Below are 142,988 nucleotides of genomic sequence, written 5' to 3'. Positions count from 1 at the left end.
CTGTGGTCGTTTGGTGTTTGCCCCAGGAAGGCACCTAAGTTCATGGACAAAGAGGTCAAGGCAGGTCCAGAGCAGGAAGAACCTGTGAGGTTTGCTGGGAAATGTGTTCACAGCTGAGGCAATTAGGGTAAAGCAGTGATTAGCTGCAGTCAGGTGCTGCCTTCGCTCACCTGGGGTTGTTTGTAAACTCCCCATTGATGCTGGCTTTTGAGATAAGAGTCAATAGCTGCAGAGGAGGCAGAATAATGGCTGGGTGGTTGGCACTGAGATGTGCAGCCCCTTCTACCCGCTGCACATCCCTGTGGTCGGGAGGGACTGGGAATCCAATAAAGCCCCTCATGCTGTCAGGCCCATCCAGGCGCTTTCCTGAGTCCTGTAAGCTGGGATCAGCCAGCCACCTACAGAGCTGCAGGCCAAAGGAGGTGAGGGTGGGCCACATGGGGGCCAGACGTAAGCAGGTCAGACCAGGAGTGGCCCACACACCTGGGGCCTTGCCTGCACTCAAGAGCTGTAGCTCAGGGGGTATGCTCAGCCCCTCATCCCACTTGTGCCCAGGCTGGCTCCTGGATGCTGCACAGAGGTTCGGAACAGAGCAGATCGCAGCTGCAGCACTAAAACCCAGCTCTGCCTAATCTGGATCATGGGCAGGGTGGAGCCATTCTGAACAAGCTCAAACAGTTCAACTGGTCCTGCTGCTGCCACTCCACACACCTGGGACTTTTTGACCAGAAGCTCTATGAGTGGTGGCAGGGGCTGTGCAGCAGGTGCAGGAGTTAGAACCCCATGTGTGTGGCTGCAGCTGGGCTGTAGGAGTCATGGGAAATACCCCTCCCCCCTGCATGGGACCTGGGGAACAGACCCCCTGGCTGCAGGTCTGGGAAGGAAACCCACACCCACAGTGCATTCACAAGCTGCTACACACCTCACATGCACACATCCACATGACAGTCAAGCCAGCCACAACAGGTACCACACATACCACAGACACATGTAAACACGAGTTAGAAACAATGCATACCACACACTTCACAGACACACATCCACACACCAACCAACCACAATGTGAACCACAGACACATCCACACGAGTTAGATACAATGCACACCATGCACACCACACACACTACAGACACACACATCACATTGAAATACTTGCTGATGAGTCCATACACAGCATACACATGTACTGCGTACCACGCAGTACCCATAGAACAGGCCGCATAGAACTACCATGCCCAGCATGGACAGTCATTCAGGCACACCACAACACCCCCGCCAAGAGGCAGAGTGAGGGGCACCATGCTGTGTGTTGGTCTCGCTCAGAGCAGGGCCCACTCTGGCATCTCCATGTGGATGGGTCCCGACCAGCCTCTAACCGGAGCCCTGTTGATGCTGCAGTTCTGGGTGGCCTGGCCTAGCTGGGAGAAGGGGCACTGTCTGGAGCTGCCCCCTATGGGCATGGGAACATTGGGGGAAAGGGACAAGATCTCACCTTTCCTCCTTCCCTCCCCCGGCCTTGTGGTGGCTGTGATCCTTTCCTGGCTAAGGAGGGTCCCTACAGCTCCCTCAGTCTTGGTCCCACCAGCAAATTGGAGTAGTGGTTGAGGGTCCTCACTGCCCAGGGACACAGCATGCTGCCTGCACTGCCCCACCCCATTCTGGGAGGGAGTGAGACCCCCTCATTCTCCCTGCACCCTAGGGGCTGGGCGCTGTCTTCTCTGACTCAGGAGTAGTGACAGCCTCCCCGCCATTCCTCCTGCACCCCAGGAGCTGAGCACTGTCTGCTCTGAACTCGGGGTGGATATGAAACCCACCTCACAGACCCTGCTGGGCTGCTGCCTCCAGTGCATCCCCAGCAGGGCCAGCGCTTCCATTTAGGCGACCAAGGCGGTCGCCTAGGGCGCCAGGATTGGGGGGGAGGGGGCGGCATTTTGCCGCCCTCGGCACCAATTAGGTGGTGGGGGGTCCTTCCATGCTCCAGGTCTTCGGCGGCAATTCTGCAGCGGGTCCTTCACTCGCTCCGGGACCTGCCGCCGAAGTGCCCCTAAGACTGGGAGCACGGAAGGACCCTCCCTCCGCAGAATTGCCGACAACGACTGGGAGCGCAAAAGGACCCCCGCCTAGGGCGCCAAAAACCCAGTCACCACTCCTGATCCCCAGCCCAGCCATGGACCTGAGTGGGGATCCCAGTTCCCAGCCCGTGGGGCGGTCGGGGCGAGAATGGCCTTGCAGCTGGGTGGGGTACTCTGGACACTGGTCTCTTCCCTGGCCTATAGGTCCTGCCCACACTCTGCAGTCACGCTGCACAGGCTGGCTTGAGCCTGGCCTCTCAGGCTACCTGGCAGTAAACCTCTCATGCCATGCCAGTGCTCTGGCTGCTGGCTCCTGGTGAGGCCAGGTCATGCAGCCCTGCCCAGTGCCCTGTGGGCCCCTTCCTGCTGGAGACAGGTTTCCACATTGATTCAGACTTCATCACCCACACTCTTGTCCCCTGGGTGCCCTCCAGGCAAGACACTTATCTCCACAGCAGGCTCCCTTTGCTCCACAGACCTGCCCCAGGCCCCGCCTCCCCAACTAAGCTCCACAGCCTCCTGGGAGGGCCTCAGGGCAGCATTTTGCCTCCTCTGCCCTGCTGATGGCTCCATGTAGGGGTGATTGATTACATATGCGCTAAGGAAGGGAACAAGGCACCATCAAACAGAGCTCCCTCTCCTCACCTGGCCTCTCCAGGAGCACCCAGGGCCACAGAGCTGCTGGGGGAATGGGGCTCTCCCGCCAGCCTGAGGCAGGTGTGATTCCACTGGTACAGCCAGGGGTAGCTCCCGAGTCCTAGCCTAGGGTGGAGGTGGAAAGGATTCCCTTCCCCAGGCTATAATCAGACTCTAAACTCAGCAGTAAAAGGTTCCATTGCAGCAATAAAGCCATGTGCAAACAACTCCCAGGGTCACGGACGTGAGGAGCACTGCTGGCTATGGCTTGTGGGCCAGCCATGGGGTGGGGGGGTACAAAGGGGATCCCAACTAGCCCCACCTTCCAGGGAGCCCAGGGAAGGGTGGCCTGGGGCAGCTTCTCCACCTCTCTCTGAAGCTGCTGAACCTTCCCTCCTCTGAGAAAAGAGTGAACTCTGCCTTGGGCCGGACATACTCTGCTGAGGCTGGGCAGCCTGATACAGCCACGGGTACTACAGTCTTGCCAGCCAGGGCCCTCCTTAGGCATACGCAGCTGCGTAGGACACCATGAAATTTGGGGCACCAAATTGTCCCAAATTTCATGGTGCCTAGGCAGCTGCATGCTGCATACGTGGCAGCCCCAGCCCCAGCAACCAGTCCTATCCCTTGGCCGGACCCCCCTGCAATGGGCAGGACCGTCCCTAGGGGGGTGTGAGGCCCCAGGCGACTGCCTCTGCCCTGCCTCTTACCCTGCCCTTCTGCTCCACCCCCGGCCCGCCCCGCTCGCATTCCACCTCTTCCCCCAGTGATCCCGCACTCACCAGCAGCGGCAGGAAGCAGAGCAACCCGGAGCAGACTGGTCTACTCAGCCAGCTCCCAACTGCAGCAATCTGCTTCCTGCTGCCGGTGAGTGCAGGGAAAGGATTGCCCCCGGCACTCACCGGTGGTGGGAAGCAGAGAGATGCGGCCCCAGCCCGCTCTGCTGCCCTTGCCCTGGCCCAGCTATATCTCTCAGGTTGGGGAAAGGACTGCCCCCAGCTCTCACCAGCGACGGGAAGTGGAGCGCCGCAGCTGGGAGCTGGTGGCAGGGCCGCCCAGATGATTCAGGGGGCCTGGGGCAAAGCAATTTTGGGGGCCCCTTCCATAAAAAAAAGTTGCAATACTATAGAATACTGTATTCTCATGGGTGCCCGGGGAATATTGCCCCACTTGCCCTCCACCCCCTCTGGGCGGCCCTGGGAAAAATAAACATTTAAAAACCTTCTGCATCTCAGCACAAACCCAGTTTTGAGAAAATTTCTTTTCAAGTCACTTTACAAGGTATCACTGGTTCTCAGCATCAGCTAGTGCTAAAAGGCACTAAAGCTCATTAAAAAGGGTTGGACAAATATTTTCTGTCAAAACTTTTTTTGGATTGAAAACTAGGGGTTTTTAAAAAGCAGAAAAAATCACGGACAATGTCTGCTTTCCTTCAAAATTTGTTGCGGTTTTTTTAATTGAAAAGCTGAACTAAGTCTGCCAAAACCTGAACATGATATGGGGTTTCAGAAGTGTGTGGCCAAATATTTACTGATTGCTGCGTTTGATTGTTTCAAGAAACAATAAATAAATTCTGCTTAAAAATAATGCCAAACTTTTGCATTTGAATTGAGTTACATGGCTTGCCTCCTTGAATTTCTCTGGCAAAAGCACACACAACAACAGACAGACAAAGACTTTCCTCCCTCCCAGATTTGAAAGTATCGTGTCTCCTTATTGGTCCCGTTGGTCAGGTGTCAGCTAGGTTATGTGAGCTTCTTAACCCTTTACAGGTAAAAGAGGAATTAACCCTTAACTGTATGTTTATGACACACTCTAAAAGCTTATCAGATGTCATCGCTCAATCTGATGGGCGCCCTAGTAAACCAAAGTTCTTCCAGCCCTTCTAGAAAGGTTGCCTCTTCAGTCAGAAGGACTTGTCTGCTTGCTGAATCGAAAGAAGGCCGAGTCAGTTTAAATGCAGACTTTTTACGCCAAACATCCTTTCTTAGTCCGTTGGTCTCTGGAAAACCTAGTTTGAACCTGTTTATGCAAGTGTCCCCAGGCATGGTACCTCTCATGGTACCGCAGCGCTTTGAAGTGTGAGTGTAGTCGGAGCGGCAGCGCTGGGAGAGAGCTCTCCCAGCGCTGCATGTAAACCACATCCTTAACGGGTGTAGCGTGCAGCGCTGGGAGCCGCGCTCCCAGCGCTGCCGCCCTGATTACACTGACGCTTTACAGCGCTGTATCTTGCAGCGCTCAGGGGGATGTTTTTTCACACCCCTGAGCGCGAAAGTTGCAGCGCTGTAAAGTGTGAGTGTAGCCATGGCCTGAGTGATTCATCTTAAATCACCATCCACTGCTTTTAGTTCCTGGAGGAGCTGCGGTATCTTTCCCCCTCACTCTCCTCCATTGCCCCAAATTGCGTTCAGTCCCTGGCCCACAGTGATACATATATCATTCTTAAGCTTAATACAGTATGTATCCTCAGAGATACTGCACAAATATCTCGCAACATATGTCATAACAACCTAGCATATTAGTCTCTTTTGTAGCTGCATCATATTGTTGACACATTCACTTTGTGATTCACTATAATCCCCAGATCCTTTCCAGCAGTACTATTGCCTAGCTGGTTATTCCCCATTTTGGAGTTATGCATTTGATTTTTTCATTCCTAAGTGTAGCACTTTGCACTTGTTTTTACTGAATTTCATCTGCTGCTTTCAGACCAATCCTCCAATTTATCAAGGGCATTTCAAATTCTAATCCTGTTCTCCAAAGTGCTTTCAACTCCTCCCAGCCTGGTGTCATCTGCAAATTGCAACTTTTGACTCCATTATCCAATTGATTTATGAAAATATTGAATCGTACTGGACCCCTGTGGGACCTGCTGGACACATTTCCCCAGTTAGAAAGCATATCATTGATAACCATTCCTTGATTACTGTCCTTCAACCAGTTTTTCACCCACTATTTCACCTACCTTCACATGACTGAGCCATAGAAGGCAGGCCAAGCACATACTTGGCTAAAATAGCGTAGAAATATCTTGTGGTTAATCTGAAGAGCAGAAATACACCATTATTCTTCATTGCCCAAGGAGTGACTCAGTTATAGATCAGAAGGAGGAATGTGCTCTTGCCATCCAGCAAAAGTAACAGTTTCAGCCAGATATCTCAGCACTGGGACAGAGGCTGGGTGATAACCCAAGTTAAGGTAAACAAGCTATACTTAGCTAGTGCCCCCTATGAGACTGAACTCAAGCCAGTGGGCCATTCAGGCTAGGCGTAAGGAGCATACAGAAGCCTGTGGGGTTTACAACTAAAGCTGGGTGATTTTTTTGTTCAATCAAAACAACATTTAAGAAAACATGTATAGAAAAATGTTGTTTCATTCAACTTTTGTTTTCCACTTAAATTAAAGTCTTTAAAAATGGTTTTCATTGAGCTTTTCCTCTCTTGGGCTTTCCTTCTCCTTGCCTCCTTTTCCCTCTGGGGGCGGGGAGAGAAAAAGGTAAAGAGGGAGAAAAAGGAGGCGGGGTAGAGGGGTAACAACAGACTGAAAACCTTGGAGGCTTTTTCGTTCTTGTTTCACCAAGAAGCAGAAAAACAAAAACAAACAAATAAAAACCCTGCTAAACATTTCAAATGAAATGAGATTTTTTTAGAATCCCTGACCCATCCTGCTCCTTGTCCCCTGACCACCACCCGTCCCCGAGACCCCCTCAATCCAACCCCCCCTTCCCTGTCCCCTGACTGTCCCTAGGAATCCCTGCCCCTTATCCAACCCCTCCAGCCTCTTACCCCCGCCTCCCGGCGCCGCAGCGCGCACGTCCAGGAGCCGCCCTGCGCAACGCTGCAGCCACATGGCTCCGGGAGGGGGGCTGAGCTCCTCCCCGTTCAGAGCTGCCTGGTAAGGGGAGGAGCTGCCCGGCCCGGAGCTCGCAGCCCCGCCCCCTTACCACGCGGCTCTGAGTGGGGAGGCGCTCAGGCCCACTGGAGCCAGGAGGCGGTGAGGCGGAGGTGGGGTAAGCCTCAGCCATTCTCGTGGGTGCTTGGTGTAAATTGCCCAAGTGCCCCTCCCCTGGGCAGCCCTGGCTGGTGGAGTAGAGTGGGCTGGGGCCAGGCTGCTCCGCTTCCTGCTGCTGCCAGTGTGGGGGAGATCCCTTCCCCCAAGCCCTCTCCCCTGAGTGACACAGCTGGGGCCAGGGCAAGGGAAGCGGAGTGAGCTGCTCCTGGCCCCTCTCTAATCCCCCTGGCCACCCTGGGCCTGTGGGGCCCCCAAAAGTCCCCCCCACCACACACACAGGTGAAAGTAAGCTACTACGGGCTGGTATGGAGGACTGGTAAGAAAAGGAGACTGACTGAGGGAGGGGGGTGTCATAAACAGATAGTTAAGGGTTAAAGTCTCTTTTACCTGTAAAGGGTTAACAAACAGGGAACCAAACACCTGACCAGAGGACCAATCAGGAGACAAGATACTTTCAAATCTCGGTGGAAGGAAGCCTTTATTTGTGTTTTTTGGGTTTGGCTTTGTTCTCTCTGGGTTCTGAGAGTAACCACAGGTTCTCTAATCTTCTGTTCAAATTTAGTAAGTACAAAAATAGAAAGGCAGTTTAGACTTTTTGATTGTTTTTCTTTATTTGCAAATGTGTATCTGGCTGGTAGAGTTTTAATGTGTATTTAGCTGGAAGTATTTTAAATTGTATTTCTGCTGGAGGAGGCTTTTTCTCCAGTTTCTATAAGCTGACAGACCCTGTAACTTTTACCATCTAAATTACAGAGACACCTGTTACTTTTTTTCTTTCTTTTATTAAAAGTTTTGCTTTTAAGACCTGTCTGATTTTTTCCCCTTGTTGAGGCTCAAGGGAACTGAGTCTGTGCTCACCAGGGAATTGGTGGGGAGAAGGGAAAGGTGAATTTCCTCTTTGTTTTAGATTCACGGAGTTTGAATCTGTATTGCCTCTGGGTGAAGGGAAAAGAGGAGGAGGGGGGAAGGTAACATTCCTCTCTGTGTGGTGATTCAAGGAGTTTGAATCACGGTGATCTCCTAGTGTACCCAGGGCGGGAAAGAGCTGGAAGGAGGGGGAAGGGAAATGGTTTATTCCCCTTTGTTGTGAGACTCAAGAAATTTGGGTCTTGGGGTCCCCAGGGAAGGTTTTGGGGGGACCAGAATGTATCAGGCACTGGAATTCCTGATTGGTGGCAGCTTATCAGATCTAAGCAGGTAATTAAGCTTAGAGGAATTCATGCTGGTACCTCAGCTTTTGGACTATAAGGTTCAGATTGGGGAAAGATACTATGACGGGTAGAGAAGCCTGATCACTTCATAAGAATAGTTTAAACTCAGCTGTTCCCTGATGGTTCAGCCCCCAGGGCTAGGTTTCTGGCATCCTTGTTAATTTCACTCACAGTAGCTGGGGGAAGAGGGTCGAGGGGAGGGTGTGTTTGACCATGGCAGGGGCAGTCCTTTTCTGCCCCCGGGATTAAGGGATCTCTCCAATACTAATATACACAACAAATACAAGCATTTGGCTGCACAGCTTAAATCCAGAGCTAATAAAAGCAGGTGGAAGGGGAAAACTCACTGCCACATTGGTTTCCCTGCTCCTCCTTCCCCCTCCTCCAGCCAGGCTGCAGACAAAGCTCTTCATTCCTCTCCCCCCGACCCCCAGCAGGAGTTCTCCTCTAGGCTCTAGCTTGCAGTAGGGACACTGGCTGAGATGCCTGCTGCTGGTGCCTGCAAAAGAACAGTTTAAACTCAGCTGTTCCCTGTGCAGTTCAGTGCCCAGAGTTAGGAGATGTTTCTGGCATCCTTGTTACTTTCACTCCCAGTTGTTGTTGGGTATGTGTGACCATGGCAGGGGCAGTTCTTTTCTGCCCCCAGGATGAGGGAATCTTCTAAACACAATCAAAGTCAGGAACCATTTCCAAGTTCAAATCTATCCCATTCCCTTCCCAGCAAAGGATCATGGTTGTGATGTCCAAACTGCTTGCAGATCCTCTTTGAAATGTTACTGTTTAAAATAAACAACACAAAAAACATGGAGAACATGGTGGAAAGATGTGTCATGATGATTAGGGTTTATTTTGAGCAAAGCAATTTTGCTAAAGCAACTAAAGATTCACAGGGAAAGCAAATAGCCCCCATTGACAAAATCACAAAGGGATTGGAGGGGAAAACTGAATGTTCAGGGAAATTATTGTGCCTCCTTTGAAAGAAATAGTAATTTTCATTCCAATCCACCCTCTTTATATATTGATTTAAACACCTGAAATGTCCTTAGAACATCAGGTGTAATCTCAGATCTCTTTTTGTTTTGTCCTGTCTGCAGAGTGCGGAGGCTGAAATTGATAAAACTTTCTCTAAATATCTTGTATATTTCATGAAGGCTATTCCAGTTGTCCTTCATTCACCCCTGACTTTCCCCTCGCTCCCTCCCTGGCTAACTGGCTGTGGTTTTTGCCTTGGTTACGTACTCCTTGGCAGACCCAGCCCAGCGGCACCTGCTGGCTCTCTGCAGGCAGCAGCCCACAGGGGCTGGTTGCTGGGGTCGCTGCTGGTTGTTGGTTGCAGCTGCATTGTTTGTGACACATCCATACACGTACACATACATACAATCAGAGGTGAAAGTAACCCGGTCTGGTCCGGTATTGTGTACCGGCAAGAGCCAGTATGCTGTGCTGGACCACATCGACTTCCTGCAGGCAGCCCTGAACCCTTTAAATCCTGGCCATGGCTGACATTTAAAGGGCTCAGAGCTCCCCACCGCTGCGGGCAGCCCAGAGCCCTTTAAATCCCAGCAGTGGCTCCGGAAGCAGGGCTGGGGCAGGGATTTACAGTGCTCAAAGGTCCCCATGGCTGCAGGCAGCCCAGAGCCCTTTGAATCCCAGCCATGGCTCTGGCAGCCAGGTTGGGGCCAGGATTTAAAGGGCTCCGGGCTTCCCTCAGCAGCAGGAGCTCTGGGCCCTTTAAATCCCTGCCCCAGCCCCACAAAGCTCAGGGTTCCCCCTGGCAGCCAGAGCCCCAGGCCCTTTAATTTGCCCCTGAGCCCTGGTGGGTGGGGGCTCCCAGCCATCTCTGCAGCTGAGAGCCCCTGGTTGATTTAAAGGCTATAGGTCTCCCAGCCACAGCTGTTCCCCAGGGCCTTTAAACCTTGAGAGGCCACGCCTCTTCCGGATGAGGCCCTGCCCCGCTCAGGACTCTGGCAGTACCTGTAAGTCCTGTAAGTTACTTTCACCCCTGCCCCCACAGCTCCTGCTTCCCAGACCCTGTAGGGGGAGGCCTGGGGCCTCACACAGCCCCCGTGGGGGAGCTGCATAGGGCATCCAAATGGCTAGGGATGTCCCTGCTGCCAGCCTCGGCCATGGAGCAGCGCTCAGTCACTGCCAGTCAGGCTGGTACCCATCACCATAGCTCTGAATGTGCAGCGCACTGGGGTGCTGAGCCTGGGGCCACCTCTGAGTGGTGGTCACTTGTTGGTTCATTTCCACTAAGGACTCAGCAAACACCAAACTGCCTGTAAAAGTTCCACGCACAGGGTACTGCACTGTTGGCACCAGGGCCGGCTCCAGGCCCCAGCATGCCAAGCGCGTGCTTGGGGCAGCATGCCACGGGGAGCACTCTGCCGGTTGCCGGGAGGGCGGCAGACGGCTCCGGTGGACCTCCCGCAGGCATCCCTGGGGAGGTTCTGCTGCTCCCACAGCTCCGGTGAAGCATCCTCAGGCACGTCTGCGGGAGGTCCACTGGAGCCGCAGGACCAGCGGACCCCCCGCAGCCACGTCTGTGGAAGGTCCACCGGCGCCGCGGGACCGGCGAGCGGCAGAGCGCACCCCATGGCATGCCACCGTGCTTAGGGCACAGAGTGAAAATGAGCCAGTGGGGTGGAAACAATATGTGTCCTTTACTCCAATGTCCCTTGCTGGCTTGAGCCATCCTTGGCAGAGAACCCGCCCCCAATCCCACTCACATCCAGCGAGATCAGCCGCAGGATGAGAAACACCGCCTTGGAGAAGCTCTCATGCTAATCAGCCATTGGGAGTAATCACCATCATTTGTCAGCCCCCAGAATAGACCTGATTATCTTTCAGTCTGATAATTCCCTAATAATCTGTCCATCAGAACCAGCATCTGCCAGCAGGGAAGGAATTTCTCTGGCTATAAAGCCAAATCCTATGTTAACATTGCTTCCCTCTTCCTTAAAAAGTTATAGGCTGCAGAACAAGAGAGCTGGAGGGATCATGACTGAACCAAGAGGACCTTGGCAGTCTGAAAACGGGACAATTTCTGGCCAGCTTCTAATGTTAGGGCTCCAGGCATGTTATGGGTACCGGGGCATGACACTCTACAGCAGAGTAATCTGCTCGTCTATTGCTCCTTTCATCCAGGGATCAATCAACCAATCTATCTATCTATCAATCTATCTCACCCATCACTGCTGAAGCTAAGCTCTCTAGCACCTATCGTACTATAAGGCAGGGCATAAAAATTCCACTTACCCACTCCCCTGGGGTAGATGAGAGGATCTACTGAGGGAGGGGAGAGACTTGGTCAACTTCTGTCAAAGAGATTTTCATTTTTTCAGTGAATGGCATTCCTAGCCCTTCGGGTTGCGGTTTCCAGTTGTAATTTTAATGTGACCAGAGCAGCAGCATCTTCCAGAGCCTGCAGCAGACAGCTAACCTGGCCCTGCTTCTGTTCAGCCCTTTGTCAAGAACACTCAGCAGACTGAAATTAACAAGCTACTTGCTAGTTTCTTCTTTATTATCAGAAGTAGGGGGGGCAGCATGAAACTGACAAGAACTGGGTCAGTTTTATGCTGCTGCTAAATCGGGGGAGCTCTGAAGGTCCAGGAGGAGTTAGTCACAGAAAAGGAGGACTAAAAAAGGATGAGTGGGAATGGGCCAACCAGAAGAGATCTGCACTCCTCACAGTAGCCAGGAAGCTCTGGAAAGGGAACAAGAGACAGAAAGCTTGTTCTCTTTTCCCCTTCTAAGAGAGTGTTAAGGGAAGCCCTGTCCAGGGTGACACCCCATTCCTAGCAGGGGTGGCTCTAAGCATTTTGCCGCCCCAAGCATGGCAGGCAGGCTGCCTTCAGCAGCTTGCCTGCGAGAGGTCCCCGGTTCCGCGAATTTGGCGGCAGCCTGCGGGAGGTCCGCCAAAGCTGTGGAAGCAGCGGACCCTCCACAGGCATGCCGCTGAAGGCAACCTGCCTGCTGCCCTTGCGGCGACTGGCAGAGCACCCCCTGCGGCTTGCCGCCTCAGGCACATGCTTGGCGTGCTGATGCCTGGAGCCGCCCCTGATTCCTAGGAAGGAAGCCTGGGCTCCCCCAGGGAGCTGCCCATGGGCCAGGCTGGCGGGAAACCACCTTCACCTTTCTGATGAAGTTAGTTTGTTGCCTGGCAGGTGTCCCCTGGAGTCTCCATGCCCTTTGCCCAGCAGTCAGTGAAGCCCAGGCAGGGAGATGGCTGTGCAGCTAGACTTGCCTGGGGCTCATTCATAGGGAGACAGTATCCTGTGTTCTCTTCAGCAAGGGCCCGAGGAGATGATCTGCCCCCATGAAGGGCAGAAGGGAGCATTATTCAATACAGCCACCATGGAGCCAGTTCAGTGAGCAAATCTAGAGACGCCGGGGGCAGGCAGAGCTCGTGGGGTGGCCCAGCTCAAGTGTAAACAACAGAGGGAATTGCTTAGAGCCAATACCCTGGCATGAGTGTCAGGCCATGTAAGCCTGCCCCACTGCCAAAGGCCCAGGAGTGCTGTGCAGCCAGGCTGCCCCCATGGCATTGTTCAGCAGGGAGCAGAGGAACGGGGCCGGAGCTTTCAGAGAGGGGAGAAGGGCACCTAGAAAATTCTGTCCATGCCCTTTCAGAGATATTTTTCCTCTACCAGACCCTGGGTTTTTTCAGTCCATCCCTTGAAAACACCAGTCCAGAGCCCACGTCCACTATGTACGGCAGGATGCAATTTACAGGCTTTTAGGGGATATCTGACTGCAGGCACGGCATCCTGGGAAACTGAATCGTGCCTGGAGGCTCCAGAAAGCATCAGTGCAGCCCAGCACATGAATGGCCATATCCAGCCTCATCAGGCAAGCATCACATGATTGGTACAAAAAGAGATCCCTGGGCTGTGAAACCACTGGGACTCTGAGACCCCTGGGGCTGTGGTGTATCTCATTAGCCAGGGGTGCAGCCTGTATCAGCTACACAGCTGCCAGCCTGCAAAGGGGGCAGCCTCTTTCCTGGGGTCATAGAGGTTAAGACCAGAAGAACCCCCAGATCATCTCTGGAGGGTTCTTAACATAGCCCCACATGATATTCTCATACAAATGCAAGGGACGCATGGTCTAGGTGAAATTATTGTAAGATGGGCTCCACACCTGGTTGAAAGACCAGCTTCAGGGAGTTCTCAATAGTTCACTGTCAAACTGGGAAGATGTCTCTAGTGGAGTCCTACAGGGTTGGTCCTGGGACTGGGACTGGTCACTTTTTCATGAATGACTTGTATCGTGGAGTAGAAAGAACACTTAGACATTTATCAGAGAACACCAAAGTGGGTGGGGTTGCAACCACTTTGGAGAACAGGATTAGAATTCAAAATGACCGTAACAAGTTGGAGAATTGGTCTGAAATGAATAAGATGATATTCAATAAAGATGTGCAAAGTACTTCACTTAGTAAGGAAAAATCAGGGGCACAAATACAAAACAAGGAATAACTGGGTAGGTGGTAGTTTTGCTGAAAAGAATTTGGGGATTGTAGTGGATCTTAACCTGAACATGGTTCAACAAGTTGATGCAGTTGCAGAAAAGGCCAATATCATTCTGGGCTGGACATGGAGGTAACTGTTGCTCTACTTGGCACTGGGAAGGCCTCAGCTGGAGAGTCCAGTTCTGGGCACTGCATGTTAGGAAAGATGTGGACAAATTGGAGAGAGTCCAGAGGTGAGCAACAAAGATGATGAAAGGTTCAGAAAACCTGACCTACGAGGGAAGGCTAAAAAATTGGGCCTGTTTAGTTTGGAGAAAAGAAGACTAAGCAGGGATATGATCACAGACTTAAAATCGCTTAAAGACTGTTATGTATATGACAGTGATCAATTGTTCTCCATGTCTGTTGGAGGTAGGACAAGCAGCAATGGGCTTAATCTGCAGCAAGGGAGATTTAGGTTAGATACTAGGAAAACACTCAAGGTAGTTAAGCTCTGGAACAGGCTTTCAAGGGAGGCTGTGGGATCCCCATCACTGAAGGTTTTTAAGAGTAGGCTGGACAAACACTGCCTGGTCTAGTCTCCTTTCGTCCTGCTCCAGTGCTGGGGGCTGGACTCGAAGACTTCTCAGGGTCCTTTCCAGCCCTACTATGGTTCTATGATCCAGTCATATCTCCTAGATATCACAGGTCACCAGTATCACCTAGCACCCGCACACTAAACCCAACAGCCACAATTAAGCCTCTCAGCTCTCATCACTGGGATGACCAGGACCAGGCAGTAATGAATAGAAAGGGGGTTATTTATTGAAGCTGCTGGACACAGACACTGTGGTTTCTGCTGGCTCGCGCTCCCAGCCTGTGCTAGTCACTACCCAGGGCAGCTGAAGTGTTCGGTCAAACAGCTGCAGAAGAGACAGCTGTTCACAGTGCCAGAGAACCACAGCAAACATCAAACCCCTGTGTCAGAGCACTGACAGTGCTGCTATCCCACTGAGGAGTAGCGATGCAGTGCAGTCCCAATGCAGTGCAGTCCTGAAGCAGCAAGGAGTTCTGGGGAGCAAGGTCACTCTGTGTTTGCCCTAGCGTTCCTGGGGATGGAAAGGAGGGCCTGGCAGGCCTCTGTCAGAACTTTACCCAGCCAAATCCCCTCCATTTGCACCTGGAGTGTGGTAGGGGGAACTGATGTCAGAGGGGCTTTGATATGCCAGTTCGCTCTGCAGCCACATCTCCTGGGCACAGCAGTCTGGCACCGGTGGGCTGCCTGCCTAGTGTGTTCAAAGGCGACTCCGGCTCAGATCACAGCATGGCAGCAGCTTGTTTTTGTCTCACAGGGTGGGATAGTCCCTCGGTACTCCAGCCCCTGCTGCGATCTGTTCTGAGCAGGCAATCCTCAGCCATGCAGAGCAGCAGAACGGCCAGCAGGGCTCCCCCAGGGGGGATCAGGTCAAGGGCTTACATAAAAAGGCAGGTTCTGCCCTGTGCGGGGGGAGCAGGGAGTCCTGAAGTGCCATGCTCCTTCCAGCACAGAGCATGAGAACAACAAGGTGGTGAGCTGGGCAGTCCTGCATCGCTGGAGCCGTCCAAGAAATTGGTTTAATTGGGAACCTCCTAGGGAGGAAACGGCTGCTGGCTGGAAGAAGCCCTGAGCTGCCAGACTTTATAAATGTGTGCAGAAGGATGAGAGAGAGATCCTGGGAAACAGCAACCCAGGTGAAGGCTCTGCTCTCAGCTCCCATCCCTGGGTAGACCAGGGCAGCTTCCAGGATGGACTGGGATGGCTTTGCACACAGGGATCCCACCCTAGAGGCAGCCTGGGGTAGTCACAGGGTACAGGCCTCTGAGTCCACCCCAGCCTAGTATGCCTAACTGTGGGGAGCGGGTGGAGGAGCAGCACAGCAGGAGTCACAGCATGTCTGTGCTGGTTCTGAGGAGGGCAGCAGCAGCAGCCAGGTCTATGGGGGTCAGCGGCCCAGCCCGCGGTGCTGTGAGAGTGCAGGAGAAATCCACGGCTGGCATGGGGTGGGTGTTTCTGGCTCTGTGCACAGGGGGGACTTTCACCTGTAGTAATGCAGGGACCCATTTTCTAGCGATGGAGGATTCAGAAGGAGCACAAGCACTTCCCACCATGCCAGCTTCTGGCATTGAATGGTGCCCGTGTCAAATTGTCGCCAGTCAGGGTCAGGGCTAGTCAGTGGTGGGGACAGGAGGAAGGATGGATGTGAATGTTTGGCCCCAGCATTCCTTGCTGTTTGCCTTAGTGAAACAGCTGGTGACGTGAAAGCCCCAGCTTCCAAGCACAGATGCACTGGCACGAGGGCTCTATGGTCCAGAGGTCTCAGCTGCTGGAGAGTGAACAAACAAGAGCTGGCAAAGGTCCATCCAAATTTCCCCCTCTGCTGTACTGATATATCGATCCTGTCCCACCCTCCACATGCCACCCCCCCAGGGCTGGCAGGCAACTCAATGGGAATTTTCCCTTGGCACTGACTGACCTGCGCAGCCAGGGGCAAAAACTGCGTCACACCCAAGCTAATATTTGATACAGAACATTCCTTTGGGATGTTATTAGTGACCAGGGGGCAAGGGCAAGTCCCTCCCCATCACGAGGTGGGGCTCCCCACTTTACAACCAGTGTCAGTCCTGGGCACCCACTTCCCACTATTCCCCACTGGGCTGTTGGAGGTGTCGCTTTCAGATCAGATAAAAAGCAGCTCCCCCCCACACACACACACACATGCCTGGGATCCTGGGGAGCTTTTCACGAGCAAATTCCACGGTGGCTAGCAACATTTGGGCTCCCTGGGTAACCGGGTTCCACTGAAGAAACGACTCCTTGTAAAACTTATCAGGCCAAATCCACCCTGGTGTAACTCCAGGATTATGGAGCAGCAGGAGCCTCTGCACAGTGAAGGCTGAATCCCCACAGCTCCGAAAGGAGACAGATCCCCTGAGCCATCATACCCCAAAGCTCAGCCCAGGGTGGAATTTTTTTGGGAAGTTTGGAAAAAAATAAAAAAGCAGCGCCTGAAAGTTATGGCATTGAAACGCTTCCCCGGGCAGGGCTGGCTGTTTGGAAAGGTCATTAATGTCCCTAGTGCTTGCTAGTCATTGGACAGCCCTCTCCAGACGAGTTTTGTCTTGTGCAGAAGGGACTGTGACTGCAGAGGGGAATGGAGATCAATGGAGGAATTAAGGCTATTTCTTATGAAGAGCTTGGGGTGGGGGTGGGGGGCTATCCTCTATAGAGTGAACAGGTAGAGGGCGTCTCTCTCTCGTACCCATGGGCAGCAAGTTATATGCCCACATGGTGTCTGGGCACCAGCAATATTCAGAGCCCGGGGCCCAGCTCCACCAATGTTTGGGGCTGGGTTCCCCCTCTGGCCTCACCTGCCCCCCCTGCGTCTCCCCAAGTGTCCCTCGGCCCCTCCTTGCTGGCCTCGTGCATGTCCCTGGGCCCCAGAGCAGAGCGTCCCTGCCTCTTCAGTGCAGCTCCATGCTGCCTCCCTGCAACAACTGGTGCCGCAGAGTCCTAGTGCCCCCCATATCGAATGCCTGAGCCTGCTCTTCCATCTCAAACCCTTCCCTTTTCCATCGGGACCCTCCACCAGCACAGCCTCCCCGCCCCCTCCCACTCGCAGTCACCACTCCTGCCCCATGCTGGGCAAGGAGGCAGCCCCATCCCCCACGCCCAGTGAGGTTACAGTCAGGGGAGGAAGCACACAGCACCCCCCGGCATGCACCACAGGGGAGGCGAGGAGATTCCTGGACCTGAGAGGGGCCCCTAGGAGCACATGCAGTGACAGTGGTGGGGGTGAGTGTGCTGCTGGGGGGGGGAGAGCAGGCTTCTCCCCCAGAGCTTGCTGCAGCCACCAGGGAAAGGGCTGGGGAGAGTCCTCCTCTCTGGCCCCTGTCCCGGAGCAGCCTGCCTGCACCCCAAACTCATCCCCAGCCCTTCCCCATCCCAGAGCCCACACTCCCAGTCAGAGCTTTCACCCCCCACCGCATCCTCAACCCTCTACCCCAGCCCTGAGCCCCTCCAGCACCACAAACCCCTCATCTTCAGCCCTAGCCAGAGCCCTCATCCTCCCCACACCTCGAACCTCTCCAACACCCTAAAGCCCTCATCCCCAGCCCCAGAAATAGCCTCATCCCCCCGCACCCTAACTGTCTGCCCCAACCCTAAGCCTCCTCCTGCATCATGAACCCCTCATCCCCAGCACCACCCCACAGCCCTCACCCCACCCCCACCCCTCTGCCATAGCCCTGAGCCCCCTCCCACACCCCAAACTCTCATCCCCAGCCCCACCCCTGTACCCCCTCCCATCCCCAAACTCCATCCCAGAGCCTTGGGCAGGTGGGGGGCACAGTTTGAGGGGGCGGAGTTTGGGGGGGCAGGTTCTGGGCACCACCAAAATTTCTACAAACCTGCCGCCCATGCTCATACCAGTGAAGAAACCACATCAGCATGTCGCTGTTCATGCTCCCTCTGCACTGGTGTGAGTGGCTGCTCAGGTGCAGAGGAAGGAAGGAAGAATTGGGCCCGTTATGTCACTGCCTGTAGGGTTTTCCATGTGAGCAAAAGCTTCCCCCTCTCCAATCCCCTCCATTGACGTCCTGACCATGTCAGCTTCCAGCCACTTCCCTGGGGTTGACGTGCTCAGGTCCGTAGAAGGTGAGGCCTGCTCCCTTGGGCTTCATAAACTCTGGGAAAGCCATTTCCCATACATGCCAAGCCTGCTTACATTCTCCGGGCACCCTTCTAACAGCTGGGAAATCTCCAAAGAAAAACTGTGTGAAAACAAACTAAGGCTGCAAGTTGTAAATGGAGTCCAGCCAGCCACCAACCTCTCTGCTACTCCCAAAATGACACCATCTTTATCTGTGCATTGAACCATGCACATCTGAAAACACTTATGTAAAGGAGTGATCAACCCATCACCCCCCTGACTCCTGGCACTGTCTAGCCTTAACTCTGACCCCTCACGTTTGCAAACATACATATAAAGATCAAAGCAACCAATGGTGGGTTATGAAATCCATCTCCAATCTGTGATGGGGCGGAGCAGGTTAAATTAGTTCAATTAACCTCAGCTGCTGCACCTGGGGGAGAGCCAGGGTGCTACACATCCTGGTGGAAGATGAGGTTCAGATGGGAAGGAGCAGTGGAGCTGGGGTTCAGGGGGGAAGCTGAGACCAGTGCAGGCTGTAGGGAAGTAGGCTGCAGTCACTCCCTGGGAGAAGAGAGGGGTGTCAGGACACCAGAGTCAGACAAGAAGTCACAGAAGGGAAGTGGTCTATAGTTACTCCCTGGAGGAGGGAGTTTGGGCTGGTGAACCTGGGGGCTAAGCCAGCAGATGGATAAGGGGAGTAGGAAGGAGTCCAGGGAAATAGCTACAGGGTCTGGGAATAAGTTTAACACCAACAGACCCTGGTTGTTGGTGGGCAGGATAGAACCTGGGACCTCAGTTCATGAGCCTCTATAGCAGGCGTGGCCAACCTGCGCCTCAGAAAGAGCCAGAATTTACCAATGTACATTGCCAAAGAGCCACAGTAATATGTCAGCAGCCCCCCATCAGCTCCCGCCTGCCAGCAGCCCTGCCAGTCAGCACCTCCCACCTGCCGCAATCAGTTGTTTCACATGCGCAGGAAGCGAGGGGGGGGGGAGGAGCGAGGGCATGGCAGGCTCGGGGGGGAAGGGGCAGAGGCCTTGGAGGAAAGGGTGGAGTGGGGACAGGGCCTAGGGCAGAGCAGGGGGTTGAGCAGTGAGCACTCTCAGCACATTGGAAAGTTAGCATCTGTCGCTCCAGCCCCAGAGTCAGCGCCTATGCAAGGAGGCGGAGCCACATATTAACCTCTGAAGAGCTGCATGTGGCTCTGGAGCCACAGGTTGGCCACTCCTGCTCAGCAGCATGAATTAAAAGTCAGCTGGCTGTTAGTTAAGGCTGCAGAGCAGATTCATTTAACTCGCTCTCTAAGCCAGGGGCGGGCAAACTACGGCCTGGGTGCCGCATCCAGTGCTTCAGATATTTGAATCTGGCCCTCGAGCTTCTGCCAAGGAGTGGGGTTCGGGGATGGCCCCGCTCCACACCTGCTGTGGCTCTGCGCAGCTCCCAGAAGCAGCAACATGCCCCCCGCCACCGCCAGCTCCCACACATAGGGGCAGCCAGGGGTCTCTGCACCAGAGGCGGCTCTAGGGATTTTGCCGCCCCAAGCACAGCAGGCAGGCTGCCTCCGGCGGTTTGCCTGCGGAGGGTCTGCTAGTCCCGCGGCTTCAGTGGACCTCCGCAGGTCCGCACACCTGCAGGAGGTCTGCTGAAGCCGCGGGACCAGCGGACCCTCCACAGGCAAACCACTGAAGGCAGCCTGCCTGCCACCCTCATGGCGCCAGCAGAGCGCCCCCCGCGGCTTGCCACCCCAAGCACGCGCTTGGCATGCTGGGCCCTGGAGCCGCCCCTGCTCTGCACAGTTCCTCCACCCCAAGCGCCATCCCTACAGCTCCCATTGGCCAGCAACCACAGCCAATGGGAGCTGCAGGGGCAGTGCCTGCGGACAGGGCAGCGTGCAGAGCCGCCTGGCCACGCCTCCGCATAGAAGTCAGAGGGGGGACATGCTGCTGCTTCTGGTAGCTGCTTGAGGTAAGCGCCACCTGCAGCCTGCACCCCTGACCCCCTACAGCGCCCCAACCCCCTGCCCCAGCCCTGATCCTCCTCCCACACCCTGAACTCCTAATTTCTGGCCCCACCCCAGAGCCTGCACCCCCAGCCAGAGCCCTCACCTCCTTCCGCACCCCAACCCCCAATGTCATGAGCATTCATGGCCCACCATACAATTTCCATACCCATATGTGGCCCTCAGGCCAACAAGTTTGCCCCCCTGCTCTAAGTGGTCTCAGTGCCACTAGATGGGACAGAACACCACACCCAGGAGGTGTGTGGGTTACAGAAGCAAACTGTCACTGCTGGACATAAGGTCCCTGGGCTGGAACCCGGAGTAGTAGGCAGGCCCGGTTCCCTATCAGCTGCTGAGCAAGTGGCACAGGACCTGGCCTGGGATTGGAAGGCTCTCTGGAGCAGCATGCGGAAAGCAGATCAATTTGGACTTGGATACCCTGGCAGGGGACAACCCCATAGCGACTGAGCTGGAGCGCTGAGTTGCAAAGAGGGAGCACTGTGAGTCACGGATAGCGAGCTGGGACGTGGTGTGAGAAACCGTCCGGAGAGGGGCATCAGACCTGAATGGAGCTAATCCTTAGATGTGGTCACAAGAAGGTGCCCCGATGGTGACTGCACCCCATTACGCTAGTCAATGGCTCCCTTTGCAATAGGACTACAACAGTTTACCGCAGGACTCACTACAAAACATTCACAGGTTTGTTGCTACACAATATTGTTAATAGACTTCAAAATACACATGTGCCAGGTGTCCACACACATACCCAAGTCTACCCCTCAGTGCATACCATACAATCCATCACAACAAACAGATCCACCTTTCCAATGGTAGAGCTGAAACTGTTCTGCTCCACTGAGACATCACACAAGGAGAAAAGGTATAGTGCTAACCTGTCCCAGTGAGCAGGTTCCTTACCAAATCTTTGCTGCATGTTTCATAAACAAGCTACGACAGCAACAGAGCGCATCTCCATTCAGAACAGAGCAGGCGTTCTGGTGGTGGTGAGTTATATGGACCCATGGTGCCCATGCCCCACCAATATTTAGGAACATGGGCCTGCGCTTACCATGCTTTGGGGGGGCCCTGCGCTTGAAGAGGGTGCGGGATCCAGAGTGGCCTGGGGGGTTAGCAGGGGGCCTGGCACCAGCAACAGCGAGCAACCTGGCCTCAGCCCACCCCTCCTCTGCCCCCTCCCCGCTCCCATTGCACCCCTTCTCCCAAGCCCCTGCCCCACCTCTTTCCAGCTTCCGCACCCTCTCCCAAGCCACGCTGGGAGCCAGTGGAGCAGAGCAGAGCGGGGTGGGCTGGGCCCAGGTCCCTTGCTGCTGCTGGTGCCAGGTCCCCTGCTAACCCCCAAGGCTGCCCAGGACCCTGCATCTCCCTGAAGCTCTGCTGGACCTGTTCTAAGCACCACCAAAAATTACACAAACCTGGCACTCTAGTGGTGAGGAATTCTGTAGAACAGGCTGGATTCCTTAGTGTTTGGGTCCCATAGAGTGGAAGGCATGTTAACCCTCCAGTACCAGGATTTAGATCATGGGGAATCAGAATATCAGGGTTGGAAAGGACCTCAGGAGATCATCTAGTCTAGCCTCCTGCTCCAAATAGAACCAATACCCATTTTTTGCCCCAGATCCCTAAATGGCCCCCTTGAGGATTGAATTCAAACCCCTGGGTTTAATAGGCCAATGCTCAAACCACTGAGCTATCCCTCCCCCATGTGGAGTGTCCCACAGTTGCCTAGTGTTGGGTTCTCACACCACCCTCTGCAGCACATGCTGGGGGCCCTGCTGGAGACAGAATCCAGGGCTGGACGGACCCAGGTCTGATCCAGTCTGGCAGTGCCTCTCTCCTTATGTTACTAACCACTGGCTCTTTGGGGGGGAGTAACATTTTCTTCTCTGGACGTTAGCTGGACTCGTAACACATTTTCCATCCTAACCCTTTCTGTACCCTGGTTTGTTGGGGCTGTCTTGCACTGCTATGGACTATCTCTTGTTAAATACCCATGGTGTCCACCTCAGGAGTGGGTGCCCCTGTTGAGGAGCAAGGTGAGTGATAGCTTTGGGTGGCCAGGCTTGGTTCCGACTGTTCTGACTGTTCATGCTGCAGCACTGTAGCTTTCCTCCCACTCGGGATTCCCAGCTGCTCCCCTCTCAGCTCCCAGACTGGGCAGGTGGCCAGCAAACGACAGCCACCTGTGACTTGCCTTGAGCTGCTGGCCTATGACACTAACCACACCTGCTTCCAGTCATGTGACACTGTCCATACAAACCTGCTGCTAAAGGCCCTGCTGCAGCAAGTGTGGAAGGTGTGGGGGTGATACCTGTCCTACCTTCCCAGGAGCCTGCTGTGAGCTGCCTGGGCTATGCAGACAGCTCCGTAGCACTGCCGGCTCTCTGGCTGCAGCCATCCTCTCACCAAGGGCAGCTGGCTTTCAGAGCCCAGCGGTCTGAGCTCCAGAACCTGAACAACTCCTCGGGAGAACAGGAGAGGCCAGGACACCAGAGAGCATGACTATGGGCTGTCATATTACCACGCATGGTGGGTGCCCCAGGAGGCTGGCTCCTTTATCAGGAACAGGCCTCATTCATCTGCAACTAATTAGCTGCCTCCCAATGAGGGAGTCCCTGGCTCTTCTCTAGAGCCAGGCAGTAGCTGGGAAGGGAGAGGAACTGAAGGCAGCCTGGGGAGCTGAGGGAGTTCAGGCGCTCATGGGAGAGGGAAGGCTCAGGGATCGACCTTGGAGCCAGCTATTGTGCCCAAGGCCAGGATTCCGGGGAAGAGCCCAGAGCAGGCTAGGGGGATAAGCCAAGAGGGTGCACCCTGAGTGCAGGTATTTTGAGTTAGGTCCGGGGTGGGTGGCTACCATCTGCTTGGCTTCTTCATCTGGGGCCGTTGAGTCCGATGAAGGGCCATGGGGCAGCCTCGGGCACTCCACTCTGCAGAATGAGGAGGGTAGACACAGAGGCTGGGCTGGCAGACAAGGACAGGGAAGGGAAACTATGACACTGGACTCTAAAGAGAGGGCAGGGGAGCTGGAAGCCTGCATATGAATACATGAGCCTGCAGCAAGGGTGAGTTGGCCTACACAGCCACTGGTGGGGTGATCAGAGGGACTTCTGAGGGGGTGAGTCGAGGTCGGCTGTTGGCGGGGCTTGTTCCTGGCACTAGGCAGTGCCCCAGGCAGGCAGGCACCATGCAGAGGGACAGACAGTTCCTGGGATGTCTCTGAGTTCCATCTAGTCTGTCTGGTACATGATCAGATGGTTCTGGGCAACTGTCAGTTGAGAAAATCCCAGAATGGAGCAGTGGGGAAAGGGGTCAGGATAACAGGGCAACTGCAGAGCTGGGTCTGGGGAGCTCAGGGCTGGGATAGCAGGGACTGTTGCTCAGGATTAAGGAGTGTCAGCAAAATTGGTGGAGAGGGCAAATGGCCAAACTGTGCCTGACCCACCCCTGCCTGGCACCTGGCATCATCATTTCCACTGTGCCCAGAAATGCAGGAAGTTCTCATCCTGAGTCATGACATTTTACTGTCACTGTGCTCAGATGTAGATGACAGCCTAGGGTGCTGGCCAGGCTCTTAGCCCTTCCCTTGACAAGAGCTGACCTCACCTGCACACAGCCAGCAGTGAAGTGGCTGTGCTGGGTTTGTGTGTGGTAACAGCCCCAATTGACTGCTCACCGTTGTGTATTTGGTTATCATGGTTTTTGTTCCTATGGCAACTGAGTTAGATTATTAGGGGATAGCCCAGCCAGCTTCGGCTGGTTAGGCGAGCTCTGTGTCTGTAAATAAATGGTAGTTTTGTTAGCTGTCTGCTGTCTGGCCTCAAGTGATTTCTTCCTTAACCGGCTGCCCCCAAGGATATAACAAGTGGCGACAAGGGTGGGATTCCGGTGCTGCTCCAGTAACAGAAGAAAGTAGAAGTCAAGGTAAAGAACAAACAAAAAAACTGCTTGTTTGCACTGACTGTGAAAGTGAAACTAAAAATCACGGCTACTCTGACCAGGCCACTGGAACCTTTTGATGAGAATATAGTGCAGTGGCATGTGTATACTGAACGTTTTGAGCTTTTTGTTATTGCAAAACAGCTTACTACACCCTGTTAAGCCTGAGACTAAATCTTACAGTGACATTGTGGAAATCCTGGGGTCCCATTTTTCCCCAAAACCACTGGTAATTGCTGAAAGATATCGGTTCCACAAAGGAGACCAAAAAGGAGATGAAATAGTTGTATAATTTGTAGCAATTTTAAAAAAGCTAGCAGAACACTGTGTATTTAAAGAGATGTTAAATGATGCCCTGTGTGACAGGTTAGTGTATGGCCTGTACAGTGAAGCTATACGGAAGCGCCTACTGACAGAGGCTCAGCTTACATCACAGAAGGCTGTTGATATTGCTGTCTCCATGGAACTGGCTACAAGGGAGGCGCAATACATTGGTGCATCCCCTAGGGTGCAAAAAGTGTCACAAGAACCTACCCACAAAACTGTGCAGAGTCAAGAATGTCACCGCTGTGGTAAGCCAGGTCACCAGGCATCAGAATGCTGGTGTAAGGACCTGGTGTGTCAACACTGTGGCAAAAAGGGAACCATTCAGTGTGTCTGTAAACAAAAGAAAAAACGGCCTGTGGCCTGGCCGACAAAAAGAGGAACCCTGCATACCCTAGAGCAGACCCAGGATGATCAAGGTGACACCTCATCGCAAGAGGAAGTGCCACTGCATGTTTTGTCTTTGGCAGTGGGCTCACATGAATACTGGGTAACCCCATTGTTGGATGGCAAACCTATACGCATGGAACTGGACACCAGTGCAGCCGTCTCGCTGGTCTCCGAGACTGTGTATAAAGAAAAGCTACAGCACCTTCCGCTTAAGGCAACAAAAACTGTTCTGAAGACGTATACGGGAGAAGCTGTGCCCATGTTGGGCACTATTGATGTTAAGGTGGAGCTCAATGGACAGGCTGATAAATTGCCACTGTTTGTGGTGAGAGGTAACTACCCAGCCTTAATGGGTAGGTCTTGGCTTGGGAAGATTCAGCTGAAGTGCACCGGATGACTAAAGAAGAAACCAGTCTAACCCCTACACTAAGGAAACATGCTGCTGTTTTTGGAGAGGATTTGGGAAGTATGAAGGGAATCACTGTGACATTGAACATTAAACCTGACAGTCCATCAAAATATCTGAAAGCCCGAACTGTGCCATATGCCATCAGGCCAAAAGTTGAAGCACACCTGGAGCACCTGGTCACCAATGAAGTCCTAATACCAGTTACCCATAGCCCATGGGCCACTACTATCATTCCAATAGTGAAAAAAGATGGCTCTCTCCAGATTTGCGGTGATTTTAAAGTCAATGTCGACCCATTGGTGTGCAGAGCAATACCTGCTTCCCCGCATCGATGACCTCTTCGCAGGCCTGGCTGGGGGACAAAAGTTCAGTAAGATTGATCTGAGTCAAGCATATTTACAGATGCACGTTGATGAAAAGTCCCAAGAGCTGTTGACTATTGTGACTCATAAGGGGCTTTATCGATACTGTCGCCTACCCTTCAGAATAACGTCTGCTCCCGCCCTGTTCCAGAGGGCTATGGACCAGATCTTGTGTGGCTTGTTAGGAGTTCAGTGCTATCTGGATGATATCCTGGTCACTGGAAGGAATGAAGAGGATCACTTAAAGAATTTAGAGGCTACCCTACAAAGACTGGAAGAGTATGACCTACGAGTTCGCAAAGACAAGTGTGAATTCTTCAAGCTCTCTGTTGAATATTTGGGACACATCATTGATTCTGCAGGTCTTCATAAGGCCCCTGCAAAAGTTAAAGCTATTGTGGAGGCTTCCTCACCTCGAAATGTAAGCCAGCTGCGCTCGTTTCTAGGACTACTGAACTATTATGGAAAGTTCATCTCACAGTTAGCCACACTGCTAAAACTACTTCATGAGCTCCTTGGGCAAAACAAGGTCTGCAAGTGGACTGAAGCCTGTGATGTTGCATTTAACAAAGCTAAGGATGCATTGCTAAATTCTGAAGTTCTAATGCACTTTGAGCCATCCTTACCCCTACAATTGGCCTGCGATGCCTCCCCTTATGGAGTGGGAACAGTCGTGTCACACATTATGCCTTCAGGAGAAGAGAGACCTATTGCTTTTGCTTCACACACTCTAAGCAAAGCAGAAACTAACTACGCCCAAATCGAACGTGAGGCATTAGGAATTGTTTTTGGAATTCGGAAGTTTCATCAGTACCTGTTTGGGCGAAAGTTTACTCTTCTCACAGACCATTGACCTCTGACATCAATTTTTGGACCCTACACAGGCATTCCCCCATTAGCTGCTAGTCGTATGCAACATTGGGCATTGTTACTTTCAGCACCCACATATGAAATCAAATATCAGAAATCCACTCTGCACGGCAATACAGATGGCCTCTCAAGGTTGCCTTTGCCGGTCAAACATAAATGCCCAAAAGGAAATCTTCTACTTTGAACAGGTAAAGAATACGCCCATCACTGCTACTCAGATAAAGAAGGCAACTCGCGTGGACCCAGTATTGTCCCAAGTTATGAACCTGGTGATGCATGGAAAATCTCGACAAACCTCTCCGGTCTCACCTGACCTTGTTACCTACATGTCCAGGAGGACGGAGTTATCCATCCAATCTGGTTGTTTGTTGTGGGGGAGACGTGTCATTATTCCACCACCACTGAGATCACAGATGTTAGAACAGCTACATTCCGGTCACTGTGGAATAGTGCTCATGAAGGAAATTGCAAGAAGCTATTTTAGGTGGCCTGGATTGGACAGTGCTATTGAAGAGAAGGCAAAAGCTTGTATGTCATTTCAGGATGTGAGGAATGCACCCCAATGGGCACCCCTACACCCATGGGACTGACCTGAAAACCCGTGGCAACGTATTCACATTGACTTCGCTGGCCCCTTTGGAGAAAGCATGTTCTTGGTGGCAGTAGATGCCCATTCTAAATGGCCAGAAGTCTCTATAATGCAGTCCACTACTGCAGAGACTACTATCCAAAAACTACGGGGACTCTTTAGTCATTTCGGTCTGCCAGGACAACTTGTGAGCGACAACGGACCGCAGTTCGTCTCTCAGGAGTTTCAAAATTTTATGAAGGCAAATGGGATACACCATATCACGTCAGCACCATATCATCCATCCACCAGCGGATTAGCTGAAAGATTTGTGCAGACAACGAAACACGCTTTGAAATCAGCAAGGGGACAACACTCCATTCAAAAGCATCTGGATACCTTCTTACTTTCCTACAGAAACACACCTCATGCTATGACCCAGGCATCCCCAGCCTTTCTAATGATGGGACGACAGCTGGGCACTTGCTTTGATCTGCTGAAACCTTCTGAACCCCGACAAATTGTGCAACATCAGCAGCAATATCAAGTCATCAGATGGGCACCCAGAGCAAAAGACCGAACCTTTAGCCCGGGACAGCCAGGTTTGGCTTGGAATTATACTTCCAGAGCTAAATAGGTCCCTGCCACGATCATCACTCAAACAGGATCTGTTTCCTACACAGTCCAGACTGCAGAGAATCTTACCTGGCGGCGACATGTAGATCAGCTGTTGCCAGGTCATGCCAGTCCTCAGGACACATCTGCAGTTGAGTGGTCTGACTTCACCTCTTCTGGTGAGACACCGAATCACGAATCACCTGTTCCTGACTGTTCTCCTCCATTACTGCCGGCGGCTGAGATACTCTTTTGCCCAGCACGAGCTGATACCACCTCCTCACCTGTTTGTGCTGCAGACCCTGAGCCCATGGTACTTTCGGGTGCAACAACACCAGAAGTTCACCGTGATCCACCTAGAGACAGAAGGCCTCCTCATTGGCTGGATCTTTAGCTAGGGCGAACCCACAGTTATGGGGCAAAATAATCCCCAGGGTTTAGCCAGGAATGAAGGCAGTCTACCCTCCTTCTCTAGTCTAGTGTGTGTTTTATTTAGGGGATGTTCTTATTGGAGGGGAGGAATATGTTTTGTATTTGGTTGTCATGGTTTTTGTTCCTATGGCAACTGAGTTAGATTATTAGGGGATAGCCCAGCCAGCTTCGGCCAGTTAGGCGAGCTATGCATCTGTAAATAAATGGTAGTTTTGTTAGCTGTCTGTTGTCTGGCCTCAAGTGATTTCTTCCTAAACCGGCTGCCCCCAAGGATATAACACTCACCTTTCAGGTGACACAGCAGTGGCCCAATGTCCTCAGGCCAGTGCTGGCCAGCCAGCACACACGTGGTGAGTTGCACACCATGCTCTCTCGTGGTCAGGCCTCCACTGTCTGCAGTGCATGCTGGGAAATCACATCCCCATTCCGGTGGGTTTCCCCAGCTTGCACTGAGCAATCCCCAGTCGTTCTGTGACCCTGGGTTTCACTTGGAGCCAGAGCTGCCGGGCGTCATGTCCCCATTTGCACAGTCCATTTGTAATTGCTAATGTCCAGTAGATGGATCTCCTCCTGCCCCTAGACATGGGCCATGCTTCTCAGGATGGGTGCTCCAGGCAGGGCAGCTTAGGGAGCCTGTACTATGCTGCCTGTGTTCCTGCCCTGGGGTCAGTTGAGACCTCCAGTCCCCAGAGCTGTGAGGCCAGGCCTGATTGCCCTGAATTGTCAGTCCCTGAGATCCTGCCCTGCACTCCCAGGTGTCTCCACACCCAGCGGGGCTCTCGGGCCGCAACCGGCTCCCCCAGTAGAAGGACTCAGAGCCAGTGATCAGAGCCAGTCCAAAGGTCCCAGCCCTGTGCTGTGGGAGGCCAGATAACGAAGATAAATAATCAGAGCTGGCAAAGCTGCAGCCACAATTCCCCTCTGCCCCATGTGCCCCTGCTCTGTGCTGCTGGTCACCCACAATTGGCGACCAGCCAGTGATTGACACATTACATCCCCTCTGCTGGGGAGAGCTAACAGGACTGAGTAACCCCTGTCCCCACAGTCTGATGAGCCATGCCCCAGGGCCACATCTGAAATACACCAAAGCAGCTGAAGGACACAGCATGGGTGGGAAAACACTGACACTGACGTTCCAGCTAGTCCCATGAACACACACCCCCTTCCTTGGCTGCCCAGTCCCCTGCCTCACTAGTGACAGCACGCGGAGCCCTGCCTCATGTGGAGAGGCTGTTCTGAGTCTAATTAGACCTGAGCAGGAAGGGAAAGTGAGGCACAAGGGGGATGGGACTTGTCCAAGGGTGGTCAGCAGGCATCAACAGGGCTGGGCCTAGAGCCAAGGGGTGTCTTAGGGTCCACCATAGCCCCTAGCAGCTGGGTCAGGCTGCCCCTCTCAGTGGTAGCTGCCCCATTCCTGGGTCCTTCATAACGAGGCTACACAAAGCTTTCAGGACTCTTCCCCCACCACTGAGGACAGTGCGAAGCTCAGATCCTGCTGCTAACGGGTGGGGCACTCAGGACTAGACTGGAGGGGCACAGCTCCCGGGGGCTGCAGAGCGCTTGCCCATCCCTAATAACTGTGATCTAGACAAGGCAATTCACTGCAGATAACTATCCCACCTGACTCCAAGGAACAGCCCTCTCCCAGCCTTCTTAGGAGCAGTGCCAGCCAGTGCAGCTGCCTGGGCTCTCAGACGAGGATAAAGGTCACCTGCCAGTCTGGGGCTGCTGCTTGTTCCAGAGTCAGCCTTCAAGCATCTCCCATTCCAGGCCCAGGGAGTCCCCAGAGGCCTCTACCTCCATCCTGAAGCATCCCCTGCCATCAAAACGGAGCCCAGCACCCCAGGGCACTGCAGCATGTGGAGAGTGCTTGCCTGCTCACTGACACAGGTTACTGGGACCCTCCGTTCCCCACACCCACACTGAGCACACGGGCCCACTCAGGAGCACTCCTCTGGTTTGCACTGTCCCCAGCTCCCTGAGAGACACCCTCCTTCCACCAACATGGCCCCTGGGAAATGACTGAGGCTGTGGACAAACAAGGGGAGAGGCATATCCGCAGGAGATGGGCCTTCCCCAGTGGCCAGACCCTGGGCCTGGAGTGCCGCGCTAAAGGCAGAACCCATCTCTTTGGTGTGGCTCTCCCTGTTGCCCCCAAACACATACCAATAGCGCCACCACCTCCATACAGCCCTGGGTGCGCAGGGCCTGGGGGAGGGGCGGGGAGCAAGCAGGGTGCATGCTTGTTGTGGAAGCCACTCAAGACACCATGTGCTAGGCAGCTTCATCAGAACCTGGGCAGATAGAGCAGGCCGGGCATGTCCTCCTGGTGCCCGGGTTTCACTCCTTGTATGGCAATCGATCTGCACTGAAATGTGGCCCTGAGCTTCACCCAACCCTAGCCACACCTACATAAACAAACACAGCTGGCAGGAATGCAGATAATGCATTAGCTGGGCACCATGACAGCCTTCCTGGGCCAATTACACAGAGCCAGGTTGGCCCCATCGTGGGACTGTGTCGCCTGATATCACAGCAGGGCAAGGAGCTCCCGTCAGTGCACCGGCTTGGCATGGGGATTTGGTGGAACCTCTCCAAGTTCTGCTGAGCATGTCTACCTGAGCGTGTCTGTCACTATAGGCTGCAAAGGATCATGGGATAATTAAATACTAGAGGAGGACACCAATACATAGAAATTAGCATGGGAAACCCTCATAGGTGCTATCTCCACAGTGCTATACCCATGTGTAGGCCCCACCACTAGCATGCCTGGCTCCACCCAAGTCATGATGCAGTCAGAGCTTTCTCAGGGGCTGGTCTGAGACTGTGGAATGAATTGCCCCAGGAGCTACTGGCCATCACCTGCAACCCCAACTTCCACATGCAGTGCAAGGCGTAGCTTTACCATGCCTCCTCTAATATAGACAAGGGACTATAGGGGCTACAGAAAAGCCCAAGCAAAGCACTTCTCCCCCGAGGAGAGGCTAAGAGAACAAGCCTGTGGCCAATGCTAGTCACAACAAGATGCTCAGCTGCAGCAGGGATCAGCACAGTACAAAAACCTCTGCAGAACAAACTCTCCCTCAGATGATGCCGTGGCTGCGTCAGAGGAGTGAGTCAGGCACCACTTCTCTAGTGCCATCGCAACGCTGATGATAAATAGGCAAGAGCAAACATGTGCTGCCCCGTCTGGGAAACACCTCCTCCAGGCCAGGGGAAATTTCCAATCCCCAGGTGAAATTCAATGGACATTTCCATCCAGTTAGCACCTGAATACCTTTGAGTTAGTTCCTATAAGTTACTTAAGACTAAGTCCCAAGATGTCTCTCCTCTGGGCTGCTTGAGAGCGAGTGGTCCCCAGGAGCGCTCACGGACCATATTGAGACTGTGCATCTCTCACCATTGTCCCATTGGATCTGTTTATGTGTGGGGAGTTGAAGTCCCCCAGCTTTACCAACCTGAATCAGTTAACCCTCACAGCCCCATCCCACACTGCAAGGGAGATGTTATTGGCTGCACCTAGAGGGGTCATGCCTGGGCAGAATGGCTGCATTTGTTACCCAGACTTCTCTAGTGTGGATTTTCGGGGGGTCAAGGGTATGATTTTCTGTGTCCTGTACCATGCAGAGCCCCCTGACAGTGCTGATAGGTGTCCCAGCACAGGGGATGTGGTATGACTTCAATATCCATGTGTCCTTGTCACAACATGTGTGTGGAACTCTGTGCTTGAAGGGAAGTGCTGGCTAGTGGCTACAGCTGGGAGCCCGGACTCCTGAGTTCTATTCCTGGCTCTGGGAGGGAGTGTGGGTTAGTGATTAGAGCAGTAGGCTGGGTGCCAGGACTCCTGGATGCTACTCCCAGCTCTGCTATTGACGTGTGACCTTGCCCCCCACACCATGTACAAATGGGGGACAGTAGCACCTCCCAGCGAGCTGTGCATAGAACTGATTAAAAAATTTCCAAGAGGAGAGTTTTCCAGTGGAAAATGCTGATGCAACAAAACTAAATCAGTTGGCAGGAATATAGCCATTTAGTCAAGTCCCCAGTGGGAAGCTGGGAAAACAAAACCTTCCCAGGAGGTCACAGCAAATATTTTATTTTGCAAAGACTTCTGAGATTTCATCTTTTCATCATGATTCAGTATGAAACTGGATTCCCATATCTCAGAATTTCTGCCAGGCCAGCAACCCCTCTCCTGCCGCGCACAGCACTGCTGAGTTCCACCCCAGCTTCTTCCCCACACAGCACGGCACGGCTGAGTTCCATCCCAGCTCCTGCCCCACTCGCATGGCGAGGCTGAATTCCACCCCTTCTCCTGCCCTGCTCACAAGGCGTGGCTCAGGCCCCTAACATCCTGGTGGGGAAGAGGTTCTGAAGATGCAATGTAAAGAGTGTTGTTGAATAGTGATGCTGAAGAAGCAACTGCTCCAGGGTAGGACTATGCAGGGCTCAGCCGAGTTCTCCCTACCTGGAGTTTGTGCTGGGATGCTGGGCAAGGCCAGGACTCGCTGGCAGATCTGACAAGGCCCTGCCTGAGGCTGGCGCTGCATGGGAGCTGCCTCGGGCCGGCAGCAGGGAACACTAGTGAGTCACAGTGGTGTTGAAAGGGGCTGAGCTGGCTGCAGATAGCTTGTACCTGGGCCATTTCTGAGAGCAGCCACCCTGCCAGGGCATGGAGATCTGAACTGGAACAAATGACTCTGCACAAGAGCTGCAAACCCTGCTCTGAGCTGCACAGTAACAGGGGCCATCCCTGGAGTCTGGACAGCATAAAAGGGGCTGGGACCCTGAGAATCCCATTTGCTCCCAACCATGCCCCACTCAGCATGGGTCACTACAGGGTAACCTGAGGCAGTGCCTCTGACAGGCCTCATCAGCCCCTCTAGCCCAATGGAGCAGGAGCCTGGGACAAGGAGTCCCACGCTTTCCTCGCACGCAGAACCGAGGCTGAGTTCTGGCCAGGTTGGGAGGCCTTTGCCGAGCCGCTGTAGCTCAGGTGCCAAGGTGACATTGCCCCTTGGCTCCCAAACCACACAGCAGCCCAGGGGATGACAGGACCTGAGGATCTGCACCCACCAGTCCAAACAGCTGAGGGCCAGCTCAGCACTATTTAGCTCAGCCCTGACTCAGGACCTGGCCCTGGCCCAGTGCCCCCTCTGGGAACGGCGTCCATCAGAAATGCCTTCCACAGAGCAGCACCTGGCTGCAGCCCCAGATCGATGGGGAGCGCAGGGCCTTGCTGCCAGAGGGCTGAAGAGGGGTTGTGTGAAGGAGCCCCATCCCCAAGGGCAACACAAGGGGTCAAGTCCCCCTTCCCCTCCCTCCCCAAACACTCCCACAATGCCCATCCCTGTTGGCTGATCCCTTATCTCCATGCAGGCTTCAGCCCAGCCCCAGGAAAAGTCCCGATCACCACGCCCAGGGTTCCCACGCATCTTGTCCTTTGCTGCCTGCTCACATGGCTCTCCCCCCTGTGTGGGGGGCCCAGGGTTCCCCCTCCCCTGATAATGGAAGGAATGTGGACAACCAGCCATGCCTGTCCTATGTTAAACCACAGCCCCATATCCGTCGGATCCCCCCTACCTGGGCTCCTCTCACGAAGTCTATCCAGGCTCTCCCCAGCTAGCCTGGCCAGTAGGCTCTGAAGCTGTTCCCTTGAACCCTATCCCCTTTCTCAGCACCACTTCTCTGCTTCCCTTGCCAGGGAGCCCTCAGTCCTCCCTGGGCAACTCCCACAGCTTGCTTCTGCTTCGGCCTCCACCTGGGCTCCCCAGCTGCTCTAGCCAAACCTCTGCTCCAGGCAGCACCTCTCTCTGAGCCAGAGGTCCCTTGACCTTGGACATCCCCAACTGGGCCCCAAGGGAGCTGGGCTGGCCCCATCTGAGACCAGGGAGCTGACCAGTACCTAGTTGGAGGTCACCAGTTAGCCCCATTCCCTCATAAAGGTGCCAGGGCCCTGCCAGTCAGGCTCACAGAAGGACTCTCCCCTACCCCTCGAGCCATGCCCCAGGTGTTCTGCTGCACTCTGACACTGCCCAGGGAACAGACCCGGGGTGCTCCCGCCTGGCATTCTGGGCTGGCAGCTCACGCTGCCGCTGGCACAAGGGAAGGGCACTGGGGAAGGAGACTGGGGCCGGGAGGAAGGATGCTTGTCCCTGTTCTGTCTCCTGGGTATCACTCCTGCAATTCCAGTGATCCCTGCCTGGGTGCTGTTGTTCCCAGCAGAGCTGAGTGACTGGGGTCCCCCTGTGCTGGGAGCGCTGTCCCTCCAGCGAGGCTCAGGCTACAGGGCCAACAGGGCTCTTGCCCTGGCAGCAAGGAGCCTCGGGCCCTCCCGGCCCTGCTCTGCGCAGCTCTGCTCTGATGCTGGCTTCCTGTCTGCCGGCAGGGAACAGCACAAACTTCCTGCTCCCTCCAAACCTCGGCCTGGGGCCAGCTTCCAGAGCCAGGGGGAATAAGGGCTCAGATAAACGCTGCCCTGGCAGTGCTGTGATTCCTTGCACACAGTACTCAGGCTGGCACACAGGCAGCACCACTGCCTAGCCCCTGACTCATATGGGCACCTCGCAGCTGGCTGACATGCCCAAGGTCTACAAAGGTCCCTTTGCTTTGATGCCTCCTCTTTATAGAGGCAGGTTCCCCTTCCTAAGATATAGTCAGGGATAGCCCGGCCTGGCACAGGGCACCAGCACAGGGATGGGCTTGACCTGGCATAGGGCACCAGAGCAGGTATGGGCTTGGCCTGGCACAGGGCACCAGAGCCGAGATGGGCCTGGCTGGGCGCAGGGCACCAGAGGAGGGATAGGCCCATCCTGACACAGAACATCAGAGCAGGGATGGCCTGGCATTGCACAGGGCACCAGAGTAGGCATGGGCCCGGCCTGGCACAGAGCACCAAAGCAGGGATGGGCCTGGACTGGCACACTTGGGATGAAAGCAGGCCCCAGAGTTCACCGCAGCCCCAGACAGGCCAGAGTCTGGGTGCTCAGATCTGGGTTGAGCTCAGCCTCATATGGATCCAGGAGCCTGCTGTGAACTTCTGGCCCAGATTTGGGTCCAAACATCACTGCCCTGCTGGGAGTTGGCTCTGGGGCTCAGATCTGACCCATCATACATTCCTTATGTGTGAACCAGGTGGCCACCACACCCTCCCCCACCCCTCATTCCCCAGGCACCCCCAGGGCTTGGCCTGCTGAGCACAGGGTGCCAGCCTGGGATCTGGGAACCCAACAGAGGTGGGTGGGAGGGCAGGCTGGGGTCATTCGGCCTGGACCAATGATGCAGGCACCTGCCTCTTATCTGTTTACTAGTCACTGGGCAAAACAAAGTCCTGCCAGACACATACAGGAAAAAACACTCATCCGGCTGGCATCTAACCTGGCCCTGGGCTCAAACCCAGTCCTGCCAGAGCGTGGAGCTGAGACTCGGAGGGTCCTGGAGACAAAGGACAATGCACACCCTGTCCCATGGCTCTGAATCTCCCATTCCTCTGGTGGGTTCAGCAGCTCCTTCTGGCTTGTGCCAGGCTCCCAGCCAGCAACCGTTAGCCCTGCGGCCAGATGCTGACCTGTTTGTTTGCTTGCTTTGGAACCAGGGAAATCGACTGTGGTGTTATTAAACAAAGGGAGTGGGAGGTGGCGCATAATGGGGGTAGGGATGACACAACAGGCTCCACCTCTTGCAGACTCACCTCCATGGGGCTCTGATAGCCAGCAGGACACCAGCAATGGGGCCCATGGATGATTCTCAGGGGGAGGAAACTTCTGTCTTGGAATGAAGGACATCCCTGGGTGTGTGTGAGGGTAGGGGATCACAGAGACCTTCCACACACACAACACACACACCCCTGCACATACACACACAGTATCAGGCCAGAAGGAGGCCAGCGACTAGGGGGAGACAGCTGGGCCCCCTATGCCTGAGAGTGATGATTCTGCAGCTGGAGCACAGAGATTTTCCCAGGGCCTGGCCCCACTGGTCTGTGGACCAGCCTGGGCCAAAATCCCAAAGATTTGTTTGCCAAAGTTGGCAGCAGTTTTTGTTGTTATTTTGTCAGCCACCACAAATAACGCCAGGATCCCACTCGCTCCTGGACGTCTGTGATTATCCTCCCTCACGCGTGGGCCCCAAATGCAAACTGGGCCCTCGTGAAGAATCTCTCTCCATGTGCATCCCTCGCAGGGGCAGATGAATGCAATGTGAGGCAGGGCCGTCTGCACAGAGACATGCAGCCCACTGGGTTGTTTTGGTAGGGCTCTGCCTGCTCTGGGACATGGTGGAGAGCAAGAAATAAAGAGAGTTTTAATGAAGAGAAGGAGAAAGAGAGATGCAGAGTGAGAGGGTCGATGGAGGTTCTTGAGGCTGTGATTGAACAATCATTTCCGCCCCTAAGCAGCTCAGGACTTATATTCCTGCAGTTAATGGGGCATTGTCAGGAAACCTCCACTGAACTACAGTGCTGGAATCCTAGCCACCTTCTCTCTGTCCCCTGGCAGGATTATTCATCAGTCCAGCTAGACACAGTCTGTACATCCCAAGTCACGGGGCTGAGACTGGCATGTACTCAGCAGAGCCTCTTGCAGCGAGGTAACCACTTAGCCCAGAGGAGCTTCTAGGCTGCGTGTGGGCTGTGCCCAGCTGGCTGTGCTTGGACTGGATCAGAGAGATCCACAGTCCTCAGTCGGAGCCAGCATGGGCTGTCATGAAATCCTGCATCTGGTCAGGAGTTCCCAACATCTTCCAAGAGGTCTGGAGACCTTTGTGTCCTCCTCACCCTGGACGAGTCCACAGACTAGGCACGAGATGTGGAATCGTCATGATAACACCTCTTGCCCCCTTGATCATGTGCTGTTAGTTGCAGCCCTTCTCTCGACTGGACAGTGCGAGCCCTTTGGTGTGTTTACACTGTGATGTGTAGTGCCCAGTACCCATCTGGTACTGTAGCAAGGAAATAACAATCCCATACCTCAGCAGAAGGGACTTGGCACAAAGGCTCGGATCCTCATAGGTATTTAGGGGCTAACTCCCAATGAAATCAGTCAGAGTTAGGCCCCTAAGTCCCATTAAGGATCTGGGCTAAAGACCGACACTAGAGATCAGCCCAGGGCACAGCAGGAGAAAGTGGAGCAGAGAGAGGGATTTCCTAAGGAGAGAAAGAGAGGGCTGCATTTAACACAGGGGTAGTGCTCTCCAACCTCAGGCACTTACAAAGGTAGGTCAATAGCACCAGCATCATGGTTCAGATGGAGAAACAGTGTTTTGGGTTTTTTTCACTTCCTGAGGGAGGCAGACTCTGTGGCCTGTGTGTGAGGCACAACACTGGGGACCTCAAACTGCTCAGCCAGCAGGCACACAATGTAGTGGTGAATGCTCTGCCCTGGCATAGGGAGTCCCCCACCCTGTTCGAACAGGGCTCATCCCTCCCCTCGCAAGATCAGCTCTGGCTTTAGCCAAACACATGTGCAGCAGCAAAGACCCTGGCACCAGCAGCACAGGAACCAGGCGAGAGAACAGTAAACCCAGTGACGATGCAGCCTGCGCTTGCAGGGGTCGGACCATTCGCACCATGCCTAGTTCCCTTGCGCTCTGCCTGTGGGAAGCAGCTGGCCTGGAAACCTGACCAGACAACACATACTCTAAGCAGGAACAGAGAAGCTAAGGCCCTGATCCACAAAGGTATTAAAGTTCCTAAAATTCCCACTGATTTCAATAGGCACCTAAATACCTTAGGGTGGCTGAACTTAAAGAACTTTCCCAAGCTCACTTAGGAAATTGCTGTCAGGGAAGGGATCTGAACCTTGATCTCCCAAGTCCCAGGCTAGCTCCCTGACCAGCCAACAGTGCATACATCTGTCCCCCTGCCTCAGTTTCCCCCTGTAGTATGGTGATAAGGACATGATCTAGCTCAGAGCGGGGTGAGGATGGTTGATCAATTGAGAGCGATGCTCTGCCAGGACATTGTGCCATTATGTGGCCCAGACTCCCTCTCGGAGCTCCTCATTCAGGATTAGCCTTTCTGCTGGCGCGTCTGCCTGCCGGCAGTATTCTCAGTGCTCCCACAGGCAGGACAGGTTAGAAAAAGGTTCCTGCAGTGCAGGGATGTGGGGAGGCCAGTGCATAGGCCTGGGCTGGTTACCAGTGGTTATAAAACAGGGACACAAAACACATTATGAAGGCAACAGCTCATTGCAAGGACTGCATGTACCTGGCAAGCGGCACAGCTCAAGCACTGGCACCTGGGAGCTGGTGGAACCAGGAACAGCCATGTGTTACAGTGCCCAAGGTGTGCAGGGAACTAGGGTAAACCTTTCTGTGGATTGATCCTGGAGTGTTTGTGTGCCAGGTATAACTGCCCCCCACCATGTATTGATCTCGGGGGCATGTCCCAGGTATAACCATCCATTGCCATGTATTGATCCCGGGGGGTGGAGGTCCCAGGCCCCCTACCAGGTATTGATCCCACAGGCATGTCCCAGGTATAACTGTCCCCTGCCATGTATTGATCCCGGAGACATCTCCCAGGTGTAATTGCCCCCTGCCTTGTATTGATCCTGGGGGCATGTCCCAGGTGTAACTGTCCCCAGCCATATAGTGATCCCAGGGCCGTGTGTGTCCGGTTCAGTCACAGAGACTCCCTTTGGACTGTTACCTGATGTGCTGAGACTACCTCTGAGCCCGTTTTCTCTGCCAGTTTGGGCCTCCAGAACACTGTCTTGTTGAGCCAGATATGCTAATCTGCTGCAACTCAGACCTAGGGTCTGACCCACACCCCCAAAGCTGCAGATTTAACTGAAAATGGCTTAGCAAGTGCTCCTGTCTCTCACACCCAGATGCCAAGCTCCCAATGGGATCCAAACCCCAAATAAATCCATTTTACTCTGTATAAAGCCTATACAGCATAAACTCATAAATTGTCCACCCTGTATAACACTGATAGAGAGATATGCACAGCTGTTTGCTCCTCCACGTATTAATTACTTACTCTGGGTTAATTAATAAGCAAAAAGTGATTTTATTAAGTATAAAAAGTAGGATTTAAGTGGTTCCAAGTAATAACAGACAGAACAAAGTAAGTTACCAAGCAAAATAAAACAAAACATGCAAGTCTAAGCCTAATACAGTAAGAAACTGAATACAGATAAATCTCACCCTCAGAGATGTTCCAATAAGCTTCTTTCACAGACTAGACTCTTTCCTAGTCTGGGCTCAATCCTTTTCAGACCAATATTATGATTTATGGCCTGGGTCCAGTAATCACTCACACACCTCCGTAATTACAGTCCTTTGTCTCAGTTTCTTTCAGACATCTCTTTGGAATGGAGAGGCCATCTCTTGAGCCAGCTGAAGACAAAATGGAGAGGTTTCCAGGGCCTTTTATATTCTCTTTCTTGTGGGCGGAAACCCCTTTATTCTTCTTTGCAAAGTCACAGCAACAAGATGGAGTTTGTAGACACCTGGGCGAGTCACATGTTCATGAATGATTCAGCTTTTTCAAGCCGACACCATTGTTTACATGTTAATTTGAACGTTCCAAGGAAAGCTCAGATGTGGACTGGCGTCTTCCAAAGTCCACTGTCATTTAAGTGTTTCTTGACTGGGCAATTACTGAGAATAGTCCTTTCTCAAGAAGCTAACTAGACGCTTCGCTGATGCTACTTAGAATTAAACACACCGAGATACAAGTACATAGCCAATATTCATAACTTCAAATACAAAAATGATACAGACAGCATAATCATAACCAGCAAATTACAATCTTTCTATAGACACCTTACTTGACCACCTTTGTACAAGATTTGGTGCAACTATAGGACCTTGGTTGCAACAATGATCTACATGGTCACAGTTCATGTCAATAACGTCACAGCGTGTCCCAAGTGTAACTGCCCCTCATGCAGTGTGTTGATCTCAGGGGAGTGTCCCAGGTATAACCGCTCCCTGCCATGTATTGATCCCATTGGGCCAGGCTGCAATGCCCTGAGCGAACCCTGTATCTATGGGGCTGCATCCAGGCTCAGTCCAGGTGATGCTCAGTGCATGAGAGACTGGAGCAGAGGCAGCTGTTGCCCCTAGGAGCACCTGTCTCAGATCCACTGAGCAGCTGCGATGGCAGACCAAGGCCTGGGAGCAGAGATGAGAAGTAGGGGTGTGTGTGTCTCCATTAGCTCATCCCCTAGCCCTGGCAGTGGTGCCTCCTGTTCCATTGGCATGCTGGGACATGTGCACTCAGTGGGCGCGTCAGGTGAGCACTGGGCCAGTCAGCTGCCTCCCATGCGTGCCCGCAGCTATGAGGGGAATTAGGGGCAGATGGGGGCTGGCCCTGTGGGTCGGAACCCCTGGACAGCAGGAGATTCGGCTCTTCTCGCTAATGCCCTGAGCCAGCCCCCAGCTCTGGCTCCAGGCACGTTTGTGTCTGGGCTGGGTCCTGTCTTGGGAGTGGAGCCGGACCAGTGTCATTCTAGATGCTGCCATGTTGCCCCACCCTGTTAAATATCACAGTGTGCCAGGGGCATGTTCAGACTGAGTGGTTCCCTGCTCCTGCCACTGGCTGCTGCTGAACCTGCCCCTGGCCCTGGCGATGTTCTGTGGGCTGCTGGGCCTCACAGCCTGGGGTACCCGGGTGGGGGAGGAGCTATATCCAGGGCCCTGGGATGGGCAGAACCCCTAACATGTCTCAGGCCCCTCCCTGCTGTTCTCCTGCCCACGTGGCATGATAGGCTCTGTAGCTGCTAGCCTGGCTGGGGTCCTGCTCTGGCTGCTCTGTTCATGCCCCCTGGGTTCTCTCACAGCATTCCTTCGGTCACAGCCAAGTCCTGCTCAGTGCCAGGAGCCCCCCAGCTCTGCCCGTGCCCATCCATCCCGATCCACAGCTTCACTGCTCTTCTAGCCCTGGGCTCCCCCAGCTCTGCCCCTCTCTCCTGACCCACAGCCTCACCCCTCCCCCTACACTAGCACTTGCCCTCCCAAAGTGCCTGAGCACTGGCCCAGGCCCCTGCCCTGGCTCCGGCTGGGGGGTAGGGTGAGTGAGGGACTGAGCTTGCCTGCTGCCCTGGAAGACCTCTCAAGGCATCTGTCTCTTCCAGGAGCTCTCCTCCTGCTCAGGCTGAGGGCAGAGGAACAGGCCCCTTCCCATCATGGAGCCACTCCTAAGCCAGAATCCCCAGAGCAGGGGCAGAGCTGGGTTTGGCTGGAAGCACAGCTCTTCAAGACCCACTCCAAGGAAGCCATCTGGAGAGCAGGCATGGAGCTTGTGCCAGCCTTCCACCCCGAATGTGCAAACTGTGTGCCAGGCGTTCCTGCTCATAGCGCTCCCCTAGAGGTGGCTGCATTTCACTGGTGGGAGAGGAGATGCCCTATACAAAATGGGCCTAATCCCCACTTGTCTTGACCCTTGCCGTACCTGTGCAAAGTGGGTGTGACATGCTGGCCCTGGGGTGAGTGGGGAATGCTGGCATCGGGGCCTTAGGGGAGCACCTGCAGGGAGAGCCCTGTGCTTGGTGCATTGTAAAGTGGCCAGACAGGGATGGGGGATGGCTGCGCATGCAGGGACTGGTGGTGGGGGGAGGTGTACCAGCTAAAAACCCAGCCTAGCTCCTTCCAGCTCTCTCACTCATGCCCTGAGCCAGGCACTTAGCATGACTTGGAATTGAAAACACCCTCAGTGGCCCGCCCCTGGGGCTGAGCCACACGAGCGACACCCTCGTGGGGGAACATGTGCAGCCAGAAGGGAGGGTGGTTGATGTGCCAGGCACCATGCCTGGCACCATGTTAGGTCATGCCTGGAAAATCTCATGCCAATGCTGTGGGTTCTTCTCGTTTCCACAAACAAGTCACATCAGATGCAGCTGCTTAACCCCTGAGGGCCTAGACACAGCCAGGACACTAAGAAAGGGCTGGGCCCTTGGCAGGAGCTGTGCAGTAGGGCTGGGAGCGCAGCGTCAGGCTGCACTGGGTTAGGCATCCGATTTAGTTTCATTTGGTTGTCTCTGAGCTCGCTTATTTCCTGCTGAAGCCTTGGTGGAGCTCCTGAGGCTGAGCCGGCCCAGCTGCCAGCTCTAGGCTACACACAGGCGGCACCCTCATGTGGGTACACGTGCAGCCAGCAGGAGGGTCACAGGATTGCTGCGCCACGAGCCATTGGCTGGCACCAAGTCACGCCACGCCTGGAAAATAGCAAGCTGCAAGTACATGTGTTCTCACAAACAAGCCATTTCTGAGAATCCAGATATGGCAGATTAACCCTTTGGGGCCTGGACGCTGCCTGGGTACTGGGAGGAACAGTTGTCTGCAGTCTGGGGTGGTGAATGACACAGGGACAGCCAATAACCCTACCTAGCCCAGCACGCCAGGACAGCTCAGTCCCTTGGTAACAGGGCAGATGTCATTTTTTGGGGCTGCATAGACAGATGTCTCCAATGAGTCTGTGAATGGGACAGAGGTGGAGGCAAACTGCCTGAAACATGCAGGCAATCCTGGCCCCCTGCAGGCTGGGAAGGCCGATGCCCAGAGCGCGAGCTGGGAGCTGGGCAGAACTGGAGAACATTGCCCAGGCTCTGGGGATCTTGTGTTTTCTAAATCAAGCCACTTCTGAGCATCCCCGAGCCGGCAGGTTAACCCTTCGTGCCCTGCTGGTATCTTAGCCTCTGAGGAGGGCAGCGCTAAACCACCAGAGCCCAGGGTCTCCAGGGGACCTTCTGGGGAGAGAGTAGAAAGGGGGTAGGAAGCCAGGCTGGGCTGGTACAGGTGAGAAGAGCCTTGCAGCGCTACAGAGTCCCCCTTGGGTGAGCAGGTTCCCCTGCAGACCCCACCCCCAATGCTCCCCTGAGCCCAGTCAAAGACAGGTGCGATCTGGGGCAGGCTGACAGCTCTGGGGCCAGCCTGGGAAGCCTTATGGTCCATGTCGTACCATTGGCAAGCTCCTCTCCCCTCCCCCACTCACTAGGGAGTCCCCGGCCAGTCCTTCCCCCATGCCTATGCCCCACCATGGCCTCAGGGACCCTGGGGGATGGGACCAGCATGCAGCTTCCCAGGTGGGAGGGCAGCTAGGAAATCCCCCTGCTGGAACCTGGGGACAGCAGGTGCTTGCATGGGGCTACTTTTGGAAGGAGATGTAGGCTGTGCTGGGAGCGGCCCTGCCCTGCTGGATGGGCTGGCAGTGGCCAAGGGATGGGGCCAGAGTTGCTTTGGGGGTGGCAGCCCCCCGCCCCCGCAGCACATCCCCTCAGAGTCTCAGCTAGTAGCTAGGCCCCATCTGCGTGCGTCTCTGAAGCCCAGGGCTTCCTTGCTGGAGCAGGTGGCCTGTTCTGCTAGCCTATGAGGCTGGCTCTGGCAGAGCCCCGGGCCAGACGCCAAAGTTAACCTTCCCCCAAGGCAGCCCTAGCCAGCTGACTGTACTGGGGCTATAGGAGAGTTGGGAGTTGCTAGCATGACTCACCCAAAGAACATTCACACAGCTAGCCAGGCCTCCTGGGAGAAGCCCACTGCCCCAGCTCTAGGGGTGTGGGCTAGCGCTCCATCTGTGGTGAGCAGGGTTGTGCTAGGGCCCAGATCAGATCAGTGCTGCTGCCTCTGACAGCCTGGCAGCCGCTTACCCACCTCCTGCCATGCAGGGAAGCAGCAGCCGCATTGCTGGGGCAAACCCAGGAGCGCTGTGCGGCCGGAGCTGGGCAGAGCCACCAGCCACACGGGGAGATGCGCAGGCAGAAGCAAGGCAGGGTCAGGCAGCGTCAGGCCAGGCAGCTGACTGGGCTCACCTGGAAATACCAGTGAGAGCGTTCCTGGGGCTGTCCTGTCCTGCCAGCACCTGCCTGGTGTTGCTGCTGCCCTGGGAACACCCAGCAGGGAGAGGGCTCAGGACCCGCAGTCAGCTAGTGCAGAGGGTAAGGGAGGTGGGGGGGGCACACAGGGCACAGGAAGAAGTTGGGGGCGCAGATAGCAGCCGAGTAAAGAAGTGAGTGCTGGTAGATGGACAGAAATGTGATGGGGTGAGTGTGGTGACTGAACTGATCCCCTGCAACCACATGGCTTCACTGGGGGAGGGGGGAGAGGTGTATGTGTGTGGTTGGACAGACAGACAGCAGGGGCGAGGGGGTGAGCAATGGACAGTCGGACAGTGGAGGAGTGTGGAGGACAGATGGACACTGTGTGTGTGTGTGTGTGTGTGTGTGTGTGAGAGAGAGAGAGAGAGAGAGAGAGAGAGAGAGAGAGAGAGAACAGACAGCGGGGATGTGTATGGCTGGACAGACAGTGGGTGTATGTGTAGATGGACGAATGGACAGGGGATGGATGGACAGACGGACAACGGTGGGGAGGGTGGCTAGACAGATAGACAAGCTCAAGCTCATGGAGACATGAGGGGAAGCTGGTGACAGTCTCAGGCTGGGAGGGCACCACAGTTCCTTCAGAACGTGCCATGTTCCCCAACCAGTCAGGCTGGCCAAGTGAGCAGCATCACTCCAGGATGCAGATCCCAGCCCTGAGCCACAGTCCCCACTCCTGTTGGTTCAGGGGCTTTCCATAGCCCCCCTCAAAGCAATGCACCCGCAGCTTAGCACCCCTCTGTGTGCACAGTGCATGTACCACGCGTGTGCTGGCATCAGTGGCGGCCAGCCCAGGGGCAGTAGGCGAGAGGCTGCATTGGCATGTGGTGCCTGGGCACTGCAGAACCATGAGCAGCACCATGTGGAGAATGTCCCCTCCAAAGCTGCAGCAAGCGCAGCTCCCCTTCACCCATGCCCGCGGCTGGGCCTGAGTTTGTCTGTTTACCAGGCGTTGCCCAGGGAACTGATGTTCTTGAAGCTCTGTGGCTCTTCTGCCACTTCCCCTTCTGGCATCACTAACTCCCCAGGGCTGACTCTGAAACCTCCCCTGGGCCCAGCTGTGCTGGATGCGGCATCAGAGCCCAACAGCAACAGGAGAGAGGCTGCCAGGCAGGACCGGCGCTAGGGGTTTTAGCGCCCTAGGCGCACGGCAATTTCGCAGCCCTGTGCCCTGGTCCGGAGGCTCCGGTGGAGCTGCTGCAGTCATGCCTGCGGAGGGTCCGCTGGTCCTCAGCTCCGGTGGAGCTGCCACAGTGGTGCCTGCGGGAGGTCCACCGGAGTCGCAGGAGCAGCCGACCGTCCGCAGGCATGACTGCTGCAGCTCCACCGGAGCTGCCTGCCACCCCCTCCGGCAAAATGCCGCCCTCCAATAATCCTGGTGCCCTAGGCGATTGCCTAGGTCACCTAAATGGAAGCGCCGGCCCTACTGCCAGGTGCCATCAGGAGCCCAGCCACCTACCAGCGCCCCCAAGCCTGGGCACTGCCAGCCCCACAGGTGACTCCCCAGCCAGCCTCAGAAACGTTGCCTTGGAATAGTTCCTCTGTTTAAAATAATGAATATATTTCTAATTCCTAGTGCACATCCAGCCCTGGGTACCCCCCAGCTCTGCCAATGCCCCTCAACCCGTCTGCTATCCCTGCACTGGGCTCCACGCACAGTTCTAGCCTCTCAGTCCTGGCCCACAGCCCACCCCTAGTCTAGTCCTGGGCCTTGCCCAAGCTATGACTGACACCTCCCGCCCCCACATTGTGCTGCATTTTCGCATTAGACACTGTCTGCAAGGGACTCTTTGGACCCACGTACCCCTATGCTGTATTGCACTCAGCCCTCAGGCAGTGCCCAGTGCACACAATTGGCTTTCATGGGCCAGGGGCGCCACGGTTCCCTGCCATTGGACTCCTCACCTTTGGGGCATCTGTAAATTGCCTGACCCAGGGCTGGGCTGTCAGCCTCCTGCCTGAGCAGAGGTGTGCTGGCTCCCGTACGCTGGGATGGCGTGGTGGGTGACAGGGCTCAAACATGAACAGGCAAAGGGGAACATGGGATTGGCTGGAAGGAAAAGACACCTATGTCCTGCAGTGTGAGTGGGGTGAAGCCCCTGCCTGTGCAGGGGAAGGGGAGCCTGCCCCGACGTGCAGGGCTGGCTGCTCATACGATGACCAGATAGCAAGTATGAAAAATTGGAACAGGAGGTAGGGGGTAATAGGCTCCTATATAAGACAAAACCCCAAATATCAGGACTGTCCCTATAAAATCAGGACATCTGATCACCCTAGCTGCTCACCAGCTGCTTGGGGAGCAGCATCCCCACTGTGCTGGGTTCCCCATTTGCAGCTGCATTGTCCAGCATCTCCTATCAGGTGCAGAGCTGAGCATGTGCTGCCTCCCAGCGCCACATCCTTCGAGGGGCTGCAGGCCTGGAGTCAGGAGGCTGGGAAGCTGTGAGCCAGGGGAGTTTAGCTGGGGGGGGGGCTCAGCCTGGCTACAGGTCCTTGTGTCAGAGCCAGCTGGAGCTGGGGATGCTCTGAGCCATGGGAGCTGGCATGGCCTGACCCCCCTGCTGGAGCACCTGCAAACCCAGCTCCAGCAAACACAGCCTGTCTTGCCCATGTGCTGAACCCAAGGGCAGGAGGAAGCACGAGCCATATGCCTGCAACTCTTCATCAGCCATTCAGTAGAGTGAACACAACCAGGGTTCAAGCCTTGTAGGGCATTTCAGGGGCTGTTCCCATGGGGCTGTGACTCTCACCTGCGTTACCCCTCCCCCTCCTCCCCCCCCCCCCCCCCCGTTACAGTCACTATGTAGTGGAGGGGACATTAGATTCAGGCAAAATCATGGCAAAGCTGATACAGGATTCAATCAAAAAAAGCCTTAAGGCTGGACCGGGGTTTTGCAGTGACTTGTCAAGCCGACCTGCTGTCCATTTGGGATGCATTCGGACCATGTAGTTATACTAGACGTTAGTAACATGTTTGATTTAGTACCGCACAATGGTTGGCTTACAAAACTAGCACTGCAGGTTCACACTAAACCCATGTGGGGTAGTGATTAAGAACTGGGGACCTGACAGCTCTCAACTACGTAATTCTCACTGCAGAACCATCACCAACTGCAGTGCTGAAGTGGGGCACATAGGGCTCCGTTCTGTGTTCAGTGTGTTCAGTGCCAACACGGACCATTTGCAGCTGACATGAAGCTGGGCAGCACGGTAACGAGCACTGAGTCGTATAGCAGATGCAGCATCACTGGGGAGCTGGGCCCAGTCAAACAAAATGCAATGCCAGGTCATGCACAGAGGAGCGCAGGTTGCACCCTCAGGCTGGGGACAAGGAGAGTAGTGACTGGGAAGGATTTAGGGGGCCTAGTGGACAAGCACCTGCACACAAGCTCCTAATGTGACACCGTGGCAGGAAAAGGGCTAACGGGCCCGTTGGCTGAGGGCCCAGGGGAGTAGTGGGTAGGAGTCGGGAGGTCACCCCCTGGGGAGCAGCAGAGCACCCCCTTTTTCTCTCTGCTTGCCATTTCCTGGGGAGTTTACCCCTTACCCCAGCCCAGCCTTACCACCCCACACTTTGCCTCTTTCCATGACCCATCGCTCCAGGTATCCCCACAGCCCAGCCCCACCGAGCACAGAGGAGGCCATGCCTGCTTTGTTACCCAGGAGCCGCTCTCCCAAAGGTGCTCAAAGCATTCCCTCCAGCCATGCTGGGGACGGCTGCCACTGACCACACAGACAGCTGCATCCTCTGGGCATCATATGCGGCTGCAGCCTGGCAGGTCCCCGTGTGCATGGCGTAGGGGGCTTGGCTCAGCATGGGCGGGGGTAAAGTGCAGACGGGCAACTGGGTGGCAGCCTGGCAGGATGCTGTAGCTCAGTCATGCCCTGGAATGATGCCAGGGGGGAATCCCAGGCCCCTAAGCAAGAGTGAGAGTGGGTGGGGATGGGATCAAACAGACCTGGCTAGGCAGAGCCGTGTTGCGCCCTGAAGCTGAGAGCAGCTGTGGGGCAAGGTGGTTGGGGCTGGACAGCCCCTTTCTGGGCAACTCCCTGGGCAGAGTGGTAGGTTCCAGCTGGGCATGGGCTGGGAAGCTGGGCAGTGGGTGGAGGAGGGGTGGGCACCACACTGCTAAGCCAGCCTGCTGCAGGACCTGGGGCACTGTTGCTCCAGATAGGTCAGAGGCTGCACTGGAGACTGGGGTGCTGGGAACAGAGGCAGAGGGGTCACTGCCTCTGCCAGGTGCCCTTCCCCCCGGGGACTGATGGGAAGGGGTGCTTTGCCCGTTGGGGGGGTTGCCTCTGGAAATGGCAAAGCTCTGGCTGCTTATTTGCCCCCCAGGGGCCAGGACAGGGTTGTTCCCTTGAGGATGGGGTCCCTCAGAGCTTGCCCCAGGGGGCACCTCCCGATCAGCTTGAGTCTCACTGCATCCTGATCCCTGCACCCCCTGGCACCTCGATTGCTGCCTTCCCTGGGCTTCTAGCTCCAGTGCAGGGATGGTCCAGCCCTTTCCAACCTGCATACAACGGTCTTTTTGCTTTCTTCCCAGCGGGGCCCATCCTGGTGTGGCTCCCCCATATTCTTCCCAGCGGCATCCGCTGACACGGCTAGAGAGGAGCACTGGTGAGGGATGATATGGGGATGTTCTTCACCCCAGGAGCTGTGACCCTCTCATTGTGCCCTCATACAGCACTCCTCCCCTCTCACTGATGCCAGCTCCATGCAGCACCCACAGCCTAGCCCAGCACCTTGGGACAGGGCCGCTGCTTGCCTGGCATGTGGCTGCATCGTCCGAAAGATCTTCCTCCACGGGCACCAGTCCCCTTCTGTGGGCTCAGGACTGAGGAGGCACCAGCAGAGATATGAATGAGGACTTCAATGCACCTGTGCACATCTCTCATTTTCAGTCCCTTTCCAGGCCCCCACATTCCTTTTCTAACAGCCCAGCACCCAATGCCCCTGCACACCTAGCCCCCTCCCCCACCAACGCACACTCCAGGCCCCCTCGGCTTGAGCAGTTGTACTACCCACCCTGGTGGTGCCAGCGCCCACCCCTGCTCTCATCTTACAGGCTGCAGTGGGGATGGGGCCCCCGGCAAGGCTCCAAACCTCAGCCCACTAGGCTGAAATGCAGAGGGGGCTGGGATCACTGACTCCTCCATTCACACATCCTTCAGGGGCTTCACATTGGAAGTCAGCAGCATCCAGCACTAAAGGGAGCTTCCAGAGTGACCAGTTGAAGGCATTGCATCCCATGCTGCATCTCTGCACGGCATGCTGCATCCCACTGGACAGCAGCCCAGGAATGTGTGGGTGTGGGCAGAGGGAGCTCCCTGACAGAACCACACCACAGATGACACCAGTTGGTCTGTCTCTGGTTACTGCACACAGGGGCTTCGGAGTCCCTCCCTGCACAGCCTGAACCTCAGCCCACATCCCATCAAAGCTTTTGGAGTTTGCCCCCCCACCCCCAAGCACCTATCCTCTCCCTGCCCCCCAGGCCCTCTCCCCCCACCCACAGGCACTGATCCTCTCCCATCAACACCATCCCATCCCCACTCTTCCAAATACCCAGCCCCTCCCCCCCACACTGCCCCCTCACCCATTACAAAGACACACCTCTCTGCATCTATATCAAAAGTAGAGTTTATTGCCATTTCTAGCTAGATTCACGCATTCACATTAATGCTCTGACAGTCCAATGTCGAAAGCGATGCCCCGGCCGCTCCACGAGGGGGGGGGACGCTCACGGAGCAAATAACCTCCGCTCTCACCTCCCCGAGGGGCCGTGCCACCCCGTCCACAGCAGGCGGGTCTCATTGGCATGTTTCATTATAAAATCTCTGCTGTGGGTATCCTGTGGCCCTGCGCTGGGCAGGCCAGAGGAGGGAGAATCTCCCTCCCGGGGGGGTCTGTACACAGACTGAGCTATGTATAAAAACCTATCCCACAGCGAGACAACTCCAGTCACCCATTTCCAATCAGCATCTAAGCGTTCCGCCTCCACGCTCGGCTGGACTCCCCAGCCAGCCCCAGGCATACAGCTATGGGCAGCAGCATCCATAGAGCCCCCCAAGAGCCCCAGGCTTCGGTAGCCATCCCCAGCACTGGTTGCGTGTATACATTCCTTAGATGTGCCTAAGGATATAAAGATCCCTCCACTAACGAAAGAAAGCTTTCCTTGTAATCCCCAACCTGTGGTGTGCGCAAGCCATGCACTGTCCAAAGCTACCAACATAAAGGTGCTGACAGGGTCAGTTTTCGGTTCCTGCCCCAGGCCCATTCCAGAGAGGCTGTAGGGGCAGATTTGTATCTCTTCAACAACTGGCTTCCTCCAAGGATCAGTCTTTGTCAAGTGCAGCAGGAGCCCAGCTGAACGGTGCAGCGAAGGCACATGACCGGTTGTGCAGCCCCTGCACTCTCAAGGACATGCAAAGAGGCCCCTGTTGGGGGTCGTCTGATTGCGCAGTGTCCTAACACGACACCTCGCTCCTTCAGAGCCAGTCAGTGTCCCAGCAGCTGGAGCAGCGTCCCTGGCACATCTCCTAGCTCTCGCTAGCTTGGGAAGTTCTCCACATGAGATGAGGGAGGAAACAACTTTTAAGGAGATTAAGTAGAAAGAGTTCAGTGGCTCTGCCCACTCCAAGGACAGAGCCACCTTACACTGCAGAGCCCCTGGTGTGCTGGGCTGGAGCCGCCCTGCCCTGCTCCTCTGCAGATAGCAGATCTGCAGGCAGCCGGGACTGGAATTTCTCCAGCTGCTCAGGGCTGGCCAGTGTTTTCAAGAGGCTGTTCTCTCGCTCCAGCTGGGAGTTCTTCTCCACCAGCTCTTTGATCTGCTCTTTGAGGATCTCCACCTCCTCCCGCACAGCATACATCAGGTGGTTTTTCACTAGATCCTAGGAGAGATGAACCAAAGGCACACTGTTACCAAACCCTTCTGCCACAACTCCCAGGTTCAGCTATGGACTCCGGCTGCAGCCCAGGACCAGCTGGGCTCTGTGCTGCCATCATCAATGCTCAGAGCTAGCCTGAGCTGCCAGCTAAGCCAGCTGAATCCAGATGTCTGGCTGGAGCAGGGTCAGTGGTTATGGGGCTCTGGCTAAAGGGCTCTCATGTGCAAGAAGCAGGGGATGCTATTAGCACAGCTTAGCAAGGGGCACATCTTCCAGGGACACTGCAAACCATTCACCATGTGGAGCCCTTACTGTACAGCAGATTTGTAACAACTCCCTGGCACCATTCTGCAGGTCGCTGAGCCCAGCTCTGCACCCTTCCCAGTAGGGCTCGGCAATCACACAGGGGCTCCGATCTGCTACCAAGCACCCTCGCTCTAGCCCAGGGCAAGATCACTGCACTCTTTCCCCCATAAGAGGAAAAACAATTTTGGAGTTTAATGTGCCACAGCCCTTGGCATGGCTGCAGCGAAGCCAGGAAGCCGGGCTGGAAGAAGAATCTTGTTGCTTTCCCAGCAGGGACCCTACCAGCTCCCAAGCGAGGGGTGCGGGTCCCAGGCACTCTAGGGGCAAGGGAGGCGGGGTGTGCTGTGTCCTGCCTCTCTGGCTGCAGGGCGCCGGCTTGAGGCTCCGGGCAACGGCACGCCCTGGGTGTCCCGCCTGCGCTTTGGGATCCCCGGACCCGCCCGGCGCGCCGCAGCGGTTAGTGAGCTTCGCCAGCGGAAAACAAAGACGGCGGGAGCCCCGCAGCGATCCCGGTGAAGGGGGCAGGCGCGAGCCCTATTGCATCAGCCCGGGGGGCCCTACCCGCGCAGTGACCCCGCCCGTGCTCACCATCGCCTGCTCGATCTTGTTGTCGATAGCCACCACGCTGGCCCCGGAGGCGCTGAAAGACACAAGAAGGCGACGGCCGGTTAGCAGCGAGCCCGATCCACAGCGAGCCCCGCTCCGCCCGGCTCCCCCCAGCCCCGCGCGGAGCCCCCCAGCCCGGCCCGGTCGCTACCTGTTGTCCAGTTTGACGGAGACCACGTCCCCGCCAAGCAGCGAGGAGAAGAAGGAGATGGAGAAGTTGTGCAGTTGGTACACGGCCACCTCCATGGCGGACTGGTAGAGCTCGGTGCTCATGGCCAGGGCCGCGGCGCGCAGGGCTAGCGGGCTCTCGTCGCTCGGGATCGGCAGGGCGAGCTGTGGGCTGACGGTGCCGACCATGGGCCGGGCGCGGGACGCAGGGCAGGTGGGCGGGCAGGGACCTGGCGAGCACACAACAATCCCGAGCCGGGCTCTAGCCACCAGTGGGGGCTGTCCGAGCGCCGCCGCCTTATCTAGGAGGCTCCTGCTGGCGTCACATGGTGTCAGGCTGCGGCTGGGTGGGGCGAGGCTGCGGCTCTGCCATGTCCCCGCCCTGAACGCTGGGGCGAGCGCAGGGAGCTCAGCGCTTTCCGTGCCCCCCCCCCTTTGCAAACAGTGTGTCGAGAGGGTCCAGGGGTGGGGGTTAAGTCCGCGGTGCAGAATTTTCACTACACACAAGCCCCCGCGAGCTCCGACCCCCCGCTGCCAGGGCTTTGCTAGCAGCCTAGTTCTCTGCTGGAAGCTGGTGCATGTAGACCCCCGGCGCTACCAACCACTCACAAGCTTTTACCCCCAATACACAGTCTGATGGTGAGGGTCGTTTTGCATGTTGCAAAAACATTGCGTCACTGGACATGCAAGCGTCCGGCACTCCAATACCACCCCACCCCTCCCCGAGATTTCTGCAGCTTGCAATATTTCAGTCAGACCCGGGTCAAGGGGCGAGATGCAAAAGCAAACGAACCCCGCCCCGGCCCGTCCTCTTGTTGATCGCGAAACTAAAACAGCTTTTAGCCTTTTCCCCTTGCAAGCGCCCCGAACCCGGCTGCAAAGGCGAGTGTAAAAATGTGCACGCGAAACAAAACACTTCTCGCTAATAACGCCCAGATAATGGCAGGCTCGAGGCTGCGCCCAGGAGCTGCTGCACCCCAGAAGTAGGTCGCGTCTTAACCAAAGTTACATAAGCTTTCGCCAAAACATGTTTTGACGTTCGACCTGGACAGCTTCCAACGGCGCCGGCTGGTGGTTCCCTCCCTTCCTCGCAGGCGCCGGGCGCCCCCTGGCGGCTGCTAGCTGCATGTGCAGGCCGAAAGTGCCTAAGAGGAAGGGCCTTAGGAAGATGCTGCTCCCCAAAGGGGATGCCACAAGGGTTATTGCCCCTGTGGGCAGCAGCTTTTGTGCCAGACTGCTCTGGGCAGTACAAACCAGCCCCGTGGGCTCTGGGCTGCATAACTGGACCACAGCCTTGGTGGCCACCGTGTGTTCTTGGCACAAGTGTGTTTTCCCCAGGAGTCCCTAAACCACACGCTAGAGGGCTGGGTGGGTACCATGACCAGATGGGTACCATGAGTGCCAGGGGAGAGATGGGGTCCCTCCTTCTGCAAATGGGCATTTGCATCATGGCGGTGAATTGTGGGCTTCATGTGTATATTGAACACGGGTGCAGGGCTACTGAGCCCCGAGCCCCTCCGTCTGCAGTGCTAGAGTGGGGGCTCCGCAGGGTAGAGTGCTCTGTGCAGGTATAGTGTGTAATGTCCTGGCTTTGTGGGTCTGTGTCTGAGAGTGCAATGCTGCCATCTGGTGGGTTGGGCCCACACTCAGGATAAGAGGCCTACTGCTGCTACTACCACCTGTGTGTCAGCTGGCATGGCTGTTGAGTGGGAGAAGCAGGGTTATGGCTCAGCAGTGTGCGTGTGCATGACATTTACACAGTCTGTCAGCAGCACCGGAGCTCCTTGCACTGTAGGCCTCAATCGGAGCTCTCACTGGAGACGAGGATGTTTATAATGCACGCTGCATTCCAGTGTCCCTGCGGGCTCCCACCCCCACCAATGCTGAGCAAGGTGCTGACTGGGCTCAGAGACGCCAAGCAAGGCATGGTCCCTGCCTCAAGGTACTCGGCCTCTCACCAGATAGACAGCAATTCTCTGAGGTCCCTTGAGCTGGGCCTTCTGGCTGTTTCCAGCCCAGCTTTTGCTGGGAGAAAGGGCCGCTTTTGGCTCAGACATTTGCATACTTGGATGTGTTTGCTCATGCACTCCATAGTGCTGCGTTAGCTCCCTTCTCTCTACTCTCTGGCACCCAGTGACCGAGGAGCAATATACGAATGCAGCAGCCCATCCTCTTGGGAATGTGAGCTCTGCTCCTGGGTCTCTACCCTTCTGGCGCCCAGGGACACTCCTCTACTTTCCCTGTTCCACACCATGCCCAGCCAACAGGAACCAGCCTCCTCAGCTACTCTGGCAAGGCATCTGCGTGCTAGCACATGGGTGGGTTTTCCTAGGGAGGTTCTGAGTGGCTGATGTCAGCCTTTGGCCTCTGCTGGGGTATCTGCAGTTCAGAGGAGGGCTGTGCCTCTATCCCCATGTCTGTAGGATCCCCCTAATAGCTCAGAGCAGGCCCCATGATGCCAGGCGCTGCCCAGACATCCAAGGAGCCAGGGCCAGCCTTCTACTAATAAATAGAGCTGCCAGCCAGCCTGAGGTGCTCAGGGTCCTGTCCCCACCACAGCCACCAGAGGATCCCCCAGTCCCAGCAGGTCACTAGGAGCAGGAAAGGCAGTGGAACCAGGGCCACATCTTGTGGTTTCAGTAAAGCACCGCACACCCCAGCAGCAGTGCAGCACAGCCCTACCTCGGTTCACACTCACGTGGGCAGAGGTGAGTGCTGCTGTCTCTCCGGGGAGATAAGCGTCCACGTGGGCAGTGCATGGAGAAGCCGGGCACTATCTCCCTCTCATGGAGGGGCAGCCCTGCGGCTCCTGGACATGGAGACTCCTTATCTGGATGGCTCAGCTGGTGAGCACAGCCTGCTTGGCCAGCGTGGGTGCTGGTCGCTGTTTGGATTCCAGAGGGTGGGGCAGTTATTGGGGCAAAGACAGCAGGTACAGACGCTGATCTAGGGCCCTGCTTGTAGTGGGCCAGAGAGACCAGGTTGTGACTGGGGGTATGGTGCCCTCAGCACCATGTGGGGTTTGGCAGCCACCCTCTGCAGAACTGGGGCAAAAAATAGCTGGCTCTAGCAAAGCCTGGAGACCAGGCCTGATAGTGCCACCCCCTCATCACTAACCCCCGCTGCCCCCCCTGCTCCCCCACAGCCCAGAGAGCAGGCCCCACGCTGCTCCATGGTGCTCCCCCAAGGAGAACCTGACGTTGCCTGGTCACTCCTCTGCTCTGCCATGGCCTAGAGAGCAGGCTCCAGGCCACCACAAGGAGAACCTGGCATTCCTCTTTCACTCATGCAGTTCCGCCATGGCCCAGAGAGCCGTCCCCTAGCTGACACACAGCCAGAGCACCAGCAATTGGGATGCTCAGAGGGCCCTTGACTCTGCTCTCTGCAGTGTGGGGGGCCTAGGCTGGAAAGCTCTGACAGGCAGCAGGCCGCATGGCAGACGAACTGCCCTGCCCCAGCCTAATCCTCCCCACAGCCCTGCTGCCACTGACTGGATTCTTGGTGCCTCCTGGCAGATCACCTGGCCTGCCATTCCCCAGGAAAGGTATTAACCTCAGGACACTCCCCACCAGAGAGTTAGGGATTATTCCCAGCTTCTGTGCCGTGCCTCACTCCCCAGGCCAGCACCTGCCACTGGAGCCTCCAGACCCAGGGCTTGGTCACAGTCATTCCCAGATGAACTTGCATGCTGCAAAGTCAGCCAGGGAAGAGCAGCAAGGCCCCGGGAGCCCACATCTCTGCCTCTGAATGAGCTGAGCCAAGGGCACCCAGTGGCTGGTCATGGTGCATTCAAGATGCAGCCTTTCTGGAGGGCAATCTGGGATGAAGTAGGCTCCAGGATCTGTCTCGCGGATCCCTTTTCCTCCTTGGGGAGCTGTGCACTGACACGGGATGGAATAATCACTCGAACACCTTCCACCCAAGGGTCACACTACACCTTACAAAGTGGAACTGGGATCATAATCCCTACATTATAAATGGGGAAGCTGAGGTACAGAGCAGGGGCATGAGCCAGCGGAAAAGCCGAGAATAAAGCCTGAGTGCCCTGCTCTAAGCAGTGGCAAACACTGCCTCCCAGGGCAGGGAATAGAAGCCAGGTTACATAGGTCAACCCTTTCTCTCATCACCCAACCACATACCCCTCCTAGAGCTAGGAAAAGAACCCAGAAGTCCTGACTCACAGCACCCTGCTCTAACCATTAGATCCAATTCAATTCCCAGAGTTAAGAATGGAACCCAGGCCACCTAGACCCCTGCTCTTACCACTAGACCACGCCATCCCTCTCAGATGGACTCCTGTATGCTAATGCATTACCAGGCCATTCAGACAACTGTGGGCACTAATTCTGTCCCTATCTACTAACCCCCAGTAGTCACTCTGAACCTCGGGCTGCCTGGATCTGCCCTTGGACCGCAGCCCCAGGAACATCCTGGCAGGTCCCTAGCAGCAGAGACATATCATGGCAGGAGAGAGTGGAAGGGATCATCTGGTTTCCCTGTCACACATCTCTCCACCACCCTGACGGCACACGTGGGGTCCCATGGCTTTGCTCAGTCTGCACCTGTAAAAGCTCTTGACCCTTGTCAGGTGACCCTGACCCACATCAGGGGCCTGGGGCCAGGAGATCAAGCTCAGTCCCATCCCAGCACTCCTGGGTCTCAGCCTCTTGTTATTGAATCTCTGGTCACCCTGGAAGGGATCCTGGCAAGGAAAGGCAGCTGTAAGCTTGGACGTCCCTGGAAGCAGTGGCACTGCAAAGAAACTGAAGGACGTGGTATTCTCTGTGCTGGGGCAGCCAGTGGCAGGGGCATCCAAAGAACTCATTAAAATGCTACAAGACAAGAAGAAAAGGCTGGCTCTGGGTCTGCTGGGAGCAGCTTCTGGAATCTGTGCATGGGCAGAAATGGCTCAAGGTAGAAACAAACTGGTCCTGGGGCCAGCAACCCTCAGGAGGGGTCAGGGCCAAGCTACCCCCACAGATCCTGGGTAACAGATTGGCCCAGAAGAAACCTGCCACCTCCACACAAGCTGCCCGAGCTCAGTAAGGAGAGACCCCTGGAAGAAGCGGTTGGCAGGGGCCACCCTGGAGTGAGAGTGGTCCCAGGAGTAGGCCAGGGAAAGGAGCTAGGACGCTTCCAAGAGAAGGAACATGTGACAGGACCGGGAATATCCTGAAAGGAGGAACCAGAGGCTGTTCTTCAGGGGAAGGGAGTGGAGCAGCCTAGGGGTCCTGGCCCCCGACTTGGGGCTTGGCCTGGAGTGCCAATGGCTGAAGCGCCAATGGCTGAAGCACCATGTGGTATTGGATTGCTCCTGAGATAGGCCTGAACACAGTCTGCCTTTGGCTTATGTTAATCCTGTCATCAATACGTGAGGTCCTGAAGGGTGCTTTAACGCTCAGGTGGGCTGGTTTGCACCTGTCTATATCTGGGTGAGGGGAAATAAGGCAGGGCTTGCGTGCAGTGTCAGACCTAAACACTAGATGGCAGGGAGGTGGAGCCAGTGCACCCACAAGACCCTAAACCTTGACACTGGGACACAGAAACCGTTGTGCAAAACTCAGGCAATGCTCATAGCACCATGTGAAATACTGGCCCATCAAAGAGCTTCTCATGGTGACATGTTTCACGTGCACCTAGAAATGCTGGCTTGGCTCAAGTGCAATCCATTCCCCAAGCTGCATATGACACGCTCCAAGAAGAAACACAAAATGCTCCACCCTACCCACAGTTCAAGAGAGGAATTCTGGACGGACCAGGATGGTCAGCAGAAGAAACCCAGACACCTGGATCTTCCTGGGACTATCCAGCGGAAATGACTGTACATGACAGGATTCTGCACAGAGATCACTGTGTCAGACTAGCACACGAAATGCCGATCAGAGTCCACAACGTTTAATTGGAAAGTGGAAGAACAGACCCAAAATGTCTTATGCTGGCCCGGCATGAATGCCGCTATTGAAGATAAAGTATCCAGGTGTGAAATCTGTACTCAAGGCAGGAACCCACATGCAAAGGAACCACTGACTATCTTATTGCCCTTATATAAATCCATGGTATGCCCACATCTTGAATACTGCGTACAGATGTGGTCGCCTCATCTCAAAAAAGATACACTGGCACTAGAAAAGGTTCAGAGAAGGGCAACTAAAATGATTAGGGGTTTGGAACGGGTCCCATAGAGGAGAGATTAAAGAGGCTAGGACTTTTCAGCTTGGAAAAGAGGAGACTCAGGGGGATATGATAGAGGTATATAAAATCATGAGTGGTGTGGAGAAAGTGAATAAGGAAAAGTTATGTACTTGTTCCCATAACATAAGAACTAGGAGCCACCAAATGAAATTAATGGGCAGCAGGTTTAAAACAAATAAAAGCAAGTTCTTCTTCACACAGCACACAGTCAACCCGTGGAACTCCTTGCCTGAGGAGGTTGTGAAGGCTAGGACTATAACAGGTGTGACAAAGTTCCTCCTCTACCTTGGTGGGTCCTGCGCTTATTGGCAGATTTGCTCACCTCAGTGATCTTCCCCTCTTGTGGAACCCACAGTCTGGGTCAGCTCCTCCTGTGTCTGATCAGGAGTTGGGAGGTTTGAGGGGGGAACCCAGGCCCACCCTCTACTCTGGGTTCCAGCCCAGGGCCCTGTGGATCGCAGCTGTCTACAGTGCCTCCTGTAACAGCTGCATGACAGCTACAACTCCCTGGGCCACTTCCCCATGGCCTCCTCCAAACACTTTCTTTATCCTCACCACAGGACCTTTCTCCTGGTGCCTGATAATGCTTGTCCTCCTCAATCCTCCAGCAGTATACTCTCACTCTCAGCTCCTTGCCCTCTTGCTCCCAGCTCCTCACACATGCTCCTTCTCCTCTGACTCCTCCCTGCCTGACTGGAGTGAGCTCCTTTTTAAATGCAGGTGCCCTGATCCTGCCTTGATTGGCTGCAGGTGTTCTAATTAAAGTAGCTATCTCCACTGCCTTCTAGAAAGATCTTAATTGGCCCCAGGTGCCTTGATTAACCTGGAGCAACTGCCATTTGGTTACCAGGGTCCTAGGGATTTGTTTAGCCTGGGGCTAACATACCTGTTTCTCAGTACTTTACTGTAGCCGTCTGGCCTTGCCCAAACACACAGGGTTTAAAAAAGAACTAGATACATTCATGGAGGTTAAGTCCATTAATGGCTATTAGCCAGGACAGGTAAGGAATGGTGTCCCTAGCCTCTGTTTGTCAGAGGGTGGAGCTGGATGGCAGGAGAGAGATCACTTGATCATTACCTGTTAGGTTCACTCCCTCTGAAGCATCTGGTATTGGCCACTGTCGGTAGACAGGATACTGGGCTGGATGGACCTTTGGTCTGACCCAGTATGGCCATTCTTATGTTCTTACTGCATACAATTCCTGATCACTCTTGGTGCCGAGCTGACGCAGATCGACGCACATTAAACAGGAATCAAGTATCAGAGGGGTAGCCATGTTAGTCTGGATCTGTAAAAAGTGACAAAGAGTCCTGTGGCACTTTATAGACTAACAGAAGTATTGGAGCATGAGCTTTCATGGGTGAATATCCACTTTGTCAGACACATCAATGAAAGCTTACGCTCCAATACTTCTGTTAGTCTATAAGGCGCCTCAGGACTCTTTGTCATTAAACAGGAATGATTGCCACTTATTAGAGGACTTCTCTGCAGGGATATTTTCATCAACTAGCACCATAAATGGTAAATTGTAACAGGTAATGGCTCTCAGTCACACACATCTTTTTGCTATATCAGTTCAAGTCCCCTCTCGTCCCTTCCCTCCCCATCAAGCCCTAACCATGCACAGTCAAATGGGTTAGCCAAAAAGGCATGACCAATGTTAACAAAATAGTCACAGGACTTACCCACCCTCAAGTGACCCACCCTTAGCACAGTCAGGGGATTGCAGCACCCTCCCCGGGCTGGAATGGCTTTGCCAGCTGTTCAGAGATGTATGGGCAGAGGAGCACAAATTCAATGTCCATGTTGCACGTGCTCCTTGAATCAAAGACTGGCAGCAGCTACCGTGGAGCTCTAGGACAAGAAACTAGCAGAGAAGAAATCCCAAGACAAGAATGCCGGGAAGGAGCGCTGGATTCCAGATACAGGAATGTGCTACCTGCCCATGCATCAGAAAGACTGTCTGCCCCAGGGTCACCTCAATTCTAGGGTCAGGCGGGACCACTGTGATCACTAACTGAGCTCCCATATAGCACAGGTCAGAGGACATCCCATAAGCACCCAAGGACCAGTCCTGCAGCAGGAACAGAGATAGCTAACCCAAGCCAAGCAGGGCCGTGGCTCTCTGCTCCTTGAGATGCCCAAGGTGTTCTTGGTAGCATCGCTGTGCTGGCAGAAATAACCCAGTGACGAGCAGCAAAGAGGCTTCAGGCAGCCGATCCTCCTTTACAGGAGATGGTCAGGGACCAGAGAGGGCCATGGGACCAGAGGCCACTGGGGTTCAGAGATGGGAATTGCTGCCAGATGCCCAGAATCCCCCTCTAATCAGTGGGGATCAGCTCATCTCCTCTGCCCTCCACCCTCGTCGGCCCTACTGTGGCATGTTAATAATTGGGTCCATTAGGTCCTGGCAGGCGGGCTGGGTAGGGTTGCCAACTTCCTAGTCACATAAAACTGAACACCCCAGCCTCAGCCCTTCCCTGAGGCGCCACCCCCCACTCACTACCTTCCCCCTCCCTCAGTGGCTTGCTGTCCACAATCCTCACTCACTTTCACTGGGCTTGGGCAGGGGGCTTGGGTGCAGAAGGGGATGAGGGCTCGGGGCTGGGGATGCTGGCTCTGGGGTGGAGCCAGAAATGAGGGTTGAGGGTGTGGAAGGGGGCTCAGGGCTGAGGCAGGGAGTTGGGGTGTGGGAGGAGATGAGGGCTCCGGCTGGAGGTGCAGGCTCTAGGTTGGGGCTGGGAATGAGGGGTTTGGGGTGCAGGAGGGGGCTCCAGGCTGGAAGGTGGGGCTGAGCAATTCAGAGTGCAGGGGGGGCTGCGTGTTGAGGCAGGGGATTGGGGTGCAAGAGGGGGTACAAGCTCTGGACTGGGGGTGAGGGCTCTGGGATGGGGTCAGGATGAGGGGTTTGGGGTGCAGGAGGGTGCTCTGGGTTTGAGGGGGCTCAGGACTGGGGCAGGGGATTTGGGGCTCGGGGTAGGGATTTGGGGCTCGGGGTAGGGGCATGGGCTTACCTCGGGCGGCTCCCAGTCGGCAGCACAGCAGGAGATCTAAGGGAGGCTGCCTGCCTGTCCTGCACACCCCGGAAGCCACCAGCAGGTCTGGGTCCTAGGTGTGGGGCCCAGGAGGCTCCACGTGCCACTTTCATCCACAGGCACCCCCCCACACACACACCAGCTCAGAGCCGGTCCTTGGGGTGGGGGCAGCATGTGGAGCTCCATGGCTAGCCGTTGGACCTGCTGGCTGCTTCCGGGGCGCAGCACTGTTCCAGCCAGGACAGGTGGGGACTAGCCTGCCTTAGCACCGCTTACTGGACTTTTAACAGCCCGGTTGGCAGTGCTGACCAGAGCCGCCAAGGTCCCTTTTCAACATGGTGTTCCGGTCGAAAACCAGACACCTGGTCACCCTAGTTCAGGCTGATGTTCTGGTTTGGTTGCATGTGATCTGAAAACAGAAGAGAAGAGGTAAAGCTGCTGTAGCCTGTGGATTGCCCCTGCCCCATGCAGGGAACTGACCTCTGAAACCCTGGTCTGCACTGTCTGCTCCAGTATTCCATCCTGGGGGCCAGGCCTCTTCTATGATCTCTCCTTAGCCTTGTCTTGGAGTGGGGGCAGGGCCCACTGCAGCAGCTGGGGGATGAGGCAGGGAGAATGCATGTCTACACTGCAGTGTGAGTCCCGCGTTAGTAGAACTCAAGTTGACAGCCCGTGGGTTTAGTAACCTAGAGCTTGAGCGTCTACACTCATTTGTATCCCCAGATTAGGGATTGTTAGACCCTGGGTACCAACAGCATCTGCACTTCATTATATGGGTCTGAGTGCCTCCCCCCACCACACACAAATTCCAGACTGCCTAGCACCCTCCCAAAATATGGCCACTCTAGCCATCTGTCTGTGGGGGAGCAGGCTGAGCTTGGAGGAGCTCAGAGCTTCTGTGGGGGACAGGCTGGGTTCAGGGGAAGCAGGATGCGTTTGGGGGAGCCCCTGTAAGTATGGCTGACATTCTTTGTTCCCATACATACATATGTACATTTAGCCCTATTAAAATGTGGACTGTTTGTTGGTGACCAATTTACCAAGCTGTCATGCACCAGCTATGTTTCTTGGCTTTTCCCTGTCACAAGATCATTTGGCACCCAAGGAAAAGAAAAACATTCCCAACATGAAAGAAAGCAGCCAGGAAATCAAGCAAAAGCAGCTTTGCCAGTGGGAGGGCATGGCATGGGTGTCACATCTGACATACACTGGCGCAACTCCACTGCCACTGCCCTATCACTCTGGGTCATGCGGCCCTCTGCCATCACATCTCCCCTTCCTGTGCAGTGAGCCACCTGCTCAGCGGGGCCAGCACCAAAACCACAGGCTGCCTCCACTCTGGCTCAGGGAGAAGATGGTCTCTGTCTGCAGCAGCCCGCTGTAGTGACCAGGCCTAGGCACCACAGGAAGGCAGGGTCTTATGCGCTGCCCCAGAGCCTTTAACACCCCCGCCCCCGCACAAGAATATTTGATTCTTTTCTGCTCCTGGTTTCCACGTTCCATGGACAACCTAAGCTTGCTTCTGTGTCAGCCGACCGACAGCAGTGGAGGATAGGCTGGCCTCTCAGGTTCCGTTAACACCCCAGGGGTTAGGGGCGCTGCAGTCAGGCAGTCAGAAGCAATCCCAGGCCAGAGCTAAGGAGCACAGGGTTCTGGGTCGCAGAAAAGCCAGCCCCAGCCCCAGATCAAAGTCACATCCGTCATGATGCCCTCCCAGAACTAAGCACTCCATCCACCCCCCTACCCTTTTTGTCCCCAGCATTGGAGTCACCATCCTGCTGCCTTTCACCTCTGTATCCCGACATCACATGCAGTGCAATGTTCCCTGGTAAGTACCGTCATCGATGTACCATCACCACTCCACTAGCCCACCCCCACAGTGGCAAACAGCAAGTACCTCATGGACACATCCTTCTGGGGTCTGCACCCCACCCTTCCCCGGTGGCACACCCTGATCCTGGCATTGGCTGTGACTGAGAAGAATCCAATCAACATCCATTTCAAGAGCCCACTTCGACCTATGCTCTGAGGTCAGGAGGGGTCTGTTTCACAGCTTTCTCTGCTACAGGTCCCTGGGCCTCATGCTCTTGGACAAAGCGGACTGCCCTGCTCTTGGGAGAACCGCAGGCTCAGAAAGCTGCTGCTGCACTTGCCCTATTGGTTTTATGCTCCTTAGAAGGCTCAGGCCAGAGAACCAGCCACTTCAGGCAGGAGGCCAAAGTCTCCCAGGCCCGGTCCACACACAGAGCTTACCTAACAGTGAGACCAATTTAACAAAATCAGAGCAAAGCCCTGTGTGGCTGCTCCGATGGCTCATAGCAGTTGAGCTTGTGTAAGTGAGTGTGTGTTAACTGGAACCATCCCTTTAGTTAAATGGAGCACTCCTGGGTGTCATGCAGGGGTGGGGGTGGGGAACCCGGCACTGCTATATGCGCTGGGTGTTTCAATCTGCTTTCCCCATCCACAGGTTGGAGCCTCCCCACAGCTCAAGGTTCGGTTTGTGCTCGTGATGGGAAAAGCTCATGAGATCTGGTTAGAGACGTGCCCCCCATCTGGCTTCTCTAGCTGAGGCCTTGCCCCCTCCCTGGAACAAGTTCTCAGGGGGTTTCCTGACCTTCTGCTCCTGCTCCAGCCAGATGCCTCGGAGGACACTGGTGGCCTCTGGCCATCCCAGCCCAGCCGCAGGAACATGCAGTTCAGCCTCATGTCTGGGGAATGGGTTTGGGTGAGGTGATGCCCAGCCCCAACTGCTGGCCAGGCTTCTCGCTGGACCATCAGCTTCTCCGTGAGCAGCACTAAGGGCACAGCTGCCTCACTGGGTTCAGGGGCGGCTCCAGGTACTGGCACACCAAGCACGTGCCTGGGGTGGCAAGCCGCGGGGGGCACTCTGCCGGTCACCGCGAGGGCGGCAGGCAGGTTGCCTTCGGCGGCATGCCTGTGGAGAGTCCACTGGTCCCATGGCTTCAGTGGACCTCCCGCAGGCGTGCTGCCGAATCCGCAGGACTGGGGAACTCCCACAGGCAAGCCACCGAAGGCAGCCTGCCTGCCATGCTTGGGGCGGCAAAATACCTAGAGCCACCTCTGACTGGGTTCACCCCAGAGCGCTGCTTGCAGCTCGCTTTCCTGGCACAGCACATGTGGGCAGCTGGGGGACAAGGAGGTTAGTGCTGCCTGGAACCCAGAGCTCAGGCTCACTGCGGCCCCGCATTTATTCTGGGATCGGCCATCTGGCACGGCCAGCCTCCCTCTGCTTTAGTCTGCACGAGGGCATAATCCCTCCTGGGCTGCTTGAAAACGGTGTAAACCTGAAACACTCTGACAGCAGAGGGAGCAGGAGGGTCCAGACAATAATGTCCTGATGTAACAGTGCCTAGGAAGAGCCAGATGGTGGCCCCAGCCCATCAGGCCCTGTGTGCACAATAGCAGGGAGGAGGTCACTGCTCCTGGAGCAGGGAGAGGGGGAAAGATATCCAGCAATTTAAAGTGATTTTCCCTGCAATTTACTTTATACATTAACAAACTGGATCAGGATTTTCTCCTCCATTCCTTCCCAGCTCTGCCGCTCAGCCATGCACTCAGGAGTGTCAAGACTTCAGGCCATGAGCCCCTCAAACGCTTTCCCCAGCAGACTGGAGCTTTGTGACAACAGTTCAGTAAATAGATCCCAGCAGCTCTCCTGTTCCCCAGGTGCCCAGGCTCTCTGCCCAGCCCTGGGCTGCTCCGGAGGCCATGGTGCACTCTGGGAGCTGGGCTTCTGGTCCAGCCTCATGGGGCCACACTAGTGAAAATGTCAATAACATTTGTTTTCATTTAAAACAAGCTTTGTTGGGCCTTTGGCTGGGGTGGCCCCGCAGGCTAGTGGTATGATCCTAGGTCTGTTGGCTGGGCTGTCCAGGCCAAACATAGCATGGCGGCCAGGTTCGATGCCAATACACCCAGCTGCTAGCACCAGGAGGATTCCACAGGTGCCAGGACATGTACCGCCCTGCTGGGGCAGGGGGACATGCCCTGCACTGCTTGGGGGCTGGGGGAAGACAGAGCTGCCAAAGGGCAGGGGAAGGGAGTGTTATTTCACCTACTAGATGGGACAGAACTCCAGGCCTACAGGCTGCACTGATGTATGCACCAGGCTGCTATGTGTGCACGAGGACATCAGGGTCACTATTCATAGAGGTGGGGATACTTGGGAGGGGGGGGGGCGTCACTGCTCCTGTCTACATGTGTGTCTTGGGCTGTTGCTATTTGGAGCAGTGTAAAGGGTTGTGCTTTGTATGCAAATAGTTACAAATGCAAATCCCATCTACTCTACTAAAGGCAGTGCGGCCTAGTGGCTAGAGCACCAGATGGAGAGTCCGGAGACCTGGGTTCTACTCCCGGCCCTGCTACTGGCCTGTTGGGTGACCTTGGTGCAGCTGAAGCCCCTTGCTGTGCCTCAGTTTATCCATCTGGAACATGGAGATTATGATCCTGAGATCCCCACCTGAGCTTTCCCCACCTGATCCAAAGGGAGCTACAATCCATCTATCTACAGCCTGTCCCCCCAACCCCTGAACAATGTAAACACCAGCCCGTCGTGCCAGCAGTCCAACCCAAATGGGAGCTGGGGACTCCTACCCCTTTACCTGTGGAGCCTCCCAATGGATCCAGCCTGGGGCAGCTGCTGACTATGCACCCCACACCTGGCCATCACAGAGGGGCAGGACCTGCAAGGCAGACTGGGAGCCCCTTTGTGTCTGAATATGGGGCAGTGCCAGTGGGCTCAAGGGGACCCACGAAGGGACCCTGGAGAAATGGAGAGGACCCTTCAGGGAGGTTCTGCTTGCTCTGCCCTGGCCCACTCCTGGGATTCGGGGGTGGGGGATTCAGCAGCAAATGTTTTAAACTGCCCATTCCTCCTGCGTGCTAATTAACAGGAAGAATCTCATGTGGCCCCACTCCATGGGGTGTAACTAAATAGCGGCTCAGCTGCTGCTGTCCACAGCCCGGGCACCCTGGGAAGGAGCATGTGATGCTGGTTATTCATGGCTGGATAATAGAGCCTGTGGCCTGCGCTGTTTTCCTATGCTGTGATCACGGCAGAGAACAAGAAGGGAGCCTGACATAGCAGTTTCCTAACACAGGAAGCTCCGGGCCGGGAGCAAGTGCCACTGCCGGCCATGGACACCCTGCCTGCCACAGTCAGACCAGAGCAAGCAATGGGAATCAATGTCACCTCCCCAGACAGACCCCCTCACCCAGACCCAACCACGGTGCCCACAGGGACACTGTACCAGTATCCATCAGCCCTGGCATCAGGATATCTCAACACACTTTACAAAGGAGGCCAGGATCATCATCCTCATGTGACAGACGGGGAAACTGAGGCACCATCCGAATGATGAGGCGAAGTGACTCACTGAGCAGCAGAGCTGAAATAGAATCCACGTCTCCTGGGTCCCACTGCTGTATCCACTAGGCCCTGCTGCTCAGGGGACTGAAACAGCGCAGCAGCTGAGAAACAGTCTGCGATATGAACACTGAAACTTGGGGCTCAGGGGGCCCCAGCCCTGAGATGTTGTTACCAAGCCCAGGGTCTCAGCCAGTCCCACATTTCTTTCCATCCCGGCTGCTGCCCTGAGAATGAGCCGCATGCTCCACTGGCCCATGAAATCCAACTGTTTCAGGCCTGCCCTAGTCTCAGCCCTCTCTCATCTCCAAATCCCAACCCTCTGCAACGGTTTGATTAAGAGAACTCCCCAGCCTGCCACTTCAACAAAGGGTCCCTCCTCCTTCCTCTAGCTCCTAGGAGCCACCATTTCTCCCCCTCACCCCGCACAAGCCAAGACCCCACTCCCAGGCTGTGCAGGAAAAGCAGGCCAGCAATTCCTGCAGAGGACTGCAGCGGTCTCACTGCTGCGTAGGCACCAGGAGTCACAGAAGCCCAACCTGGCCACTGCTGGGTATGGTCTCCCCTGTCCTATGCCCCTAGCTCCGGCAGGAGCTGACACCAGCGGGCTGGTCACCCAGCCAGCTGCATTCCCCTCTTATTTGCCCTGCTCCTGTTGTGTGTAAAGGCATCACTGTCAGGGACAGTGTCAGTGTAAATACCTCGATATCAATGCCAATCACTCTAGTGAAATGAATCACTGTTAATGAGCACCGGCTGCCATCTGGGAGCACAGCCACCCTGGACCAGCTATCCATCAAGCCCTGACACAGGCAGGGGCTATGACTGATGAGCCACCGAGGGAATGATCACTGCACAGAAACCTGCACCTTCCCACCCCCCCACTCCCCCGCACCAGGCAAACCCCAGGCACTGCTGTCCCCACTCCCACCCCACCCACCAAGCCAGGCAAACCCCAGGCACCACCTGCCCTGCAAATAGTGCTGGTGGAGGAGAGAGGTATCCCCCGCCCCAGCGGTTGCAGGAAAGGGGCCCTGCGCTGCAGAGGTGAGATTGGCCCTGAGGAGAGGGATCAGGCAGAAAAGCCTCTGTTACTAACGGGGTGCAGCTCTGAATAGGGAGCCAGTAACTCCGAGGAGCCACTGCTGCCCACAGGGGTCACCAGATGAGATTAATAGGCAGCCGGCTTCAAACAAGTGAGAGGAAGTGCTTCATCCCACGCACAGTCACCATGTGGAACTCACTGCCAGGGGATGTTGTGATGCCAAAACGATAAATGGGTTAAAAAAAAAAACTTAGATAAGTTCCTGGAGGATAGAGCTGTCACGGAGTGTGGGGGAGACAAGGCCCTGCACCCCCAGCTTCCTGCAATTCGCCATGACTCTCAGCCAGCCAGCAAAACAGGTTCATTTAGACGACATGAACACAGTCCAAGACAGGTCTTGCAGGTACAGACAACAGGACCCTTCAGTTAGGTCCCTCTTGGGGGGCCCCTCCATTTCCCAGCCAGCTCCAAACTGAAACTCCCTCCAGCTGTCTCACTCAGCCTCCCCCTGGCTCCTCCCCCACCCTTTGTCCAATTTCCCAGGCAGAGGTGTCACCTGGCCTCCAACCCGCTTCTTGGGTTCTCATGTTAGGTGCTTTGGTATCCTCCTTCAAGGAATGTCTCCCATCCCCCAGTGCAGACAGTCCCAGAAATACTCCCCACCCAGTATTCAAAGAACACATTAAGAACATTCCCAGTTCGTCACATCGGCCAGCAATGGCTATTAGCCAGGATGGCCAGGGATGCAGCCCCGTGCTTTGGGTGTCCCTAGCCTCTGACTGCCAGAAGCTGGGAGTAGAGGACAGGGGATGGATCACTTGATTGCCTGTTCTATTCATTTGCTCTGAAGCACCTGGAACTGGCTGCTGTAGGAAGACAGGCTAGATCAGTGGCTCTCAAACTTTTGTAGTGGTGACCCCTTTCACATTACAAGCCTCTGAGTGCAACCCCACCTAATAAATTAAACACACTGTTTAATATATTTAACACTATTATAAATGCTGGAGGCAAGCGGAGTTTGGGGTGGAGGTTGACAGCTCTCAATCCCACATGTAATGACCTTGCGACCCCCTGAGGGGTCCCAACCCCCAGTTTGGGAACCCCTGGGCTAGAAAGATCTTTGGTCTGACCCAGTACGGTCATTCTTGTGTTCAGGGATGGACGGTAACAAGAGGGTCTGGCTTTGGCTTGGGCTAGTGGGAGCATGGCATGCTGGGATAATACCAGCCAGGGCAGGTGTCCATCCCCCACAGCACCCCCACACCTCTAAGCCACATTCATCAAGTGCCACACAGGGGAGATTCTGCCTCTGCTAGCTGCAGCCCATCCTCTGCGGATTGCGTGGCCAGCACTGCTGCTGGGCCAGAGCCACCATCGCAGGGAACGCAGCACTCCTGGTTACACAATCCCAAGATGCAGCTGCTTGGAGCACATCTGAGCCCTCAGCCATGAACATCCTGGAGGTTACATAAGGTGCCCTCAGGGGGGTCACCAGCTTCACTGCCACGCCCCGTGACCTCGCCCTCGACTGGCTGCCCTGCTTTCTGTGAACACCTCTCTGCACGGATCTCAATGGGGCTGGCTTGATGCCTGGGGCAGGGAGCAACTCTTGGACTGTGGAGAGATCTCTCGGATTCCCCACTCGGGGACCCTGGAGCCATTGGCATCAGCTCTTAGCACCCAGTCACCCAGCACACCAGGACAGTGGTGAAGAGTATTAGGTTCCCTGGGACCTCCCAACATGACCCCCAGCTTTCAGTGGCTGGTAGCTTTGCCAGCAGTTGGTGGGGCAGGCAAATCAATGGCTGGCTGGTCCCCCCAGGCAGGGTCTTGTATGAGGCACATCCTGGGAACACAGGGAGTCGACGTCCTGTGTCTAGCTAGGCTGCAATCAGACAGTAACCCCTGACCATATTGGCAGGAATGACACTATACGTTGTATTTGATTCACTCTCTGGCAGCTGCAGCATAGAATTACAGAACTATAGGGGACCTTGATCATCTAGTCCAGCCCCCTGCACTGACACAGGGCTAAGTATTATCTAGACCATCCCTGATGGGTGTTGTCTAACCTGCTCTTAACAACCACCAGTGACAGAAATTCACAACTTCCCTAGGCAATTTGTTCTAGTGCTTAATCACCCTGACAGTTTTATCTAATGTCTAACCTAAACCTCCCTCCCTGCAATTTAAGCCCATTGCTTCTTGTCCGGTCCTCAGAGGTTAAGGAGAACAATTTATCCTCCTCCTCTCTATAATAATCTTTAACTCACTTGAAGACTGTTATGTCCCCCTTCAGTCTTCTGTTCTCCAGACTAAACAAACCCAGTTTTTGCAAGCTTTCGTCAGAGGCCATGTTTTCTAGATCTTTCATCATTTCTCCAATTTGTTCACATCTTTTCTGAAGTGCGGTGCCCAGAGCTGGAGACAATACTCTATTTGAGGTCTAACCATCGTGGAGTAGAGTGGAAGAATTACTTCTCCTGTCTTGCTTACAGTTACAACACTCCTACTAATAGAGAATGGTTTCCCTTTTTTTGCAAGTGTTGCACTGTTGACTCACACTTAGTTTGTGATCCACTCTGACCCTCAGATCCCTTTCCGCAGTACTCCTACACAGTCATTTCCCATGTTATATGTGTGCAACTGATTATTCACAGAATCACAGAATATTAGGGTTGGAAGGGGCCTCAGGAAGTCATCTAGTCCAACCCCCTGCTCAAAACAGGACCAATCCCCAGACAGATTTTTACCCCAGTTCCCTAAATGGCCTCCTCAAGGATTGAGTTTACAACCCTGGGTTTAGCAGGCCAATGCTCAAACCACTGAGCTATCCCTCCCTCCTCCTTCCTACGTGGAGTATTTTGCATTTGTTCTTATTAGTGAATATGAATCTTCTATAGGACAGAGAAAGCTTTGAGGCAGGGGTGTCTTAGAGGGATGATAAAGGCCCCTCACCCTTCCCCCTGGCTATCTCCACCCCTCCTCTCTTACCTCCTGTCACATTATTGATTTGAACTGGGACTGTATAGAACATGGTTGCAACCAAAGTCCTGTAGTGGCACCAAATCTTGTATAAAGGGGGTCAAATGAGGTGTCTAAGCCCAGGTTATAGGTTGCTGGTTATGATTATGCTGTCTGTATGCATGTGTCATTTTTGTAGTTGAAGTTATTAATATTGGCTCTATACTGTCTGCATTTCAAACTTATGCTATGCTTCTGGGTGACATCCCAGACAAGTTGGTGTCAGCTCTGCCTAGCCTGCTTGATGGCCCATTAAGGACCATCAGCTATACAATTGATCCACTGAGAGAAGGCAGACATGCCTTGTAACTCAGCAAAGTATGCAGGAACTTGTCCATGTGACTCCAGACTCCATTTTGCTGTAATTTTCCACAGTAAGAACAAAGAGGTGTTCTTACACCTGGAAAAGCCTATAAAAGGCTGATGCCTCATCTCCACCTTGTCTTCAATCCTGCTTCTTATCTCTGGAGGGACTTTGCTACAAATGGAAGCTCTACACAAAGGACTGAATGACCCATCCCAGCTGTGGATGTACTCCAGAGACTTAATTTGAACCTGCAAGCCTGAACCAAGGACTTTGCCATTACTGTATATAATTGAGTCCATTTAACCAATTCTATCTCTCATCTATATCTTTTTCCTTTTATGAATAAACCTTTAGATTTTAGATTCTAAAGGATTGGCAACAGCGAGATTTGTGGGTAAGATCTGATTTGTATATTGACCTGGGTCTGGGGCTTGGTCCTTTGGGATCAGGAGAACCTTTTTTTCTTTTACAGGGGTATTGATTTTCATAACCATTCATCCCCATAACAAGTGGCACTGGTGGTAATACTGGGAAACTGGAGTGTCTAAGGGAATTGCTTGTGTGACTTGTGATTAGCCAGTGGGGTGAGACCAAAGTCCTCTTTGGCTGGTTTGGTTTGGTTTGCCTTAGAGGTGGAAAACCCCCAGCCTTGGGCTGTAACTGCCCTGTTTTAAGCAATTTGTCCTGAATTAGCACTCAGTTGGGTCCCACCAGAACCAGCATCATTATACCCCCCCACCTCTCCCAGCCCCAGAAGCCTTGTAGGGTAGCCAATGGGGAGGTTTTCCCAGCCCCAGCTCCCCTCTCATGGAGCCCCCAGGGTGATACCTGGGGGGTGAGGGTGGGAAATGTCTGAGAACTGACAAATGCAGTGTGCTCACAAGCTTTGCTGGGACAGACTGTCCCATGATCCGTGCAGGGCAGCGATGGCATGGGGAGAGGTTACAGAATGGCACCTGTCAGGCTGTGTTTGTGCAGCAGGGTACAAGTAGAGAGAGAGGGAGGCTGGTGTGACGAAGTGAGAATGTTCTTAATGTTATTTTTGAATACTGAGGGGGAGTACTGACCTGGGAAGGTTGCAGGGGAGTTTTGCTGGGACTTGCTGCATTGGGGATGGGAGACTTTCCTTGAGGGAGGATACCTAAGCACCTAACATGAGAACTCAGGAGCGGGGTTGGAGGCCAGGTGACACCTTTGCCCAGGAAACTGGACAAGGGCAGGGGAGGAGCCGGGGTAAGGCTGAGTGAGATGGCTGGAGGGAGTTTCAGGTTGGAGCTGGTTGGGGAAATGGAAGGGAGCCCAGATAGGCCTCTTGCTTCCCAATAGGACTCTGGCCTCCCTGTCCCTCCCCCCCAGATGGACCTAACTGAGGGGGGTCCTGTTGTCTGTGCCTGCAAGACCTGTTTTGGACTGTGTTCCTGTCGATTAAATAAACCTTCTGTTTTCCTGGCTCGCTGAGAGTCATGGTGAATCGCAAGAAGCCGGGGGTGCAGGGCCTTGTCTGCCCCACACTCTGTGACAGCAGATGAGGTCAGCTGCTCCCTGACACGTCATGCCGAGACCCTTCCTGGCAATGGGCACAGCATCTGCTGCTGCCAGGCGGGACTGTGCAGTCCCAGGGAGAGGGGCCAGATTTCACTAGCTAGGAGCTGGCTTAGCTAGCCCAGCCCCTGACTGTCCTGGCTGCATCAGAAGAGGGTGTGTAACACCCAGAAACCCTCAACAGTGCCTCGCACATAAGGAACGTTCCTGGCCCCCAGCTCTGGCCTTGGAGCAAGAAGACAGTCGCCTTCTCTCTTGCTTTCCAACTGCCTCTTCCCAGTGTTCCGAGCCTGAGGCCTTGCAATCAGAGAGAAAGGAACCAGGGCTTGGATCGGTGCTGAGGCACTTCTGGGTCCTCATGCCCAGGGGGAGGTGTGGCTCTCGGCAGGTAGCCCTGATGCCAGGAGAGCTCCCATCCCAGCATGGCAGCTGATGCCTCGAGAGAGCAGAGACAGGAGAAGGAGAGAAAAGAAGCTAGGGGCCCTTCCTCACCCCCCTTGTGAGTCTCTGCTCTGCACGCTGGAAGCACCCTCCTCCCAGGACACGGCTGGGATCAAACCCTGCTGCTCCTAAGAGCCAGAGGCTGGTCCCCGCTCTCCTCTAGCCTTCTCCTGTCAACTTCTCAGAGGCCAGTTGACACCATATCCTGCGCAGCACCGGGCATCAGTAAAAGAAAAGAGCAAAGGGAAGCTGCGGCCGGAGGTTGCTCTCCAAACACGGCCTCCTGAGTGCTGGAGGAGCTGCACGGGGCCCTTCAGAGCCTCTGTTCACTGGTGACCAAGCATGGCTCAGCCCTGGTGGCACCCTGCCTAGGGCTGGAGCCAGGATCAGCATACAGCATTGGGCACTCGCTGGGTGCACCACAAGAGTGCTCAGCCCCTGGGGAGAAGGGCCCCTCCGTGGCTAGGCTCGGAGCAGGAGCACTGCTCCTGAGGGCATCCCACCCCAGGATGTGGAGGGGGGAGTTTCCATTGGGGACCAGAAAAGGAAACATCCAGTGTGGCTCAAATGGAGGGGGAGGGGGCCACTTCCCGAGCCACCTGTGGGCTGCTCAAACATCATGCTCCTCTCCCATCACTTCAACCCCCCCATGGGCACCTCGCCAGCTCCCCTTTGCTTAGAGCAACTCTGATCCAGCCCCCCATCTTTCCCACCCACAGCTCTACTTGCTGCACCCCACTGCTGCTCACACCCTCACATGCTGCCCAGCAGACAGGCACACAGGGCCAGTACCGTCACCCCACTCTGTGCTCTAGCACACCTGCCCTCCCCCCGGCCTGCTGGGCTTATTAGCACACAGCAGCATGGTTTCTTTAAAGGACACACACATCTTGGCTTCAGCCCATCATTCACTGCTCCTGGAACGGTTCCCACTCTTAGGCCTCTCTCCTCCTTCTGACCTGCTGCTCTGGAGGCCCCCTGCCCAGATCCTCTGGCCAACACCACACATTGCCTGGCCCCTGGCTGCCATCTCACCTCTTTGGGCCAGCCGAGCAGTCGGCGCTTCCATCTCTAGCACCAGGAGTCAGCCCATGGACATCCCAGGTGTATCATCCTGAGAAAAGTACCATCTCCCAGCATGGAGGGGCTCAGGCTACATGTGCTTAGATGCAAAAGTTTCCAGCACAGGCAAATATCTGAGACAGAGACAGCGCTGTGATGTGCCACTGATCTCAGCCAGAGGGAATCAGAATGGTTTGAGTGTGTGTCATAGTACCTGTACTGCCGAGTGCTAATAGAGACTTTCCTTTAGCTCAAGGGCACGCAGGCCATGCTGTGGGACAGCAGTGCCTGAGTTGTGCCTTGGCTACAGATGTGACATTTTGGGTGGGGAGCCATGCCATGCCTAAGCAGTCACTCATTTGTTAGGAAAAGTCTCATGGACACCTAGCTGTAGTTACACACTACGATATATGGGTTATATATATATACACGATATATATGAGGCGAACAGGGGCTGCTAACAGGGAGTTTCACAAGGGAGTCCTCCAGGTGAAGGAAGAGCAAATACAGCATCTGTGCGGTAAGTGACTGTCTGTAGTGTGTGTGTGTTTGTGTTTGGGGGTTACTTGCTGTGTGCTGAGCTTGTGTTTGTCAGTCTGTTTGGTTGGTTGAAGGACCGTGTGCTGTGGCTGGCAGTTGGAGGCTGTGAGCTTCAAAGGAAGGTTTGAAAGCTAGAAGCCTCTGGTAATTGGCTGAACCCTAATCAGTGGGGGGGCATTCACTCAGGCCAAGGCTTTATAAAGCCACGCACAAGCGACCAGGCAGCTTTGCGACCAGGGGCTGCTAACAGGGAGTTTCGCAAAGGAGTCTGGCAGGGGAGTGGGAAGGGAGCTGGGGTCCCTTGCTGGGTCTATCTGTGCCCCTTTAGTCCCCTTAAAACCTATAAACCAAACTACATTCAAAACCTCTTTCTTTAAACCACCCTTTCATTAACTAGGAGACAATGCAGGCAGAAGCCCAGCAGCAGAGTAGGGGCTATCCAGTTTATTGCACTGAGTGTAGCATGTATGATTACCTGCCCTGTGGGTGAGTGGCATATGTGTGCAGTCGGTACAAGGCGCTCCTAGCCCTCAGAGTCCATGTATGGACTTTGGAGGCCAGGGTGGCGGAACTGGAGGAGCCAAGAGAAGCAGAGAGGTATGTTGATGAGGCTTTCCGGGATACTGTAGAATTGTCCCACCTCCAGTCAGACAGCCCCTGTGCTGTTGAGGAGGAAGAAAGGCCCAGGGAAGCAGAGCAATCAATGGGAGCAGAGGGAAACCTTCCCATAGTTGGGACCCTCCTTCCAGATGGTACTGGGGTTGCCTCTCACACTGAGGTTACCTCTCTGGGGGAGGGAACTCCAGTTTCTAGGAAAAGGCAGGTGTTAGTAATGGGAGAGTCGATCATAAGAAATGTAGATAGCTGGGTTTGTGATGACCAGGAGAACCATATGCTGACTTGCCTGCCTGGTGGAAAGGTTGCGGATCTCTCGAGGCATCTAGATAGACTTATGTGTAGTGCTGGGGAGGAGCCGGTGGTCGTGGTACATGTAGGTACCAATGACATAGGGAAGGGTAGGAGAGATGTCCTGGAAGCCAAATTTAGGCTGCTAGGAAAGAGACTGAAATCCAGGACCTCTATGGTGGCATTCTCAGAAATGCTCCCAGTTCCACGTGCAGGGCCAGGTAGGGAGGCAGAGCTTCAGAGTCTCAATGCGTGGATGAGACGATGGTATAGAGAGGAGGAGTTTACATTCATTAGGAACTGGGGAAACTTTTGGGATGGGAGGAGCCTATACAGGAGAGATGGGCTCGCCTCCACCTAAACCAAAGTGGAACCAGACTGCTGGCACTTGACATTAAAAAGGTTGTTGAGCAGTTTTAAAACTAGGAGATGGGGGAAAGCCGACTACTGCAGAGGAGCATGTGGATCGGACACAGACTTCTCTTAGGGGAGAGTCTGATGATAGGGAATCTCCAGGTTGTAGTCAGGAACAGAGAACGGAAGAGGATAATGTAAGGGCCGGATCAGATGATAAACAGTCACATAAAAAAGAATCTGGCACATCAGAAAAGGGCAGACAAATAAACAAGGACAAGTTTTTAAAGTGCTTGTACACAAATGCTAGAAGTCTAAATAATAAGATGGGTGACCTAGAGTGCCTTGTGATAAAGGAGGATATTGATATAAAAGGCATCACATAAACCTAGTGGACTGGGACACAATCATTCCGGGGTACAAAATATATCGGAAGGACAGAACAGGTCATGCAGGGGGAGGAGTGGCACTATATGTGAAAGAAAATGTAGATTCAAATGAAGTAAAAATCTTAAGCGAATCCACATGTTCCATAGAATCACTATGGATAGAAATGTCATGCTCTAATAAAAATATAACATTAGGGATCTATTATCGACCACCTGACCAGGACAGTAATAATGATGATGAGATGCTAAGGGAAATTAGAGAGGCTATCAAATTTAAGAACCCAATAATAGTGGGGGATTTCAATTATCCCCATATTGACTGGGAACATTTCACTTCAGGACGAAATGAAGAGATAAAATTTCTCGATACTTTAAATGATTACTTCATGGAGCAGATGGTACGGGAAGCCACAAGGGGAGAGGCAACTCTAGATTTAATCCTGAGAGAAGCGCAGGAGCTGGTCCAAGAGGTAACTATAGCAGGACCGCTTGCAAGTAGTGACTATAATATAACAACATTTAACATCCCAGTGGTGGGAAGAACATCTCAACAGCCCAACACTGTGGCATTTAATTTCAAAAGGGGGAACTATACAAAAATGAGGGGGTTAGTTAAACAAAAGTTAAAAGTACAGTGACTAAAGTGAAATCCCTGCAAGCTGCATGGGCGCTTTTTAAAGACACCATAATAGAGGACCAACTTCAATGTGTACCCCAAATTAAGAAACGCAGTAAAAGAACTAAAAAAGAGCCACTGTGGCTTAACAACCATGTAAAAGAAGCAGTGAGAGATAAAAAGACTTCCTTTAAAAAGTGGAAGTCAAATCCTAGTGAGGCAAATAGAAAGGAGCATAAACACTGCCAACTTAAGTGCAAGAGTGTAATAAGAAAAGCCAAAAAGAGGAGTTTGAAGAACATTTAGCCAAAAACTCCTAGGGTAATAACAAAATGTTTTTTAAGTACATCAGAAGCAGGAAGCCTGCTAAACAACCAGTGGGGCCCCTTGACGATCGAAATACAAAAGGAGCGCTTAAAGACGATAAAGTCATTGTGGAGAAACTAAATGGATTCTTTGCTTCAGTCTTCACAACTGAGGATGTTAGGGAGATTCCCAAACCTGAGCTGGATTTTGTAGGTGACAAATCTGAGTAACTGTCACAGATTGAAGTGTCACTAGAGGAGGTTTTGGAATTAATTGATAAACTCAACATTAACAAGTCACCGGGACTAGATGGCATTCACCCAAGAGTTCTGAAAGAACTCAAATGTGAAGTTACGGAACTATTAACTAAGATTTGTAACCTGTCCTTTAAATTGGCTTCGGTATCCAATGACTGGAAGTTAGCTAATGTAACGCCGATATTTAAAAAGGGCTCTAGAGGTGATCCCGGCAATTACAGACTGGTAAGTCTAACGTCGGTACCAGCCAAATTAGTCGAAACAATAGTTAAGAATAAATTGTCAGACACATAGAAAAACATAAACTGTTGAGCAATAGTCAACATGGTTTCTGTAAAGGGAAATCGTGTCTTACTAATCTATTAGAGTTCTTTGAAGGGGTCACCAAACACGTGGACAAGGGGGATACAGTGGACATAGTGTACTTAGATTTCCAGAAAGCCTTTGACAAGGTCCCTCACCAAAGACTCTTACGTAAATTAAGCTGTCATGGGATAAAAGGGAAGGTCCTTTCATGGATTGAGAACTGGTTAAAAGACAGGGAACAAAGGGTAGGAATTAATGGTAAATTCTCAGAATGGAGATGGGTAACTAGTGGTGTTCCCCAAGGGTCAGTCCTCGGACCAATCCTATTCAATTTATTCATAAATGATCTGGAGAAAGGGGTAAACAGTGAGCTGGCAAAGTTTGCAGATGATACTAAACTACTCAAGATAGTTAAGACCAAAGCAGATTGTGAAGAACTTCAAAAAGATCTCACAAAACTAAGTGATTGGGCAACAAAATGGCAAATGAAATTTAATGTGGATAAATGTAAAGTAATGCACACTGGAAAAAAATAACCTCAACTATACATACAATATGATGGGGGCTACTTTAGCTACAACGAGTCAGGAAAAAGATCTTGGAGTCATTGTGGATAGTTCTCTGAAGATGTCCACACAGCGTGCAGAGGCAGTCAAAAAAGCAAACAGGATGTTAGGAATCATTAAAAAGGGGATAGAGAATACGACTGAGAATATATTATTGCCCTTATATAAATCCATGGTACGCCCACATCTTGAATACTGTGTACAGATTTGGTCTCCTCACCTCATAAAAGATATTCTAGCACTAGAAAAGGTTCAGAAAAGGGCAACTAAAATGATTAGGGGTTTGGAGATGGTCCCATATGAGGAAAGATGAAAGAGGCTAGGACTCTTCAGCTTGGAAAAGAGGAGACTAAAGGGGGATATGATAGAGGTATATAAAATCAGGAGCGATGTTGAGAAAGTGGATAAGGAAAAGTTATTTACTTATTCCCATAATACAAGAACTAGGGATCACCAAATGAAATTAATGGGCAGCAGGTTTAAAACAAATAAAAGGAAGTTCTTCTTCATGCAGTGCACAGTCAACTTGTGGAACTCCTTACCTTAGGAGGTTGTGAAGGCTAGGGACTATGGCAGTGTTTAAAAGAGAACTGGGTACATTCATGGTGGTTAAGTCCATACATGGCTATTAGCCAGGATGGGTAAAGAATGGTGTCCCTAGCCTCTGTTCGTCAGAGGATGGAGATGGATGGCAGGAGACAGATCACTTGATCGTTGCCTGTTAGGTTCACTCCCTCTGGGGCACCTGGCATTGGCCACTGTCGGTAGACAGATACTGGGCTAGATGGACCTTTGGTCTGACCCGGTATGGCCGTTCTTATGAGTCTGATGCACTGGTGCTGTATGGCTCTGTGCAAAGAGGCCCCTGTGGGAAATACACCTAGTGCAAAGTCCTTGCCTTGAGGCACAGATGTCTCCTTCCTGCCACAGACAAGGGGACAGCTGGCCATGCATGCCCCATGTTGCCAACTTTGCCTGGGAATCTGTCACCCTCTCTTCCCCTATAGGGCAGCAGCTTTCCCAGCAAAGACCTCATGCTCCTGTGGTACAACAATCGCTGTCCCTCTGCACAGGTTATGGGGACCCCTTGCTTTCCTCTCCCTAAAAAGCGAGTGGCTGTGGAATTGGTTCTGTCTGGTGAGTAGCAGGTTGCCAGCGCGCCTCCCACAGAGTGCACCCAGCCTGCGTTATCAGTGCCGAGGTGCCATGGTGACAGATTAGATGAGGAAGGACAGACAGATGAGCTAGAAGTCATTTTGCAAACACTTTGGGAAGCTAACACAAATTCACACCCATATCTGCAGTGTCAAATCAGACTGGATTTGTCAGCCAAGACCCATTCACGCTCATTTGGAGCACTTTGCAGTTATTCTGGGAACAATAACACCAGCTGAGATGGAATAGAACGAAAGCCTGACGCTGATTGTCATTCTCACCAGAACAGAAAAGGCCTCCTGACATAACCTTAGTCCCAGATTTGGACCTTAGCGTCCAAAATATGGGGGTTAGCATGAAAACCTCCAAGCTTAGTTACCAGCTTGGACCTGGTACCTGCTGCCACCACCCAAAAAATTAGAGTGTTTTGGGGCACTCTGGTCCCTCTGAAAAACCTTCCCTGGGGACCCCAAGACCCAAATCCCTTGAGTCTCACAACAAAGGGAAATAATCCTTTTTCCCTTCCCCCCTCCAGGTGCTCCTGGAGAGATACACAGACACCAGCTCTGTGAATCCAAACAGAGTGAATCTCCCTCTCTGTTCCCAATCCTGGAAACAAAAAGTACTTTCCTATTCCCCCAGAGGGAATGCAACATCAGGCTAGCAATCCAACACACAGATCTCCCCGATTCCTTCCTCCCACCAATTCCCTGTTGAGTACAGACTCAATTTCCCTGAAGTAAAGAAAAACTCCAACAGGTCTTAAAAGAAAGCTTTATATAAAAAGAAAGAAAAATAAGTACAAATGTTCTCTCTGTATTAGATGATACAACACAGGGTCAATTGCTTAAAAGAATATTGAATAAACAGCCTTATTCAAAAAGAATACAAATCAAAGCACTCCAGCACTTATATTCATGCAAATACCAAAGAAAAGAAACCATATAACTTACTATCTGATCTCTTTGTCCTTACACTTAGAAACAGAAGACTAGAAAGTAGAACTACTTCTCCAAAGCTCAGAGAAAGCAGGCAGCCAGAAAACAAAGACCTTAGACACTCAAATCCCTCCACCCAAAGTTGAAAAAATCCGGTTTCCTGATTGGTCCTCTGGTCAGGTGCTTCAGGTGAAAGAGACATTAACCCTTAGCTATCTGTTTATGACACGCCCCCCAAATTGCAGACAGTGGGGAAGCTCACTGGCGGCGATTTCCTTCTAGAACTTGAAAATAAACAGATTAATACAACACATACACCTTTACATATACTCCTAAGTATATAACTAACAGACTTCTACATTTTAAGAACACTTTTTAACTACTGAATTCTGGGAAACTCTCACGGGAGAGTGCATCAGCTACTGTGTTAGAAGCTCCTGTGATGTGTTGAATTTCAAAATCAAAATCTTGGAGAGCTAAACTCCAACGAAGAAGTTTCTTGTTGTTCCCCTTGGCAGTATGAAGCCACTTTAGTGCAGCATGGTCAGTTTGTAGTTGGAACCGCCGTCCCCAAACATATGGGCGTAGCTTTTCCAGGGCGTACACAATGGCATAGCATTCCTTTTCACTGACTGACCAGTGACTTTCCCTCTCAGACAGTTTCTTGCTGAGAAACACGACAGGATGGAAGTTGTGATCTGTTGCTTCCTGCATGAGCACTGCTCCTATACCACGCTCAGATGCATCCGTGGTTACTAGGAATGGCTTGTCAAAATCCGGGGCCCTGAGCACAGGGTCAGACATGAGCGTTGCCTTAAGTTGGGTAAAGGCCTTTTGACACTTATTAGTCCACTTAACTGCATTTGGCTGGGTCTTTTTGGTCAGGTCGGTCAGTGGGGCAGCGATTTGGCTGTAGTGTGGTACAAATCGCCTGTAGTATCCGGCCAAGCCTAAGAAGGATTGGACCTGTTTCTTTGACCTTGGGACAGGCCACTTTTGGATAGCATCCACCTTGGCCTGTAGGGGGTTTATGGTTCCTCGACCCACCTGGTGCCCCAGGTAAGTCACTCTGTTTTGGCCTATTTGACACTTTTTGGCCTTAACAGTTAGTCCTGCCTGCCTGATGCGCTCAAAGACCTTTTCCAGGTGTAGTAGGTGTTCGGGCCAGGAGTCTGAAAAAATGGCCACATCATCGAGGTAGGCAACTGCAAATTCTCCCAGTCCAGCTAGTAGACCATCTACCAGCCTCTGGAAGGTGGCGGGTGCATTTCGAAGGCCGAAAGGAAGGACATTGAATTCATACACCCCCGCATGGGTGACGAATGCTGACCTCTCCTTGGCAGGTTCATCTAGCGGTACTTGCCAGTACCCCTTGGTTAAGTCTATTGTAGAGATGAACTGGGCACGTCCCAACTTTTCCAATAGCTCATCGGTACGTGGCATTGGATAGTTGTCCGGACGAGTTACAGCATTTAGCTTACGGTAGTCCACGCAAAAGCGTATTTCCCCATCTGGTTTGGGTACCAGAACCACTGGAGATGCCCATGCACTGGTAGATGGGCGGATTATACCCATTTGTAGCATGTTCTGGATCTCCCGTTCTATAGCAGCTTGGGCATGAGGAGACACTCGGTAGGGTGGGGTTCTGATTGGGTGAGCATTACCTGTATCAATGGAGTGGTATGCCCGTTCAGTCCGTCCTGGGGTGGCTGAGAACAGTGGGGCGAAGCTGGTGCACAGCTCCTTGATTTGCTGCCGCTGCAGACGTTCCAGAGTGGTTGAGAGGTTCACCTCTTCCACGCCACCGTCTTTTTTCCCGTCGTAGTAGACACCGTCAGGCCACTCAGCATCCTCTCCCTGGACTGTAAACTGACAAACCTGTAAGTCTCTGGAATAGAAAGGCTTGAGAGAATTAACATGGTACACTTTAGGCTTTAGTGAGGAATTGGGAAATGCTATGAGGTAGTTTACAGCTCCCAGGCGCTCTTGGACCGTGAAGGGCCCTTCCCATGATGCTTCCATCTTATGGGCCTGTTGCGCCTTCAAGACCATAACCTGGTCTCCTACCTTGAAGGACCGATCTCTGGCATGTCTGTCATACCAGGCCTTTTGCTCGTCCTGAGCATCCTTTAGATTCTCTCTAGCAAGGGCTAAAGAGTGTCGGAGGGTGCTTTGTAGGTTGCTTACAAAGTCCAGAATGTTAGTTCCTGGAGAAGGCGTAAACCCCTCCCATTGCTGCTTCACCAACTGTAATGGCCCCTTAACCTCGTGACCATACACAAGTTCAAACGGGGAAAACCCTAAACTGGGATGTGGTACAGCCCTGTAGGCAAACAGTAACTGCTGCAACACTAGGTCCCAATTATTGGAGAATTCGTTGATAAATTTTCGTATCATGGCCCCCAATGTTCCATTGAACCTTTCCACCAGGCCATTGGTTTGATGGTGGTACGGGGTGGCAACCAAGTGATTCACCCCATGAGTTTCCCACAGTTTTTCCATGGTCCCTGCCAGGAAATTAGACCCTGAATCTGTAAGGATGTCAGAGGGCCAACCTACCCTGGCAAAGATGTCTGTTAGGGCCAGGCACACAGTGTTAGCCCTGGTGTTGCCTAGAGCGACTGCTTCTGGCCATCGGGTAGCAAAGTCCACTAAAGTCAGTACGTACTGCTTTCCTCTGGGCGTCTTTTTTGGGAAAGGGCCCAGAATATCCACAGCTACTCGCTGAAATGGGACCTCAATTATGGGGAGTGGCTGGAGAGGGGCCTTGACCTGGTCTTGAGGCTTACCCACTCTTTGGCATACCTCACAAGACCGGACATACTGGCAACGTCCTTGCCCATCCCCTCCCAGTGGAAGGACTTCCCCAACCGGTCCTTGGTTCTGTTCACCCCAGCATGGCCACTGGGATGATCATGGGCTAAGCTTAAGAGCTTCCCCCGGTACTTAGTTGGAACCACCAACTGTTTTTGCGGCTGCCATTCTTCCCGGTGTCCACCAGAAAGAATTTCCTTGTACAAAAGTCCTTGGTCTATAACAAACCGGGATCGATTAGAAGAGCTGAGAGGCGGTGGGGTGCTCCGTGCCGCTGCCCAAGCTTTCTGAAGGCTGTCATCCGCTTCCTGCTCAGCCTGGAACTGTTCCCTTGAGGCTGGGGTCACCAGTTCTTCCTCAGACTGTGGACTTGGGCTTGGTCCCTCTGGAAGCGATGTAGGTGATGGGGTTGTTTCCGTTGCTGGTGTACCGCTCTCCGCTGGTGCACCTGAGGGTATTTCAGGCTCTGGCTGAGCCTTTTGGGTATGGCTGTCTTGTGCTTCTGCCAGTTCTGGCTCGCTGGCGCCCTCTGGCGTTGAGTTTGAAGATGGGGTTGCACTTGCTGGTGCTGGTTGCTGTTCCAGTTCCGGGCCTGGGACTGGAGATGCTGTGGCTGTTTCAGTGGTAGGCATGGAATCCGGGTCCTCTACCTCTGTCTGGGTCTCTGGTAACACAGACGGGGCCTCTGTGGACGGTTCAGGAACAGGAATGGGTCTGGAAGCTTGCCTGGTTTGGCTACGTGTAACCATTCCCACTCTCTTGGCCCGCCTCACCTGGTTGGCCAAGTCTTCCCCCAGTAGCATGGGGATAGGATAATTGTCATAGACTGCAAAAGTCCACATTCCTGACCAGCCTTTGTACTGGACAGGCAGTTGAGCTGTAGGCAAGTCTACAGCTTGTGACATGAAGGGGTAAATTGTAACTTTGGCCTTTGGGTTGATGAATTTGGGGTCAACGAAGGATTGGTGGATAGCTGACACTTGTGCCCCCGTGTCTCTCCACGCAGTAACCTTCTTTCCGCCCACTCTCAAATTTTCCCTTCGCTCCAAGGGTATTTGAGAGGCATCCGGGCCTGGGGATCTTGGGTGTGATGGTGGTGTAATGAATTGCACTCGCATGGTGTTCTTGGGACACTTGGCCTTGATATGTCCCAGTTCATTACACTTAAAGCATCTTCCATCTGATGGGTCACTGGGCCGAGGTGAGTTACTGGAGACTGGTGAGGTTGAAGGGTAGGGTATCTGTGGCTTTACTTGGGTGGTATGTGGGGTCTTTGGCTGTCCTCGGTTGTAGGGTTTATGGTCTGTGTGCCCCCTGGGGTAATCGTTCCCCTTGACAGTAGCTTTCTTGCTTTCTGCCAGTTCCATCCATTTGGCTCCAATCTCCCCCGCCTCAGCGATATTCTTGGGGTTTCCATCTTGTATGTACCGCGTGATGTCTTCAGGAACACCATCCAAGAACTGCTCCATTTGTATGAGGAGGTTCAGTTCTTCCAAGGTTTGAATGTTGTTTCCTGTTAGCCAGGCCTCATAGTTTTTTGCAATGTAGTAGGCGTGTTTGGGAAATGACACCTCTGGTTTCCACTTTTGGGTTCTGAAGCGCCGACGGGCATGATCTGGGGTTATCCCCATCCTGTATCTGGCCTTGGTTAGAAAAAGTTTATAGTCATTCATTTGGTGCTTAGGCATTTCAGCTGCCACCTCTGCTAAAGGTCCACTGAGCTGTGACCTCAATTCTACCATGTACTGGTCTTCGGGGATCTTGTACCCAAGACAGGCTCTTTCAAAATTTTCCAAGAAGGCCTCGGTGTCATCACCTGCCTTGTAGGTGGGAAATTTCCTGTGCTGTGGAGCAATAATTGGCACCGGGTTGTTAGGGTTGGCTGGCACATGCAGCCCAGCTTTTGCCAATTCCAGTTCATGTTTTCTCTGTTTTTCCTTCTCTTCATTCTCTTTTTGTTGTTTTTCCATTTCTTTTTGTTGTTTTTCCATTTCTTTTTGGTGCTTTTCCATTTCTCGGCGGTGGGCCACCTCTTCTTCTTCTAGTTTTCTTTTGTGTGCTGCCTCTTGGGCCGCCTGTTCTCTTTGGAAGGCTGCCAGTTTGATGCTTTCTTCCTTTTCTTTCATCTCCATCTGTCGCCTGTGTTCAGCTTCTTTGATTTGTTCTTCGGCGTCAATTTTTGCCTTAGAAGTCATGGTTCCTGTTTTCTTGTGTTGGGGTGCCCTCCGGTGTTTATTTTCTGAACTGCAGGTTCTCTGTTGCCTCCTGAAGTCTGCCTAGCAACAGTGCTTTTTTCCCTTTCTCTCTCTAGCTAATGTTCAATGAAGGGAAACCAGAAAAACCACTTTATTTGCATGCATATAAGTGCCGGTACTTGCCCCCTAATGGGAGGGCTATTGCATGACAAAAGACCCTTAACATGCAAGCCACAAACTGCGAGAGAGAGCAGAAAAAAAAATTCTCTCTGGTTCCCTTTTAAAACCAACTGTTTCTCTCTGCTAAAAAGCCCTTAGCAGAGAAAAGAAAAATATAATATTCCTACTGGCTTCTGGATTCTAGTCCCACCAGCTGCACACCATGACATAACCTTAGTCCCAGATTTGGACCTTAGCGTCCAAAATATGGGGGTTAGCATGAAAACCTCCAAGCTTAGTTACCAGCTTGGACCTGGTACCTGCTGCCACCACCCAAAAAATTAGAGTGTTTTGGGGCACTCTGGTCCCTCTGAAAAACCTTCCCTGGGGACCCCAAGACCCAAATCCCTTGAGTCTCACAACAAAGGGAAATAATCCTTTTTCCCTTCCCCCCTCCAGGTGCTCCTGGAGAGATACACAGACACCAGCTCTGTGAATCCAAACAGAGTGAATCTCCCTCTCTGTTCCCAATCCTGGAAACAAAAAGTACTTTCCTATTCCCCCAGAGGGAATGCAACATCAGGCTAGCAATCCAACACACAGATCTCCCCGATTCCTTCCTCCCACCAATTCCCTGTTGAGTACAGACTCAATTTCCCTGAAGTAAAGAAAAACTCCAACAGGTCTTAAAAGAAAGCTTTATATAAAAAGAAAGAAAAATAAGTACAAATGTTCTCTCTGTATTAGATGATACAACACAGGGTCAATTGCTTAAAAGAATATTGAATAAACAGCCTTATTCAAAAAGAATACAAATCAAAGCACTCCAGCACTTATATTCATGCAAATACCAAAGAAAAGAAACCATATAACTTACTATCTGATCTCTTTGTCCTTACACTTAGAAACAGAAGACTAGAAAGTAGAACTACTTCTCCAAAGCTCAGAGAAAGCAGGCAGCCAGAAAACAAAGACCTTAGACACTCAAATCCCTCCACCCAAAGTTGAAAAAATCCGGTTTCCTGATTGGTCCTCTGGTCAGGTGCTTCAGGTGAAAGAGACATTAACCCTTAGCTATCTGTTTATGACACCTCCTTAATGAGCCAGATCTGAGAGGCGGCTGCAGAGACCACGCGCTTCACTTGGAAGAGAAAATAATACAGATAAACCCCAAATCCCAGGCTGAGTTAGCTGTACAGAGACATACACACGCACACATGCCTCTAATGCAGCAAGTGCAGGAGCACTTCTCTGCCCTCCATGGAAAAGGCCAAGGGCTCTGTGCTCTCGCCCTGCAACTCCCCCAAGATCTATGGATATCTGGGGGGATCTGCCAGGAGACATGGTAACTTTTCACAGGGCGAAGGATGCACTAAGCAGGCATCCTCACTGCCTTGAGGCCCTTTTAAGCGCTTCATGGTAGCAGCTCTGGTTTATTGCTCTCCTAGTGCTCGGTTCAATGGCAGGAAGGTCCTCTGGAGGAGCCAAAGCATGAGAAATGTTTATTGCATTTCCTCTAAGCCACTGGAGAACAATAAAGGAAAGAATTTAAGCCAAGCAAATGCTGGCTGCTCAGCAAGGCAAAATCTCTGGCTTAAAAGGGTCACAAAGGAGGGGAGTGGAAAGTCACCAAAGAAAAATTCCCCTTTAATGGCCTGAAATGGTGCAGTCTGGAGCCTGACTGGTCAGAGCAGGCTGGAGAGCTCAGGGCAGGCAAAGAATGAGATGGCAGTGGAGGGTGGGACCTGGTGTCATGCAGTCCCCAGGCGATGCTTTGGAACTGCTCCCCACAAAGCCAGTCAGGGCTCTGGGGAGCCTCCTCTCCCTTGGAGCAGACTGTCTTCAGGGCAAGAAGCTCACACGGCTTCAGCTTCCTGGGTCTGACCTTGGAGCATTTAGCATATGCTCCTCCATGCGCTTCCCACAGCAAGTCCCCCCAGGCGGTGTCCTGGGGAAGCCAGAGGGTCCTGCATGCACCCCCACTTCGCAGTTAGCCAGCCAGTAAAACAGAGCTTTATTAGATGACAGGAACACAGTCTAAAACAGAGCTTGTAGGTACAGAGAACAGGACCCCTCAGACGGGTCCATCCTGGGGGCAGCGAGCCAGATACTCACATCTGCACTCACTCCACGACCCCAGCCAGCTCCAAATTGAAATCCCCTCCAGCCCCTCCTTTCTGGCCTCTTGTCTCTTTCCAAGGCCAGGATCTGATCTCTTTGTTCACCTTTAGCCATCCTCTTACAGGGGGGAAGGGTCCCAGCCATTAGTACCCAGGAGATAAGAGTGTCAGCCAGAAACTGAGGCACCCACACAGTATTCAGAGGAAACATTAAGAACAGTCCCACTTCGTCACACCTGGGCACTGAGTTCAGGCCCTCCATCTGATGCAGATTTCCTTTATGGCCCTGGGGAAGTCACTTGAGCTCGCTGGGCTCTAAAACAGGGCCAATAAACCTTCTTCCATCTCATTATTAGATTGGAAGCTCCCTAGACAGAGTGTCTCATTCCCCAGACCTATGTAGCACCCAGCATGATGCCCCTCACCTTAGGGGCTGTGGGCAACCATAACAGACCCTGTAAGTGGGCCTGCTGCCAGCAAGTCACTGGAGCATGACCTGCTCAGCCCAGCAGCGATCCACCCCCAGAAGTCACGGAGGAGACAAGGTGGTATTATTAGCTAGTAATGAATGAAGATTGCAGCAGCAGCCAGAATGTGCTGGGTATGTGCCAAGCCCAGAGGAGGCTGCAGTCCCCACATGCGTGGGGGCAGTGCCGCAAGTGCTGCAGGAAAGCAGGCAAGCCAGCGGTGGCTGGAATTCAGTGCTGACAAGGGGACAACTCAGCTCTTGGCCCTGCAGGGTATGGGGGAGCCCAAGGAGGGCTGTTCACAGCTGTCTGTGGGGATGGAACTAGCAGCAATGGGATAAGACAGAGCTAAGGAATATTGCTGCTGAATCCTAGAAAACATGTAGGAGCAGACTGGAGTGCATCTGCCCATTGGCCTGCCTTCTCTGGTCCCTGGTCCCAGCACAGGCTGTACCAGCAGCAAGGAGGTGAAAATCACCACAAATGCACACAGAACCTTGACCCAGCCGAGACTAGCCTATGCCATGCAGCGGGGAGGGCCTGCCTTACCATGGATAAAACACCTGACTGGTCATGCCATTATCCCATCCCCCAGGCATCGAGGGGATCAGCAGCAGTGTGGGGCAGAGCCCTGGGGAATGCACTGCAGGGAAGGACCCCCCATGTGATAGGGCAGTCCACCTGCGGGGCTTGCCAGGCTGCACAGGCCTTGCTGCACTCCCCTGCTCTCTTTTGCTCCCTGCAACCAGGACGGGGAGCAAATTGAAAGAGTGGAATTTCGGCCAGTCATTGATGCTCCCCTGGAAACCCCCTGAGGCAGAGGGGATGGGGGAGTGGAGGCATGCAGGCTGCCTGAGGAAATCTAACAGAGCCCAGGGGAGATGACGTTGCCAAGGTTCCCGAGTGCAGCTGACCCCTTCTGCCAGCTGCATTTGCTGCTTCACTGTCCCCTTCAGCCCCCCATGCAAACATCACACCCTCTGCCTCCCTCGCACTTAGACCCATGTACAGGCATCGGTGACCTGGGCTGAATCCATGACTCGCCCAAGACTCCACACTGCAGCAGAGCATGAAATGGAACCCAGGAGTCCTGATTCTCAGTCTCCTGTTATAACCACTAGATAATTCTTCCATCCACACCTCAAGGGTGTCCCGAAAGAGCTGGTCAGTGGATGGGGCTGAGCAGGGCCAAGCCAGCAGGAGCAACCCTGGGCAAGGCTGGGCAGAGCAGCTCCCAGGGTCCGAGGGTGCGTGATCTGGAAGGGCAAGGATTCCAAACAGCAGATCAGCTCACCATTCCAAGGCCACGACGTCCCACCCAGATACAAGCCCTCTGTCCCAAAGCTTCCCAAACATCTGACTCCCACAGGCCCAAACTGCAAGGGGGAGCCTCTCCTCCCAGCAGTACCACTACTCCCACACCCTGCACCAGGCTGGGCCACCGTCAGCAACCAGAAGGACAGGGCCCAGGTTTGATGCCAGTGTGAAGGAGAGCGAGGTGCCAAGCTCACTCCAAGCACAACAGCAGCCTGGTTTCCCCTGAAGTGCAGGCGTGCTCTATGTGCTCAGTGTCCAGGCCCGAGCAGAGGAGTGTGGTGCATGGCCTGATGGTGCCAGACACTGGGAGAACACCGGGATGCCAGATAGCTGTCTGTCGTTTTCTCATCTGAAGGGCCAGTGTGTCCTGGAGGGGCTGTTACCTAGGATTTGGCACTGCTTGGTGCTCAGCCTGCTGTGACCACTTCCCAGCAGGTATCAGAGGGGCCAAGCCAGGCCTGGTATCTCCACTCACCAGCCATGTGTTACTCGCAGCCAATGGGTCTCAGGGCTCCCCAGCCACAGCTGCAAGCACCAACCTGAGGCTGGCTCCTGTCCACCTGCTCGCAGTGGGGCCGCAACAGGAAGGATTTCAGCAACAAGAACCTGGGGAGGGATCAAATTGTCCTGCTTCAAGACAGACAGACCCGTACCCACAGGGGGCTGGAGGGAACTTGGCCTGGGGCAACTTCTCCCATAACGGCGGGCATCAGGTACCTTCCTCTGAAGCAGAAGGAGATGGGCACTGTCAGAACAGGACATTAGGCTAGAGATCCAGCTGACAATTCCCGTGTGAGACTGAGGGCTCATCTATCCTTAAAATGTTACAGTGGCCGCAGTGCTTCAGTGTAGACACTACATGTGCGAGAGGAGGGGTCTTCCCAGCACTGTAGATATTCCACCTCTCCAAGAGGCAGTACCCGAGTTGATGGAAGAATTATTCCATTGCCCTAACGCTGTGGGTACAGGCTGTTTCTCAGGGTGCGTGGGTGGATTTTTCACTCCCCTGAGAGACGTAGCTACACTGATGTAAATTCCTAGTGTAGACCATGGCTGAGTCCCTCACATCTCTGCCAAATTCAGGGCCTGATCCTGATCCTCCCATAACTCCAGCCAGGAGGTGAATTCCAGAGGTGTTCCTATCCCTGCAGCAGGGTGGAGCCCAACCCTGTCCAAATCCCACTTCCAGCCCAGAGCCCCCACAAATGAAAACCTCTGGCAGTGTTGCAGCTGGACCTGCGGCTCTATGCTAATGCCTGAGAGTGGGGAAGTGAAACTCCCTAAACACACAGGCCAGGTGGGGCACAGCGTCCACGCAGGGCGTGACTTCCATGCAGAACCCGGTGCTGTTACCGCAAGGCACTTAGGGCTACACTTCTAAAGGGATCTAAGCACCTGAAGCTGCAGATATGCCTGGGCCAGATAGATATGGGATTTTCAAAAATGCCTCCAGCTCTGTGTATCCACACAACCCCTGGCACTGGCAGCAACCCTGGAGCCCACAGCAGCCTGGTGAGACGCAAGGGGGCGCTTTACATTTGCCACAGGCCCGCAGCACCCCATCTGCCCTGCTGACTGGAAGACTCTGGGCTGAGACTTGTGAAAGCTGTGTGTCCAAGTCTCGCCAGACCCTGGAAACTCTGCTCAGTCTTCCCCATGGCTGTGCTGCACAGCTGCCTCCAGCTGTGGGTGACAGCAGGAGCTCAGTGGGAATATAGGCAAAGGGACAGGGCTGGGGACTCTGAGTCCCCAACCCCCCAGCACTCCTGCAGAGAGTTGCAGTGGGGCCAGGAGCCTCTCTAACCCAGAGCAGTCCTGGGGAGAGCTAGTGTCCGTAACCCAGGTTGCGATGCTTTCTTGTCCTCCGGGGATTTGAGAAACAAATTGAAATTAATTAACTAATTACCCAACATCTCTTACAGCTGTGAAGAAGCAGCTGTGGCACACACAAAAAAGCAAACTCTTCCAGCCAAGGAGCTCTCAGTAGCTTTTTGTACAGGCTTGGGGGAGGAGAAATGACACTGCCCCCAACCTGTGCAATGGCTGAAGCAACAGACACTGCTGAAGGCAAGGGGTCTAGCAACTCCCCGGAGAGCATCCGTGCACCTTGGAAGGCTGCCCAAGAGCCTCCACCCCTCCAGTGGAACACAGGCAGCTCTGTGGCTGGCAGGGCTGGCGAGGGCTGCTAGTCTGGCAGCCTCACTCTCACTAACGGCCTCAGCGGATTGCAAGGGGCTGGCACCAACCGCAGACCTGGGGCTTCTCCAACCTGTTGTGTTTGAAAGACTGTGGGAGGGGAGCGAGACAGCTGGCAGGCTCCCCTCTCCAGCTGTTAGGCAGGCTGCTTCCTTTGATAGAGCACTTGGCAGTACTCCCAGTTCTGTGTTTTCTGGCATGTGCGTGCAGAACAGGCCTGCACAGAGCTGTGGCTTTGCTCTCGCTTTCCACTTTCCCAGCAGCCCCCCTGCCCTCCTCCCATGCACACGCTGCCCCCTGCTGGGCAGGGGGGTCCCTGTTGCCCCAATGGCTGGGAGAGGTGGCAGGTTCCGGGGATAGGTCTCCAGAGGGCATGGGTGGGTGGCTATGCCAGCTGCAGCCCTCCCCCACAGCGCTTCCCCTCCCCTGCCAAGCTCTTGGTGCTGTAACTAGGAAGCCCCCCATACCTCAGCCCCCCTCTCTCCGCGGAAACTGTGTGCTGGTGGGGACAGAAGGGCCTGCTGTGCATGTTAATGGCCCTGCTAGCACACAGCCGTTTCACGCCCGCCTGCCAGCCTGAGCCTGCATCTACGGGACTCCTAAGGCAACTGGATCCTGTCCTGCTGTGTGAGAGCCGGGCCTAGGATCAGGGATCCCACACAGGGGGAGGCTGCTGAGTCCCATGACAGAGGGTTAGTCCTGGGCATATACCGCAGGTTGAGAGGTGTGGCATCTAGGCCCAGATCCTCCAAGGCCCATTGACACCTAGGCCCCTGACTCCTGCTAAGGCCCTAGCAATAGGCCAACTGGCCCAGCTAGGAGATGAGCCTGCAGCAGAGTGCCAGACCCCAGCCCATGGGGTGGTTCATACCCGGGTCACAACTTGATACCAAAATCTCTATACTAGGCCACACTGGGACCCCAGACCAGAATGCCACGAACCCCAGGGGCTCTGATCAGAGCTGACCTGACCCTCTGGCCCAAACTCAGACAGAATCGGAACCTCCTCCCAGGGCTTCAAGAAAGAGCCTGGCAGGGCTAAGTGAGACAGAGCCAGGAGCACTGGGAAAGGGTCCCTGCTACTGGGGTCTCTCGGGAGCCTGGCCGGAGCCCTGCGGACTAAGGCACGCAATGGGCGAGGGGACCAGGGATCAGACACACATTCTGCCAGTAAGCCCTACTCAGCAGGTCCCCAGTGTCTCATGCAGGCGGCTCCCCTCCAGGCACTGCAGCGCTGGCTAATGGTGTCAGAGCATGATGGGGCATGCCTCCCTGAGCCACAGTCAGCAGTGGGACTCCCAGCCCTGCTGGCAGCATGGCCACAGCCCATGGGATCCCAGGGCCAAGACTGTTCAGCCAGGCACCTCCAGCATGCCCTGCGGCCGCCCCCGCCCCCACTGCCAGTCACAATGCCCAGCTGCCTGTTGGAGCACAGCGTGCCCTAGATTCCTGGAATCAACCTGCTCAGAACCCTCCTCGCCACTCTGGGCATCTCACTCTTGGCACAGAACGAACCGGCTGCATTTGAAAGTCATTGTCCTGGAGAGTGGTGCACTGGACACGGGTCATCTCATTTAACGAGAACAGGGAAGGTCAGGGCTGCTCCACACAAGAGCGTCAAGCACCAACATGGGGCCTTTCCCCAGCCCACCCTCTCTGCCTCCTGCACTCTGATCTAGAGTTCCAGGTTCGGTCCCTACTGGCCACGACCCATCAGGGGCAGGACCTTATACAAATAACAGCTGGGCAGCAACATGGAGAGGAAATTAAATTAAGCTAAGCCTGGGTTAAAGAGCTTGGCGGGCACTTCTCCCAAGGACTTCTCAGGCCTGAGCTCCCTGCAGCCCAAGGGGGCCATGGAAAATCACTTTCCTAGGATCCAAGGTATTTGATTGTTCCCAGTGGGATCCTGGGGCACAAATGGGAGCAGATGCTCAGTGAGTGACTCGCCCCACTGGCAGGGCACTTCTCTCAGAGCACTGAGCAGAGGTTCTCAGTTGGGGCAGTGGCAGGGGAGCTGTAGTGGAAGGCTTGTCTGACCCGTCTTCCCCCAGCATGGTCAGATCCAGGGAGGCAGCCGCATGTTAGGAGAGGGTTGGATGAGCAACAAACGCTGTCCCCTGCCATTAACTAGATCAAATCCCAAACGCCCAGCACTGTCCATGCGGCTCATGCCCTGGGCACCAGGCCCAGTGATTCCCAGGTAGGTCTCTGCCCCACTCAGTGATGGTGAAATGCCCATGTTGCACCCAGAGCAGACGCCAGCCAAGCAGCCTGAGGCCCATTGGCTGAGGCGAGGGCCAGTTCTCAGCTGTTTGGTTTGCCTCAGAGGAAGCCATTCCCCAGGCAGGACCCTTGGCGCCCCAGGAAGGAAACACCAGGCAATTTGCACTAGGAAGCGGAAGGCTCAGAGCCACGCTTAGCACTGGCAGCCACTACTCTGCAGTGTGCGGGGAGCAGCCGTGCCGTTAATTGAAGGGTAGCATGTTATATAATGAGAGAGGGGCCAGGAAGCTGCCAGTGTGGGGAGAGAACAGGGAACTGAAACCCACTGATCAAACCTAGGTTGCTGCGTTCCCAGCCCATGCCAGCCAGCTTTCAAGCAAATCCTTGAATTCCATCTCTTTTCTTTCCTCTGTCAACACTTCAAAAGTTATGGCCAAGCACAAAGCACCAGCTTCACGCAGCTCTGGGGTTCTTCGTGCTTAGTCAGTCTGGCAAAGATCGGTGCCTGTGAGACAGGGGCAGCAGTGCCAGACTGTACAAGGAAAGGGACGGAAAAGCAAACTGTTATGCCAGTGCCCCTCAATCTCGATTCACAGTCCCTGCTCCTCCAGCCCTAGGCTCCCCCACTGTTCTGCTGACACCTCTCAATCCTAACCTACAGCCCTCACCCCTTACTATTCCAGCCCTGGGTGCCTCATACACACAGCTCTGTCACTGCCCCTGAACTCCACAGCTCCCTCTCCAGCCCCACTATTCCAGCCTTAGCTCCCCACACCCACTGACACCCCTGAATCCCAGCCTGGGCCTCTTGTTTGGAAACTGCCCCCTGCTCTCCAGAACCAGCAGACAATCATTCGGACCAGGATGTTGGCCCAGTACCAGATGTGTTTCACTGGGGCCCTCACAGGCTGTACACCAAGCAGAGAAAGTGCTAATCGGGGCGCCCAGGAATGCCCTCCCTGCACCCACTGGCATGCCCTCTGCTCTCATTGGCACAGTCTTGCTGGAAGAGACCCTCTCCCTGGGCGGCTGAGCACACTGATTCCGAATCCTGGAGGCTCTCCAAGCATCAGGTGGTATGCCTTGGCTAGCAGCCAGCAGGATGGAAGGGCTCACGGCAGGTGTGAGGGCAGAGCATGCCGCTTTATAAGCAATATATTTCCAGTGGTGTGATGTTAATGAGTCCTCCCATTGCATAAGGTCTGGCTCACTGCTTCCTGGGCCACTGCCAGCATGGGAATGAGTCACCCAGCATGGCCTGCAATCCCCTCTGTGCAGGGAGAAGTGGGGACAAATAAGGAATGAAGCATGCAAGAGGCTCAGCTTCAGCTCCCACCATGCAGCGGCGCATGCAGGACATGGCGACTCCACACTGGCTGGAGACAGTCTGATTCAATATGACAGCCACCAGCCACTGGGCAGCATAAAAGCCTCACTTGTCGTCTGAAAGCCTGTTCCCAGGAACTCTCCAGCCCAGTCTGGGCCAGGCTGAGAGCACCTGCGGGCTATGCCAGGCTGAGCCTTTCGAGGCGCTTCCAATAGCTTGGCCAAAATTGGAGGTGGCACCGTGATTTGTCAACAGAGCCGCAGGCATTGTCTTGGCCCGCTCAGCTGAGTCTTCTTGCAGGAGGTCAGCCAAGGACATGCACAAACTTCCCTTTTGCGTGCACCAGGGCTGAGCCGGCTATTAATATCCTGCTTGGCCTTTGCAAAGAATCCTGGGTATTTTGAAGCTGGGATATTGAGTTAAAACTCTTCCCTTGCTGACATTTAACAACACCACAACACAATAAGCCGTCTGATGGGCTTGTACCTGCAGCCCCGCAGCGTCTGTTGGAAAGCCCCAAGCTTGGCAAAGAGCCATGGTCCAAGCCCACGCTAGCGCACACGGTGCAGGCTGCCGGCCCCTGCTGCCTTGCACTGTGTCCAGCTGTTCGGCATCACGTTCCCAGATGTCACCCAGCCGGGCACATTTCTTCCCATAAATGGTTAACTGTATCGGACCAGGGTGTGTCAATGGGGCCAACAGGGTGTGTGCACCGCTGCCCTCTGCTGGGTACAATCAGTTCTGCACAACCACCGTGTCAGGCCCTGGCTGCAAACAGGGAGTCTCTCCTTGCTCAAGCTTCTGGAACGAGAGGATTGCAGCTCTGCTCCTGCTGCCCCATAAAGCTCTGGTCCCCAACCCAGGTAATGTCCTAAAAAGCTCTAAAGCATTTTATGCCGGGTTATCACCCTAACGGTTTTAACGAGCATTGGCAATTCTAAGCCTCACGCCAGTGGTGAGCATCCAGCTGCCAAGTGACCTCTCAGTGTCCCAGTGTCTGAGCACCCCACGTACAGTTTCCCCTCCACTCACAGGGCTACCGGGAGAACACTACACTTAACACAAACCACGGAGCGCGACACTTAGGGCCGGCTCTAGGCACCAGCGTTCCAAGCATATACTTGGGGCTGCCCTTTTCAAGAGGCAGCATTCCAGCCTTTGCGGGTGGCACTTTTCACTTTTTTTTTTTTTTTTTGGCGCTTTGGTGGCAGTACTCCTTCCCTCTTTTTTATTTTCTTTTGCTTGGGGCAGCAAAAAACCTGGAGATGGCCCTGGCGACACTGATGCTCTCTCGCGACAACATGAACACAGGAGGGAATCAGCTTTCCAGGCTTCCACCAGACAGCAAGGTGGACTCTGGGCCTGCTTTGCAAGGAAGCATGGCGCTAGCATTGGCCGGGCCTCTGTGTAAAGGTCATGGCTGCCAGTCGAAGGCGAGACAACTGGCCACTGCAGAGAGTGTTTCAAAAGGCTGGGGAACCCTCAAACAAAGGGCAAGTGCTGAATCTCTCCTCAGGTTCAAACACTCACTGAATGCAGTGTGAGTCTGCCCAGAGCAAAAAATTTAGTGAGGGGCTCAGCATGCGACCCCAGGATTTGTGCTGGTCACAGCTGCCTGTGGAGTCATTTCCCTTATCTGCCCCACCCTGGGCCTTCATCTACTGGGGCAGCAAAATCCCCTGAAGCATATTTATATATAGAGAGAATGACAAACTTCTGTCCCACTTCCAGCAACTTGCTACCCTGCACAAATATGCCTCCATATCGACCAGCTAGCTGTGGCCCAGGGACAGCATGCAGCCTTTAAATAACTCTTGCGCACGTGTACACACACACACACACACACACACACACACTGTGTGTGTCCTGCGAGGCGGCAGCCCAGGCGGTATGCAGCTCTGGGCCATCCCGCGGGCTCCAGGATGGGTGATGACCCAGACAGATCACAAGCTGTATAAAGGCAGGATTAAAGGGTAATCCTGCCAAAACAGGACTTGCTACAGAACCCCGAGCCCTTGCCGCTCCAATGAAAGGCAATAAGATGTGCTAGCTAGTGCAGCAGCTTACGATGGAGGCACACAGGACAGAAAGGATCAGCTTTTGGTTTTCTACCCATATCTGCTCCTTGGAGCTGGATCTGTGAATGCGGGAAGTTGCTAGATTTGCAATTTTCCAAGCACCTGCTCTGACATGGAACAATGACTAATGAACAAACACTGTGGACGCTCCTCTGATCTCCAGAATTGAACACACTCATAAAGGAAGGTCTCATTTGTTCTCTAGACAGCTGCCTGTTCTCCCGGGCCTTTTATTACCTACTACACCCCTCACAGAGAGCAACACTTCTGCATGAGCACCACCACAACGATACACACGTGTCCTGCACACCCATCTCTGTCATACACTCCCACTCACTCCTGTGTGCACACACCCACCATTCACATGGCACGTACATAAACACACCCACACCAGCACGACAACTACAATGACACACGCACACACCATGCACCCCGCATATAGGTATCTCCTACACTAGAGCCTCGAGCAGGCAGCACAAAGCATCTGTGAATTGCCATGTGAGGAGCCCTGCCAAACCCTGGTGTTTATTCATTCACAAACATTCACATGAAGACAGTGAGGGTTCCCCAAAGCATGGCAGAGAAGTTTGCAGGCAACCCCATCAGAAGCCCTCACACAATAGGTTTATCAATGGGCTAGGAGCAGGTAGATCACAAAGAGAGACAGGGAGCTTCTTAGCCCACATCAGGGGCCCTAGGCAACAACCTATGGCCAGCCATGACCAGCAGCCTCATCACAAAATGCCACTGGCTGCAATTCCTCCACACACCCTGTTCCTTTCCTAGCTGAGAAGAGAGGAGAAACATATAAACCATGTGACCTGCTTGCAGCTAACTCAGCAAAGCAAAGGGGAACCTTCAGCCTGTCAACTGGTCACTGAGAACGGTTCCCACAGCTCTGCCCTCCACAGACTCCACCTGCACACGTGAACACCAGCGAGTGCATGCACGCCCACATACACCCACACACCCCCAAAAGTCAAAGGCTTTTTTCACAGCTGTGCTCAGAGCCCAGGCAGGAAAGCTGGTGCCCTAAGGCACATTGCTACCATGCTCACAACAGGGGCCGGCACTTTCAGCAGCATTCAAGAACATCATGGCGCTGCTCAGAGGAGGCACTGTACTGACTAGCACCCTGCTGCTGACTAGTCAGGGGGAACCCCAACAAACATGAAAGGATTTCTTATAGGCACATAGGGTTTGCCAAGCTGATCAGCTCTCTGGTGCATCTAGGCCTGTGCCTTACCAGAGCAGCCTCCCGTGACCTGATGTGTCTGGGACTGAGTGGGTGCAGGTCATGCTGCGGCTACCAGCTGGGTGGGAAAGCTCAGACAGCAGCATGCCTACATGTGACTGTGTGTCCAGGGCTGCGTGCATGTGCACACATGTGTACTGCCACTGGCAGCAAGTGCTCCTTGAAAACGGGGAAGTGAGAATCGCTCCCAGCCTGGACTCCCTGGACATGCAAGTCCTGGGCCTCCCTTGAAGAAACTGAGCAGGGGCAGGATTCAAGTCGTTCGAGGACACTTGGTGTTCATGGGAAACATTCCCAGTCACCCAGCCCTGGGCACTGGAAGCCACGTTCTCCCCCTTGCACAGATGGGACTGAGGCCCAGAGCAACATAGGTAATGGGCTTAAGATCACACAGGGAGCCTGGGGGCAGAGTCAGGAATCAATCCCAAGTCTCCCGAGCCCCCAGCCAATGCCCTCCCCCCACTCTTCCCCTCCTGTGCCTGACAGGGTTTGCCCAGCCCACGCTGCTCTCCAGAACACCTGGACTCCCTGTCCAGGCCCTGACATTTGCCAGCCTGTCTCAGCTTCTCCATCTCCCTTCCCTACCTTGCTCCCATACTCTCAGTCCATAGCCCATGATGTTCAAATGGTCCTTTGTTGTTTCAGAGTTGGGCAGCTGCTCGCCCCTGCGCAGCGGGCCCCAGATCCAGGGAGTGCAGCCAGCTCTCCTCCACAGCAACCAGGGCGCTCCCAGGGTGCATGTGCAGGGAGGGGATCCCCGGAGGGGAGAGACAAAGAGATGCCATCTGGGACCTTACTTGCCCGTACCAGGTAGGAGTCAACCAGGTGATAGCCTGTGCCTATCTAGCAGCAACCTTCCACCCCCACACAGAAGAAACCAAGCCAATGCCTAGACCCAGAAGCGGCTTTGTACCCAATCCACACTCCAGCTCCACTGCGCTGGGCCTGCCTCCAACACAGGCCAAACCAAACAGTTGCAAAGTTCCTGGGAAGTCAGAGAGATGAGCTGTGCTCGGTACACCCAGCACCCGCTGCCTTCCTGGGCAGAGTCCTCTCCCCTTGCCAAGCAAGCCTGAGGCCTGGTTCTTTCACAGGATAACAGATGAGCGCCAGGGGCGGTAGCAGTGGCTGTCATGGGTGACGAGCAGCGCTAACACACAACCACTCATTTGTCAGCTAGCACTCTCTGCCTACGTCCATCCCAAATGGCGTGGCACTTTCCCACTCCCCAGCACAATGTGATCCATCTGTAGCCACATCCCCCATGCCACGGCTTGCACACTGCTTGCGCTAGACTCTATTCATAGCCTCAGTGACAGTGCAATTCCTAATCTCCCGGATGCTGGCCTGCCCTGGGGGCTGCTGCTGAGGGGGCCCAGCTGCGCGGATGGGCAACATGTTGCGATTTCCAAGCTGCACCATAGGAGCAGCAGGGTGGTTCTTGCTGCATCACAGTAAAAACATTCCAGCCATGGTCTATCAGTTAAAGCACAGGGCTGGTAGTCGGCATTACTGGGCTCTTTCCTGGCTCCACCACCGACCCGTAACCTTCCATGTGTCCCTTTGCCCACCCCATGCCTCAGTTTCCCCCTCTGTAAGGGGCAGCGACCCATAGCAGACTCCCACCTATGGAGGGGATGTGCCGAGTGGTGGTGTTATTATAGATCTGTCGGGGCCGAGGTGGAGCTGTGGGCTGGCAACCCTCCTAGGAAGCTCTCACAGCACCACAAGTCCCAGACATTGCAGGGCTGTTCCAACATGCTGCAGGCCCTGTTGGCAGGACACAGGATTACAGACCCAGGAGGAGTAGCAGCTCTCTGGGGAGCAGCATTGAAATCCTGCAGTAATAGCAACACTTAGCACAGCGGTAGCCTCTGCAAATGCTGACAAATGTCATCTCATTTGCCTGAGTTTACAACTGCTTGTTTGTCCACACGCTTGAGCAGAGCAAGCAACCTCTGCTGAGGACTGGTGTGGGCGGGGGGGGAGGGGGGAGAACTGGGTCTGAGAGGCATCAGCAGAGCTCCATGGGCGAGCCCAGCACTGTAGTAGCAGAGGATGTAGAAGATCAGGATTGAGGGTTGTAAGCCAAGCTGTATGTGGGGAGCCAGGGCTGGACTAGTAGGGGGCATGAGCTGCAAGTGAGGATTTAGGTGCATCAGCAGAGCTGGGGGGAGCAGCTCGGGGCTAGGATAGCATGGAAGCTGCAGGTCAGAGCTGGGGTGGGGGGCACCCAAGCAGGGAGCATACCTGCCAAGTCCTGTGGTGTATTGCTGGGACTCAGAGATGCTGACACTACTGTGCCTGGCTCTAGCCCATCCATCCCTGACTTGCCAAGGGACTGCGTAGACAAAGTTTCAAGCAAAAGGGTCCCTATACATAAAGTCCTTTCTGGTTGTGAACCTGATGCTGTGAGGCATCGGCAGCTCCGCTTTCCTCCAGGATATTTTTAGTAGAGCTAAAACGAACTGGCCAGTGCTTGACTTTATACAAATGTCCTCACATGGGCTTGTCCTAAATCTGCACAATCTATGCAAATCTGGGGGAGGGGCAGATCTCCTTTTCCACCACTGTCACCTGATGCATCTATATTTGCATCCCAGAACCATTTCCTTCAAGCCAACAAACCCTGTAAACTAGACAGAGAAAGGGCAAAGGAACAATGGGCTAGGGTGGGAAATTGGCTCTGCATGCTCTCTGGTGGACCTCTGCAGTGTCTGTGCCAGCATTTCATCTGTGTTTGTACAGCACCTAGCACATGGGGTCCCAATTCTGAGAGGGACCGCTGGACCCTGCTGGAATGGAAAAGTGAAATACTCGTTCTTATTAATCTTCACTGAGGCTGAGATCCAGGGGGGCCTAGATGTATTGAACCGGATTCCCCAGTGCCCTGCACCATTGTAAAGTGGGTGTGAAGCCCTGTGGAGCACGGACACCCACTTGGCACTACACATGAGATGCAAGCAGTGGAGAATTAGGCCCATGATGTCTCCAGCACATGCAGACAGACTAGGGGGCTCTGTCCTTCGACACACTCTGGGCACAGCTGAGGGGGACTTGTGCTCCCCTGGAGCTCAGTTCAGGACCTCTCATTGCTCAAGGGTGGTTGGGGCAGCAGAGATGACTCCCCTCCCTCTGCACACCCCTCCCTGAAGTTCCTTAGCATGTTGCTGTCTCTGGGTTCAAGTCCCGACAAAGCTTCGTTCCCCCTCTTCCATGCGTCCTTGCAGCTGCGGGGGGTGGGTGGGGGGGCAGCCTGCAGAGACCATGGCAATGGGCAAACAAGAGCAGCTTTGCTATGGGATTTCTGCCGCAGCTGTTAAGTAAACACAACTGTATGCCCCCATGCACACTGTAATCACTTCCTCTCTAGGCCTCCATTTCCTTGTCTGAAACCTGAGCAGAATGATGTCCCCCTCACCTGGGGCCTGTCCAGCCAGGGATTTCAAAGCACCTTTACCCTGGGGCACCCACAGCACAGGGGCTGTAAATGACTCAGCCATGTCCTCACAGCAAGTGAGTGACAAAGACAGGTGTTGGCCCGGGACCTCCAGACACTGAGTGTCAGCCACAGGTCACCCACCCAGCGAGACAAAGTTCATTAGTGCAGGAAAAGTGCCTGGAGATGATATGACCAAAAATCGACAACACCCCCCAGCCCTCCACCCAGAAGAGCTTAGCTTCATCACCTGGGGAAGGGACCCCACAAGCTCCCACAGAGCAGCATGAGCCTCTAGGCATTTCTGCGACCCCCATAGCTATATGACCAAACACTCCACAGACATCACTGACCAGCCTGCAGCACCCACCACCAGGGGAAGCAGCTTCTTCCCATGTCCGACATATTGGGCGCTGAGCACAGAGAGGGAAAGTGACTTGCCCAAGGTCACTGGGGAAGTCAGTGGCAGAGCCAGAATTGCACCTGGGGCTCTTGAATGGCAGCCCAGTGCTTTAGCCCCAAGACCAGCCTTCCAGCTGCAGGGCATGGACACAGCAGGGCCCAAGTTTGCAGCCAGGTTGATTCTGGTGCCAGGCTCTCCTTCTGCCTGTCACTAGGTTACCCATGCAATGTGGTGCAGGGAGAGGCTATTAGTTTAGCTCAATGTATTTCCTCCATGTGCTGGGCCCACACACTGGGTGTACTCATCTCTCCCCCTCAATACACATCTAAATACACAATGCCCAACAGCAAGCAAGGAACTCAGCATGGGAGGGGCAGGGTGGCCACATGAGAACAAGGCTGTCCCTGTGGCTAAGGGGCCGACATAGGCTGTGAGATGATCATTCCTGGCTCCTTGGGCGACCTTGGGCAAGCTGCGTGTGGGTGGTGTGGTGATATGTTAGTTAATGGCTGTGTGTGCTCAGATACAGTCTCGATAGGGGTGGTATAAATAGACAGGGTGACTTTAGCTGGCATGGCTTGCTCACAGTTCCTCCAGGTGATCTGAGCCAATTAAAGCTTTATAGCTGCTCCCTGACCCCCCTGGATTGTGTGCAAAGGTCATTTATTATCTCACATGTGGAGGGGCACACAGCTGTATCGTTCCTCTCCCCCTAGGTGTCTGTGCCGTTCCGCCTTCTGGCGGCATGTGCTGGGTCTCGCCTCTGCAGGGGGATTCACAGTGGATACAGCTCTAGGTGCCTGCTATCATGCCAGGGGTTAGTGGGGTTCTCTGGGGGAGCTGTTGCATAGATCCCCAGGCCCCACACTCCCGGTGGTTGGGATTATGCTGGGAGGAGCGCAGAATTCGAACCAGCTGAATCCTGGCAGAAGAAAATGCCAGGCTGTGGGGGGAAACAAATGGCCTTTGTAAGGTTTCCAGGTATAAAACAAATACAGTGCCAGCCCTTTAACACTCCTACCATCCTGCTGGAACTTACAGGAACTTGGGTTATTCTGGGGAACTCCCCCTCATAGCACAATGGGTTCAGTGCCCCAGAAAGGCACACAAGGTGTCAGGGGGCAAGTGGCTTTATTTGCCCTGGTAACATTAACACAACTAGAGGGGAAGGGGCTGTGCGCACAGTGTGCCGTTAGCACACAGCCTGCAGTTTGGGGGGTGTATCCCAGCCCTAGGGTGAATCATGCATTGTTAGAATCATCTAAGAAAGGGGCCAGGGAGTCCTCTGACTGTAACGGGCCAAACCAGAACCCAGATCTAGGGAACCACCATGCCCGTGCACACCCCTAGCTAACCAGGATCAGCTCTTCACTGTTACCCAGGGGCCTGGCTCTTAGCTCCAACTCTGCCAGCCCGGCTATGAAGGGCATCTCCAGCCAGAGAGCGCTGCCCAGGAAAATGGAACTATGGAGCAAAGCACTACGTGCCCCCTGCAGGAGTCTGGGCAATTTAAAGGGCAAGCAGCAGATTCCTTAGCCAGGTATCTCTCACATTTCCTCCCCCGCCGTCCCTCACCCGTGACTTGGGCCATTATTGCTATAGTGTTCATTGTGACAGGGTGTTTGCCCCATGCAAGGCCTAGAAGGGCTAAGATGGCTATGGGGGCCAATTAATGCCCAGGCTGCACATGGGGAAGGAGCCAGGGAGCAGGGATTGAAGAATAGGCTCAGCTGGGCGGAAATAGGCAGCAAGCTGGCAACAGAAGGGGCTGGAGAGAAGGAGTCTCCAGTCAGGACCGGCGCTAGGGGTTTGAGTGCCCTAGGCAGACGGCAATTTCGCCGCCCCCAGCGCTGATCCCGCGGCTCCGGTGGAGCTGCCACAGTGGTGCCTGCGGAGGGTCCGGTGCTCTGTGGCTCCGGTGGAGCTGCCGCAGTGATGCCTGCGGGCGGTCCACTGGAGCCGCATGAGCAGCCGACCGTCCGCAGGCACGACTGCGACAGCTCCACCGGAGCCGCGGAGCACCGGACCCTCCACAGGCACCACTGCGGCAGCTCCACCGGAGCCGCCTGCCGCCCCCTCTGGCAAAATGGCGCCCACCAATTATTCTGGCGCCCTAGGCGATTGCCTAGGCTGCATAAATGGTAGCGCCAGCCCTGTGTCCAGTCACTCCCTCGGAGAAGGGAGGGGTGCCAGGGGCTAGAGGCAAGTTACCTACAGTCCCTGGGAGGAGGGAGTGTGGCTTGGCGAGTCCAGAGAAGGGGGTGGGCCAGAGAGGTAGGCAAGGCTCAGGGGAAAAGCAGCAAGGTCTGGGGTAGCTCAAATCCTGGCTGCCACTGGAAGGGCCCCTGAGCCGGGACGGGCGCAGCGGCCAGGTCTGGGTCCCCCTACCAGTTGCTAACGAAGAAGCACTGATGGGGCAGTGAGCAGGTAGACTGCCTGAACCTGTTCATCAAGATACCCTGGAAGGAGGGAACACATATGGTGACCCGGCCGGAGGGCCAAGTCACAAAGAGGAGGCTGCGGTTCGGAGCGAGAGGGGCTGCAGCACAAGAGGACGAGAAAAAGCCAGGAGGGCACAATGCCTGACCAGAACTTGGCCAGCAAGAGGCGCCACCAGTGGTGATCCCCATGAGATGCATACATGTGGAATTGCTGCAATGACAGGGCTATTGGCTGCTAGTAGAATGCAGGCCTGGTTTTGGTCTGTTGTACAGAGTACGAGGTGTGTACTGAAATACTGAGTGTGTATAGGCGTGTCTCTATACCCATGTCCAGTGTCTCGTGTTGCATGGTGGGTGCAGAATATGGTACGTGTAGTTTTTACACTGTGCGGTGTGTTGTTTGGCATATCCTGAGTTGTGCCTGCATCTGGGTGCAGTGCTTTATACTGTACAGTAAGTGGTCTGGTTTAGTGTGCACAGTGGATTGAGCTGGATGTGCACTGGGGCACTGCATGTTGTGGCACACAGTGTAGCAGAGACTGTGCAGTTTTGTGCAATGTGCCATCTGTAATGGGTAGCATGTGTAATGTATGTAGTGTGCAGTGTAGTATGTACTGTGCATGATGCTATAGATGTGTTGTGTGGAGGGGTGATTCCACTGTGGTTTGTGTTATGTGTGCCGTGCATAGTGTGCTGTGTGCACGATATGCTGTTAATGTTCAGTGTGCTCTGCTGTGTGCAGCATGTGGAAGGGCGTGCACAGCATCCACAGTGTGCTGTTAGGCATGCAGTGCTGTAGAGGGGTGGGTATAGTGCAGAGCACGGAGCTGACATTCGCCCAGCCCCAGCTGCCTGTCACAGGCCAGCCCCGCCCCTCAGCGCTCCCGTCTCCCGCCCCCGCATGCTGTACACGTGCCGCCCACCCCGGCCGGCATCCCGGCCTCCACCAATCAGCGCCCCGCCCCGGTAGGGACCGCCCTGTTGAATAAGCAGCCTCTGCACCTGGCTCCCCATGTGCCAGGAGCCCCGCCCCAGCAGCCCCAACCCCGGGAGCTGAGCTGAACGGGACACGAGGCGGCGCCAGCACCAGCCGTGGGGAACCGGCCTTGCTCACGCTGCTGGGCTGGGCACTGCCCTAGCCAGACCCGTTCCCCGCCCCTTGCGTTCCCCTCCGGCCAGCGGAGGCGGGGCTGGATTTAGGAAGCCGGGCTGGGAGGCGCAGGGTCCTTCCTGCGGTCATTTGGGAAGGCCAGCCGAGGCTCCTGGAGTGCAGTAGCAAACAGGAACAACAGCCACTTACCGAACACAGCAGACTCCAGCTCGTCCCCACACACGTTCTCTTTCCTTCCCCCCCCCCCGCCCCCAGCCACACAGCCAACCCCCCCACTGTCTTACTGGAATGTGCTCTCTAGCTGTCCCAGTCCTAACAGCTCCGTGCTGCCCTTTAAACGCTGCTACCCCTGCCCATCTCGTCCTGCATACTACCCTCAGTGGGACCCAAGCTGCAGAAAGGGGATGGGAGCAAGTGGTGCAGCTCACCCTGCAAAAGCTGGCCACCAAGTGAGCACATCAGAGAAGCACCGGACACCCCAGCCCTCTCACACCCCATGTGCTGTTGCAGAAATGGACAGTTCGGCCCTTTGGAGACTGCAGACATGCACTGAACACACCCTAACCTAGCTGGGGGCTGGAAAACACCAGTGATCTAAGGGCTAATGGCTCTACACACTGATTATATCTTAGCTGCAACCTAGGCTCAGAGATGTCAAAGTCCTGTTACATCTCACTCCTGCAGTCTATCATCCAGACTCTGTTCAGGGCAGTTTGTATTATCTCCAAGGAGGAGGCTTCCATCCCTGATTTTGGGAGACAGTTCCACAATCTAACTCTGGTCTCAGTCTCAACTTCCTTTGCACAGTTTTATCCTCACCTCTCTGGAGACACTCACATACACACACTCACTCTCACTGGCTGATTTGACACATTTAGCTTTCTTCAGGTTTCTGCTCCAGTCCCTCTGTCCCTTGGATCATTCTTGTTGCTTGTCTCTCAATTCCCTCACATTTCTCATTATCCTTTGGGTTCTATATCACTTAGAGCTGAGCACACAATCCTGCTGGGATAAGTGTCTCTCCAAGGACCATCCCCTCCCTGCACTGTGTGCGCAGCTCCCAAACTGGCATCCACTTGCTTCTTGCTGCATTGCAACCTTTGTGCTCTCTCCCCTTAGCGCCTTACAAAAGGCCCAGGTGGCATTAATTACTCTAAGGAGCTGGAGTGAGAACAGGGTGTTGCAACAGCAGCAGATCCAGGACCCTCAGAGAGCCAAGCCCAGGGCCTGGCTCTGGGTTGGGAGCCAGAAGCCAGGACAGTGGAGCCAGCCATAGCATATCCAGGCCTCTGTGATATCCAGGGGAAACCAATCAAGTGAGCCAGAGTCCCTGAGCCCTAGAGGTGCAGAACTGGTGGGGGCATACACTGAGCCAGAGGCAGTCTCAGGTCAGCTTGCCCACCCCCTGTAAAAGGGGCACAGCAGCCCAATGCTGTGTGGAGGGGCTGGGGGAAGAAGTGCTAAACACTAGCTTGGCTTGTAACAAGAGTGTGTGTGACTTAAGGCTGGCCTGGGGACCCAATTCCCAGCTCCATGCTGCCACCCAGCTGCCTGGGCTCCAGCTTAAACCCTTCCCCCAAACCACCTGAAACAACTCAAAGAAAGCCAGTGGTCAGAGCTGGGCTGAGACTCCACTGTCCACCACTAGTCATGTGGTCATAAGTGTCTCAAGGGGTGATGCTGCCCCTCCACCCCACCATGCTGCTGCCTGCACAGTCAGTCAGACTCAGCTGGGTCTGGGATGAGTGATCTGGGTGGAGCTGCACAAGCAGGGAGGCGACTGGCTGCTGAGCTCTTCTCCTGCACAATCAGAGCCACAGGCCAGGGAACAGCCTCATGCCCTCAATGACACATCTGTGCACATGGGTGTGAAACAAATCAGGGCTCCCTGCTTAGTCTCCAGGTTTTCACACCTGCTTGGCAGAGCTGTGAATGCCCGCCCTAGCCACAGCAGCCAGGCTATGCAGCTGAGGAAGATGCGCACATGCAACACATAGGGAAGCATCATGCCCATGACAGAGCAATGAGGCCTGGCTAGCACTTCCCAGGCTGGTGGGCCTCGATGCTCAAAGAGATTTAATTGAGGCCCTAACTTCCACTGAAATCAATGCTGGAAAGAGCTGGTCTCCATTTGAGAATCTGGGCTGAGGGACCTGGGCACAGCCATCCCAGCACCAGGCTGAGAGTGCTGTACATAGGGGGCTCTCTTGAGCATGGATGGGAACAGACACTTAGAACTGAACTGCCCCACTGCAGACATGGTCGCAGGAGCTCTCTCCATCCCGGGCAGATCCAGCTCCTCCCCCACGATCTGGATCCCAGCTCCACTGCTTGGGCCTCTCTACTCCACTTTGACTGACTCCTGTGCCCGCCTTGTCTCCTGCCTGAGTTTACCCAAGGGCAGGCGTCGTGTATCCATAAACCTTACTGCTCATCCTGAATGTTCTGCTGCTGACAGGCCTTCCTGGTAAAGACGGCCTGGTCAGAGAGGCAGTGCACTCTAGGAATGCTTTGTCCTGCTATCCACATGCTATACACAGGAACAAACTGAGCCTCATAGCCCCTTGGGAGAGGAGTCAAGATCATCGTCCCAGTGTTAGAGAAGAGGAAGCTGAGATTTCGTGAGGATAAAAAACTGGGCCAAGGCTGCCAGTAAGTGAGCAGCAATGGAACCCAGGAGTCCTGCTCCTAGGCATGTCCTGTAGTAACCATCAACCATCCTCCCATCTAAACAGCAGTGAGCATGAAGCAGAGTGAGTAGAAGCAATATTCAGTGTGATGCCGAGAGCTGCTGGCAATGCCCAGACCCTGCTCCTTACGTGGTGGGGCTACACTGAGCCACCAGGGGCCCAGGCAGTGCTCTCTGGATTTGGTGTCTCATTTCCCTTCCCTGGCCAGGATACTCATGGGTTTATGAGATGGCAGTTTCCCCGGGGAGAGAGAACTCACTCTTCTCCCTGCTGTTCTCCTCTTGATTGGTTTTGTGATGGAGGAGAGGCAGCTCCCGCCTCCTGCAGGCACGCTCATTAGGGCGTGGGCAGGAATGCCTCTCGCCTTGGCTCCCAGCCCAGCTCCTGCCTTTGCCACCTGAGCACCAGCCCCTCTTATGTAAGCGCCAGGAAGAGGAACTCCACTAGGGTGGCTCTGAACAAGCAGCCTGCCTCAGTGTCTGACTGGCTGCCAACTCCGCCAACTCCACCAGGCAATAGCAAGATGGCAACAGGCATGGGAAGCCACGTGCACAGTGGTTTGGGGTGGAAACATGCATGTGTGCGTGCAGCTTTGCACATGGCTGCTTGCGTACGTTGTGCAGGTGTGTGTGCCACAATGTATTCATATGTACATTGACACGTGCAAGCATGTGCATATGAATGTACAAGTTTACACGTGTTTGTGTAAGCGTGTAACCCTTAGTGCAGGTTTGTGCCGGGTTGCGTGTGTGTACCTGTAAGTGTACACGTAGGAATGCATGTGCACACAGATGTAAGCAGGCATGAGGGGGAGGTTGCTGCACAGGCAGTACCCAGATGCCAGTGTGCAGGAGCACAAATATGCACATCACCCAACTCTGACTTACTCACAGCAGGTTGCTGTGGGAGTGGAACATCCCCCAGACCCTATAGTGAACACAAAGCCAGGCCCCCATTAACTCAGTTGCTAGTGAGGGTGTGAGCAGGCTTGTAGGGTTCCAGGGGAAGCTGTAATGCTCCCCACACACCAACCCATCACACACTTGCACCACCAAGCACCACTAGTCCATCCCTAAAAACCCCCTGAGGACGCAGCAAAGCAGACGGCTCAGCCCTGATTCCCCTTTCCTTCAGGTGAGATCCCAGGAATGATACAGCACCCTGGCCTAATGGAGCTTGGACAAATTCCGGCCCTACCTGTGCCTCAGACTGTATAAAGGAAACCAGCTCCCTCACAGGAGGGTTAAAGAGCTAATGATCTTCAAAGGAAGTGCTGAGTCAGGGCAGATGGCTCTGTGTGTGCAATTCCCACCGCCCCTAGCAGAGGCAGATAGCAGGAAGTGCCACCACTCCCCCTCCCCATGACAGACCACCTTCCCTACCGCTCCAGACACAGCCTGCAAAACAGCCACAGCTCCCTCCGGGGCTGTCACATGTAACTCTCCTTATATCTCACCCTCCCCCAGGTATTTTCCCCTCTCTCGCCAGTCTCTGAGGATCATCGCCCAGTTCTCGGGTTCCCAGAGGAAACTCCTAAGGTTATGATCCAACTGCCTTAGTGGGGCAGTGATGCTGTTTTGCAGAGGGCAGAGGGGTGCAAGGCACCCACATGCATACAGAGAGGGGACTTGGTCAGCCCCATCTCTGCTCAGCCAAGAAGCCCTGATCACAGACCACCAGGCCGGGGCCCCGGGAGCGCACAGACTGGCTGTAAAACACCTTTGCTCAGGGCTGACTTAGTTACTACAGTTGGACCCACATCCGCTTGGGAATTCCCCTTTCAAACCCAGAAATATCACTCTGGCCAAGGCAGTTTGATCAGGGAACAGACAGGACCCATGCTAGGGGTTTTAGCGCCCTAGGCGCACGGCAATTTCGCTGCCCCGTGCCCTGGTCCCGCGGCTCCAATGGAGCTGCCGCAGTCGTGCCTGCGGAGGGTCCGCTGGTCCGCAGCTCCGGTGGAGCTGCCGCAGAGGTGCCTGCGAGAGGTCCCCTGGAGCTGCGGGAGCAGCAAACCGTCCGCAGGCACGACTGCGGCAGCTCCACCGGAGCTGCCTGCAGCCCCCTCCAGCAAAATGCCACCCACCAATAATCCTGGTGCCCTAGGCAATTGCCTAGGCCACCTAAATGGAAGCGCCGGCCCTGAGCACAGAGAAAACAAGGAGGAGTCCTTGTGGCACCCTAGAGCCTAACAACTGTATTTGGGCATAAGCTTTCGTGGGATATAACCCACTTCATCAGAGAACAGAGAGCACACAGAGAGGTTGCAGACCAGCTGCCAGAGCAGGCAGCGGATAGCCTGGACTCCTGGGTTTTACTCCCCAGCTCTGCCACTCACTCCTGCTGTGTCCCTTAGTTCCCCCTCCCCCAGCAGGTGGTGAGGTGCGGCATGGAGGAGATTTAGGATAGAGCTAGCCGCGGTCACAGCCAGCACCTTTATGGAGCGGCGGGTCCGAGAGCCAAGCCCAGCTCTGAGCAGCAGGGAGGGCCTGGCCGCATGACTGGAGGCAGGCGCGCCATGTCCCGGGAATCACACAGGTGTCCAGTGCGTAGGAGGGAGCCTGACAGTAACCTCATCCAGAGGATCTGACAGCCGCCTGCATACACGCAATGCCCCAGAGCTTCCAGCCGACAGGCTGCCGGGCATCCATCCCAGAGATCCCCCGTGGCCGACTCAAAACAATAACTCACGCCCCTGGGCCCAGATCGGCCACCCACAGTTCCCTCCCGGGCTCGCCAGATCAGCGGCCTCCCCACTCCTTGGCTCTTCTCCCCTGCCCGAAGTGATCTTCACAGTGCTAAGCCCAGGCTAGAGCGAGAAGGCTGGGGCGCTGGATCAGCTCCTGCCGCACCCCCGATCCGGGACAACTCAGCGGACACGGGCCACCGAGAGGCACTTTCGAAAAGGTCGGCAGGTACCTAAGGAGGCAGACCGTGCCATGGAGATGTACCAAAGCCCCCGGTCCCCAAGCTCTGTGGGCCCAGGGCTTCCTTGGGCCCCACTCCGGGAGGAGCTGTGCGCCCTGGCCAGCCAAAGAGGGGATCCTGGCTCGCCCCGCCCGGCGCAGGGAAGGGGACCCGCAGGGCGCCCCGCCCGGCCCCACCTGTGGAAGAAGAGCAGGATGGAGAGCAGGGTCTGGTCGATGTTGCTATTGCAGATGCCCTGGTTGAGCAGATAGCAGGGGTCCCGCACCACCGGCTCCAGCGAGTCCTGCCTCATGATGCTGCTCAGCTTGTCGGCGTTCAGGTTCTCGCACACTAGCTGCGCCCGCAGCTGCCGGAAGTTGCTCACCGTGGGGCTGCCCAGGTTGTTGTTCTCGCCCCCGGCCCCCTCCTCCAGGCCGCTGCGGTTGGCCAGATCCAGGCAGCAGCTGCAGCAGTCCAGCCCCACCGGGGAGCGGCACTCCTCTGAGGCCATCGCGGGTACCCAGCCGGCCTAGGCGCTGCGTCCCACACACCGCCCGGAGCGGCTCCCTGGGCGCCCGAGCCCGCTGCGCTCCCCCAGCAGCTCCTCAGTGGCCCTGCGCTCCCAGCGCCGCCCAGCTGCTGCCCCGAGAGCCACCGGAGGAAAATAGCAACAGCTGCTGATCAGCGCCCGGCTCCGGCTCAGCCCAGTGCATACGCCCAGCCCCGCCGCGGGAGCGGCTCCTCCGCCAGGGCAGCTGATTGGCGAAGGCGCCTCCAACCGGAGAGTCCCCCCGCGCCGGGAGTCCCGCTGGCTGGGCGCCCGGGAGCAGGGAAGGACAGCTCTCCTGGGGCACAGGGCAAGCCCTGCTCGAGCCTCCCCGCACTACCCTGCCGGCGGAGCGGGGCAGCGCTCCCTAGGGGTGGGCAGGAGCCAGGGCGGTTCCGGGCTTCCTCGGCACACGGCATATCTATGGGGCTGAGCTCTGCCGTCTGCTCAACTCTCCTTGGCCGGGACAGCCCCACCCCCGGGCAAACAACCCCCCTTGCCCGCCCGGCTCCGGTCGGGAGGAGGCAGGGCGGGTGGGCGAGCGAGCGGCCCCGGCTCCGCAGCCCCAGGCTGCGTGCTAGACATTCTGGGTGCTGCCGGAAGACACGGTCCCTCCTGCTCCGAATGGAGCTGGCCGGCAGGTTGGCATGGCAGAAGGGAGGGGGCTTTGGGATCCTCCCCCGTGCCTGGCACCGACAGGCTCCCAGCCGTGGCTAATGCCACCGTGTTGTTCCCTGTGCAGGGAAGTGACTGGAACAGCGCTGAGCAGGGTCCAGTGATTTCCCTACACCCCCCTAAGGGGAGTGTACACGCCCCTGAATTTCCCCAACCCTCCCGCCCCGTTTTGTGAACTAGTTACATGCCAAACCGGGTGGCTGAACTTTGTGACTTTGTCCTCACCCACAACTATTTCACGTTTGGGGGCAATATATACCTTCAAGTCAGCAGCACTGCTATGGTTACCCTCATGGCCCACAGTATGCCAACATTTTTATGGCTTACTTAGAACAACGCTTCCTTAGCTCTGGTCCCCTAATGCCCCTACTCTAAACTGATGACATTTTCTTTCATCTGGACCATGGAAAAGAAATCCTTGAGGAATTCCACCATGATTTCAACAATTTCCATCCCAGCATCAACCTCAGCCTAGACCAATCCACACAAGCAATCCATTTCCTTTACACTACTGTGCTGATAAGTGATGGTCACATAAACACCACCCTATGCTGGAAACCTACTGACTGTTATACTTACCTACATGCCTCCAGCTTCCATCCAGGACATACCACATGATCCATTGTCTACAGCCAAGCTCTAAGATACTACCTCATTTGCTCCAATCCCTCAGACAGAGACAAACACCTATCAAGCATTCTTAAAACTACAATACCCACCAACTGAAGTGAAAAAACAGATTGACAGAGCCAGAAGAGTACCCAGAAGTCACTTACTACAAGACAGGCCCAACATAGAAAATAACAGAACGCCACTAGCCATTATCTTCAGCCCCCAAATAAAACCTCTCCAGTGCATCATCAAAGATAGACTCTAGGACTGGAAAGGACCTTGAGAGGTCATCGAGTCCAGTCCCCTGCCCTCATGGCAGGACCAAATACTGTCTAGACCATCCCTGATAGACATTTATCTAACCTACTCTTAAATATCTCCAGAGATGGAGATTCCACAACCTCCCTAGGCAATTTATTCCAGTGTTAAACTACCCTGACAGTTAGGAACTTTTTCCTAATGTCCAACCTAAATCTCCCTTGCTGCAGTTTAAGCCCATTGCTTCTTGTTCTATCATTAGAGGCTAAGGTGAACAAGTTTTCTCTCTCCTCCTGATGACACCCTTTTAGATACCTGAAAACTGCTATCATGTCCCCTCTCAGTCTTCTCTTTTGCAAACTAAATAAACCCAATTCTTTCAGCCTTCCTTCATAGGTCATGTTCTCAAGACCTTTAATCATTCTTGTTGCTCTTCTCTGGACCCTCTCCAATTTCTCCACATCTTTCTTGAAATGTGGTGCCCAGAACTGGACACAATACTCCAGTTGAGGCCTAACCAGCGCAGAGTAGAGCAGAAGAATGACTTCTCGTGTTTTTTTTACAACACACCAGTTAATGCATCCCAGAATCACGTTTGCTTTTTTTGCAACAGTATCACACTGTTGACTCATATTTAGCTTGTGGTCCACTATGACCCCTATATCTCTTTCTGCCATACTCCTTCCTAGACAGTCTCTTCCCATTCTGTATGTGTGAAACTGATTGTTCCTTCCTAAGTGGAGCACTTTGCATTTGTCTTCGTTAAACTTCATCCTGTTTACCTCAGACCATTTCTCCAATTTGTCCAGATCATTTTGAATTTTGACCCTGTCCTCCAAAGCAGTTGCAATCTCTCCCAGTTTGGTATCGTCTGCAAACTTAATAAGCATACTTTCTATGCCAACATCTAAGTCGTTGATGAAGATATTGAACAGAGCCAGTCCCAAAACAGACTCCTGCAGAACCCCACTTGTTATAACCTTCCAGCAGGATTGGGAGCCATTAATAACTACTCTCTGAGTATGGTTATCCAGCCAGTTTTGCACCCACCTTATAGTAGCCCCATCTAAATTGTATGTGCCTAGTTTATCGATAAGGATATCATGCGAGACCGTATCAAATGCCTTACTAAAGTCTAGGTATACCACATCCACTGCTTCTCCCTTATCCACAAGGCTCGTTATCCTATCAAAGAACGCTATCAGATTGGTTTGACAAAATTTGTTCTTTACAAATCCATGCTGGCTATTTCCTATCACCTTACCACCTTCCAAGTGTTTGCAGATGATTTCTTTAATTACTTGCTCCATTATCTTCGCTGGCACAGAAGTTAAACTAACTGGTCTGTAGTTTCCTGGGTTGTTTTTATTTCCCTTTTTATAGATGGGCACTATATTTGCCCTTTTCCAGTCTTCTGGAATCTCTCCCGTCTCCCATGACTTTCCAAAGATAATAGCTAGAGGCTCAGATACCTCCTCTATTAACTCCTTGAGTATTCTAGGATGCATTTCATCAGGCCCTGGTGACTTGCAGGCATCTAACTTTTCTAAGTGATTTTTAACTTGCTCTTTTTTTATTTTATCTTCTAAACCTACCCCCTTCCCATAAGCATTCACTATGTTAGACATTCCTTCAGACTTCTCAGTGAAGACCGAAAGAAAGAAGTCATTAAGTATCTCTGCCATTTCCAAGTTTCCTGTTACTGTTTCTCCTTCCTCACTGAGCAGTGAGCCTACCCTGTCCTTGGTCTTCCTCTTGCTTCTAATGTATTGATAAAAAGTCTTCTTGTTTCCCTTTATTCCCATAACTAGTTTGAGCTCATTTTGTGCCTTTGTCTTTCTAATCTTAACCTAGTTTCCATTTTTTATATGACTCCTTTTTATTTTGTAGGTCATGCAAGATCTTGTGTTTAAGCCAAGGTGGTCTGCCACATTTTCTGTCTTTCCTACCCATCGGAATAGCTTGCTTTTGGGCCCTTAATAGTATCCCTTTGAAAAACTGCCAACTCTCCTCAGTTGTTTTTCCCCTCAGTCTTGATTCCCATGGGACCTTACCTATCAGCTCTCTGAGCTTACCAAAATCCGCCTTCCTGAAATCCATTGTCTCTATTTTGCTGTACTCCCTTCTACCCTTCCTTAGAATTGCAGACTCTATGATTTCATGATCACTTTCACTCAAGCTTCCTTCTACTTTCAAATTCTCATCCAGTTCCTCCCTATTTGTTAAAATCAAATCTAGATCAGCTTCCACCCAGTAGCTTTTACAAGCTTGTGAAATAAAAAGTTGTTTACAGTGCAGTCCAAGAACTTATTTTATAGTCTGTGCCCTGCTGTGTTATTTTCCCAACATATATCTGGATAGTCGAAGTCCCCCATCACCGCCAAATCTTGGGCTTTGGATGATTTTGTTGTTTAAAAAAAGCCTCATCCACCTCATCCACCTGGTTAGGTGGCCTGTAGTAGATTCCTAGCACGACATCACCCTTGTTTTTTACCTCTTTTATCCTAAACCACAACCTATCCTGAAAGATGACCCCTCACTCTCACAGATCTTGGGAGACAGACCTGTCCTCGCTTACAGACAGCCCCCGCAATCTGAAGCATATACTCACCAGCAACCACACACCACACAACAAAAACACTAACCCAGGAACCTATCCTTGCAACAAAGCCCGATGCCAACTCTGTCCACATATCTATTCAAGGGACTCCATCATAGGACCTAATCACATCAGCCACGCCATCAGGGGCTCGTTCACCTGCACATCTACCAATGTAATATATGCCATCATGTGCCAGCATTGTCCCTCTGCCATGTACATTGGCCAAACCGGATAGTCTCTATGCAAAAGAATAAATGGGATGCAAATCAGATGTCAGGAATTATAACATTCAAACACCAGTAGGAGAACACTTCAACCTCTCTGGCCATTAAGTAACAGATTTAAAGGTGGCAATTTTGCAACAGAAAAGCTTCCATAACAAACGCCAACGAGAAACAGCTGAACTTGAATTAATATGCAAACTAGATACAATCGATTTAGGCTTAAATAGAGACTGGGAATGGCTGAGCCATTATACCCATTGACTCTATTTCCCCACGTTAAGTATCCTCACCTTCTTGTCAAACTATCTTAAATGGGTCATCTTGATTATCACTACAAAAGTTTTTTTTCTCCTGCTGAGAATAGCTCATCTTAATTAATTAGCCTCTTAGAGTTGGTTAGGCAACTTCCACCTTTTCATGTTCTCTGTATGTATATATATATCTCCTCACTATATGTTCCATTCTACGCATCCGATGATGTGGGCTGTAGCCCACAAAAACTTATGCTCAAATAAATGTGCTAGTCTCTAAGGTGCCACAAGTACTCCTGTTCTTTTTGCAGATACAGACTAACACGGCTGCTACTCTGGAACATGCCAATTTAGTGACTGTTTGGAAATTTGAATTGAAATTGAAACATTAATACACACTTTAAAAGCATATACAGTGTATGATAACATACATAGATCTGAAAAAGTATAATAGATTTCAAAAGTATGAACATAGACTAGCTTCCTTATACAGCTGATTTTTATGACAATGTCACTGCATTCATTTCAGTAATGTTGGCCAACCTAATAATTTCAAATGATGATTTGTAAGCAAAGTCTAAATGAGCTCTCCCTGACAGCTAGTGATGAGCTGGAGGCTGGGGGAAAGGCTTCAGGATCAGAGTGTATTTACATTCACACCTAATCTACCTAGGTATCCAGCAAACAGAGCTGTGTTCTCAAGTGATAGATTTTGGCTGGGGTTGGGTTACAAATCACTTGAATGCAGGGGTGTGGGAAATGAAATGTTGTTCTTATTGTATGAGTAAAGGTCAGTAAAACTGTACTTAGCCTGTGCTGATTGACCTCTATCGTTTTAGTCGTCTCTTTTGTAAGCTGAAAATTCCCAGTCATTTTAATTTCTCCTCCTGTTTCATACCCTTAATCATTTTAGTTGCCCATCTCTGTACCTTTTCCATTTCCAATGTATCTCTTTTGGGATGGGGTGACCAGATCTGCACACAGTATACAAGGTGTACACATACCATGGATTTATATAGAGGCAATATGATATTTTCTGTCTTATTATCTATCCCTTTCTTAATGATTCCCAACATTCTGTTTGCTTTTTTGGCTGCCGCTGCACATTGAGTGGATGTTTTCACAGAACTGTCCACGATTCCAAGATCTCTTTCTTGAGCGATAACAGCTAATTCAGACTCCTTCATTTTGTATCTATAGTTGAGATTGTTTTCCAGTGTGCATTACTTTACATTTATCAACATTGAATTTCATCTGCCATTTTGTTGTCCAGTTACCCAGTTTTGTGAGATCCCTTTGTAGCTCTTCGCAGTCTGCCTGGGATTTAACTATCTTGAGTAGTTTTGTATCATCTGAAAATTTCGTCACCTCACTGTTTACCCATTTTTTCAGATCATTTATGAGTATGTTGAATAGGACTGGTCCCAGTACCGACCCCTCTGGGATACCACTATTTATCTCTCTCCATTCTGAAAACAGATAATTTATTCCTACTCTTTGTTTCCCATATTTTAACCCGTTACTGATCCATGAGAGGACTTCCCTTTTATCCCATGACGGCTTACTTTTCAAAAGTCAATTTAAATTAAATACATTTTAAAAAAATTATATATTTTTTAGAAATGTGGACCTATTATGTGTAACTTGCATTATCCTTATGTTAAATTTGCATTATCCTATCAAAACATTTACTTTATTCATATCTCTTTTATATATCTCATTGGCCCTGACACCCCCCCTGTAAATTCGAACACCCCGCCCCCCCAATTTCAATTCCTGGGGAAACTACTGGCAAGGTCTCTTCCCCCTCCACCCCAGGCACAGATGGGGAGTTCACACATCACATACAAACAGGCACACCCTCCCAGCCTCCAGCCACTTCCCTGCCCCCTCCCTGCCTGCTTGTAACCACCAGAGGAAAGAGAACTTGGCTGCAAGTGTGGAGTCACCACCACACAGCGAGGCAGCGACTGAGAATGGAGAACTGCAGGGCTTAGAGGGCAGCTACTTCTGTCATATCACAAGGATGCCCAAGATGGGTCCTGGAACCCCCTAGGCAGACAGACAATCCTTGGTAACTCGGTATTAAGAAGAATGGACAGAGAATTCAGCAAGAGACATAAGGACAGCAGCAGGGTGTGCTGTTCCCTGGAGTAAAGACACAAGAGGTCACTGCAAGATTGGGTGGGTTTCTGCAAGTGGCTGGCAAGTCTCCACCAGGGTGATGGACATTGGAACCAGCAAGAGGGCATCACAGGGAACTCCACAGATATCAAAGAATGAAGGAATCTCAAAGGAGAGCTGAAGAAGAGGAAAGTCCAAGTGATCTTTGTCATTCTTGTGATCCCAGGAGCAGAAGGCAGAACATGCTGGAGGTGAACCACTTACCATGAGGCTGGTGTGAAGGTGAAAGTTCTGGTTTTGTGGAACACTGGGGCATATTCCAGTGAGATGGGGCTGAACAAACAGGACTGCCTGCATCTCTGGGGGCAGGGGTAACCTGGCTGGAGACTAGCTGGAGAAACTAGGAGGGTGTTAAGCTAACAATGTAATAGAAGAAAGCTAAGGGGACAAAAGCAGAACAAATGGAACTCAAACTCAGGGTGTTGTGAACACACTGAACATCATTTAATTGCTTATATACAGTGATAAGAGTCTAGGTAACAGGAAAGAATAATTAGAATTTATCATTGCTGAGGGAAAATGGCTATAATTGGCATTATTGAAAAGCCAGGATTGGAATGACCACGGAATCTAAGTAAAGGACACGATGTATTGTTCCTTAAGCACCGATCTGTAATGTGTGGGCCAGAAATTTTGTTATCATGTATGACTCCAATCTGAGTGACATGCTGGAGGTCTCACGGCCAGTAGTAAAACATCACTGGGGTTTCTAAAAATTAGAGATGATTTTCTAATACCAAACTGATTGCACCCAGCATGGGGTAACTCCATAGGATCTCACTATGAGAGATAAGCATGAACTGATCACTGAGCTGAAAGTTGGTGCTCACTTAGGAACCACTGATCATGACATGATTAGATTTGTTATGTGAAAATAGAGGACAGTCCTAACCACTATAAGCACTTGGTGCTTATTAAGGACTAATTTCCCAATGCTGATGAAAATTTGAAGCAAAATTGATTGAGAGGAAATATTTAGACAGAAAAATAAGAATGAAAATTGGGAGGGCAAATTGTTTAAGAGGGGCTTATTAAATGGCCAAAAAGACATAATTTCATAATCACGAAAGAAGATGACCTTTTGTTTAAAAGCCTCTCCTGGTTAGGGGGTGGAAATAAAGGCAGCAATTAGGAATATAAAACTATATACAACAACAACAAAAAGTAGATGGCAATCAATATAAGCTGAAAGTTATGCAGTCTAGAAAATTGATAAGGGAAGCTACAAATATCAGGGAAAAATCCATGGCTGTCAGAGTTAAGGACAATAAGAAGGATTTTCAAAAGAATATCAAGAACAAAAGAAACCCTAGAAATGGTATGGGCCAATTATGGTAAAATTGTTACAAATAATTTTGTTTATTATTATTGTTATTATCATAGTGACTAGGAGTCCTGGTCATGGGTCAGGATGCCTTTGTGCTAGGGCCTGTAGAAATGATGCAGAAAAGGCAGAAGTGTTCAATAAATATTTCTGTGCGCATTTGGAAAGAAGGAGGACAATATACCCATATCACATGAGGATGATGATGTACTTTCCAGTCCATTAGTAACTAAGGAAGATATTAAACAATATCTGCTAGGGATAAACAGTTCTCACAGGATTGCCTGAGGAGACCTCTTGCCGCTGGTGTTAATTTTTAATAAAACTTAGAATACAGGGGAAATTCCAGACAACTGGGAAAGTGCTTACACTGTGTCAATATTTAAAAAGGAGCATGCAGGAGGACCCAGGTAACTATAGGACAGTTAGACTGACATCAGCCCCAGGCAAAATAATGGCAGAGCTGATATGGGATCCAATCAATAAAGAATTAAAGGGTGGGACTGTAATTAAAGCGACTTAGCATGGTTTCATGGAGAATACATCTTGTCAAACAAACCTGAATTCATTCTGTGATGCGATAAGAAGTCTGGATGATAGAGGTAACCCAGTAGATGTAATGTACTTAGACTTTTGCAAGGCATTTGACTTAGTACTGCATAACATTTTGATTAAAAAACTAGCAATAAAACACATGTAAAATTCATTAAGAGCTGGCTAATGGACAGATCTCAAAAAGGAGCTGTCAATGAGGAATCATCATCAAATGTGGGTGCTTCTAGGGGATTTGCAGAGGGAGGTATAGGCCCAAGACTATTCTGAAAGTAAATGTACAATCTCTGCTAATAACATTTGTGACTGACACAGAGAGTGGTAGAGTCATAGAATATCAGGGTTGGAAGGGACCTCATCTAGTCCAACCCCCTGCTCAAAGCAGGGCCAATCCCCAGATAGATTTTTATCCCAAATGGTCCCCTCAAGAATGGAACTTACAACACTGGGTTTAGCAAGCTAATGCTCAAACCACTGAGCTATCCCTCTCCCTGTGGGGTAGCAAATAATCATGAGCACATGACAGTTGCCAGAGCATTCTGGTCAGGGGTGGCTCCAGGCACCAGCACAGCAAGCACGTGCCTGGGGCGGCAAGCCACGGGGGGTGGTGGGGGGTGTGCCTGCTGGTTGCTGTGAGGGGGTCAGTCAGGCCACCTTCGGTGGCATGCCTGCTGGAGGTCCGCTAGTCCCATGACTTCAGCAGCAATTGAGCGCAGACAGACCTCCCGCAGGCATGCCACCAAAGGCTGCCTGACTGCTGTGATTGGGGCGGCAGAATACATAGAATGCATCTGACAAAGTGGGTATTCACCCACGAAAGCTCATGCTCCAATATATCTGTTAATCTATAAGGTGCCACAGGATTCTTTGCTGCTTTTACAGATCCAGGCTAACATGGCTACCCCTCTGATAATAGAATACATAGAGTCACCCCTGGTTCTGGGTAACTTGGGCCTATTCAAACATAATGTCTCTTAATACAGCCGAATGCAAGGTCAAACCTCCAAGACTAAAGAATACCATTCCTACAGGATGAGTTGCTGTGTGCTGGAAAGCAGTGACTCTGAAAAGGATTTAGGGGTCATATAGGACAAGCAACTGAACATGAGTTCCCAGCGTGAAGCTGTGGCACAGAGTCCTAAAGTGATCTTGGGATATACAAATAGGGGAGTAGGATCAGGAGGTGATTTTACCTCTATATGTGGCACTGGCATGACTGAAACTGGAATGCTGTGCCTAGTATTGGTGTGCAGAGAAGAGCCCCAAAAATGATTCAAGGGTTGGAGAAAATGCTGGACAGTGGGAGACTTAAAGGCTCACTCTATTAGCAATTTAAAAAGATCAAGATCACTTGACTATGGTGTATAAATAACTTTGTCAGGAGACTAGATTACATGCTAAAGGGGTCTTTAGGCAAGTGGGAAAAGGCAGAACAAGAACTAATGGCTAAACGTTAAAGCCAGACAAATTCAAATTAGAAAAAAGACACTACTTTGTAACAGTGACGGTGAGTAGCATTGCAACAAACTCCTCAGGGAAGTGGTGCTTGCTCCAGCACCTGCTGTCTTCAGAGCCAGCTGGAGGCTTTTCTTTAGAATCATAGACTATCAGGGTTGGAAGGGGACCTCAGGAGGTCATCTAGTCCAACCCCCTGCTCAAAGCAGGACCAATCCCCAACTAAATCATCCCAGCCAGGGCTTTGTCAAGGATTTAAGATCTCCTTTACCCAAACACAAGTTATGAGGAGCCTTACAGGAACAACTGGGTTCAATTCTCTGGCCTGTGTGATGCTGGAGGTCAAACTAGATGATCGAATGGTCCTTTTGGCCTTGAAATCCATTAATCTACACCCAGAGCCAGCCATGTACCCTATGCAGCTATTCACATGCATTGCCATACATTTACTGTGTATACCCACTTAAATACATGGCCATACATGCACCCTACATACCCATTCACACACAGGGCCCTCTCATACACTAACACACTTACAGCAACATCCAACCCCATCCACATTAAGTAGCACAGAAATATTCAGTCATTCAACAGCCACCCCAGCCCCACATAAACAATACAAACACCCATTCACGTGCACAGCTCCACATTCATCTAGGGGCGCATACAGACCCACTCTTACCAGCAAGCAGCCCCTCCCCTCCACTCTTGTGGTGACTCCCAGTACAGCAAGCACACACTGCTTATGGTGCATGCCTACCATGTTCCTCAGATGCACTGTTTGGGAAACACACAGAGCAAGAAAAGCACCAGTAAATGAAAGTTTAATCCTGCCTCATCATGTTCTCTGTTCCACAGGCTGGGGAGTGGGGGAAGGGGTGTTCTCATACCTGGACAGAATGGGTAGGAGAACCCTGGCATTCATGGTCTTAGCTGTTTACACCCACACATACAAAGCAATCTGTGTATGGTTATTGGGAATAGAGCCCAGCTGAGAAGGAGCAGGCAGGACAAACACTGTCAGGAATGGTCTGATCATAGAATATCGGGGTTGGAAGGGACCCATCTAGTCCAACCCCCTGCTCAAAGGGGGACCAATCCCCAGACAGATTTTTGCCCCAAATCGCTACCTCAAGGATTGAACTCCCAACCACTGATCTATCCCTTAGTCCTGCCATGAGTGTAGGGGACTGGACTAGATGACTTCTCGAGATCTCGTCCAGTCTTATGATTCTATATATACCCATTCACTCCCATACACACACAGGGTCAGGAACCTGTAGAATATACCCTCATTCATGGAGATTAATTATATATATATATATATATATATGTACACACACACACACACACACACGAACGATAGGTCTGTCTTGTCTATTTAGATCCAGATCCCAGTGACCCATTCCCCCTGCTGGGCTGTTCAGGTGCTATGAAGCTCAGAGAATAGCAATGGGAGGCTGGAATCTCAGGCTGGACTCAGTTTGCATCTGCAAAAATAAAGCCCAATGCCCCACCAATACCTGTCTGTCCTTCAGCTCCATGAGAGGCTACGTCATGTCATCGATCACACTCAGGATGTGACAGCTCAGTCCCACTAGATAAAGTGAAGCCAGTGGCCCTTTCTGCATAAGCCCTGATGCTGAAGGAACTCAGGGTCACCTCCCCTGCTCTCTCCCAGCTGGGCCTATTCTCATATGGAGATGGCACAGGGTTGGGCTGGGGGTGTGCTGAGAATGCACTGCCCGGCCTGCTGCTGGCAAACAGGGCCCTTCCAAGCAGAAAAAGCAGCCAAGTGGTTTTTATCTTATTTCCCATTGGAAAGCAGTTCCTGTAACCAGGGGAAATGGCCTGAGTCAGTCATGCAGGACGAACAGGGGAGAGAGACGGGCTGATTTACTGCCCCTGGCTAGGGCTGTGCGCTGCTCAGGTCACTTGCTCGGGGATGCCCTATGTATACAGCCTGGTATGGTGCCCTCCACCCACAGGGAGCATCATGGACAGAGGCAATTTCCAGGCAGAAGTCCTGGGAGGCTGCTGCCACCTAGGGGAGTGAGTTAATATGACACTGTGCTGGATCTGCGGGTAGAACAGGTTCGGGTGGCAACCGGGAGGATTTGTTACTGGGCGGCTGCTCTCAGGTGGAGGGGGCTTACTGAGGGTGGCCAGTGTGTTCCCCTTTCTTTTCTGTCTCTATTGTTCTTCACTCCCCTTAAGAAATTCCTCAAAGCCCATCAGCTCGCCAGTGCAATCCCACATACATGGCTCCCTTGATATCTCCTGAGGACTTCCCTTCACCCTGCATTATGTGAGAGACTCCTGAATTTGATGGGATGATCCTGGAGCCTCCAGGGCATGGCAAGTGGCATAGAATATCTGCAGGGTGGGAGCGATGGGAGTGCGACTAAGTCCCCCATTGGGACTGGGCATAGCAGAAATGTTCGGAATGTTTTCCCCAGGAATTGGTATTAGGGAGGGTGTTGGAATATTTGGGGATGGGGGTTGAAGGCTGACAAGGGTTGAGACCGTGAGGGTGAAGGTGAGCTGTATGGCACCATAGTATAAACTGAAAAATGTTTCATGACCATTTTATTAGTTTTAACTCATGCTTTAAAATCATCGCAAAAATTAAAGTTGGCTACTCAGCCCTACTATGAAGCACTACATCTACATCTGTCTTGGTTTCTTGTTGTAATTTTGCACTCTTTAGTGTCTTCGTGTGTGTCCATTACTTCCAGTCCTTTATGATATGCTCATGATCAGGCAGAAGTCGACTTCTTTCAGAACACAAAATTCTATTCAATGAGGAAAAAGTATGCTCAGCTGTAGCTTTGGTGACTTGGAGTAGCAAGAGATGAATTCCTACTTCTTTCATCCCAGAAAACATAGCACAAAGATTGGGTCAAACCCATAGTGTTGAGAAAGAAGTTGAAGTTAAATCTTCATTTGTTCATGGTATGATATTCCACTCTGTGTTGAAAATTCTCTATTCTGTCCTGATCACATAGCAGCCCTATTGCTGGTTCAGCCTCACTCCACTGAACTGTAGGTGTTTTATAAGACAGGCATCTGTAAAAGCTAAGTGGAGGTTGAGTAGAATCCAGAAATCACTATTGTAGATTTGTAAAAATCAAGTCTGGGTACTTTTTCAGCTGGCTTAACAAGCACTTCTTGTCCTCTTTACTTCAGGAGTCAATATAAGTATCTTCATTAGTCAACTTCTGGACAGAAGTCCTTGCTTCTTCCAGTACATTTTCAATGGATAGCTCTCTGATTGATCCAAGGGTAGCTTCTACTGCTGGACAAAGATCTACTACTGTTGATGCCTGGATTACATTGTTTAATGACCCAAGTGGTTTCAACAGTAGAATTACGAGAGAGAGAATGGCGATACTACGTTCAGAGAAGACTAACAAAAGTAATCCACCAGCCTCACTACTTAGATCTGTCCTATCTTGGTGGATACTTTCCAAAGCCAGTAATAATGGTTGCAGTAATTTTAAGACAACAGCCAAGAATTGCTCATGAGAAAACCAGCAAGTTTTTCCAGATTGGACTAATTTGAACTTCAATCCCAGTATATCTTCTATTTGTTTCCAAGACATTCAGTCCTTTTGGACGCTTGCTGAAAAAAAGAGTATAAAAAAGCCATTACATTTGTGGCTTTTTAATGTCTTTTTAAGATTCTGCAGCTTGTACTAGTGCTAGTTGGAATAGATGGCCTCTGCAGTGCGTATAGGAGAGATTAGGCTTACACTTTTTTCTGAGCAAAGCTTGTACTTCACTATGTCTTCCAGAGAAGTTTGTAATTCCATCAAATGCACAAGCAGCCATCTGTTTACATAAATTTAACTCTTCTAAGATGTCACAGATGTGTCTTCTATAACCTGAACATCTAGCATGCATCTACTGGCCTACCATGGACATCAAGATAACATACGCAATAACTTAATACTTGATGCCTGTTTGCATTGGTGCATCATCAGCCATGTACACACATATTTTGAATATGGTGAGAGAGTGCTTCACTTTTTCAACTGCTGAGTCTTCCACTGTTGCACCGCATGCTTCTAGAGAGTCAGCTGAGTTTTTTCAGAATGATAGCGAGCATTTGCCAGTCTTGTTTGAAACCAGTGTCCAACTTCAGGATTAACAAGTGACAATGCACTTAACATTGGCCTGCAGTTTGTAGTGTGTGGTATCTCTTGCTTAAATAGAAAGTATGGTGCCACAGCCATGTTGGTTCGCATAAACTGTTTTGTGTCTCCAGCATTCTTAACAGCCTCATTAAGTTCTTTTAAAATAGCTTTGACAGTGACTGGTTATAAGGCTTTCTGCATGTTGATACAGTCCAGAGGCATGGTGTTTTGCAGCCTTTTCATATAGGTTGTCAATATTGGCTTAGCTGATCAGTCTGGCAAACCAAGCTCCTCCACTTTTACTATATAAATCCATGATATGCCCAGAGCAGGGCAACAAAAATGGTGAGGGGTATGAAACAGATTCCATATGAAGAGACTGGGACTTTTCATCTTGGAGAAGAGAAACTAAAAGGGGATATGATAGAGACATAAAATCTTGACTGGTGTGAAGAAAATGAATAAGGAAGTATCATTTACCCCTTCTCTTAACACAAGAACCAGTGGTCACCTAACAAAATTAATAGGCAGTCAATTGAAAACAAACAAAAGGAAATATTTCTTCACACAACACACAGTCAAAAAAGAACTAGTTCATGGAGGTTAGGTCCATCAATGGCTATTAGCTAGGATGGACAGGGATGCAACACCATGCTCTGAGTGTCCCTAGCCTCTGTTCATCAGAAGCTGGGAGTGGATGACAAGGGATGGATCACTCGATGATTCCCTGTTCTGTTCATTACCTCTGAAGCACCTGGAACAGTCACTGTCAGAAGACAGGATGCTGAGATAGATGGACCATTGGTCTGACTGAATATGGCCATTCTTACATAAAAATAATTATAATAAAAAAGTTTAGTACAGAAACTCTCCAAAATAATGACCTCTTGAGATAGTGATGATGTGAGATAATGACCTTGGCAAATAATGCATTTTTTAAATCTTGGCCTACTAGGAAATGTATTTATATAAGTTTCCCAGTCACAAATCTAACATTCTGTAGTGAAGTCACTAAAACATAGTCCAATGCTCTGGCCGCTGTTGTCTGTTGTGCCTCCGTTCACTCTACCGCTCCATCCCCAATGGCCCTGCACTGTTACCTTCTGCTGCCACCTGCCACTCTGACCTCTATGAGTCGGTCTCTTGTTGTTCCACCCAGCTCTCAGTGATTTCAGCTCTCAGTGAGGGAACCTTGCTGCCAGTGCAGGCTGGGCTGTCTCTTCCACAGACCTGATTATCAGTGATTTCAGCTCTAGTGGTTACTTATGAAACCTAATCAGCTCCCTCTTTAAACGGGAGAGGGGCAGGTCAAATAGTGCCTGTGACTCTTAGGCAGAGCCCACACTTTTACTGTAGAAGTGATAAATGAAATTGTTTTTAATTGTTCACTTTATTAATGTAACTTCATAAGTAAAGTTTTAGGAATGAAACAACATTCATTCATAAAACCTGTTACCCCAAGGACTGGCTAATTGACAATTAAGATGGTTGTTAAGAGCCATAGCTGTTCAGTCAGCTGTCCTTGTAAGTTTCACTATCAGTCCAATTCCTGCTTAAATCACTGAGACTTGCACTGTTTCAGTATTGTAACTTCTGTTCACCATTCACTACACTTGTCTATATTGTAACTTCTGTTCACTGTTTGCCACATTGTAATTCGAACCCCATTCTAAAACGCTCACTCCATTTTGTAAAAGCTTCCTCCAACCTTCATTTTTGCAAATCCTGCTGTACTCTTATTAGTTTAGTTTAGATGTGTGGATGAGGTATGTATGGATGATGGAATCAACCTCCAGCCCCAGCCTGTCCTGATGAAATAGAGTTCAAACCCCACTGGCTGAAGATGAGCCCTGACAAAGTAAAATGAGTCCACCTTAAAAAGAAAAGGTACAATAGAAGGAAGATCAAAGCCAGGTCCGAGGCTGAAAGTCACATCTGCAATTGACGGGTGATCAATCAGCAAACCCAGAGGCAGCATGACATAGCAAGACCTATAGACTCTGGATTCAAACTAAATCCTGCAAAAAGGATGAGTGAGATGGAAGACTATGGAGGGGAACGTTCTGCTGCCAACATAGAAGGGCATCGGTGCATGCCCAACAGAGACCCAGCTCGTCCTTGTGCGTGGGGGCTGGTCTACACTACGCGTTTAAACCAATTTTAGCAGCGTTAAACCGATTTAACGCTGTACCCATCCACACTATGAGGCCCTTTATATCAATATAAAGGGCTCTTTAAATCAGTTTCTGTACTCCTCCCCGACAAGAGGAGAAGCGCTAAAATCAGTATTACCATATCGGATTAGGGTTAGTGTGGCTGCAAATCGACGGTATTGGCCTCTGGGCAGTATCCCACAGTGCACCACTGTGACCGCTCTGGACAGCAATCTGAATTCGGATGCAGTGGCCAGGTAAACAGGAAAAGCCCAGCAAAATTCTGATTTTCATTTCCTGTTTGCCCAGCGCGGAGCTCTGATCAGCACTGGTGGCAATGCAGTCCCAAATCCAAAAAGAGCTCCAGCATGGACCGTACGGGAGATACTTGGATCTGATCACTGTATGGGGAGACAAATCTGTTCTATCAGAGCTCCGTTACAGAAGACAAAATGCCAAAGCGTTTGAAAAAAAAATCTCCAGGCTACACAGTGCTGCGTGACAAGCGTAACGGGAAGCCAGAGACTCAAATGGATGCTCATGGAGGGAGGGATGGGGTACTGAGGACTCCAGATATCCCACAGTCCACAGCAGTCTCTGAAAAGTATTTGCATTCTTGGCTGAGCTCCCAATGCCTGTAGGGTCAAGCACATTGTCCGACGTGGTTCAGAGAATAGCTCGTCAATTTACTCACCCCCCCACGTGAAAGAAAAGGGAAAGAAATTGTTCCTTGACTTCTTTCAGTGTCACCCTATGTCTACTGAATGCTGCTGGTAGACACGATGCTGCAGCAGTGAAGAGCAGTATCCACTCCTCTCCCCTGCGTAGTGGCAGATGGTGTAGTAGGATTGATAGCTGTCCTTGTTATCAACCCATGAGTGCTCCTGGCTGGCTTCAGGTGAGGCTAGCTAGGGGTGCCTGGGTGAAAATAGGAATTATTTTTGGTCATTCCCAGTAGATGGTACAGAATGGCTGGTAATTGTCCTCATCATAACAACTGGGGGCTGAGCTCCACCAGCCCCCTCCCTTTCCTGTGTAAAGAAAAGATTCTGTCCTGCCTGGATTGTCATAGCAGCAGGATGCTGGGCTCCTCTTCCCCACACCACTTAATGTCCTGCCTGGACTGTCATAACGGCGGGAGGCTGCCTCCCCCTCATTTTATCTCACTAACAAGTCACTGTTTCTTATTCCTGCATTCTTTTATAACTTCAGCACACAAATGGGGGGGGGGGCACTGCCACAGTAGCCCAGGAAGGTTAGGGAGGAAGGAAGCAACGGGTGGAGTTGTTGCAGGGGCACCCCCCAAATAGCATGCAGCTCATCATTTCTGCAGGATTTGGCACAGAGCAGCTGTGCTCTCTGATACACTGGTTCTCTAGCACACTTGCCCCATATTCTAGGCAGGACTGACTATTTTTAGAAACCATAAAGGAGGAATTGACTCAGGGAGTCATTCCCATTTTTGCTTTTGCACCCCTGGCCAACCTCAGCCAAGGGCACCCATGATAGCAGCAGACAGTACAGAATGACTGATAACCATCTCTGCTATCATGCAAAAGCAAATGAATGCTGCTGTGTAGCGCTGGAGTATCGCCTCTGTCAGCGGCATCCAGTACACATACGGTGACTGTTAAAAAAAAATGCTGAACGGGCTCCATGGTTGCTATGCTATGGCATCTGCAAGGGCAATCCAGGGGAAAATGGCGTGAAATGATTGTCTGCCGTTGCTTTCCCGGAGGAAGGAATGACTGACGACATTTACCCAGAACCACCCGCGACAATGATTTTTGCCCCATCAGCCACTGGGCTCTCAACCCAGAATTCCAAGGGGCGGGGGAGACTGCGGGAACTATGAGATAGCTATAGAATAGCTACCCACAGTGCAATGCTCTGGAAATTGACACTAGCCTCGGAGCATGGCCGCACACCGCCGAATTAATGTGCTTAGTGTTGCCGCGTGCACTCGACTTTATACAATCTGTTTTACAAAACCGGTTTATGTAAAATCGGAATAAACTCGTAGCGTAGACGTACTTTCCTGGCCAGTTAGCTGCCACAAGCTACAAACACAAGTTGCAAAATCAAGCCACAAACTCAAGCTATCATCAGGACTGGTAACTATGCAGCAGCTCCAGAACATCTGATGGATATGTGTGTGTGTGTGTATATAGATATTAGGTAAAATGTGTGTGTATAAGGATTAAGATATTAGTTATTGGTCATAAATCAAATTGTTATAATAAATGTGGCTCCTTTGTCTTGCCCCCTGAAAAGATCCTGTGTAGTTTTGTCTGTACAACATTACCCAAAATTGGGCCAGCTAGTAAACTTAGGGAGGACCGATGACCCACCAGAATTTGGTGGAAAGCAGTATGTTTATTACAGATAGCTAAGCTCAAACGAAGGGTGTGGGGTCACACTCACACTTGCATATTCACGCTCCCAGGACAGGCACGGCACTGGAGATGTCAAGATTGTTCAAGGTAAGTGTCCCACAGCACAGCGATGGAAGGTGCAATGAAGGTAAGTCTTCCTGAGGCACGATGAAATGCAACGTGGTGAACCACTGGCTAGGCAGTCTGGGTAACCGGCCATGAGCTCAGGAGTGCACTGGGTGGGCCCAGGACATGGTGACCTTGTGTTTGGATCGGGGACTGAACCTAGCTGAGACCTGACAGATGTTAAAAGCCATGAGCGGGTTGGGAGGAGATTTAGCAGGGGCAGCTCAGCAGCAAGCCCGTCATGCAGCACACAACAGTATCTTTGATATGTTGGCGGAGATGGTGCCTGCCATGGGGCTGCGCGCGTTGTTGGCAGAGTTTGTCTCGGCAGCTGCTGCGCACCTGGGGAAGACCCCATCCAGTTCATAGAACGGTTCTCCTGACACATTTGTGTGCCTGGGGTGTGGCTGCCACAGCGGGCAGGCTGGTACCTCCCAACCATAGCTCAAATAGCCCTGCCTCCAGAGGAATTGAGGCTCATTGCCCAGGGTCTCCCAGTCCATGAACAGCAGGCGATCGGGAGGCAGCGACCCAGGGAACCCGCAGATGTGGAAGCCCTGCTGGACACAGTCAGGCAGGCTGCTCTCATCGCCCTGCCTGTGCCACAACTACTGGTGGGCAAGGCTTGTAAGGTGGTGGCAGTAGACAGCAGAATCCTCGGGAGACCAGAACCTTGATCTGGAAACCACAAAGGACAGTCCTGCCTGCAGAATAATCTCTGGAGGGTTTTGCTGGAACAGGGGGGATGATATGGGCAATTGGCATGGGAAATCCACTGGGGAGCTCATACTCCGTTATGTGCAGTTGGGGATACCCCTTTCCTCCTGGGGAGCAAAGGGGCGTCCTGGTCCCATCAGGAGCAGTGCCAGTTGGCTTGGATCGGCCAGTGCAAGTCCCCTAGGGGAGCCTGCAGGAGGACGGATGCCCAGAGGACACGTGGCGATGGGTAGCCACCCTGTCCCCCAATGGGGGGAGCATCTAGTAGTCCAAACGAGGGTAAAAATGACACGTACCCCCTGTGTGGCACTGGTGGATACTGGTGCAGCAGTTTCGCTTTTACCCTTTTTTCCCTCTGAACGTGTGCAAGTTCGGTCAGTTGTGCTGGCTGCTTATCGGGGCCCAGAGAAGAGAGGAACTATGTTGTCAGCAACTAGGTGGGAATTGGCAGATTTGGTGGCTAACCTCCCCTGGGTTCATTCGCGGAGGGCAGATGAAGTTATTCTGGGGATTGATCAGCTCAGAGAGCTCTGTTTAGTGGTAGATTGTACCAATCGCTGCGTGTGGCAGATCCCCACAGTGGATTGGGGAGAATAACTACAAGGAGGGGTCTTTGGAGTACTAACCCACTCTATGTTGGGGGTGGCAGCTGTGGCGGTTCCAGAGACGGATGAATGGAAAAAGCAGATTCCCAGGGCCTGGGCTAAGGATAAATATGATTGTGGTCTCTGGAAGGGAGAGTCCATTGTCATTCAGAGTCCCCCGGTGCCAGAGAAACAATACAGGTATCCTCCAGAGGCAGAGCAAGCTGTGGGTGAGATATTGGATGCCCTGACAGACCCGGGAGTGGTTTGTTTATCTCTCCTTTCAACTCCCACCCCCTTCTTTTGAGCTTAGCTATCAGTATAATACACGAGCTTCTTTCTGCCAAACTCTGGTGGGTCATCAGTCTTCCCTAAGCTTACTAGCTGGCCCAATTTCAGGGAACACACACCACCAAGCAAAACACCTGTGCCCAACCTTCTCTTTCTTCACTGGGATCTGGCATCCGAACCTCCTGCTTAAGGAGTGCAGTTCAGTTGGGGGTGACTAATGCTTAATTTGTCATGAAAGAGGTGACAGAGCTCAAGCAAGTTTGTTATTTTCATAACTGATTGACAAGCCCAGAGGTCCCAGGTTTATGAACTGCCAAACCTAGAGATACTGGAGCTCAGCCCTGGAAAGCTCTAGCACAATTTAAGCACTGAGGCAGACCCCCTCATTCAGTCAGGCTAAGTACAGTTCTGCTGCCCTTTACTCATACAATAAGGATAACCACATTTCATGACCCCCACATTTAATACTTACGTGATTTCTAAACCAACACAGCCAAAATTGATCACTTGGGCTCTGTCTGCTGGATACCTAGGCAGAATAGGTGTGTTCATGTAAATACAGTCTGGTCCTGAAGCCTTTCCACCCATCACTAGCTGTCAGGGGAGAGCTCATTCAGACCTTGCTTATAAAAATAATTTGAAATTATTAGGTAGGCCAATATAGCTGAAACAAATGTGCTGACATTGTCATAAATAACAGCTGTATGAGGAAGCTAGACTTTGTTCATACTTTTCAAACCCATGATGCTTTCTCAGGTACAAGTATTTTTTCATATACTGTATATGCTTTCAAAATGTGTATTAATGTTTCAATTTCAATTCAAATTTCCAACCAATCACTGACTTGGCAACACTGCATGTAACTAGTTAGCAAAACTAGGGGGTGGGGTTGGGGAAATCCGGAGGAGTACACTGCCTCTAGGGGGGTCTAGGGAAATCCCTAGTGGGGCTATTACCTCCAGGCATGGCATGATCTGCCTTCTGCTGCCACAGCACCGTATTGCCACATCATCGTGAAGATGGTGCAGACTTGGCCTGTAATGCAGGGTTGGAGGGGAAGTTGGGCTAGGATCTCCCAGTGCTGCGTCTGACTGGCCAGCAGGAGTGTCTTGCTGGAGACATGGACTTAGCATCACAAATAGGCCAATAAGAAGTTTGGATGCTTCAGCAAAATGTCAAGACACTTACATATAATAACCTGAGGCTCCAACAATAGCAGGGATAAGCCCATCTACACTGCCTCAGATGGGTGACTGCAGCACCCGTAGACATTCTTGAACTAGCTTTCACCTCATTAGCTCCACAGTGCACCATTATGACAGCTCTGGACAGCAATCTGAACTCGGATGCACTGGCCAGGTAGACAGGAAAAGCCCCGCAAACTTTTGAATTTCATTTCCTGTTTCCCCCGCGTGGAGCTCTGATCAACACGGGTGGTGAGGCAGTCCCAAATCCAAAAAGAGCTCCAGCATGGACCATACGGGAGATACTGGATCTGATCGCTGTATGGGGAGACAAATCTGTTCTATCACAGCTCCGTTACAGAATATGAAATGAGAAAGCATTTGAAAAAATCTCCAGGCTATGATACAGAGTCTGCAGCACAGTGCTGTGTGACAAGCATAACAGAAAGCCAAAGAATCAAATGGACGCTCATGGAGGGAAAGAGGGGGTACTGAAGACTCCAGCTATCCCACAGTCCCCGCAGTCTCCAAGAAGTATTTGCATTCTTGGCTGAACTCCCTATGCCTGAAGGGTCAAAAACATTTTCCCGGTGGTTCAGGGTATATGTCATCAATTTACCACCCCTCCCTCCCATGAAAGAAAAGGGAAAAAAATCATTTATTGACTTTTTTATATGTCACTCTATGTCTACTGCATGCTGCTGGTAGACGCAGTGCTGTGGCAATGAATAGCAGCATCCTCTCCCCTCCCCTCCGGCAGATGGTACTGTACCAAAGGACTGATAGCTGTCATCATCCTGCGAGTGCTCCTGGCTAGCCTCAGGTGAGGTCAGCCAGGAGTGCCTAGGTAAAAATAGGAATGACTCCCGGTCAGTCCTGGTAGATGGTACAGAATGGCTGGTAACTGTCCTTGTCATAGCAACTGGGGGCTGAGTTCCATCAGCCCCCCGCTCCCTTTCATGTCTAAAGAAAAGATTCTGTACTGCCTGGACTATCATAGCAGCAGGATGCTGGTCTCCTCTCCTCCCCACCATTTAATGTCCTGCCTGGACTATCATAGCAACTGGAGGCTGCCTCCCTCTCATTTTATCTCACTAAAAACTCAGTGTGTCTTATTCCTGCATTCTTTATTACTTCATCACACAAATGAGGGGGGACACTGCCACGGTAGCCCAGGAAGGTTGGGGAGGAGGGAAGCAATGGGTGGGGTTGTTGCAGGGGCACCCCTAGAATGGCATGCAGCTCATCATTTCTGCGGGATCTGACACGGAGCAGCTGTGCTCTCTGGTTCACTGATACACTGGGTCTTTAGAACACTTGCCCCATATTCTAGGCAGGACTGACTATTTTTAGACAAACCATAAAGGAGGAATTGACTCAGGGAGTCATTCCCATTCTGGTCTTTGCGCCCCCAGCCAACCTAAGCCAGGAGCACCCATGACAGCAGCAGATGGTACAGAATGACTGATAACTGTCATCTCATTGCTAATTTATAATAGCACAGCAGATGGTACAGAACAACTGGTAACTGTCTCTGCTACCTTGCAACGGCAAATGAACACTGCTGTGTAGCACTGCAGTACGTCTCTGTCAGGGGCATCCAGTACACATACGGTGACCGTGACAAAAGGCAAAATGGGCTCCATGGTTGCCATGCTATGGCGTCTGCCAGGGCAATCCAGGAAAAAAGGGCACGAAATGATTGTCTGCCATTGCTTTCGTGGAGAAAGGAATGAGTGACGACATTTATCCAGAATCACCCGCAATACTGTTTTTGCACCATCATGCATTGGGATCTCAACCCAGAATTCCAATGGGTGGGGGAGACAGCGGGAACTATGGGATAGCTACAGAATAGCTACCCACAGTGCAACGCTCTGGAAATCGATGCTAGCCTCGGTACATGGACGCACACCACCGAATTAATGTGCTTAGTGTGGCCGTGTGCACTCGATTTTATACAATCTGTTTTACAAAACCACTTTATGTAAAATCAGAATAATCCCATAGTGTAGACGTACCCTCAGACATGAGGCAGAAGAGTCAGGAGTCCCCATTACTGCCTAGGCATCCACACTGCATCTGCAACCCTGGAGCTGATGGGGTGGAAATCACCGGGCAGATGATCAAGATGTAGCACCATTTTGCTCAGACAGCTGATCTTGGACAGCAAGGCATAGCACACCATCAGCAACTTCTGCATCCTCAGCCTCTGCTTCTCCCCCACATTGCCCTTATGACTGCAGCCCTGACCACATCAGTACATTGTAACACTGCCTCCTGGTGGTAGTCTAAAGATACACCAGTAATTACTTCATAGATTATAGGTCCAGAAGGGACTATTGTAGGGGTCAGCAACCTTTCAGAAGTGCTGTGCTGAGTCTTCATTTATTCACTCTAATTAATGGTTTCACATGCCAGTAATGCATTTTAACCTTTTTAGAAGGTCTCTTTCTATAAGTCAATAATATAACTAAACAATTGTTATATGTAAAGTAAATAAGGTTCCAAAATGTTTCAGAAGATTCATTTTAAATTAAATTAAATTAAAATGCAGATCCCCTCAGACCAGTGTCCAGGACCCGAGCCTGGCCCAGGAGGTATAGCCCCAGGTGAAAAGCTAGAGAAAATGCAGCTATGTTCCCCCTTGCCCCTGGAACCCAGGCTGTAACTCTATGGCTCTTTTGGAGTAAGCCTAGTGAGGTGTCCTGGGGAGGTGGAATAGCTCAGTGGTTTGAGCATTGGCTTGCTAAACCCAGAGTTGTGAGCTCAATCCTTGAGGGGACCATTTGGGGATTGGTCCTGCTTTGAGCAGGGGGTTGGACTAGATACTCTCCTGAGGTCCCTTCCAATTATATGACTTGGATAGCCTGAAAGGGGGAAACTTGGACAGTCTGCTTATTCCCAGATCCTATTACTATTTCCCTGTGCTCCTTCCTACTTTTCTCCTCTGAATATGCCCTTGTCCTCAGGGGTACGGTCCCCCAGCTTCTCCTCTCTCCCAGGGTTTCTACCTTTCTCACTAAAGTCCAGAGCATAGCTACAAACCTCTACCTTGCAGCCTCCTGTCTGCTGCCAACAGGCTGGCTTTATTATAACCCTGCCTGCTCCTTCTCAGCTGGGCTCTATTCCCAGTCAGGGTCTGCTTAGCCAATTTAATTCCCCTCAGATGTGGCCTATCAGCTTAATTGTCTCCCTCTTTGCAGGCTAATGTGGGGAGAATAGCGAAGGGTTGTCACTAAGAATTCACCAACGACCAGTGGTTTGAGAATTGTTAGTCCAAATACTTTGGTGACTCTCACTATCACATCTGATGGGGATTTCCAATCAGACAAATGGGCTCAATTGCAAACAAATAATTCAATCCAATCCAGTGCTGGATTAGAAGCCCCCTGCACATGTGTTCTGTGAGATACAGTGTTGGAGATGCAATGCTAGGTGGAGATATCATGGTCCAGTGGCTACAGCAATGGCCTGTGATCTGGCACTAACTTCTTGTGTGGGTGGGTAAGACAGAAGTGAGGCCTGCATGAGAGCTTTGTTCCTACAGCTATGGTCCTGCTCTGCCTCTCCTGGAGTACAGGAGTCCCTGCTTTCCCTGCAGTAATGGAGACACAAGAGCTGATGCCTGGAGCAGCCTGAGAGACTTGGCACCCTGCTCTGGCCTAGGTGGCAGTGGGATGAGGATGCAAGTGAAAGGCTGATGAGCTTGGCAGAGCTGGGAAGAAGTAAGATCTAGATCCACAAAGGTATTTAACAGCAAAGAATCCTGTGGCACCTTATAGACTAACAGACATTTTGGAACATGAGCTTTCATGGGTGAATACCCACTTCATCAGATGCATATAGTGGAAATTTCCAGGGGCAGGTATATATACGCAGGCAAGCTAGAGATAATGAGGTAGTTCAATCAGGGAGGATGAGGCCCTGTTCTAGCAGTTGAGGTGTGAAAACCAAGGGAGAAGAAACTGGTTCTGTAACTGGCAAGCCATTCACAGTCTTTGTTTACTCCTGAGCTGATGGTGTCAAATTTGCAAATGAACTGAAGCTCAGCAGTTTCTCTTTGAAGTCTGGTCCTGAAGTTTTTTTGCTGCAGGATAGCCACCTTAAGGTCTGCTATAGTGTGGCCAGGGAGGTTGAAGTGTTTTCCTACAGGTTTTTGTATATTGCCATTCCTAATATCTGATTTGTGTCCGTTTATTCTTTTCCGTAGAGAGAGACTGTCCAGTTTGGCCGATGTACATAGCAGAGGGGCATTGCTGGCATGTGATGGCGTATATTACATTGGTGGACGTGCAGGTGAATGAACCAGTGATGGTGTGGCTGATCTTGTTAGGTCCTGTGATGGTGTCGCTGGTGCAGATATGTGGGCAGAGTTGGCATCGAGGTTTGTTGCATGGATTGGTTCCTGAGCTAGAGTTACTATGGTGCGGTGTGCAGTTACTGGTGAGAATATGTTTCAGGTTGGCAGGTTGCGTGTGGGCGAGGACTGGCCTGCCACCCAAGGCCTGTGAAAGTGTGGGATCATTGTCCAGGATGGGTTGTAGATCCCTGATGATGCGTTGGAAGGGTTTTAGCTGGGAACTGTATGTGATGGCCAGTGGAGTCCTGTTGGTTTCTTTCTTGGGTTTGTCTTGCAGTAGGAGGGTTCTGGGTACACGTCTGGCTCTGTTGATCTGTTTCCTTATTTCCTCGTGCGGGTATTGTAGTTTTGAGAATGCTTGGTGGAGATTTTGTAGGTGTTGGTCTCTGTCTGAGGGGTTAGAGCAGATGTGGTTGTACCTTAGTGCTTGGCTGTAGACAATGGATTGTGTGATGTGCCCGGGATGGAAGCTGGAGGCATGAAGGTAGGCATAGCGGTCGGTAGGTTTTCGGTATAGGGTGGTGGTAATGTGACCATCACTTATTTGTACCGTGGTGTCTAGGAAGTGGACCTCCCGTGTAGATTGGTCCAGGCTGAAGTATTTAGGTGTGTCACCCAGTGGGAGTTAGGCACTTAAATGCCTTTGAGGATCTGGGCCTGACTCACGGAGACTATGGGTCTGGCTGTGTTTGCGCTGCTGTAGCTACACCCACACAAGCCCCATGTGCGGATGCCGTGCACCACTGTCAGCTTGAGACTATTTTGGCTTGAAATCTGAGGGCTCCTGCTGGTGCAAGTCACTTTGGCTAGAGGGGCCACCGCCCCCACCAGCAACAGGAGTGCAGCCCCAGCCTAAGCTGTGGCGCAGGTGCAGTTGGAGTGGCAGAGGCCACACAGCACAATGTCTGTGTCCCTGTTTTGGGGCCTGGGTCCATTCTGGTTTAGCAGCTCCTAAGACCCTGCCCTTCACTGGCTTTGCTCCCTGACTGCCTGGATTCACTGTGCCAGCAAGCAAAGGGTGCACCCAGCACACTGCTGTCAGGATAAGTAGCTGGACAGTGCCTGGTAAGGTATCATATGAACGGGTCTCACACCAGTCATGAATAGCATGGCATAGTGTACATACAGGGGGTGTACAAAGAGTTACGTATGTGTGGAAATATCTTCTTACAGCAGTCGCTCAACAAGCCTGTCCTAGACAAAGTGATGTGGATTTACTTGTCTACCTGGCTTGAGCTAACAGGCAGATGAGACAACAGCAGGGTTTGATCACAAGCAAAGAACAGTGAAGGGATATTTGCATTTAAGGTAAGCAAAGTGATCAAGCCAATTGAGAGGCTGAAGAAGGGGTTTGGCACCTGCAACCCAAAGAACAAGCTGTAGGGGAGAGGAACTCTGCTTGGGGTTACTTTTTAGAGGATCTATTTCAAAGGTTTGCTGGATAAAAAAAGGGCAGGAAGGGGCCTCCTTGGGCCCATTGCTGAGGGGACAAAGGGATCAGCAGCCCCTGGGTCTGGGAACGGTGGATCCTCCCACCTGAGGGGCTGAAGTTGCTGGTAGCTGGATGAGTGAGAATGGTGCTGAGGCATCGCTGGAGTTAAGGGTCAGTTGCGAGAAAGCGAGCTGTTTTGATTTTGTTTGTAACCCGCCCAGTATCACTGAAATCTCTGCCCTTGGTTAATAAACGTGATCTTAGGTTTACTATAAACAGTTGCAGTGCTGTATATTAAAGTACCACGTTGGTTCTCAGCTAGATTAACAGGCTGTGCAGCAGCCATGGGAATTCCTGTGTGTGTCCAGTGATGGGGCTGGCGCTGCAGAGAGACATTTTGGAGGAGCTCAGGCACTGGGCTTTGCTGACTGGTCCCTGCAAGGCACAGTGAATTCTGGCAGAGTCTCAAAGAGTTTGCTGGGGAGGTTAAGAGATAGGTGTGGCAGGGATCTGACACACAGGTTAAGCTCCAGCAAAGATGTCTCTTGCTGAGGCAGGGAGATGACATTGGCTCAGGGTTCTGAGCACCTCAAGAGAGTTTCACCCCCACCCCACAGAACTAAGCTCTAGGCCTGGGCCGAGCTGTTTGGCTCGGGTTGGTAGCATTCGGCCCCAGCGTGCTCTGGAGTGTGGTAATGCCAGGCTGGGAGCTGGGCACTGGAGGGATGACAGGGCCTGTGTGTGTCCAGAAGCCTCAGGACACAGCTTGCTTTCTATGCGTCACAGCTCAGTCCTGGCTGAAGGGCACTGCACAGGGCTCATCCCATTGACTATGGGTCACCCATCAGCAGGGAGTCCTCTCTGGGATAGCAGTGCCAGGTGTTGCAAGGGTGTTTAAGGCGTCCTCTTTGAACCAGATCCTGCTTTCATCTTCCCCAGTGTAAATCCAGAGTGATCCCCCCACACACCCAGAGGCTCCATGGGGTGGGCTGGGATTGGGACTTGCCTGGGGAATTGACCTCCACCCACCCCACATCTGCAATGAGTGTACAATGATTCGGCAGCCTGAGGCACCAAGAGGAAGCTGCATTTCTGGCCTATCCCTGCTGCATGCCTCTCCCCTTTGTGGGCATGTGTTGTGTGGTTTGTGTAATGGTGCCATCTGGTCTGGGGGAGCTCGTCCTAGCAATGCTGCGAGGCAGGAAAAGCCCCTCTTTGCCTGCACTGGCTGCTATTATTAACTGGAGTGTTCAGTAGCATAATATTTAAAGGCAGCTGCCTCTGCTGCCTACTCCTCCAGCTTGCTGGGTACAGGAGGCATCTGCTGTGTGACGTCATCCATCAGTCCCCTGCCAGGAGCAGGCGGGATAACTGCCCAGTCCTTGTGTGCTGCCAGAAATGGCAGAATGGGAGCACTCTCTCCCACACGCTGGAATTACGCTGAGGCGTGCTGCCTTGGCATAAGTTCATCTCTCCTGAGCCTTGGTGCCATCCACACCCAGGGCCTGTCAATGCGCCAGCACCCACAGTGGCTCTGGCTGGCCTCCCAGGCAGCTCCATTGGCTCCTGGGAGTGGGGGCATATTGGGGGATCAGCCACAGAGAGACTGGAGACCCTTGAAGCTGTAGAAGTTTAGGGCCAGAGGCTGCCCTCAGGGGCACTCCAGGGCCATGCCACTGACCTTGGGAGCTCCATTCTGGCTTTATCCCATTAACATGTCATCAGGATCAACCCTTGAATGTTCCTGCACAAAGGGCCCAATTCTGATTGTGGTGATGCCAGTGGGCATGGGGAGTCATGCTAAGGCATTGCACAGGGGGCGCAGGACAGGGTCAGGCCAGCGACAGAGGTGGGATGGGGCTCTGCTGTCCTGAGACACTGGAACTGGGCACCCTGTGCTTCCTGCCATGGAAACACTCCCACGGTACTGGCTGCTTCTCCCCCCACCACTGCCAAGATGCCCACTCCTGTCCTAAGCCATCTCCACAGGCCCAGCCTTCAGCAACAGGGTTTCACTTGGGGTGAGTGGTACAGGGATGAGCCCAGCCCATCGAGTGTCCCCAGACTTTCCCCCCCAGGAGCCTCACAGCCCCTCAGCCTCCTGCACCTCACAGGGATGTCACAGACAGTGTTTTACAGAGCACCCAACTCTGTGCCTGAGCCCACCCAGGTGTATGGTTGGGAACCACTGGGGTGGTGCCAGGCCTTCAGGGTCTTGGGAGAGTGGGCTTCTTCTTCCCCATCCCTGGAGATCCCTGATATTTATGGCAAGGTCCCAGAGACCTCATGTCCCTCTGCTGCCTCGGGCCAGCGGTCCCGTCCTCAGCCTCTTGCTTGGGGGCAATATAGCTGTCAGTCAGGCCAGCAGACGTTGGCACTGAGCAGGGGTCCACCCACATCCAGAGGAGGCAGTGATCTTGGGGGACTGCTGGGCAGTCCATGGGGGAGGAGCTGGGGGGGGCCCTCCCTATAACAACCAAATTGGATTGAAAACTCCATCCTCCTGGACATGCAGGTAACAAGGTCGGGTGAGACCAGAGAGGTTCATCAAGATGTTCCATGCATCACCAGGTCCATAACTTGGGATAATACTGGGTCAACTCGAATTGCCTTCTTTACCTGAGAAACGGTAATGGGCAATATCTTGACATTTGACTGGCAAAGGCAGCCTTGAGAGACCATCTGCATTGCTGTGCAGAGTGGATTTCCGATATTTGGTCATATGTGTGTGTCCTAGAAATGAGCAAAACTGGCTAACATTTCGAGAAGGGGGAGCCTCCACAACCGCTTTAACTTTTGCAGGGGTCTTATGAAGACCTGCAGAATCAATGATGTGTCCCAGATATTCAACAGAGGGCTTGAAGAATTCACACTTGTCTTTGCGAACTCGTAGGCCATACTCTTCCAATCTTTGTAGGGCAGCCTCTAAATTCTTTAGGTGATCCTTCTCATTCCTTCATGACCAGGATGTCATCCAGATAGCACTGGACTCCTGGCAAGCCACACAAGATCTGGCCCATAGCCCTCTGGAACAGGAGCAGATGTTATTCTGAAAGGTAGGCGACAGTATCGATAAAGCCCCTTATGAGTCACAATAGTCAACAGCTCTTGGGACTTTTCATCGACGTGCATCTGTAAATATGCTTGACTCAGATCAATCTTACTGAACTTTTGTCCCCCAGCCAGGCCTGCGAAGAGGTCATTGATGCAGGGAAGCAGGTATTGCTCTGCACACAACACTGGGTTGACAGTGACTTTAAAATCACCGCAAATCTGGAAGGAGCCATCTTTCTTCACTATTGGAACAAGAGGAGTGGCCCATGGGCTATGGGTAACTGGCATTAGGACTCCATTGGTGACTAGGCGCTCCAGGTCCGCTTGAACCTTCGGCCTGCTGGCATACGGCACAATTCTGGCTTTCAGATATTATGGTTGACTGTCAGGTTTAATATTCAATGTCACAGTGATTCCCTTCATACTTCCCAGATCCGCTCCAAAAACAGCAGCATATTTCCTTAGTATAGTGGTCAGACCAGTTTCTTCTTTAGTCACTTGGTGCACTTCTGCTCAATTCAGCTGGATCTTCCTAAGCCAAGACCTACCCATTAAGGCTGGGTAGTTACCTCTCACCACAAACAGT

At 52.8% G+C, this 142,988-nt stretch overlaps 1 protein-coding gene across 2 annotated transcripts; it reads right to left on the bottom strand.

The window, feature by feature from the left end:
- Positions 1-49,441: 49,441 nt before the first annotated feature.
- TSC22D3 (TSC22 domain family member 3) lies at positions 49,442-111,916 on the bottom strand. 2 transcript variants are annotated; one of them, XM_050965704.1, is made up of 3 exons: positions 111,498-111,916; positions 51,602-51,653; positions 49,442-50,710 (listed from the first exon to the last, which is right to left on the bottom strand). In XM_050965704.1, the coding sequence occupies exons 1-3, from the start codon at positions 111,809-111,811 to the stop codon at positions 50,471-50,473; spliced, it is 606 nt and encodes a 201-aa protein (XP_050821661.1). In that variant the 5' UTR covers positions 111,812-111,916; the 3' UTR covers positions 49,442-50,470. The 2 variants fall into 2 exon arrangements, with proteins under 2 accessions (XP_050821661.1, XP_050821662.1); XM_050965705.1 differs by lacking the exon at positions 111,498-111,916 and adding an exon at positions 51,771-52,639.
- Between the last annotated feature and the right edge of the window lie 31,072 nt (positions 111,917-142,988).

The sequence above is a fragment of the Gopherus flavomarginatus genome, chromosome 8 (genome assembly GCF_025201925.1).
Source record: "Gopherus flavomarginatus isolate rGopFla2 chromosome 8, rGopFla2.mat.asm, whole genome shotgun sequence".
NCBI lineage: Eukaryota > Metazoa > Chordata > Testudines > Testudinidae > Gopherus > Gopherus flavomarginatus.
Note: the sequence above shows the minus strand (reverse complement) of the source record. Positions and strands in the feature narration are given on the sequence as shown.

Excerpts from the sequence above, each read along its gene's own strand:
- TSC22D3 (XM_050965704.1), bottom strand. The coding sequence starts at position 111,811 with ATGGCCTCAGAGGAGTGCCGCTCCCCGGTGGGGCTGGACTGCTGCAGC. Across the intron at positions 51,654-111,497 it reads ATCCTGCTCTTCTTCCACAG|CGCCTCCGGGGCCAGCGTGG; the intron begins GTGGGGCCGGGC and ends TGTGTCTTTCAG. Across the intron at positions 50,711-51,601 it reads ACAAGATCGAGCAGGCGATG|GATCTAGTGAAAAACCACCT; the intron begins GTGAGCACGGGC and ends CATCTCTCCTAG.